Genomic DNA, 134,025 nt, shown 5'->3' with positions numbered 1-134,025 from the left:
ACGTCTCTCAAAATTGGTGTGAGACACCTCCATGAGCTCTGGGGGTAGAACCTCTGGCTCGGGCAGCTCCAGAGGCTCAAAAAAGTTGGGAGCCGCAGTACCTCTCCGTTTGGAGTGAGCACGCTCCATACCGCACTCTGAAAAACGGAGGTCAATACGGGAGGAGATGGATATTAACTCCTCCAGAGTGGTAGGGATCTCTCTAGAAGAGAGAGCATCCTTGACGTGCTCCGCTAAACCTCTCCAAGAAACCAGAATCAGTGCCTTGTCGGACCACTCCAGCTCGGACACCAGTGTCCGAAAACGGACGGCATACTGGCTAACCGAGAGGGATCAAGGCAAGCAACTGTAGAGAGGTGTCGTGTGTGACCCGTGGACCGAGAAAAACTTGCTTGATGGCTGTTAGCAAGTGGGCAGCGGTCCGAATATCAGGATCACCACGCTCCCATAAAGGCGAAGCCCATTCCAGCACCTTGCCCGACAGTAGGGAAATAATAAAGGCCACCTTGGCCCGCTCTGTAGGGAATTGCGCAGCCAGCAGCTCCAGGTGGATTGAGCACTGGCTGATGAAACCCCTGCAGGAGGCGCCATCACCAGAATATTTATTATCAGGCAACGGGAGGCGGGTAACTGTCGGCGCAAGGGTGGACATGGACATACACCCTACCGCATCTGTGAGTGCCTGTACAGCAGCATCAGTGGCCTGCGAAGCTGCGAGAGCCCTCTCAAGAGTAGCCAAGCGACCCTCGAGCTGCCGCACACACTGTAGGAGTTGCTGCTGTTCTGCCATCACTAGTCAGACCCTGGCGTGTTGTGAGTTCATTTTCCCCTTCACTACTGAGGCCCGAGGAACTCCCTCTTCTGGTGAAGAAAGGTAGTGAGCCTGATTGTCAGACACCTGGGGCTGATGATGATGACTGGCTGAGTGGAGTTAATGACTGGATATAAGGCTGCCGACGCCTTCTGGCCTGCGGGTGATTTCTCTGTGGACTTCTAGGAAACCAGTCTGATTCCTGCTCATCTAAAGCTAAGATTTCTGCTTTGCCTTTTTGCATTAGTGTTTTGTTTTCCTTGCTTTTCTGGATTCTGCCATTCCCTGCTGGGGTTAGTTGAATCTCCTTTTGCCAGTTGCTCTGTCTTCAGAATATTCCTGAGTACTGACATAGCTTTTTTGAAGCCTAGTGTCTTCAGGGCCTTTTTTACTGTCAGTTTGTTGGCTCTTATTTTCATAGGGTTTTTCACAGATTGCAGACAGCAGCCTTCCTGTCCTTTCCTATCTAAGCTAGTGTGGGCCCCATCTTTGCTCAGTCTATCTTTCTGTCTGTGTTTTGTTCTTTCTTCTTGCTTCACCGTCATTATATGTGGGGGGCTGCCTTTTACTTTGGAGTCTGCTCTGGGGCTGTTTAGATTTCCCTTTCTGTCTTTAGGCTATGTAGTCCTCTGGCTGTGATCGAGGGGCCTAGGGCATCGTAGGAGCCCCCCACGGCTACTGCTAGTTGTGTTGATAGGTTCAGGGGTCTGCAATCCGATAGCTGCCAACTTATCTGGTTTTATGGACTTAGCTAGCATTTCTATTTTTGCCTCCTACGGTGACTCAATCATAACACTGGCGCTAGTATAATGCTAGGAGTGGCGGAAGACACTAAATAAAAAATATGAATAAAGTGCCTTCGCCACTCGGGGTCCACCGTGCGGAGGATGGAGAAACCGCAGCTAAGTGACGCAGAGCAATCTGGCGGTAATGTGCACGGGGTTTGGATAGCACCCAGGTGCACAAAGGAATCTCTGTTAAACACACAGAGCCAATAAAGAAAATATAACAACGCTGAGCATGTTCAGAACACAGGAACTCAGCGGTGCACGAGCGGTGAATGGTCACCGGAGTAGTTAAAAAACAGCACTCACTCTGCCAGGACCTACCGTAAACTCTCGTGGAAAACTGCGCTGCAACTGCAGACGCAAACAATAGCTGCAACAGCAGCGCGGCGTAAGACTTGCCGCAAGGTAACACCGCAGTAACGCAAGCGCGAAGTTAGCAGGTGCAATAGTGGAGCAATGGTGCGCTGGCGCTGACTACTGGCTATAACTCATTCCCTCACACAACCGTAATATCCAAGGAAGGGGCTTCAAATGAGTCATTCACCAGTCCATGCATCCATCCACATACACACAGCAGCAAGTACGACTATACTAGCACATGGCAGAACAGCCATGCACACTTTTTATAGCAAACGGGACCTTCCGGAACTCTCCAGAGCCCTGAGCAGAACCAATGGAATCTGGAGCAGGACCTGAGCACCTGACTCCTGAGCTCCAATGGCCGATTGTCCCATGAGCATGCTCAGAAGAAGGGACGAAGGACTTAAGCTGGAGTCACACATAGCGACTTACCAGCGATCCCGGCAACGATATCAATGTGTCAGGATCGCTGGTAAGTCGCTATGTGATCGCTGCTGAGCTGTCAAACAGACAGCTTCACCAGCGATCAGCACAGCGATGCCATTGATTCATGTAAAAAAATAGAATTAAAATAAAAAATATTGTTATTCTCACCTTCCGCCGTCCCGCGCAGCATTCCTGCCTCTCTCCACGCTCCCGGTCCCAGTAATCCTTTGCGAGAATGACCACGAGATGTCACGGTCTCGCAGTCAATCGTGCAAAGGATCACTGGGACCGGGAGTGTGGAGAGAGGTGGGAATGCTGCGCAGGACGTCGGAAGGTGAGAATAACAATATTTTTTATTTTTTGTATTATTTTTTTACAGCTGATCGCTGGTCTCCCGCCTGTCACACGCAGCGATGAGTGCTGGCCAGCGGGAGACCAGCGACGAAAAATGGGTCCAGAGGGTTCTTGAAGTGATCAGCGATACCGGCAGGGGGGCCGCTCGCTGATCGTTGTCACACACAGCAAGCAAACAACAGGAGACTGCAGCATGTGAGGGTCTAGATTACAGCCTAGTAATGGCCGAAATCTGACAACTAACACTAATAATGAATTGGGGGTGGGGGAGGATGCTATACAGGGACTAATAATGAATTGGGGTGGGGGAGGATGCTATACAGGGACTAATAATGAATTGGGGTGGGGGAGGATGCCATACAGGGACTAATAATGAATTGGGGGTGGGGGAGAATGCTATACAGGGACTATTAATGAATTGGGGGTGGGGAGGATGCTATACAGGGACTAATAATGAATTGGGGGTGGGGGAGGATGCTATACAGGGACTAATCATGAATTGGGGGTGGGGGAGGATGCTATACAGGGACTAATAATGAATTGGGGGTGGGGGAGGATGCTATACAGGGACTATTAATGAATTGGGGGAGGGGGAGGATGCTATACAGGGACTAATAACGAATTGGGGGTGGGGGAGGATGCTATACAGGGATAATGAATTGGGGGTGGGGAGGATGCTATACAGGGACTAATAATGAATTGGGGGTGGAGGAGGATGCTATACAGTGACTAATTACGAATTGGAGGTGGGAGAGGATGCTATACAGGGACTAATAATAAATTGGGGGTGGGGGAGGATGCTATACAGGGACTAATAATTAATTGGGGGTGGGGAGGATGCTATACAGGGACTAATAATGAATTGGGGGTGGAGGAGGATGCTATAAAGAGACTAATAATGAATTGGGGTGGGGGGATGCTATACAGGGACTAATAACGAATTGGAGGTGGGAGAGGATGCTATACAGGGACTAATAATGAATTGGGGGTGGCGGAGGATGCTATACAGGGACTAATAATGAATTGGGGGTGGGGGAGGATGCTACACAGGGACTAATAATGAATTGGGGGTGGGGGAGGATACTATACAGGGACTAATAATTAATTGGGGGTGGGGGAGGATGCTACACAGATACTAATAATGAATTGGGGTGGGGGAGGATGCTATACAGGGACTAATAATGAATTGGGGGTGGGGGAGGATGCTATACAGGGACTAATAATGAATTGGGGTGGGGGAGGATGCTTTACAGGGACTAATAATGAATTGGGGGTGGGGGAGGATGCTATACAGGGACTAATAATGAATTGGGGGTGGGGAGGATGCTATACAGGGACTAAGAATGAATTGGGGGTGGAGGAGGATGCTATACAGGGACTAATAACGAATTGGGGGTGGGAGAGGATGCTATACAGGGACTAATAATGAATTGGGGATGGGGGAGGATGCTATACAGGGACTAATAATGAATTGGGGTGGGGGAGGATGCTATACAGGGATTAATAATGAATTGGGGGTGGGGGAGGATGCTATACAGGGGCTAATAATGAATTGGGGGTGGGGAGGATGCTATACAGGGACTAATAATGAATTGGGGGTGGAGGAGGATGCTTTACAGGGACTAATAACGAATTGGAGGTGGGAGAGGATGCTATACAGGGGCTAATAATGAATTGGGGTGGGGGAGGATGCTATACAGGGACTGATAATTAATTGGGGGTGGGGGAGGATGCTATACAGGGACTAATAATGAATTGGGGGTGGGGGAGGATGCTATACAGGGACTAATAATGAATTGGGGGTGGGAGAGGATGCTATACAGGGACTAATAATGAATTTGGGGTGGGGAAGGATGCTATACAGGAGCTAATAATGAATTGGGGGTGGGGGAGGATACCATACAGGGACTAATAATGAATTGGGGGTAGGGGGATGCTATACAGGGACTAATAATGAATTGGGGGTGGGGGAGGATGCTATACAGGGGCTAATAATGAATTGGGGTGGGGGAGGATGCTATACAGGGACTAATAATGAATTGGGGGTGGGGGAGGATGCTATACAGGGACTAATAATGAATTGGGGGTGGGGAGGATGCTATACAGGGACTAATAATGAATTGGGGGTGGGGAGGATGCTATACAGGGACTAATAATGAATTGAGGGTGGGAGAGGATGCTATACAGGGACTAATAATGAATTGGGCTGGAGGAGGATGCTATACAGAGACTAATAATGAATTGGGGGTGGGGAGGATGTTTTGCAGGGACTAATAATGAATTGGGGGAGGGGAGGATGCTATACAGGGACTAATAATGAATTGGGGGTGGGGAGGATGCTATACAGGGACTAATAATGAATTGGAGGTGGAGGAGGATGCTATACAGGGACTAATAATTAATTGGGGGTGGGAAGGATGCTATACAGGGACTAATAATGAATTGGAGGTGGAGGAGGATGCTATACAGGGACTAATAATGAATTGGGGGTGGGAGAGGATGCTATACAGGGACTAATAATGAATTTGGGGTGGGGGAGGATGCTATACAGGAGCTAATAATGAATTGGGGGTGGGGGAGGATACTATACAGGGACTAATAATGAATTGGGGGTAGGGGGATGCTGTACAGGGACTAATAATGAATTGGGGGTGGGGGAGGATGCTATACAGGGACTAATAATGAATTGGGGGTGGGGGAGGATGCAATAGAGGGACTAATAATGAATTGGGGTGGGGGAGGATGCTATACAGGGACTAATAATGAATTGGGGGTGGCGGAGGATGCTATACAGGGACTAATAATGAATTGGGGGTGGGGGAGGATGCTATACAGGGAATAATAATGAATTGGGGGTGGGGGAGGATGCTATACAGGGACAAATAATGAATTGGGGGTGGGGGAGGATGCAATAGAGGGACTAATAACGAATTGGAGGTGGGAAAGGATGCTATACAGGGACTAATAATGAATTGGGGGTGGCGGAGGATGCTATACAGGGACTAATAATGAATTGGGGGTGGGGGAGGATGCTATACAGGGACTAATAATGAATTGGGGGTGGGGGAGGATACTATACAGGGACTAATAATTAATTGGGGGTGGGGGAGGATGCTACACAGATACTAATAATGAATTGGGGTGGGGGAGGATGCTATACAGGGACTAATAATGAATTGGGGGTGGGGGAGGATGCTATACAGGGACTAATAATGAATTGGGGTGGGGGAGGATGCTATACAGGGACTAATAATGAATTGGGGGTGGGGGAGGATGCTATACAGGGACTAATAATGAATTGGGGGTGGGGAGGATGCTATACAGGGACTAAGAATGAATTGGGGGTGGAGGAGGATGCTATACAGGGACTAATAACGAATTGGGGGTGGGAGAGGATGCTATACAGGGACTAATAATGAATTGGGGATGGGGGAGGATGCTATACAGGGACTAATAATGAATTGGGGGTGGGGCAGGATGCTATAAAGGGACTAATAATGAATTGGGGTGGGGGAGGATGCTATACAGGGATTAATAATGAATTGGGGGTGGGGGAGGATGCTATACAGGGGCTAATAATGAATTGGGGGTGGGGAGGATGCTATACAGGGACTAATAATGAATTGGGGGTGGAGGAGGATGCTTTACAGGGACTAATAACGAATTGGAGGAGGGAGAGGATGCTATACAGGGGCTAATAATGAATTGGGGTGGGGGAGGATGCTATACAGGGACTAATAATGAATTGGGGGTGGGGGAGGATGCTATACAGGGACTAATAATGAATTGGGGGTGGGGGAGGATGCTATACAGGGACTAATAATGAATTGGGGGTGGGGGAGGATGCTATACAGAGACTAATAATGAATTGGGTGGGGGAGGATGCTATACAGGGACTAATAATGAATTGGGGGTGGGGGAGGATGCTATACAGGGAATAATAATGAATTGGGGGTGGGGGAGGATGCTATACAGGGAGTAATAATGAATTGGGGGAGGATACTATACAGGGACTAATAACGAATTGGGGTGGGGGAGGATGCTATACAGGGACTAATAATGAATTGGTGGTGGGGGAGGATGCTATACAGGGACTGATAATGAATTGGGGGTGGGGGAGGATGCTATACAGGGACTAATAATGAATTGGGGGTGGGGGAGGATGCTATACAGGGACTAATAATGAATTGGGGGTGGGAGAGGATGCTATACAGGGACTAATAATGAATTTGGGGTGGGGGAGGATGCTATACAGGAGCTAATAATGAATTGGGGGTGGGGGAGGATACTATACAGGGACTAATAATGAATAGGGGGTAGGGCGATGCCATACAGGGACTAATAATGAATTGGGGGTGGGGGAGGATGCTATACAGGGACTAATAATGAATTGGAGGTGGGGGAGGATGCAATACAGGGACTAATAATGAATTGGGGTGGGGGAGGATGCTATACAGGGACTAATAATGAATTGGGGGTGGGGGAGGATGCTATACAGGGACTAATAATGAATTGGGGGTGGGGAGGATGCTATACAGGGACTAATAATGAATTGGGGGTGGGGGAGGATGCTATACAGGGACTGATAATTAATTGGGGGTGGGGGAGGATGCTATACAGGGACTAATAATGAATTGGGGGTGGGGGAGGATGCTATACAGGGACTAATAATGAATTGGGGGTGGGAGAGGATGCTATACAGGGACTAATAATGAATTTGGGGTGGGGAAGGATGCTATACAGGAGCTAATAATGAATTGGGGGTGGGAGAGGATACTATACAGGGACTAATAATGAATTGGGGGTAGGGGGATGCTATACAGGGACTAATAATGAATTGGGGGTGGGGGAGGATGCTATACAGGGACTAATAATGAATTGGGGTGGGGGAGGATGCTATACAGGGACTAATAATGAATTGGGGGTGGGGGAGGATGCTATACAGGGACTAATAATGAATTGGGGTGGGGAGGATGCTATACAGGGACTAATAATGAATTGGGGGTGGGGAGGATGCTATACAGGGACTAATAATGAATTGGGGGTGGGAGAGGATGCTATACAGGGACTAATAATGAATTGGGCTGGAGGAGGATGCTATACAGAGACTAATAATGAATTGGGGGTGGGGAGGATGTTATGCAGGGACTAATAATGAATTGGGGGAGGGGAGGATGCTATACAGGGACTAATAATGAATTGGGGGTGGGGTGGATGCTATACAGGGACTAATAATGAATTGGAGGTGGAGGAGGATGCTATACAGGGACTAATAATTAATTGGGGGTGGGGAGGATGCTATACAGGGACTAATAATGAATTGGAGGTGGAGGAGGATGCTATACAGGGACTAATAATGAATTGGGGGTGGGAGAGGATGCTATACAGGGACTAATAATGAATTTGGGGTGGGGGAGGATGCTATACAGGAGCTAATAATGAATTGGGGGTGGGGGAGGATACTATACAGGGACTAATAATGAATTGGGGGTAGGGGGATGCTATACAGGGACTAATAATGAATTGGGGGTGGGGGAGGATGCTATACAGGGACTAATAATGAATTGGGGGTGGGGGAGGATGCAATACAGGGACTAATAATGAATTGGGGTGGGGGAGGATGCTATACAGGGACTAATAATGAATTGGGGGTGGGGGAGGATGCTATACAGGGACTAATAATGAATTGGGGGTGGGGGAGGATGCTATACAGGGACTGATAATTAATTGGGGGTGGGGGAGGATGCTATACAGGGACTAATAATGAATTGGGGGTGGGGGAGGATGCTATACAGGGACTAATAATGAATTGGGGGTGGGAGAGGATGCTATACAGGGACTAATAATGAATTTGGGGTGGGGAAGGATGCTATACAGGAGCTAATAATGAATTGGGGGTGGGGGAGGATACCATACAGGGACTAATAATGAATTGGGGGTAGGGGGATGCTATACAGGGACTAATAATGAATTGGGGGTGGGGGAGGATGCTATACAGGTACTAATAATGAATTGGGGTGGGGGAGGATGCTATACAGGGACTAATAATGAATTGGGGGTGGGGGAGGATGCTATACAGGGACTAATAATGAATTGGGGGTGGGGAGGATGCTATACAGGGACTAATAATGAATTGGGGGTGGGGAGGATGCTATACAGGGACTAATAATGAATTGAGGGTGGGAGAGGATGCTATACAGGGACTAATAATGAATTGGGCTGGAGGAGGATGCTATACAGAGACTAATAATGAATTGGGGGTGGGGAGGATGTTTTGCAGGGACTAATAATGAATTGGGGGAGGGGAGGATGCTATACAGGGACTAATAATGAATTGGGGGTGGGGAGGATGCTATACAGGGACTAATAATGAATTGGAGGTGGAGGAGGATGCTATACAGGGACTAATAATTAATTGGGGGTGGGGAGGATGCTATACAGGGACTAATAATGAATTGGAGGTGGAGGAGGATGCTATACAGGGACTAATAATGAATTGGGGGTGGGAGAGGATGCTATACAGGGACTAATAATGAATTTGGGGTGGGGGAGGATGCTATACAGGAGCTAATAATGAATTGGGGTGGGGGAGGATACTATACAGGGACTAATAATGAATTGGGGGTAGGGGGATGCTGTACAGGGACTAATAATGAATTGAGGGTGGGGGAGGATGCTATACAGGGACTAATAATGAATTGGGGGTGGGGGAGGATGCAATAGAGGGACTAATAATGAATTGGGGTGGGGGAGGATGCTATACAGGGACTAATAATGAATTGGGGGTGGGGGAGGATGCTATACAGGGACTAATAATGAATTGGGGGTGGGGGAGGATGCTATACAGGGACTAATAATGAATTGGGGGTGGGGAGGATGCTATACAGGGACTGATAATTGGCGGTGGGGGAGGATGCTATACAGGGACTGATAATGAATTGGGGGTGGGGGAGGATGCTATACAGGGACTAATAATGAATTGGGGGTGGGGGAGGATGCTATACAGGGACTAATAATGAATTGGGGGTGGGAGAAGATGCTATACAGGGACTAATAATGAATTTGGGGTGGGGGAGGATGCTATACAGGAGCTAATAATGAATTGGGGGTGGGGGAGGATACTATACAGGGACTAATAATCAATTGGGGGTAGGGGGGATGCTATACAGGGACTAATAATGAATTGGGGGTGGGGGAGGATGCTATACAGGGACTAATAATGAATTGGGGGTGGGGGAGGATGCTATACAGGGACTAATAATGAATTGGGGTGGGGGAGGATGCTATACAGGGACTAATAATGAATTGGGGGTGGGGGAGGATGCTATACAGGGACTAATAATGAATTGGGGTGGGGGAGGATGCTATACAGGGACTAATAATGAACTGGGGGTGGGGAGGATGCTATACAGGGACTAATAATGAATTGGGGGTGGGGAGGATGCTATACAGGGACTAATAATGAATTGGGGGTGGGAGAGGATGCTATACAGGGACTAATAATGAATTGCGCTGGAGGAGGATGCTATACAGAGACTAATAATGAATTAGGGGTGGGGAGGATGTTATGCAGGGACAAATAATGAATTGGGGGAGGGGAGGATGCTATACAATGACTAATAATGAATTGGGGGTGGGGAGGATGCTATACAGGGACTAATAATGAATTGGGGGTGGGGAGGATGCTATACAGGGACTAATAATGAATTGGAGGTGGGGGAGGATGCTATACAGGGACTAACAATGAATTGGAGGTGGAGGAGGATGCTATACAGGGACTAATATTGAATTGAGGGTGGAGGAGGATGCTATACAGAGACTAATAATGAATTGGGGGTGGGAGAGGATGCTATACAGGGACTAATAATGAATTTGGGGTGGGGAAGGATGCTATACAGGAGCTAATAATGAATTGGGGGTGGGGGAGGATACTATACAGGGACTAATAATGAATTGGGGGTAGGGGGGATGCTATACAGGGACTAATAATGAATTGGGGGTGGGGGAGGATGCTATACAGGGACTAATAATGAATTGGGGTGGGGGAGGATGCTATACAGGGACTAATAATGAATTGGGGGTGGGGGAGGATGCTATACAGGGACTAATAATGAATTGGGGGTGGGGAGGATGCTATACAGGGACTAATAATGAATTTGGGGTGGGGAGGATGCTATACAGGGACTAATAATGAATTGGGGGTGGGAGAGGATGCTATACAGGGACTAATAATGAATTGGGCTGGAGGAGGATGCTATACAGAGACTAATAATGAATTGGGGGTGGGGAGGATGTTATGCAGGGACTAATAATGAATTGGGGGAGGGGAGGATGCTATACAGGGACTAATAATGAATTGGGGGTGGGGAGGATGCTATACAGGGACTAATAATGAATTGGAGGTGGAGGAGGATGCTATACAGGGACTAATAATTAATTGGGGGTGGGGAGGATGCTATACAGGGACTAATAATGAATTGGAGGTGGAGGAGGATGCTATACAGGGACTAATAATGAATTGGGGGTGGGAGAGGATGCTATACAGGGACTAATAATGAATTTGGGGTGGGGGAGGATGCTATACAGGAGCTAATAATGAATTGTGGGTGAGGGAGGATACTATACAGGGACTAATAATGAATTGGGGGTAGGGGGATGCTATACAGGGACTAATAATGAATTGGGGGTGGGGGAGGATGCTATACAGGGACTAATAATGAATTGGGGGTGGGGGAGGATGCAATACAGGGACTAATATTGAATTGGGGTGGGGGAGGATGCTATACAGGGACTAATAATGAATAGGGGGTGGGGGAGGATGCTATACAGGGACTAATAATGAATTGGGGGTGGGGGAGGATGCTATACAGGGACTAATAATGAATTGGGGGTGGGGAGGATGCTATACAGGGACTAATAATGAATTGGGGGTGGGGGAGGATGCTATACAGGGACTGATAATGAATTGGGGGTGGGGGAGGATGCTATACAGGGACTAATAATGAATTGGGGTGGGGGAGGATGCTATACAGGGACTAATAATGAATTGGGGGTGGGAGAGGATGCTATACAGGGACTAATAATGAATTTGGGGTAAGGGAGGATGCTATACAGGAGCTAATAATGAATTGGGGGTGGGGGAGGATACTATACAGGGACTAATAATGAATTGGGGGTAGGGGGGATGCTATACAGCGACTAATAATGAATTGGGGGTGGGGGAGGATGCTATACAGGGACTAATAATGAATTGGGGGTGGGGGAGGATGCTATACAGGGACTAATAATGAATTGGGGTGGGGGAGGATGCTATACAGGGACTAATAATGAATTGGGGGTGGGGGAGGATGCTATACAGGGACTAATAATGAATTGGGGTGGGGGAGGATGCTATACAGGGACTAATAATGAACTGGGGGTGGGGAGGATGCTATACAGGGACTAATAATGAATTGGGGGTGGGGAGGATGCTATACAGGGACTAATAATGAATTGGGGGTGGGAGAGGATGCTATACAGGGACTAATAATGAATTGCGCTGGAGGAGGATGCTATACAGAGACTAATAATGAATTGGGGGTGGGGAGGATGTTATGCAGGGACAAATAATGAATTGGGGGAGGGGAGGATGCTATACAATGACTAATAATGAATTGGGGGTGGGAAGGATGCTATACAGGGACTAATAATGAATTGGGGGTGGGGAGGATGCTATACAGGGACTAATAATGAATTGGAGGTGGGGGAGGATGCTATACAGGGACTAACAATGAATTGGAGGTGGAGGAGGATGCTATACAGGGACTAATAATGAATTGGGGGTGGGGAGGATGCTATACAGGGACTAATAATGAATTGGAGGTGGAGGAGGATGCTATACAGGGACTAATAATGAAATGAGGGTGGGAGAGAATGCTATACAGGGATTAATATTGAATTGAGGGTGGAGGAGGATGCTATACAGAGATTAATAATGAATTGGGGGTGGGGAGGATGCTATACAGGGACTAATAATGAATTGGGGGAAGGAGGATGCTATACAGGGAATAATAATGAATTCAGGGAGGGGGAGGATGCTATACAGGGACTGATAATGAATTGGGAGTGGGGGAGGATGCTATACAGGTACTAATAATGAATCGGTGTGGGGGAGGATGCTATACAGGGACATTCATAACTGGCTTAGTGATCGGACCCAAAGAGTGGTCGTAAATGGCTGCACATCCAGTTGGAAGAATGTCTCAGGTGTGGTACCACAGGGCTCTGTCCTGGGCTCTGTATTGTTCAACATCTTTATCAACGATTTAGATGAAGGAATTGAGGGTAAACTTATTAAATTTGCTGATGACACAAAGCTAGGAGGGATAGCTAATACTAGAGAAGAGAGAGAGGATTCAAAAAGATATAAATAAACTGGAGCAGAGGGCAGCAACTAACAGAATGGTTTTTAACAGGGAAAAATGCAAAGTACTTCATCTGGGCAATAAAAATGAAAAAAGCATATACAGAATGGGAGGAATAGGGCTAAGCAACAGCACATGTGAAAAAGTCGGGTATACTAATAGATCACAGACTGAATATGCGTCAACAGTATGATGCAGTAGCAAAAAAGGCAAATGCAATTCTAGGATGTATAAACAGAAGCATACAGTCTAGATCACATGAAGTCATTATTTCCCTCTACTCCTCTTTGGTCAGACCTCATCTGGAATATTGTGTCCAGTTTTGGGCACCACATTTTAAAAAAGACATCAACAAACTGGAGCAAGTTCAGAAAAGAGCGACCAGAATGGTAACCGGTCTGTAAACCTTGTCTTATGAGGAAAGGTTGCAGGATTTGGGAATGTTTAGTTTGCAAAAGAGAAGATTGAGAGGAGACTTAATAGCTGTCTACAAATATCTAAAGGGCTGTCACATTGTAGAAGGATCAACTTTATTCTCATTTGCACAAGGAAAGACTAGAAGCAATGGGATGAAACTGAATGGGAGGAGACACAGATTAGATATTAGAAAAAAAATTTTGACAGAGTGATCAATGAGTGGAACAGGCTGCCACGAGAGGTGGTGAGTTCTCCTTCAATGGAAGTCTTCAAACAGAGGCTGGACAGACATCTGTCTGGGATGATTTAGCAAATCCTGCTTTGAGCAGGGGGTTGGACCAGATGGCCCAGGAGGTCCCTTCCTACTCTACGATTCTATGATTTTGATTCTACATTTCTTCATGAAGGGGATCATGATGGGGCATTTGGCACGTGCTGGCACTTCGTCATAAATCATTGGGTTTTAGGTTGCAGTTTGAGCGCTCGGTCTCAGAAAGGTTTGCCATCACTGCCATAACCACATAATAGCATAAAAGAGAGGCTAAATACCGCCATACATAATAGTGACTGAATACCGCCATACCATCACCACATAAAACCAAATGGCGACTGATTTCTGCCATATTATCAGCACACAATATCACCAAGTAATGATTGTAATACCACCATACCACATCCATACAATAACAGAACATTCTTACATGACCATATAGAGTAATCTCCAGGGAAGCCGCTGACTAGATAGTAATCCTGTAACTCTTTCTCCTCATTTCTTTGCTTTTGATCTTAGGGAAGTAAAATGTCACAAATAATTCTCAGCCTGACACATGTAACATACGGCTCCAATACAGCTGCATACAAATACTCTCTATAACTGCATTAACCCTTTCTCTTCTACTATTAACCACCTATTCAGTCTTATGGGAGCCTGTCAAAAATTGCCATACTGACTGTATTACAAGCCATCATGGCGGGGTATTGGGAAAAGTTTTCAACTAGCAATAATCACGCCTCGGATAAACCTCATGGGCTATGATACTGCCACTGCGCAAAGCTGGAGCCCATCTATGAGGAGCCGCGGCCTCCGGATCTGGGGCTCTATCTACATTGCAGGGAGACAACGTCATCAGGGGGTTGTGGGAGCAAAGGATTCTGGGAGTGGATATGCTAATACCCCCCTCCCCTGTGTAGGGTCAGTAGCAGGCAGGGCGGCCGGAGACCATTGTCCCGATGTTGTCGCTGTGTGGGCCGCACGGTGTCATTATTCGCGCCGAGCTGTCGTTGCCGTTAGCGCTGACATTTTACTTTCAGTCGTTTTTTTTATTGCGATGCGGAAACCAAAAAATAATTTGCAATTTTATTATTTGTTGTTGTTTCTTTACATTTCACACTATATAGGGATAAATAATTGTATATTTCGATATTATTATTCGATATTTCAGTTGTATGTTATCCTTTTGTTATTGTGGAGCTGGCAGTGACTGTAGCGGGGCGTGCATATAGATTTCATCGGTGGGGTCTGTACCGTCCGCTCACGGCGAGTTCCCCAGTGACCGATCCGGCAGTGGAGGCGGCCGCGGCCTCGCTCACTAGAGATGTCGCCTCAATCTTTAAGGCCAAGTTCACACTGGGCTTTTTTTGCTGCTTTTTCCAGTCCCAGCGAAGCCCACGAGCGGCCAGACGTCTCCTGCACACATTGCTTTATCGTGTCCTCAGCGGTTTCAGGATTTTTGCACACACAGCGTCACTTCTTTCAGCATTTCTCATGTTTTGCCGCTTTTTTTTTTTAACCAAAATCTGTTTCCAATACTAAACCTTATCAACATGTGCACGAGAGACAGAAATGTCAAAACCGCATCACAGAAAACTAGGGAAAAGATAATTTTTTTTTTTTCTGCAGCTTTGTTCCTCCCAATAGATCAGGTTTGTCTGCAGAAATAAAAAAAAAAAAATGAAAAAAAATACTTAGTGTAAACTTAGCCTGATTGCAGGCAGTGTAGTTCTATGCTCCTGACGCTTGGTGGCAGCAGTGAGTCCTGTGTGATCTCTAAGTGTTTTCCCTGACGAGCCTCTACTACAGGATGTCTCCTCTCACTGCAGTACAAACATGGCGACCACAGAGAACCAGGAGAAAGCCCAAAGTATGAATGGAGATCAGCCGCAGTGCACTATGGGGCATAATACAAGGAGTACAAACATGACATATAGAAAACATCATGAGAACACAAACATGGCTTCCACCTCCATCTGCTTTTTACCACCTATTCAGTCTCCTGGGAGACTGTCAAAAATTGCCATGCTGACTATATTTCAAGTCATCATGGCGGGGTATTGGGAAAAGTTTTCAATTAGCAATAATCACGCCTCAGATAAACCTCATTGGCTATGATACTGCCACTGCGCAAAGCTAACAACCAAGTCTGAGGAGCCGCGGCCTCACTGCCAGCACACCCCTGACAGCTCATGGAGAGCTGCGTCCACGCTGTACTGATGTGAAGCAGACAGGACCCTGGGAGTGTCCACATGCTAACGACATCGCTTCTTATCGCCTTCCCCTTCCTATCGTCTCACCAACCAATCACAGCGGCCAACTCGCTCTGTTGGCGTAACACAGATCGTATGCAAATGAGGCAATATAGAAAATATAACAACGCTGAGCCTGTTCAGAACACAGGAACTCAGCGATGCACGCGCGGTGTATGGTCACCGGAGTAGTTAAAAAACGGCACTCACTCCGCCAGGACCTACCGTAAACTCTCGTGGAAAACTGCGCTACAGCAGCGCGGTGTGAGACTTGCCGCAAGGTAACACCGCAGTAACGCAAGTGCGATGTTACATGCTAGCAGGTGCAGTAGTGGAGCAATGGCGCGCTGACTACTGGCTATAACTCATTCCCTCACACAACCGTAATATCCAAGGAAGGGGGCTTCAAATGAGTCATTCACCAGTCCATGCATCCATCCACATACACACAGCAGCAAGTATGACTATACTAGCACATGGCGGTACAGCCAAGCACACTTTTTATAGCAAACGGGACCTTCCAGATCTCTGAGCTGAGCCAATGGAATCTGGAGCAGGACCTGAGCACCTGACTCCTGAGCTCCAATGGCCGATTGTCCCACGAGCATGCTCAGAGGAAGGGACGAAGGACTTAGCCTCCGGAGAGAGTTGCTGTAAAGCAATCTCCTCTGCAATCTCCTTTACATTAGACAAAGAGCAGGAGATTGCAGCATGGGAGGGTCTAGATTCCTCCCTAGTAATGGCCGAAATCTGACTCCTATCATTACCTCCCCTCCTAGGGGACTCTCCCTCCCTGAACCTTCCGAACCACCAGCCTGTGCCCGACATTAAGCCGACATTGGCACAGGTCCCAGACTTGTCCAAGGGCGAGCCTGATGTCCTGGTTGGTGACATAGAAAACCGGGACACACGGAAGGTATCAGCGGGGGCAAGATCGCCAGGTCTCAAAAGGGACACCCGGGAGATGATGGGAGCGGGAGTTTCAGGGGAATGGCGCCGTGTGTCAGCGACCGTCGCCACTCTCCATCTGGGAAGACTATCCCGAGCACATAAGTTGCATGCCCGAATAAACTTTTTAACGTCCCGAGCCCTGTGCGGCCACCAATACAATCCGGCCAGCGACTTCGTGGTCTGCATATAGCCACGATGGCCGTCAGCATTGGACGCGTGTGCCCACGCGAGAATCTTAGGCCGCAAGCGAGGAGGAACAAAAGTCTCACCGACCAACTCACAATTTGACCATTGCGGGGCGCTATCTTCCTGAGAAGTAGCGTGTAGACGGTGACAACCGCACATGGACTCTTGAGCTGGACGTCTCTCAAAATTGGCGTGAGACACCTCCATGAGCTCTGGGGGTAGAACCTCTGGCTCGGGCAGCTCCAGAGGCTCAAAAAAGTTGGGAGCCGCAGTACCTCTCCGTTTGGAGTGAGCACGCTCCATACCGCACTCTGAAAAACGGAGGTCAATACGGGAGGAGATGGATATTAACTCCTCCAGAGTGGTAGGGATCTCTCTAGAAGAGAGAGCATCCTTGACGTGCTCCGCTAAACCTCTCCAAGAAACCAGAATCAGTGCCTTGTCGGACCACTCCAGCTCGGACACCAGTGTCCGAAAACGGACGGCATACTGGCTAACCGAGAGGGATCAAGGCAAGCAACTGTAGAGAGGTGTCGTGTGTGACCCGTGGACCGAGAAAAACTTGCTTGATGGCTGTTAGCAAGTGGGCAGCGGTCCGAATATCAGGATCACCACGCTCCCATAAAGGCGAAGCCCATTCCAGCACCTTGCCCGACAGTAGGGAAATAATAAAGGCCACCTTGGCCCGCTCTGTAGGGAATTGCGCAGCCAGCAGCTCCAGGTGGATTGAGCACTGGCTGATGAAACCCCTGCAGGAGGCGCCATCACCAGAATATTTATTATCAGGCAACGGGAGGCGGGTAACTGTCGGCGCAAGGGTGGACATGGACATACACCCTACCGCATCTGTGAGTGCCTGTACAGCAGCATCAGTGGCCTGCGAAGCTGCGAGAGCCCTCTCAAGAGTAGCCAAGCGACCCTCGAGCTGCCGCACACACTGTAGGAGTTGCTGCTGTTCTGCCATCACTAGTCAGACCCTGGCGTGTTGTGAGTTCATTTTCCCCTTCACTACTGAGGCCCGAGGAACTCCCTCTTCTGGTGAAGAAAGGTAGTGAGCCTGATTGTCAGACACCTGGGGCTGATGATGATGACTGGCTGAGTGGAGTTAATGACTGGATATAAGGCTGCTGACGCCCTTCTGGCCTGCGGGTGATTTCTCTGTGGACTTCTAGGAAACCAGTCTGATTCCTGCTCATCTAAAGCTAAGATTTCTGCTTTGCCTTTTTGCATTAGTGTTTTGTTTTCCTTGCTTTTCTGGATTCTGCCATTCCCTGCTGGGGTTAGTTGAATCTCCTTTTGCCTGTTGCTCTGTCTTCAGAATATTCCTGAGTACTGACATAGCTTTTTTGAAGCCTAGCGTCTTCAGGGCCTTTTTTACTGTCAGTTTGTTGGCTCTTATTTTCATAGGGTTTTTCACAGATTGCAGACAGCAGCCTTCCTGTCCTTTCCTATCTAAGCTAGTGTGGGCCCCATCTTTGCTCAGTCTATCTTTCTGTCTGTGTTTTGTTCTTTCTTCTTGCTTCACCGTCATTATATGTGGGGGGCTGCCTTTTACTTTGGAGTCTGCTCTGGGGCTGTTTAGATTTCCCTTTCTGTCTTTAGGCTATGTAGTCCTCTGGCTGTGATCGAGGGGCCTAGGGCATCGTAGGAGCCCCCCACGGCTACTGCTAGTTGTGTTGATAGGTTCAGGGGTCTGCAATCCGATAGCTGCCAACTTATCTGGTTTTATGGACTTAGCTAGCATTTCTATTTTTGCCTCCTACGGTGACTCAATCATAACACTGGCGCTAGTATAATGCTAGGAGTGGCGGAAGACACTAAATAAAAAATATGAATAAAGTGCCTTCGCCACTCGGGGTCCACCGTGCGGAGGATGGAGAAACCGCAGCTAAGTGACGCAGAGCAATCTGGCGGTAATGTGCACGGGGTTTGGATAGCACCCAGGTGCACAAAGGAATCTCTGTTAAACACACAGAGCCAATAAAGAAAATATAACAACGCTGAGCATGTTCAGAACACAGGAACTCAGCGGTGCACGAGCGGTGAATGGTCACCGGAGTAGTTAAAAAACAGCACTCACTCTGCCAGGACCTACCGTAAACTCTCGTGGAAAACTGCGCTGCAACTGCAGACGCAAACAATAGCTGCAACAGCAGCGCGGCGTAAGACTTGCCGCAAGGTAACACCGCAGTAACGCAAGCGCGAAGTTAGCAGGTGCAATAGTGGAGCAATGGTGCGCTGGCGCTGACTACTGGCTATAACTCATTCCCTCACACAACCGTAATATCCAAGGAAGGGGCTTCAAATGAGTCATTCACCAGTCCATGCATCCATCCACATACACACAGCAGCAAGTACGACTATACTAGCACATGGCAGAACAGCCATGCACACTTTTTATAGCAAACGGGACCTTCCGGAACTCTCCAGAGCCCTGAGCAGAACCAATGGAATCTGGAGCAGGACCTGAGCACCTGACTCCTGAGCTCCAATGGCCGATTGTCCCATGAGCATGCTCAGAAGAAGGGACGAAGGACTTAAGCTGGAGTCACACATAGCGACTTACCAGCGATCCCGGCAACGATATCAACGTGTCAGGATCGCTGGTAAGTCGCTATGTGATCGCTGCTGAGCTGTCAAACAGACAGCTTCACCAGCGATCAGCACAGCGATGCCATTGATTCATGTAAAAAAATAGAATTAAAATAAAAAATATTGTTATTCTCACCTTCCGCCGTCCCGCGCAGCATTCCCGCCTCTCTCCACGCTCCCGGTCCCAGTAATCCTTTGCGAGAATGACCACGAGATGTCACGGTCTCGCAGTCAATCGTGCAAAGGATCACTGGGACCGGGAGTGTGGAGAGAGGTGGGAATGCTGCGCAGGACGTCGGAAGGTGAGAATAACAATATTTTTTATTTTTTGTATTATTTTTTTACAGCTGATCGCTGGTCTCCCGCCTGTCACACGCAGCGATGAGTGCTGGCCAGCGGGAGACCAGCGACGAAAAATGGGTCCAGAGGGTTCTTGAAGTGATCAGCGATACCGGCAGGGGGGCCGCTCGCTGATCGTTGTCACACACAGCAAGCAAAGAACAGGAGACTGCAGCATGTGAGGGTATAGATTACAGCCTAGTAATGGCCGAAATCTGACAACTAACACTAATAATGAATTGGGGGTGGGGGAGGATGCTATACAGGGACTAATAATGAATTGGGGTGGGGGAGGATGCTATACAGGGACTAATAATGAAATGGGGTGGGGGAGGATGCCATACAGGGACTAATAATGAATTGGGGGTGGGGGAGAATGCTATACAGGGACTATTAATGAATTGGGGGTGGGGGAGGATGCTATACAGGGACTAATAATGAATTGGGGGTGGGGGAGGATGCTATACAGGGACTAATCATGAATTGGGGGTGGGGGAGGATGCTATACAGGGACTAATAATGAATTGGGAGTGGGGGAGGATGCTATACAGGGACTATTAATGAATTGGGGGAGGGGGAGGATGCTATACAGGGACTAATAACGAATTGGGGGTGGGGGAGGATGCTATACAGGGATAATGAATTGGGGGTGGGGAGGATGCTATACAGGGACTAATAATGAATTGGGGGTGGAGGAGGATGCTATACAGTGACTAATTACGAATTGGAGGTGGGAGAGGATGCTATACAGGGACTAATAATAAATTGGGGGTGGGGGAGGATGCTATACAGGGACTAATAATTAATTGGGGGTGTGGAGGATGCTATACAGGGACTAATAATGAATTGGGGGTGGAGGAGGATGCTATAAAGAGACTAATAATGAATTGGGGTGGGGGGGATGCTATACAGGGACTAATAACGAATTGGAGGTGGGAGAGGATGCTATACAGGGACTAATAATGAATTGGGGGTGGCGGAGGATGCTATGCAGGGACTAATAATGAATTGGGGGTGGGGGAGGATGCTATACAGGGACTAATAATGAATTGGGGGTGGGGGAGGATACTATACAGGGACTAATAATTAATTGGGGGTGGGGGAGGATGCTACACAGATACTAATAATGAATTGGGGTGGGGGAGGATGCTATACAGGGACTAATAATGAATTGGGGGTGGGGGAGGATGCTATACAGGGACTAATAATGAATTGGGGTGGGGGAGGATGCTATACAGGGACTAATAATGAATTGGGGGTGGGGGAGGATGCTATACAGGGACTAATAATGAATTGGGGGTGGGGAGGATGCTATACAGGGACTAAGAATGAATTGGGGGTGGAGGAGGATGCTATACAGGGACTAATAACGAATTGGGGGTGGGAGAGGATGCTATACAGGGACTAATAATGAATTGGGGATGGGGGAGGATGCTATACAGGGACTAATAATGAATTGGGGGTGGGGCAGGATGCTATAAAGGGACTAATAATGAATTGGGGTGGGGGAGGATGCTATACAGGGATTAATAATGAATTGGGGGTGGGGGAGGATGCTATACAGGGGCTAATAATGAATTGGGGGTGGGGAGGATGCTATACAGGGACTAATAATGATTTGGGGGTGGAGGAGGATGCTTTACAGGGACTAATAACGAATTGGAGGTGGGAGAGGATGCTATACAGGGGCTAATAATGAATTGGGGTGGGGGAGGATGCTATACAGGGACTGATAATTAATTGGGGGTGGGGGAGGATGCTATACAGGGACTAATAATGAATTGGGGGTGGGGGAGGATGCTATACAGGGACTAATAATGAATTGGGGGTGGGAGAGGATGCTATACAGGGACTAATAATGAATTTGGGGTGGGGAAGGATGCTATACAGGAGCTAATAATGAATTGGGGGTGGGGGAGGATACCATACAGGGACTAATAATGAATTGGGGGTAGGGGGATGCTATACAGGGACTAATAATGAATTGGGGGTGGGGGAGGATGCTATACAGGGACTAATAATGAATTGGGGTGGGGGAGGATGCTATACAGGGACTAATAATGAATTGGGGGTGGGGGAGGATGCTATACAGGGACTAATAATGAATTGGGGGTGGGGAGGATGCTATACAGGGACTAATAATGAATTGGGGGTGGGGAGGATGCTATACAGGGACTAATAATGAATTGGGGGTGGGAGAGGATGCTATACAGGGACTAATAATGAATTGGGCTGGAGGAGGATGCTATACAGAGACTAATAATGAATTGGGGGTGGGGAGGATGTTTTGCAGGGACTAATAATGAATTGGGGGAGGGGAGGATGCTATACAGGGACTAATAATGAATTGGGGGTGGGGAGGATGCTATACAGGGACAAATAATGAATTGGAGGTGGAGGAGGATGCTATACAGGGACTAATAATTAATTGGGGGTGGGGAGGATGCTATACAGGGACTAATAATGAATTGGAGGTGGAGGAGGATGCTATACAGGGACTAATAATGAATTGGGGGTGGGAGAGGATGCTATACAGGGACTAATAATGAATTTGGGGTGGGGGAGGATGCTATACAGGAGCTAATAATGAATTGGGGGTGGGGGAGGATACTATACAGGGACTAATAATGAATTGGGGGTAGGGGGATGCTGTACAGGGACTAATAATGAATTGGGGGTGGGGGAGGATGCTATACAGGGACTAATAATGAATTGGGGGTGGGGGAGGATGCAATAGAGGGACTAATAATGAATTGGGGTGGGGGAGGATGCTATACAGGGACTAATAATGAATTGGGGGTGGCGGAGGATGCTATACAGGGACTAATAATGAATTGGGGGTGGGGGAGGATGCTATACAGGGACTAATAATGAATTGGGGGTGGGGGAGGATGCTATACAGGGACAAATAATGAATTGGGGGTGGGGGAGGATGCAATAGAGGGACTAATAACGAATTGGAGGTGGGAGAGGATGCTATACAGGGACTAATAATGAATTGGGGGTGGCGGAGGATGCTATACAGGGACTAATAATGAATTGGGGGTGGGGGAGGATGCTATACAGGGACTAATAATGAATTGGGGGTGGGGGAGGATACTATACAGGGACTAATAATTAATTGGGGGTGGGGGAGGATGCTACACAGATACTAATAATGAATTGGGGTGGGGGAGGATGCTATACAGGGACTAATAATGAATTGGGGGTGGGGGAGGATGCTATACAGGGACTAATAATGAATTGGGGTGGGGGAGGATGCTATACAGGGACTAATAATGAATTGGGGGTGGGGGAGGATGCTATACAGGGACTAATAATGAATTGGGGGTGGGGAGGATGCTATACAGGGACTAAGAATGAATTGGGGGTGGAGGAGGATGCTATACAGGGACTAATAACGAATTGGGGGTGGGAGAGGATGCTATACAGGGACTAATAATGAATTGGGGATGGGGGAGGATGCTATACAGGGACTAATAATGAATTGGGGGTGGGGCAGGATGCTATAAAGGGACTAATAATGAATTGGGGTGGGGGAGGATGCTATACAGGGATTAATAATGAATTGGGGGTGGGGGAGGATGCTATACAGGGGCTAATAATGAATTGGGGGTGGGGAGGATGCTATACAGGGACTAATAATGAATTGGGGGTGGAGGAGGATGCTTTACAGGGACTAATAACGAATTGGAGGAGGGAGAGGATGCTATACAGGGGCTAATAATGAATTGGGGTGGGGGAGGATGCTATACAGGGACTAATAATGAATTGGGGGTGGGGGAGGATACTATACAGGGACTAATAATGAATTGGGGTGGGGGAGGATGCTATACAGGGACTAATAATGAATTGGGGGTGGGGGAGGATACTATACAGAGACTAATAATCAATTGGGGGTGGGGGAGGATGCTACACAGAGACTAATAATGAATTGGGGTGGGGGAGGATGCTATACAGGGACTAATAATGAATTGGGGGTGGGGGAGGATGCTATACAGGGACTAATAATGAATTGGGGGTGGGGGAGGATGCTATACAGGGACTAATAATGAATTGGGGGTGGGGGAGGATGCTATACAGGGACTAATAATGAATTGGGGGTGGGGGAGGATGCTATACAGAGACTAATAATGAATTGGGTGGGGGAGGATGCTATACAGGGACTAATAATGAATTGGGGGTGGGGGAGGATGCTATACAGGGAATAATAATGAATTGGGGGTGGGGGAGGATGCTATACAGGGAGTAATAATGAATTGGGGGAGGATACTATACAGGGACTAATAACGAATTGGGGTGGGGGAGGATGCTATACAGGGACTAATAATGAATTGGTGGTGGGGGAGGATGCTATACAGGGACTGATAATGAATTGGGGGTGGGGGAGGATGCTATACAGGGACTAATAATGAATTGGGGGTGGGGGAGGATGCTATACAGGGACTAATAATGAATTGGGGGTGGGGGAGGATGCTATACAGGGACTAATAATGAATTGGGGGTGGGGGAGGATGCTATACAGGGACTAATAATGAATTGGGGGTGGGGGAGGATGCTATACAGGGACTAATAATGAATTGGGGGTGGGGGAGGATGCTATACAGGGACTGATAATTAATTGGGGGTGGGGGAGGATGCTATACAGGGACTAATAATGAATTGGGGGTGGGGGAGGATGCTATACAGGGACTAATAATGAATTGGGGGTGGGAGAGGATGCTATACAGGGACTAATAATGAATTTGGGGTGGGGAAGGATGCTATACAGGGACTAATAATGAATTGGGGGTGGGAGAGGATACTATACAGGGACTAATAATGAATTTGGGGTGGGGGAGGATGCTATACAGGAGCTAATAATGAATTGGGGGTGGGGGAGGATACTATACAGGGACTAATAATGAATTGGGGGTAGGGGGATGCTATACAGGGACTAATAATGAATTGGGGGTGGGGGAGGATGCTATACAGGGACTAATAATGAATTGGGGGTGGGGGATAATGCAATACAGGGACTAATAATGAATTGGGGTGGGGGAGGATGCTATACAGGGACTAATAATGAATTGGGGGTGGGGGAGGATGCTATACAGGGACTAATAATGAATTGGGGGTGGGGGAGGATGCTATACAGGGACTGATAATTAATTGGGGGTGGGGGAGGATGCTATACAGGGACTAATAATGAATTGGGGGTGGGGGAGGATGCTATACAGGGACTAATAATGAATTGGGGGTGGGAGAGGATGCTATACAGGGACTAATAATGAATTTGGGGTGGGGAAGGATGCTATACAGGAGCTAATAATGAATTGGGGGTGGGGGAGGATACCATACAGGGACTAATAATGAATTGGGGGTAGGGGGATGCTATACAGGGACTAATAATGAATTGGGGGTGGGGGAGGATGCTATACAGGGAATAATAATGAATTGGGGGTGGGGGATAATGCAATACAGGGACTAATAATGAATTGGGGTGGGGGAGGATGCTATACAGGGACTAATAATGAATTGGGGGTGGGGGAGGATGCTATACAGGGACTAATAATGAATTGGGGGTGGGGGAGGATGCTATACAGGGACTGATAATTAATTGGGGGTGGGGGAGGATGCTATACAGGGACTAATAATGAATTGGGGGTGGGGGAGGATGCTATACAGGGACTAATAATGAATTGGGGGTGGGAGAGGATGCTATACAGGGACTAATAATGAATTTGGGGTGGGGAAGGATGCTATACAGGAGCTAATAATGAATTGGGGGTGGGGGAGGATACCATACAGGGACTAATAATGAATTGGGGGTAGGGGGATGCTATACAGGGACTAATAATGAATTGGGGGTGGGGGAGGATGCTATACAGGGACTAATAATGAATTGGGGTGGGGGAGGATGCTATACAGGGACTAATAATGAATTGGGGGTGGGGGAGGATGCTATACAGGGACTAATAATGAATTTGGGGTGGGGAGGATGCTATACAGGGACTAATAATGAATTGGGGGTGGGGAGGATGCTATACAGGGACTAATAATGAATTGGGGGTGGGGGAGGATGCTATACAGGGACTAATAATGAATTGGGGGTGGGGGAGGATGCTATACAGGGACTGATAATTAATTGGGGGTGGGGGAGGATGCTATACAGGGACTAATAATGAATTGGGGGTGGGGGAGGATGCTATACAGGGACTAATAATGAATTGGGGGTGGGAGAGGATGCTATACAGGGACTAATAATGAATTTGGGGTGGGGAAGGATGCTATACAGGAGCTAATAATGAATTGGGGGTGGGGGAGGATACCATACAGGGACTAATAATGAATTGGGGGTAGGGGGATGCTATACAGGGACTAATAATGAATTGGGGGTGGGGGAGGATGCTATACAGGGAATAATAATGAATTGGGGGTGGGGGATAATGCAATACAGGGACTAATAATGAATTGGGGTGGGGGAGGATGCTATACAGGGACTAATAATGAATTGGGGGTGGGGGAGGATGCTATACAGGGACTAATAATGAATTGGGGGTGGGGGAGGATGCTATACAGGGACTGATAATTAATTGGGGGTGGGGGAGGATGCTATACAGGGACTAATAATGAATTGGGGGTGGGGGAGGATGCTATACAGGGACTAATAATGAATTGGGGGTGGGAGAGGATGCTATACAGGGACTAATAATGAATTTGGGGTGGGGAAGGATGCTATACAGGAGCTAATAATGAATTGGGGGTGGGGGAGGATACCATACAGGGACTAATAATGAATTGGGGGTAGGGGGATGCTATACAGGGACTAATAATGAATTGGGGGTGGGGGAGGATGCTATACAGGGACTAATAATGAATTGGGGTGGGGGAGGATGCTATACAGGGACTAATAATGAATTGGGGGTGGGGGAGGATGCTATACAGGGACTAATAATGAATTTGGGGTGGGGAGGATGCTATACAGGGACTAATAATGAATTGGGGGTGGGGAGGATGCTATACAGGGACTAATAATGAAATGGGGGTGGGAGAGGATGCTATACAGGGACTAATAATGAATTGGGCTGGAGGAGGATGCTATACAGAGACTAATAATGAATTGGGGGTGGGGAGGATGTTTTGCAGGGACTAATAATGAATTGGGGGAGGGGAGGATGCTATACAGGGACTAATAATGAATTGCGGGTGGGGAGGATGCTATACAGGGACTAATAATGAATTGGAGGTGGAGGAGGATGCTATACAGGGACTAATAATTAATTGGGGGTGGGGAGGATGCTATACAGGGACTAATAATGAATTGGAGGTGGAGGAGGATGCTATACAGGGACTAATAATGAATTGGGGGTGGGAGAGGATGCTATACAGGGACTAATAATGAATTTGGGGTCGGGGAGGAAGCTATACAGGAGCTAATAATGAATTGGGGGTGGGGGAGGATACTATACAGGGACTAATAATGAATTGGGGGTAGGGGGATGCTGTACAGGGACTAATAATGAATTGAGGGTGGGGGAGGATGCTATACAGGGACTAATAATGAATTGGGGGTGGGGGAGGATGCAATAGAGGGACTAATAATGAATTGGGGTGGGGGAGGATGCTATACAGGGACTAATAATGAATTGGGGGTGGGGGAGGATGCTATACAGGGACTAATAATGAATTGGGGGTGGGGGAGGATGCTATACAGGGACTAATAATGAATTGGGGGTGGGGAGGATGCTATACAGGGACTGATAATTAATTGGCGGTGGGGGAGGATGCTATACAGGGACTGATAATGAACTGGGGGTGGGGGAGGATGCTATACAGGGACTAATAATGAATTGGGGGTGGGGGAGGATGCTATACAGGGACTAATAATGAATTGGGGGTGGGAGAAGATGCTATACAGGGACTAATAATGAATTTGGGGTGGGGGAGGATGCTATACAGGAGCTAATAATGAATTGGGGGTGGGGGAGGATACTATACAGGGACTAATAATGAATTGGGGGTAGGGGGGATGCTATACAGGGACTAATAATGAATTGGGGGTGGGGGAGGATGCTATACAGGGACTAATAATGAATTGGGGGTGGGGGAGGATGCTATACAGGGACTAATAATGAATTGGGGTGGGGGAGGATGCTATACAGGGACTAATAATGAATTGGGGGTGGGGGAGGATGCTATACAGGGACTAATAATGAATTGGGGTGGGGGAGGATGCTATACAGGGACTAATAATGAACTGGGGGTGGGGAGGATGCTATACAGGGACTAATAATGAATTGGGGGTGGGGAGGATGCTATACAGGGACTAATAATGAATTGGGGGTGGGAGAGGATGCTATACAGGGACTAATAATGAATTGCGCTGGAGGAGGATGCTATACAGAGACTAATAATGAATTGGGGGTGGGGAGGATGTTATGCAGGGACAAATAATGAATTGGGGGAGGGGAGGATGCTATACAATGACTAATAATGAATTGGGGGTGGGGAGGATGCTATACAGGGACTAATAATGAATTGGGGGTGGGGAGGATGCTATACAGGGACTAATAATGAATTGGAGGTGGGGGAGGATGCTATACAGGGACTAACAATGAATTGGAGGTGGAGGAGGATGCTATACAGGGACTAATATTGAATTGAGGGTGGAGGAGGATGCTATACAGAGACTAATAATGAATTGGGGGTGGGAGAGGATGCTATACAGGGACTAATAATGAATTTGGGGTGGGGAAGGATGCTATACAGGAGCTAATAATGAATTGGGGGTGGGGGAGGATACTATACAGGGACTAATAATGAATTGGGGGTAGGGGGGATGCTATACAGGGACTAATAATGAATTGGGGGTGGGGGAGGATGCTATACAGGGACTAATAATGAATTGGGGTGGGGGAGGATGCTATACAGGGACTAATAATGAATTGGGGGTGGGGGAGGATGCTATACAGGGACTAATAATGAATTGGGGGTGGGGAGGATGCTATACAGGGACTAATAATGAATTTGGGGTGGGGAGGATGCTATACAGGGACTAATAATGAATTGGGGGTGGGAGAGGATGCTATACAGGGACTAATAATGAATTGGGCTGGAGGAGGATGCTATACAGAGACTAATAATGAATTGGGGGTGGGGAGGATGTTATGCAGGGACTAATAATGAATTGGGGGAGGGGAGGATGCTATACAGGGACTAATAATGAATTGGGGGTGGGGAGGATGCTATACAGGGACTAATAATGAATTGGAGGTGAAGGAGGATGCTATACAGGGACTAATAATTAATTGGGGGTGGGGAGGATGCTATACAGGGACTAATAATGAATTGGAGGTGGAGGAGGATGCTATACAGGGACTAATAATGAATTGGGGGTGGGAGAGGATGCTATACAGGGACTAATAATGAATTTGGGGTGGGGGAGGATGCTATACAGGAGCTAATAATGAATTGTGGGTGAGGGAGGATACTATACAGGGACTAATAATGAATTGGGGGTAGGGGGATGCTATACAGGGACTAATAATGAATTGGGGGTGGGGGAGGATGCTATACAGGGACTAATAATGAATTGGGGGTGGGGGAGGATGCAATACAGGGACTAATAATGAATTGGGGTGGGGGAGGATGCTATACAGGGACTAATAATGAATAGGGGGTGGGGGAGGATGCTATACAGGGACTAATAATGAATTGGGGGTGGGGGAGGATGCTATACAGGGACTAATAATGAATTGGGGGTGGGGAGGATGCTATACAGGGACTAATAATGAATTGGGGGTGGGGGAGGATGCTATACAGGGACTGATAATGAATTGGGGGTGGGGGAGGATGCTATACAGGGACTAATAATGAATTGGGGGTGGGGGAGGATGCTATACAGGGACTAATAATGAATTGGGGGTGGGAGAGGATGCTATACAGGGACTAATAATGAATTTGGGGTAAGGGAGGATGCTATACAGGAGCTAATAATGAATTGGGGGTGGGGGAGGATACTATACAGGGACTAATAATGAATTGGGGGTAGGGGGGATGCTATACAGCGACTAATAATGAATTGGGGGTGGGGGAGGATGCTATACAGGGACTAATAATGAATTGGGGGTGGGGGAGGATGCTATACAGGGACTAATAATGAATTGGGGTGGGGGAGGATGCTATACAGGGACTAATAATGAATTGGGGGTGGGGGAGGATGCTATACAGGGACTAATAATGAATTGGGGTGGGGGAGGATGCTATACAGGGACTAATAATGAACTGGGGGTGGGGAGGATGCTATACAGGGACTAATAATGAATTGGGGGTGGGGAGGATGCTATACAGGGACTAATAATGAATTGGGGGTGGGAGAGGATGCTATACAGGGACTAATAATGAATTGCGCTGGAGGAGGATGCTATACAGAGACTAATAATGAATTGGGGGTGGGGAGGATGTTATGCAGGGACAAATAATGAATTGGGGGAGAGGAGGATGCTATACAATGACTAATAATGAATTGGGGGTGGGAAGGATGCTATACAGGGACTAATAATGAATTGGGGGTGGGGAGGATGCTATACAGGGACTAATAATGAATTGGAGGTGGGGGAGGATGCTATACAGGGACTAATAATGAAATGGGGGTGGGAGAGAATGCTATACAGGGATTAATATTGAATTGAGGGTGGAGGAGGATGCTATACAGAGACTAATAATGAATTGGGGGTGGGGAGGATGCTATACAGGGACTAATAATGAATTGGGGGAAGGAGGATGCTATACAGGGAATAATAATGAATTCAGGGAGGGGGAGGATGCTATACAGGGACTGATAATGAATTGGGAGTGGGGGAGGATGCTATACAGGTACTAATAATGAATCGGTGTGGGGGAGGATGCTATACAGGGACATTCATAACTGGCTTAGTGATCGGACCCAAAGAGTGGTCGTAAATGGCTGCACATCCAGTTGGAAGAATGTCTCAGGTGTGGTACCACAGGGCTCTGTCCTGGGCTCTGTATTGTTCAACATCTTTATCAACGATTTAGATGAAGGAATTGAGGGTAAACTTATTAAATTTGCTGATGACACAAAGCTAGGAGGGATAGCTAATACTAGAGAAGAGAGAGAGGATTCAAAAAGATATAAATAAACTGGAGCAGAGGGCAGCAACTAACAGAATGGTTTTTAACAGGGAAAAATGCAAAGTACTTCATCTGGGCAATAAAAATGAAAAAAGCATATACAGAATGGGAGGAATAGGGCTAAGCAACAGCACATGTGAAAAAGTCGGGTATACTAATAGATCACAGACTGAATATGCGTCAACAGTGTGATGCAGTAGCAAAAAAGGCAAATGCAATTCTAGGATGTATAAACAGAAGCATACAGTCTAGATCACATGAAGTCATTATTTCCCTCTACTCCTCTTTGGTCAGACCTCATCTGGAATATTGTGTCCAGTTTTGGGCACCACATTTTAAAAAAGACATCAACAAACTGGAGCAAGTTCAGAAAAGAGCGACCAGAATGGTAACCGGTCTGTAAACCTTGTCTTATGAGGAAAGGTTGCAGGATTTGGGAATGTTTAGTTTGCAAAAGAGAAGACTGAGAGGAGACTTAATAGCTGTCTACAAATATCTAAAGGGCTGTCACATTGTAGAAGGATCAACTTTATTCTCATTTGCACAAGGAAAGACTAGAAGCAATGGGATGAAACTGAATGGGAGGAGACACAGATTAGATATTAGAAAAAAAATTTTGACAGAGTGATCAATGAGTGGAACAGGCTGCCACGAGAGGTGGTGAGTTCTCCTTCAATGGAAGTCTTCAAACAGAGGCTGGACAGACATCTGTCTGGGATGATTTAGCAAATCCTGCTTTGAGCAGGGGGTTGGACCAGATGGCCCAGGAGGTCCCTTCCTACTCTACGATTCTATGATTTTGATTCTACATTTCTTCATGAAGGGGATCATGATGGGGCATTTGGCACGTGCTGGCACTTCGTCATAAATCATTGGGTTTTAGGTTGCAGTTTGAGCGCTCGGTCTCAGAAAGGTTTGCCATCACTGCCATAACCACATAATAGCATAAAAGAGAGGCTAAATACCGCCATACATAATAGTGACTGAATACCGCCATACCATCACCACATAAAACCAAATGGCGACTGATTACTGCCATATTATCAGCACACAATATCACCAAGTAATGATTGTAATACCACCATACCACATCCATACAATAACAGAACATTCTTACATGACCATATAGAGTAATCTCCAGGGAAGCCGCTGACTAGATAGTAATCCTGTAACTCTTTCTCCTCATTTCTTTGCTTTTGATCTTAGGGAAGTAAAATGTCACAAATAATTCTCAGCCTGACACATGTAACATACGGCTCCAATACAGCTGCATACAAATACTCTCTATAACTGCATTAACCCTTTCTCTTCTACTAATAACCACCTATTCAGTCTCATGGGAGCCTGTCAAAAATTGCCATGCTGACTATATTACAAGCCATCATGGCGGGGTATTGGGAAAAGTTTTCAACTAGCAATAATCACGCCTCGGATAAACCTCATGGGCTATGATACTGCCACTGCACAAAGCTGGAGCCCATCTATGAGGAGCCGCGGCCTCCGGATCTGGGGCTCTATCTACATTGCAGGGAGACGACGTCATCAGGGGGTTGTGGGAGCAAAGGATTCTGGGAGTGGATATGCTAATACCCCCCTCCCCTGTGTAGGGTCAGTAGCAGGCAGGGCGGCCGGAGACCATTGTCCCGATGTTGTCGCTGTGTGGGCCGCACGGTGTCATTATTCGCGCCGAGCTGTCGTTGCCGTTAGCGCTGACATTTTACTTTCAGTCGTTTTTTTTTATTGCGATGCGGAAACCAAAAAATAATTTGCAATTTTATTATTTGTTGTTGTTTCTTTACATTTCACACTATATAGGGTTAAATAATTGTATATTTCGATATTATTATTCGATATTTCAGTTGTACGTTATCCTTTTGTTATTGTGGAGCTGGCAGTGACTGTAGCGGGGCGTGCATATAGATTTCATCGGTGGGGTCTGTACCGTCCGCTCACGGCGAGTTCCCCAGTGACCGATCCGGCAGTGGAGGCGGCCGCGGCCTCGCTCACTAGAGATGTCGCCTCAATCTTTAAGGCCAAGTTCACACTGGGCTTTTTTTGCTGCTTTTTCCAGTCCCAGCGAAGCCCACGAGCGGCCAGACGTCTCCTGCACACATTGCTTTATCATGTCCTCAGCGGTTTCAGGATTTTTGCACACACAGCGTCACTTCTTTCAGCATTTCTCATGTTTTGCCGCTTTTTTTTTTTAACCAAAATCTGTTTCCAATACTAAACCTTATCAACATGTGCACGAGAGACAGAAATGTCAAAACCGCATCACAGAAAACTAGGGAAAAGATAATTATTTTTTTTTCTGCAGCTTTGTTCCTCCCAATAGATCAGGTTTGTCTGCAGAAATAAAAAAAAAAAAAAATGAAAAAAAAATACTTAGTGTAAACTTAGCCTGATTGCAGGCAGTGTAGTTCTATGCTCCTGACGCTTGGTGGCAGCAGTGAGTCCTGTGTGATCTCTAAGTGTTTTCCCTGACGAGCCTCTACTACAGGATGTCTCCTCTCACTGCAGTACAAACATGGCGACCACAGAGAACCAGGAGAAAGCCCAAAGTATGAATGGAGATCAGCCGCAGTGCACTATGGGGCATAATACAAGGAGTACAAACATGACAAATAGAAAACATCATGAGAACACAAACATGGTTTCCACCTCCATCTGCTTTTTACCACTTATTCAGTCTCCTGGGAGACTGTCAAAAATTGCCATGCTGACTATATTTCAAGTCATCTTGGCGGGGTATTGGGAAAAGTTTTCAATTAGCAATAATCACGCCTCAGATAAACCTCATTGGCTATGATACTGCCACTGCGCAAAGCTAACAACCAAGTCTGAGGAGCCGCGGCCTCACTGCCAGCACACCCCTGACAGCTCATGGAGAGCTGCGTCCACGCTGTACTGATGTGAAGCAGACAGGACCCTGGGAGTGTCCACATGCTAACGACATCGCTTCTTATCGCCTTCCCCTTCCTATCGTCTCACCAACCAATCACAGCGACCAACTCGCTCTGTTGGCGTAACACAGATCATATGCAAATGAGGCAATATAGAAAATATAACAACGCTGAGCCTGTTCAGAACACAGGAACTCAGCGGTGCACGCGCGGTGTATGGTCACCGGAGTAGTTAAAAAACGGCACTCACTCCGCCAGGACCTACCGTAAACTCTCGTGGAAAACTGCGCTACAGCAGCGCGGTGTGAGACTTGCCGCAAGGTAACACCGCAGTAACGCAAGTGCGATGTTACATGCTAGCAGGTGCAGTAGTGGAGCAATGGCGCGCTGACTACTGGCTATAACTCATTCCCTCACACAACCGTAATATCCAAGGAAGGGGGCTTCAAATGAGTCATTCACCAGTCCATGCATCCATCCACATACACACAGCAGCAAGTATGACTATACTAGCACATGGCGGTACAGCCAAGCACACTTTTTATAGCAAACGGGACCTTCCAGATCTCTGAGCTGAGCCAATGGAATCAGGAGCAGGACCTGAGCACCTGACTCCTGAGCTCCAATGGCCGATTGTCCCACGAGCATGCTCAGAGGAAGGGACGAAGGACTTAGCCTCCGGAGAGAGTTGCTGTAAAGCAATCTCCTCTGCAATCTCCTTTACATTAGACAAAGAGCAGGAGATTGCAGCATGGGAGGGTCTAGATTCCTCCCTAGTAATGGCCGAAATCTGACTCCTATCATTACCTCCCCTCCTAGGGGACTCTCCCTCCCTGAACCTTCCGAACCACCAGCCTGTGCCCGACATTAAGCCGACATTGGCACAGGTCCCAGACTTGTCCAAGGGCGAGCCTGATGTCCTGGTTGGTGACATAGAAAACCGGGACACACGGAAGGTATCAGCGGGGGCAAGATCGCCAGGTCTCAAAAGGGACACCCGGGAGATGATGGGAGCGGGAGTTTCAGGGGAACGGCGCCGTGTGTCAGCGACCGTCGCCACTCTCCATCTGGGAAGACTATCCCGAGCACATAAGTTGCATGCCCGAATAAACTTTTTAACGTCCCGAGCCCTGTGCGGCCACCAATACAATCCGGCCAGCGACTTCGTGGTCTGCATATAGCCACGATGGCCGTCAGCATTGGACGCGTGTGCCCACGCGAGAATCTTAGGCCGCAAGCGAGGAGGAACAAAAGTCTCACCGACCAACTCACAATTTGACCATTGCGGGGCGCTATCTTCCTGAGAAGTAGCGTGTAGACGGTGACAACCGCACATGGACTCTTGAGCTGGACGTCTCTCAAAATTGGCGTGAGACACCTCCATGAGCTCTGGGGGTAGAACCTCTGGCTCGGGCAGCTCCAGAGGCTCAAAAAAGTTGGGAGCCGCAGTACCTCTCCGTTTGGAGTGAGCACGCTCCATACCGCACTCTGAAAAACGGAGGTCAATACGGGAGGAGATGGATATTAACTCCTCCAGAGTGGTAGGGATCTCTCTAGAAGAGAGAGCATCCTTGACGTGCTCCGCTAAACCTCTCCAAGAAACCAGAATCAGTGCCTTGTCGGACCACTCCAGCTCGGACACCAGTGTCCGAAAACGGACGGCATACTGGCTAACCGAGAGGGATCAAGGCAAGCAACTGTAGAGAGGTGTCGTGTGTGACCCGTGGACCGAGAAAAACTTGCTTGATGGCTGTTAGCAAGTGGGCAGCGGTCCGAATATCAGGATCACCACGCTCCCATAAAGGCGAAGCCCATTCCAGCACCTTGCCCGACAGTAGGGAAATAATAAAGGCCACCTTGGCCCGCTCTGTAGGGAATTGCGCAGCCAGCAGCTCCAGGTGGATTGAGCACTGGCTGATGAAACCCCTGCAGGAGGCGCCATCACCAGAATATTTATCAGGCAACGGGAGGCGGGTAACTGTCGGCGCAAGGGTGGACATGGACATACACCCTACCGCATCTGTGAGTGCCTGTACAGCAGCATCAGTGGCCTGCGAAGCTGCGAGAGCCCTCTCAAGAGTAGCCAAGCGACCCTCGAGCTGCCGCACACACTGTAGGAGTTGCTGCTGTTCTGCCATCACTAGTCAGACCCTGGCGTGTTGTGAGTTCATTTTCCCCTTCACTACTGAGGCCCGAGGAACTCCCTCTTCTGGTGAAGAAAGGTAGTGAGCCTGATTGTCAGACACCTTGGGCTGATGATGATGACTGACTGAGTGGAGTTAATGACTGGATATAAGGCTGCCGACGCCCTTCTGGCCTGCGGGTGATTTCTCTGTGGACTTCTAGGAAACCAGTCTGATTCCTGCTCATCTAAAGCTAAGATTTCTGCTTTGCCTTTTTGCATTAGTGTTTTGTTTTCCTTGCTTTTCTGGATTCTGCCATTCCCTGCTGGGGTTAGTTGAATCTCCTTTTGCCAGTTGCTCTGTCTTCAGAATATTCCTGAGTACTGACATAGCTTTTTTGAAGCCTAGTGTCTTCAGGGCCTTTTTTACTGTCAGTTTGTTGGCTCTTATTTTCATAGGGTTTTTCACAGATTGCAGACAGCAGCCTTCCTGTCCTTTCCTATCTAAGCTAGTGTGGGCCCCATCTTTGCTCAGTCTATCTTTCTGTCTGTGTTTTGTTCTTTCTTCTTGCTTCACCGTCATTATATGTGGGGGGCTGCCTTTTACTTTGGAGTCTGCTCTGGGGCTGTTTAGATTTCCCTTTCTGTCTTTAGGCTATGTAGTCCTCTGGCTGTGATCGAGGGGCCTAGGGCATCGTAGGAGCCCCCCACGGCTACTGCTAGTTGTGTTGATAGGTTCAGGGGTCTGCAATCCGATAGCTGCCAACTTATCTGGTTTTATGGACTTAGCTAGCATTTCTATTTTTGCCTCCTACGGTGACTCAATCATAACACTGGCGCTAGTATAATGCTAGGAGTGGCGGAAGACACTAAATAAAAAATATGAATAAAGTGCCTTCGCCACTCGGGGTCCACCGTGCGGAGGATGGAGAAACCGCAGCTAAGTGACGCAGAGCAATCTGGCGGTAATGTGCACGGGGTTTGGATAGCACCCAGGTGCACAAAGGAATCTCTGTTAAACACACAGAGCCAATAAAGAAAATATAACAACGCTGAGCATGTTCAGAACACAGGAACTCAGCGGTGCACGAGCGGTGAATGGTCACCGGAGTAGTTAAAAAACAGCACTCACTCTGCCAGGACCTACCGTAAACTCTCGTGGAAAACTGCGCTGCAACTGCAGACGCAAACAATAGCTGCAACAGCAGCGCGGCGTAAGACTTGCCGCAAGGTAACACCGCAGTAACGCAAGCGCGAAGTTAGCAGGTGCAATAGTGGAGCAATGGTGCGCTGGCGCTGACTACTGGCTATAACTCATTCCCTTACACAACCGTAATATCCAAGGAAGGGGCTTCAAATGAGTCATTCACCAGTCCATGCATCCATCCACATACACACAGCAGCAAGTACGACTATACTAGCACATGGCAGAACAGCCATGCACACTTTTTATAGCAAACGGGACCTTCCGGAACTCTCCAGAGCCCTGAGCAGAACCAATGGAATCTGGAGCAGGACCTGAGCACCTGACTCCTGAGCTCCAATGGCCGATTGTCCCATGAGCATGCTCAGGAGAAGGGACGAAGGACTTAAGCTGGAGTCACACATAGCGACTTACCAGCGATCCCGGCAACGATATCAACGTGTCAGGATCGCTGGTAAGTCGCTATGTGATCGCTGCTGAGCTGTCAAACAGACAGCTTCACCAGCGATCAGCACAGCGATGCCATTGATTCATGTAAAAAAATAGAATTAAAATAAAAAATATTGTTATTCTCACCTTCCGCCGTCCCGCGCAGCATTCCCGCCTCTCTCCACGCTCCCGGTCCCAGTAATCCTTTGCGAGAATGACCACGAGATGTCACGGTCTCGCAGTCAATCGTGCAAAGGATCACTGGGACCGGGAGTGTGGAGAGAGGTGGGAATGCTGCGCAGGACGTCGGAAGGTGAGAATAACAATATTTTTTATTTTTTGTATTATTTTTTTACAGCTGATCGCTGGTCTCCCGCCTGTCACACGCAGCGATGAGTGCTGGCCAGCGGGAGACCAGCGACGAAAAATGGGTCCAGAGGGTTCTTGAAGTGATCAGCGATACCGGCAGGGGGGCCGCTCGCTGATCTTTGTCACACACAGCAAGCAAAGAACAGGAGACTGCAGCATGTGAGGGTCTAGATTACAGCCTAGTAATGGCCAAAATCTGACAACTAACACTAATAATGAATTGGGGGTGGGGGAGGATGCTATACAGGGACTAATAATGAATTGGGGTGGGGGAGGATGCTATACAGGGACTAATAATGAATTGGGGTGGGGGAGGATGCCATACAGGGACTAATAATGAATTGGGGGTGGGGGAGAATGCTATACAGGGACTATTAATGAATTGGGGGTGGGGGAGGATGCTATACAGGGACTAATAATGAATTGGGGGTGGGGGAGGATGCTATACAGGGACTAATCATGAATTGGGGGTGGGGGAGGATGCTATACAGGGACTAATCATGAATTGGAGGTGGGGGAGGATGCTATACAGGGACTATTAATGAATTGGGGGAGGGGGAGGATGCTATACATGGACTAATAACGAATTGGGGGTGGGGGAGGATGCTATACAGGGATAATGAATTGGGGGTGGGGAGGATGCTATACAGGGACTAATAATGAATTGGGGGTGGAGGAGGATGCTATACAGTGACTAATAACGAATTGGAGGTGGGAGAGGATGCTATACAGGGACTAATAATAAATTGGGGGTGGGGGAGGATGCTATAGAGGGACTAATAATTAATTGGGGGTGGGGAGGATGCTATACAGGGACTAATAATGAATTGGGGGTGGAGGAGGATGCTATAAAGAGACTAATAATGAATTGGGGTGGGGGGATGCTATACAGGGACTAATAACGAATTGGAGGTGGGAGAGGATGCTATACAGGGACTAATAATTAATTGGGGGTGGGGGAGGATGCTACACAGATACTAATAATGAATTGGGGTGGGGGAGGATGCTATACAGGGACTAATAATGAATTGGGGGTGGGGGAGGATGCTATACAGGGACTAATAATGAATTGGGGTGGGGGAGGATGCTATACAGGGACTAATAATGAATTGGGGGTGGGGGAGGATGCTATACAGGGACTAATAATGAATTGGGGGTGGGGAGGATGCTATACAGGGACTAAGAATGAATTGGGGGTGGAGGAGGATGCTATACAGGGACTAATAACGAATTGGGGGTGGGAGAGGATGCTATACAGGGACTAATAATGAATTGGGGATGGGGAGGATGCTATACAGGGACTAATAATGAATTGGGGGTGGGGCAGGATGCTATAAAGGGACTAATAATGAATTGGGGTGGGGGAGGATGCTATACAGGGATTAATAATGAATTGGGGGTGGGGGAGGATGCTATACAGGGGGCTAATAATGAATTGGGGGTGGGGAGGATGCTATACAGGGACTAATAATGAATTGGGGTGGAGGAGGATGCTTTACAGGGACTAATAACGAATTGGAGGTGGGAGAGGATGCTATACAGGGGCTAATAATGAATTGGGGTGGGGGAGGATGCTATACAGGGACTAATAATGAATTGGGGGTGGGGGAGGATACTATACAGGGACTAATAATGAATTGGGGTGGGGGAGGATGCTATACAGGGACTAATAATGAATTGGGGGTGGGGGAGGATACTATACAGAGACTAATAATTAATTGGGGGTGGGGGAGGATGCTACACAGAGACTAATAATGAATTGGGGTGGGGGAGGATGCTATACAGGGACTAATAATGAATTGGGGGTGGGGGAGGATGCTATACAGGGACTAATAATGAATTGGGGGTGGGGGAGGAAGCTATACAGGGACTAATAATGAATTGGGGGTGGGGGAGGATGCTATACAGGGACTAATAATGAATTGGGGGTGGGGGAGGATGCTATACAGAGACTAATAATGAATTGGGGTGGGGGAGGATGCTATACAGGGACTAATAATGAATTGGGGGTGGGGGAGGATGCTATACAGGGAATAATAATGAATTGGGGGTGGGGGAGGATGCTATACAGGGAGTAATAATGAATTGGGGGAGGATACTATACAGGGACTAATAACGAATTGGGGTGGGGGAGGATGCTATACAGGGACTAATAATGAATTGGTGGTGGGGGAGGATGCTATACAGGGACTGATAATGAATTGGGGGTGGGGGAGGATGCTATACAGGGACTAATAATGAATTGGGGGTGGGGGAGGATGCTATACAGGGACTAATAATGAATTGGGGGTGGGAGAGGATGCTATACAGGGACTAATAATGAATTTGGGGTGGGAGAGGATGCTATACAGGAGCTAATAATGAATTGGGGGTGGGGGAGGATACTATACAGGGACTAATAATGAATTGGGGGTAGGGCGATGCCATACAGGGACTAATAATGAATTGGGGGTGGGGGAGGATGCTATACAGGGACTAATAATGAATTGGAGGTGGGGGAGGATGCAATACAGGGACTAATAATGAATTGGGGGTGGGGAGGATGCTATACAGGGACTAATAATGAATTGGGGGTGGGGGAGGATGCTATACAGGGACTGATAATTAATTATGGGTGGGGGAGGATGCTACACAGGGACTAATAATGAATTGGGGGTGGGGGAGGATGCTATACAGGGACTAATAATGAATTGGGGGTGGGAGAGGATGCTATACAGGGACTAATAATGAATTTGGGGTGGGGAAGGATGCTATACAGGAGCTAATAATGAATTGGGGGTGGGGGAGGATACTATACAGGGACTAATAATGAATTGGGGGTAGGGGGGATGCTATACAGGGACTAATAATGAATTGGGGTTGGGAGAGGATGCTATACAGGGACTAATAATGAATTGGGGTGGGGGAGGATGCTATACAGGGACTAATAATGAATTGGGGGTGGGGGAGGATGCTATACAGGGACTAATAATGAATTGGGGGTGGGGAGGATGCTATACAGGGACTAATAATGAATTGGGGGTGGGGAGGATGCTATACAGGGACTAATAATGAATTGGGGGTGGGAGAGGATGCTATACAGGGACTAATAATGAATTGGGCTGGAGGAGGATGCTATACAGAGACTAATAATGAATTGGGGGTGGGGAGGATGTTATGCAGGGACTAATAATGAATTGGGGGAGGGGAGGATGCTATACAGGGACTAATAATGAATTGGGGGTGGGGAGGATGCTATACAGGGACTAATAATGAATTGGAGGTGGAGGAGGATGCTATACAGGGACTAATAATTAATTGGGGGTGGGGAGGATGCTATACAGGGACTAATAATGAATTGGAGGTGGAGGAGGATGCTATACAGGGACTAATAATGAATTGGGGGTGGGAGAGGATGCTATACAGGGACTAATAATGAATTTGGGGTAGGGGAGGATGCTATACAGGAGCTAATAATGAATTGGGGGTGGGGGAGGATACTATACAGGGACTAATAATGAATTGGGGGTAGGGGGATGCTATACAGGGACTAATAATGAATTGGGGGTGGGGGAGGATGCTATACAGGGACTAATAATGAATTGGGGGTGGGGGAGGATGCAATACAGGGACTAATAATGAATTGGGGTGGGGGAGGATACTATACAGGGACTAATAATGAATTGGGGTGGGGGAGGATGCTATACAGGGACTAATAATGAATTGGGGGTGGGGAGGATGCTATACAGGGACTGATAATTAATTGGGGGTGGGGGAGGATGCTATACAGGGACTAATAATGAATTGGGGGTGGGGGAGGATGCTATACAGGGACTAATAATGAATTGGGGGTGGGAGAGGATGCTATACAGGGACTAATAATGAATTTGGGGTGGGGAAGGATGCTATACAGGAGCTAATGATGAATTGGGGGTGGGGGAGGATACCATACAGGGACTAATAATGAATTGGGGGTAGGGGGATGCTATACAGGGACTAATAATGAATTGGGGGTGGGGGAGGATGCTATACAGGGAATAATAATGAATTGGGGTGGGGGAGGATGCTATACAGGGACTAATAATGAATTGGGGGTGGGGGAGGATGCTATACAGGGACTAATAATGAATTGGGGGTGGGGAGGATGCTATACAGGGACTAATAATGAATTGGGGGTGGGGAGGATGCTATACAGGGACTAATAATGAATTGGGGGTGGGAGAGGATGCTATACAGGGACTAATAATGAATTGGGCTGGAGGAGGATGCTATACAGAGACTAATAATGAATTGGGGGTGGGGAGGATGTTTTGCAGGGACTAATAATGAATTGGGGGAGGGGAGGATGCTATACAGGGACTAATAATGAATTGGGGGTGGGGAGGATGCTATACAGGGACTAATAATGAATTGGAGGTGGAGGAGGATGCTATACAGGGACTAATAATTAATTGGGGGTGGGGAGGATGCTATACAGGGACTAATAATGAATTGGAGGTGGAGGAGGATGCTATACAGGGACTAATAATGAATTGGGGGTGGGAGAGGATGCTATACAGGGACTAATAATGAATTTGGGGTGGGGGAGGATGCTATACAGGAGCTAATAATGAATTGGGGGTGGGGGAGGATACTATACAGGGACTAATAATGAATTGGGGGTAGGGGGATGCTGTACAGGGACTAATAATGAATTGGGGGTGGGGGAGGATGCTATACAGGGACTAATAATGAATTGGGGGTGGGGGAGGATGCAATACAGGGACTAATAATGAATTGGGGTGGGGGAGGATGCTATACAGGGACTAATAATGAATTGGGGGTGGGGGAGGATGCTATACAGGGACTAATAATGAATTGGGGGTGGGGGAGGATGCTATACAGGGACTAATAATGAATTGGGGGTGGGGAGGATGCTATACAGGGACTGATAATTAATTGGGGGTGGGGGAGGATGCTATACAGGGACTGATAATGAATTGGGGGTGGGGGAGGATGCTATACAGGGACTAATAATGAATTGGGGGTGGGGGAGGATGCTATACAGGGACTAATAATGAATTGGGGGTGGGAGAAGATGCTATACAGGGACTAATAATGAATTTGGGGTGGGGGAGGATGCTATACAGGAGCTAGTAATGAATTGGGGGTGGGGGAGGATACTATACAGGGACTAATAATGAATTGGGGGTAGGGGGGATGCTATACAGGGACTAATAATGAATTGGGGTGGGGGAGGATGCTATACAGGGACTAATAATGAATTGGGGGTGGGGGAGGATGCTATACAGGGACTAATAATGAATTGGGGTGGGGGAGGATGCTATACAGGGACTAATAATGAATTGGGGGTGGGGGAGTATGCTATACAGGGACTAATAATGAATTGGGGTGGGGGAGGATGCTATACAGGGACTAATAATGAACTGGGGGTGGGGAGGATGCTATACAGGGACTAATAATGAATTGGGGGTGGGGAGGATGCTATACAGGGACTAATAATGAATTGGGGGTGGGAGAGGATGCTATACAGGGACTAATAATGAATTGCGCTGGAGGAGGATGCTATACAGAGACTAATAATGAATTGGGGGTGGGGAGGATGTTATGCAGGGACAAATAATGAATTGGGGGAGGGGAGGATGCTATACAATGACTAATAATGAATTGGGGGTGGGGAGGATGCTATACAGGGACTAATAATGAATTGGGGGTGGGGAGGATGCTATACAGGGACTAATAATGAATTGGAGGTGGGGGAGGATGCTATACAGGGACTAACAATGAATTGGAGGTGGAGGAGGATGCTATACAGGGACTAATAATGAATTGGGGGTGGGGAGGATGCTATACAGGGACTAATAATGAATTGGAGGTGGAGGAGGATGCTATACAGGGACTAATAATGAAATGGGGGTGGGAGAGAATGCTATACAGGGACTAATATTGAATTGAGGGTGGAGGAGGATGCTATACAGAGACTAATAATGAATTGGGGTGGGAGAGGATGCTATACAGGGACTAATAATGAATTTGGGGTGGGGAAGGATGCTATACAGGAGCTAATAATGAATTGGGGGTGGGGGAGGATACTATACATGGACTAATAATGAATTGGGGGTAGGGGGGATGCTATACAGGGACTAATAATGAATTGGGGGTGGGGGAGGATGCTATACAGGGACTAATAATGAATTGGGGTGGGGGAGGATGCTATACAGGGACTAATAATGAATTGGGGGTGGGGGAGGATGCTATACAGGGACTAATAATGAATTGGGGGTGGGGAGGATGCTATACAGGGACTAATAATGAATTGGGGGTGGGAGAGGATGCTATACAGGGACTAATAATGAATTGGGCTGGAGTAGGATGCTATACAGAGACTAATAATGAATTGGGGGTGGGGAGGATGTTATGCAGGGACTAATAATGAATTGGGGGAGGGGAGGATGCTATACAGGGACTAATAATGAATTGGGGGTGGGGAGGATGCTATACAGGGACTAATAATGAATTGGAGGTGGAGGAGGATGCTATACAGGGACTAATAATTAATTGGGGGTGGGGAGGATGCTATACAGGGACTAATAATGAATTGGAGGTGGAGGAGGATGCTATACAGGGACTAATAATGAATTGGGGGTGGGAGAGGATGCTATACAGGGACTAATAATGAATTTGGGGTGGGGGAGGATGCTATACAGGAGCTAATAATGAATTGTGGGTGGGGGAGGATACTATACAGGGACTAATAATGAATTGGGGGTAGGGGGATGCTATACAGGGACTAATAATGAATTGGGGGTGGGGAGGATGCTATACAGGGACTAATAATGAATTGGGGGTGGGGGAGGATGCAATACAGGGACTAATAATGAATTGGGGTGGGGGAGGATGCTATACAGGGACTAATAATGAATAGGGGGTGGGGGAGGATGCTATACAGGGACTAATAATGAATTGGGGGTGGGGGAGGATGCTATACAGGGACTAATAATGAATTGGGGGTGGGGAGGATGCTATACAGGGACTAATAATGAATTGGGGGTGGGGGAGGATGCTATACAGGGACTGATAATGAATTGGCGGTGGGGGAGGATGCTATACAGGGACTAATAATGAATTGGGGGTGGGGGAGGATGCTATACAGGGACTAATAATGAATTGGGGGTGGGAGAGGATGCTATACAGGGACTAATAATGAATTTGGGGTGGGGGAGGATGCTATGCAGGAGCTAATAATGAATTGGGGGTGGGGGAGGATACTATACAGGGACTAATAATGAATTGTGGGTAGGGGGGATGCTATACAGCGACTAATAATGAATTGGGGGTGGGGGAGGATGCTATACAGGGACTAATAATGAATTGGGGGTGGGGGAGGATGCTATACAGGGACTAATAATGAATTGGGGTGGGGGAGGATGCTATACAGGGACTAATAATGAATTGGGGGTGGGGGAGGATGCTATACAGGGACTAATAATGAATTGGGGTGGGGGAGGATGCTATACAGGGACTAATAATGAACTGGGGGTGGGGAGGATGCTATACAGGGACTAATAATGAATTGGGGGTGGGGAGGATGCTATACAGGGACTAATAATGAATTGGGGGTGGGAGAGGATGCTATACAGGGACTAATAATGAATTGCGCTGGAGGAGGATGCTATACAGAGACTAATAATGAATTGGGGGTGGGGAGGATGTTATGCAGGGACAAATAATGAATTGGGGGAGGGGAGGATGCTATACAATGACTAATAATGAATTGGGGGTGGGGAGGATGCTATACAGGGACTAATAATGAATTGGGGGTCGGGAGGATGCTATACAGGGACTAATAATGAATTGGAGGTGGGGGAGGATGCTATACAGGGACTAACAATGAATTGGAGGTGGAGGAGGATGCTATACAGGGACTAATAATGAATTGGGGGTGGGGAGGATGCTATACAGGGACTAATAATGAATTGGAGGTGGAGGAGGATGCTATACAGGGACTAATAATGAAATGGGGGTGGGAGAGAATGCTATACAGGGACTAATATTGAATTGAGGGTGGAGGAGGATGCTATACAGAGACTAATAATGAATTGGGGGTGGGGAGGATGCTATACAGGGACTAATAATGAATTGGGGGAAGGAGGATGCTATACAGGGAATAATAATGAATTCAGGGAGGGAGAGGATGCTATACAGGGACTGATAATGAATTGGGAGTGGGGGAGGATGCTATACAGGTACTAATAATGAATCGGTGTGGGGGAGGATGCTATACAGGAACATTCATAACTGGCTTAGTGATCGGACCCAAAGAGTGGTCGTAAATGGCTGCACATCCAGTTGGAAGAATGTCTCAGGTGTGGTACCACAGGGCTCTGTCCTGGGCTCTGTATTGTTCAACATCTTTATCAACGATTTAGATGAAGGAATTGAGGGTAAACTTATTAAATTTGCTGATGACACAAAGCTAGGAGGGATAGCTAATACTAGAGAAGAGAGAGAGGATTCAAAAAGATATAAATAAACTGGAGCAGAGGGCAGCAACTAACAGAATGGTTTTTAACAGGGAAAAATGCAAAGTACTTCATCTGGGCAATAAAAATGAAAAAAGCATATACAGAATGGGCTGTCACATTGTAGAAGGATCAACTTTATTCTCATTTGCACAAGGAAAGACTAGAAGCAATGGGATGAAACTGAATGGGAGGAGACACAGATTAGATATTAGAAAAAAAATTTTGACAGAGTGATCAATGAGTGGAACAGGCTGCCACGAGAGGTGGTGAGTTCTCCTTCAATGGAAGTCTTCAAACAGAGGCTGGACAGACATCTGTCTGGGATGATTTAGCAAATCCTGCTTTGAGCAGGGGGTTGGACCAGATGGCCCAGGAGGTCCCTTCCTACTCTACGATTCTATGTTTTGATTCTACATTTCTTCATGAAGGGGATCATGATGGGGCATTTGGCACGTGCTGGCACTTCGTCATAAATCATTGGGTTTTAGGTTGCAGTTTGAGCGCTCGGTCTCAGAAAGGTTTGCCATCACTGCCATAACCACATAATAGCATAAAAGAGAGGCTAAATACCGCCATACATAATAGTGACTGAATACCGCCATACCATCACCACATAAAACCAAATGGTGACTGATTTCTGCCATATTATCAGCACACAATATCACCAAGTAATGATTGTAATACCGCCATACCACATCCATACAATAACAGAACATTCTTACATGACCATATGGAGTAATCTCAAGGGAAGCCGCTGACTAGATAGTAATCCTGTAACTCTTTCTCCTCATTTCTTTGCTTTTGATCTTAGGGAAGTAAAATGTCACAAATAATTCTCAGCCTGACACATGTAACATACGGCTCCAATACAGCTGCATACAAATACTCTCTATAACTGCATTCACCCTTTCTCTTCTACTATTAACCACCTATTCAGTCTCCTGGGAGCCTGTCAAAAATTGCCATACTGACTATATTACAAGCCATCATGGCGGGGTATTGGGAAAAGTTTTCAACTAGCAATAATCACGCCTCGGATAAACCTCATGGGCTATGATACTGCCACTGCGCAAAGCTGGAGCCCATCTATGAGGAGCCGCGGCCTCCGGATCTGGGGCTCTATCTACATTGCAGGGAGACGACGTCATCAGGGGGTTGTGGGAGCAAAGGATTCTGGGAGTGGATATGCTAATACCCCCCTCCCCTGTGTAGGGTCAGTAGCAGGCAGGGCGGCCGGAGACCATTGTCCCGATGTTGTCGCTGTGTGGGCCGCACGGTGTCATTATTCGCGCCGAGCTGTCGTTGCCGTTAGCGCTGACATTTTACTTTCAGTCGTTTTTTTTATTGCGATGCGGAAACCAAAAAATAATTTGCAATTTTATTATTTGTTGTTGTTTCTTTACATTTCACACTATATAGGGTTAAATAATTGTATATTTCGATATTATTATTCGATATTTCAGTTGTACGTTATCCTTTTGTTATTGTGGAGCTGGCAGTGACTGTAGCGGGGCGTGCATATAGATTTCATCGGTGGGGTCTGTACCGTCCGCTCACGGCGAGTTCCCCAGTGACCGATCCGGCAGTGGAGGCGGCCGCGGCCTCGCTCACTAGAGATGTCGCCTCAATCTTTAAGGCCAAGTTCACACTGGGCTTTTTTTGCTGCTTTTTCCAGTCCCAGCGAAGCCCACGAGCGGCCAGACGTCTCCTGCACACATTGCTTTATCGTGTCCTCAGCGGTTTCAGGATTTTTGCACACACAGCGTCACTTCTTTCAGCATTTCTCATGTTTTGCCGCTTTTTTTTTTTAACCAAAATCTGTTTCCAATACTAAACCTTATCAACATGTGCACGAGAGACAGAAATGTCAAAACCGCATCACAGAAAACTAGGGAAAAGATAATTTTTTTTTTTTCTGCAGCTTTGTTCCTCCCAATAGATCAGGTTTGTCTGCAGAAATAAAAAAAAAAAATGAAAAAAAATACTTAGTGTAAACTTAGCCTGATTGCAGGCAGTGTAGTTCTATGCTCCTGACGCTTGGTGGCAGCAGTGAGTCCTGTGTGATCTCTAAGTGTTTTCCCTGACGAGCCTCTACTACAGGATGTCTCCTCTCACTGCAGTACAAACATGGCGAGCACAGAGAACCAGGAGAAAGCCCAAAGTATGAATGGAGATCAGCCGCAGTGCACTATGGGGCATAATACAAGGAGTACAAACATGACATATAGAAAACATCATGAGAACACAAACATGGCTTCCACCTCCATCTGCTTTTTACCACCTATTCAGTCTCCTGGGAGACTGTCAAAAATTGCCATGCTGACTATATTTCAAGTCATCATGGCGGGGTATTGGGAAAAGTTTTCAATTAGCAATAATCACGCCTCGGATAAACCTCATTGGCTATGATACTGCCACTGCGCAAAGCTAACAACCAAGTCTGAGGAGCCGCGGCCTCACTGCCAGCACACCCCTGACAGCTCATGGAGAGCTGCGTCCACGCTGTACTGATGTGAAGCAGACAGGACCCTGGGAGTGTCCACATGCTAACGACATCGCTTCTTATAGCCTTCCCCTTCCTATCGTCTCACCAACCAATCACAGCGACCAACTCGCTCTGTTGGCGTAACACAGATCGTATGCAAATGAGGCAATATAGAAAATATAACAACGCTGAGCCTGTTCAGAACACAGGAACTCAGCGATGCACGCGCGGTGTATGGTCACCGGAGTAGTTAAAAAACGGCACTCACTCCGCCAGGACCTACCGTAAACTCTCGTGGAAAACTGCGCTACAGCAGCGCGGTGTGAGACTTGCCGCAAGGTAACACCGCAGTAACGCAAGTGCGATGTTACATGCTAGCAGGTGCAGTAGTGGAGCAATGGCGCGCTGACTACTGGCTATAACTCATTCCCTCACACAACCGTAATATCCAAGGAAGGGGGCTTCAAATGAGTCATTCACCAGTCCATGCATCCATCCACATACACACAGCAGCAAGTATGACTATACTAGCACATGGCGGTACAGCCAAGCACACTTTTTATAGCAAACGGGACCTTCCAGATCTCTAAGCTGAGCCAATGGAATCTGGAGCAGGACCTGAGCACCTGACTCCTGAGCTCCAATGGCCGATTGTCCCACGAGCATGCTCAGAGGAAGGGACGAAGCACTTAGCCTCCGGAGAGAGTTGCTGTAAAGCAATCTCCTCTGCAATCTCCTTTACATTAGACAAAGAGCAGGAGATTGCAGCATGGGAGGGTCTAGATTCCTCCCTAGTAATGGCCGAAATCTGACTCCTATCATTACCTCCCCTCCTAGGGGACTCTCCCTCCCTGAACCTTCCGAACCACCAGCCTGTGCCCGACATTAAGCCGACATTGGCACAGGTCCCAGACTTGTCCAAGGGCGAGCCTGATGTCCTGGTTGGTGACATAGAAAACCGGGACACACGGAAGGTATCAGCGGGGGCAAGATCGCCAGGTCTCAAAAGGGACACCCGGGAGATGATGGGAGCGGGAGTTTCAGGGGAACGGCGCCGTGTGTCAGCGACCGTCGCCACTCTCCATCTGGGAAGACTATCCCGAGCACATAAGTTGCATGCCCGAATAAACTTTTTAACGTCCCGAGCCCTGTGCGGCCACCAATACAATCCGGCCAGCGACTTCGTGGTCTGCATATAGCCACGATGGCCGTCAGCATTGGACGCGTGTGCCCACGCGAGAATCTTAGGCCGCAAGCGAGGAGGAACAAAAGTCTCACCGACCAACTCACAATTTGACCATTGCGGGGCGCTATCTTCCTGAGAAGTAGCGTGTAGACGGTGACAACCGCACATGGACTCTTGAGCTGGACGTCTCTCAAAATTGGCGTGAGACACCTCCATGAGCTCTGGGGGTAGAACCTCTGGCTCGGGCAGCTCCAGAGGCTCAAAAAAGTTGGGAGCCGCAGTACCTCTCCGTTTGGAGTGAGCACGCTCCATACCGCACTCTGAAAAACGGAGGTCAATACGGGAGGAGATGGATATTAACTCCTCCAGAGTGGTAGGGATCTCTCTAGAAGAGAGAGCATCCTTGACGTGCTCCGCTAAACCTCTCCAAGAAACCAGAATCAGTGCCTTGTCGGACCACTCCAGCTCGGACACCAGTGTCCGAAAACGGACGGCATACTGGCTAACCGAGAGGGATCAAGGCAAGCAACTGTAGAGAGGTGTCGTGTGTGACCCGTGGACCGAGAAAAACTTGCTTGATGGCTGTTAGCAAGTGGGCAGCGGTCCGAATATCAGGATCACCACGCTCCCATAAAGGCGAAGCCCATTCCAGCACCTTGCCCGACAGTAGGGAAATAATAAAGGCCACCTTGGCCCGCTCTGTAGGGAATTGCGCAGCCAGCAGCTCCAGGTGGATTGAGCACTGGCTGATGAAACCCCTGCAGGAGGCGCCATCACCAGAATATTTATTATCAGGCAACGGGAGGCGGGTAACTGTCGGCGCAAGGGTGGACATGGACATACACCCTACCGCATCTGTGAGTGCCTGTACAGCAGCATCAGTGGCCTGCGAAGCTGCGAGAGCCCTCTCAAGAGTAGCCAAGCGACCCTCGAGCTGCCGCACACACTGTAGGAGTTGCTGCTGTTCTGCCATCACTAGTCAGACCCTGGCGTGTTGTGAGTTCATTTTCCCCTTCACTACTGAGGCCCGAGGAACTCCCTCTTCTGGTGAAGAAAGGTAGTGAGCCTGATTGTCAGACACCTGGGGCTGATGATGATGACTGGCTGAGTGGAGTTAATGACTGGATATAAGGCTGCCGACGCCTTCTGGCCTGCGGGTGATTTCTCTGTGGACTTCTAGGAAACCAGTCTGATTCCTGCTCATCTAAAGCTAAGATTTCTGCTTTGCCTTTTTGCATTAGTGTTTTGTTTTCCTTGCTTTTCTGGATTCTGCCATTCCCTGCTGGGGTTAGTTGAATCTCCTTTTGCCTGTTGCTCTGTCTTCAGAATATTCCTGAGTACTGACATAGCTTTTTTGAAGCCTAGCGTCTTCAGGGCCTTTTTTACTGTCAGTTTGTTGGCTCTTATTTTCATAGGGTTTTTCACAGATTGCAGACAGCAGCCTTCCTGTCCTTTCCTATCTAAGCTAGTGTGGGCCCCATCTTTGCTCAGTCTATCTTTCTGTCTGTGTTTTGTTCTTTCTTCTTGCTTCACCGTCATTATATGTGGGGGGCTGCCTTTTACTTTGGAGTCTGCTCTGGGGCTGTTTAGATTTCCCTTTCTGTCTTTAGGCTATGTAGTCCTCTGGCTGTGATCGAGGGGCCTAGGGCATCGTAGGAGCCCCCCACGGCTACTGCTAGTTGTGTTGATAGGTTCAGGGGTCTGCAATCCGATAGCTGCCAACTTATCTGGTTTTATGGACTTAGCTAGCATTTCTATTTTTGCCTCCTACGGTGACTCAATCATAACACTGGCGCTAGTATAATGCTAGGAGTGGCGGAAGACACTAAATAAAAAATATGAATAAAGTGCCTTCGCCACTCGGGGTCCACCGTGCGGAGGATGGAGAAACCGCAGCTAAGTGACGCAGAGCAATCTGGCGGTAATGTGCACGGGGTTTGGATAGCACCCAGGTGCACAAAGGAATCTCTGTTAAACACACAGAGCCAATAAAGAAAATATAACAACGCTGAGCATGTTCAGAACACAGGAACTCAGCGGTGCACGAGCGGTGAATGGTCACCGGAGTAGTTAAAAAACAGCACTCACTCTGCCAGGACCTACCGTAAACTCTCGTGGAAAACTGCGCTGCAACTGCAGACGCAAACAATAGCTGCAACAGCAGCGCGGCGTAAGACTTGCCGCAAGGTAACACCGCAGTAACGCAAGCGCGAAGTTAGCAGGTGCAATAGTGGAGCAATGGTGCGCTGGCGCTGACTACTGGCTATAACTCATTCCCTCACACAACCGTAATATCCAAGGAAGGGGCTTCAAATGAGTCATTCACCAGTCCATGCATCCATCCACATACACACAGCAGCAAGTACGACTATACTAGCACATGGCAGAACAGCCATGCACACTTTTTATAGCAAACGGGACCTTCCGGAACTCTCCAGAGCCCTGAGCAGAACCAATGGAATCTGGAGCAGGACCTGAGCACCTGACTCCTGAGCTCCAATGGCCGATTGTCCCATGAGCATGCTCAGAAGAAGGGACGAAGGACTTAAGCTGGAGTCACACATAGCGACTTACCAGCGATCCCGGCAACGATATCAACGTGTCAGGATCGCTGGTAAGTCGCTATGTGATCGCTGCTGAGCTGTCAAACAGACAGCTTCACCAGCGATCAGCACAGCGATGCCATTGATTCATGTAAAAAAATAGAATTAAAATAAAAAATATTGTTATTCTCACCTTCCGCCGTCCCGCGCAGCATTCCCGCCTCTCTCCACGCTCCCGGTCCCAGTAATCCTTTGCGAGAATGACCACGAGATGTCACGGTCTCGCAGTCAATCGTGCAAAGGATCACTGGGACCGGGAGTGTGGAGAGAGGTGGGAATGCTGCGCAGGACGTCGGAAGGTGAGAATAACAATATTTTTTATTTTTTGTATTATTTTTTTACAGCTGATCGCTGGTCTCCCGCCTGTCACACGCAGCGATGAGTGCTGGCCAGCGGGAGACCAGCGACGAAAAATGGGTCCAGAGGGTTCTTGAAGTGATCAGCGATACCGGCAGGGGGGCCGCTCGCTGATCGTTGTCACACACAGCAAGCAAAGAACAGGAGACTGCAGCATGTGAGGGTCTAGATTACAGCCTAGTAATGGCCGAAATCTGACAACTAACACTAATAATGAATTGGGGGTGGGGGAGGATGCTATACAGGGACTAATAATGAATTGGGGTGGGGGAGGATGCTATACAGGGACTAATAATGAATTGGGGTGGGGGAGGATGCCATACAGGGACTAATAATGAATTGGGGGTGGGGGAGAATGCTATACAGGGACTATTAATGAATTGGGGGTGGGGGAGGATGCTATACAGGGACTAATAATGAATTGGGGGTGGGGGAGGATGCTATACAGGGACTAATCATGAATTGGGGGTGGGGGAGGATGCTATACAGGGACTAATAATGAATTGGGGGTGGGGGAGGATGCTATACAGGGACTATTAATGAATTGGGGGAGGGGGAGGATGCTATACAGGGACTAATAACGAATTGGGGGTGGGGGAGGATGCTATACAGGGATAATGAATTGGGGGTGGGGAGGATGCTATACAGGGACTAATAATGAATTGGGGGTGGAGGAGGATGCTATACAGTGACTAATTACGAATTGGAGGTGGGAGAGGATGCTATACAGGGACTAATAATAAATTGGGGGTGGGGGAGGATGCTATAGAGGGACTAATAATTAATTGGGGGTGGGGAGGATGCTATACAGGGACTAATAATGAATTGGGGGTGGAGGAGGATGCTATAAAGAGACTAATAATGAATTGGGGTGGGGGGGATGCTATACAGGGACTAATAACGAATTGGAGGTGGGAGAGGATGCTATACAGGGACTAATAATGAATTGGGGGTGGTGGAGGATGCTATACAGGGACTAATAATGAATTGGGGGTGGGGGAGGATGCTATACAGGGACTAATAATGAATTGGGGGTGGGGGAGGATACTATACAGGGACTAATAATTAATTGGGGGTGGGGGAGGATGCTACACAGATACTAATAATGAATTGGGGTGGGGGAGAATGCTATACAGGGACTAATAATGAATTGGGGGTGGGGGAGGATGCTATACAGGGACTAATAATGAATTGGGGTGGGGGAGGATGCTATACAGGGACTAATAATGAATTGGGGGTGGGGGAGGATGCTATACAGGGACTAATAATGAATTGGGGGTGGGGAGGATGCTATACAGGGACTAAGAATGAATTGGGGGTGGAGGAGGATGCTATACAGGGACTAATAACGAATTGGGGGTGGGAGAGGATGCTATACAGGGACTAATAATGAATTGGGGATGGGGGAGGATGCTATACAGGGACTAATAATGAATTGGGGGTGGGGCAGGATGCTATAAAGGGACTAATAATGAATTGGGGTGGGGGAGGATGCTCTACAGGGATTAATAATGAATTGGGGGTGGGGGAGGATGCTATACAGGGGCTAATAATGAATTAGGGGTGGGGAGGATGCTATACAGGGACTAATAATGAATTGGGGGTGGAGGAGGATGCTTTACAGGGACTAATAACGAATTGGAGGTGGGAGAGGATGCTATACAGGGGCTAATAATGAATTGGGGTGGGGGAGGATGCTATACAGGGACTGATAATTAATTGGGGGTGGGGGAGGATGCTATACAGGGACTAATAATGAATTGGGGGTGGGGGAGGATGCTATACAGGGACTAATAATGAATTGGGGGTGGGAGAGGATGCTATACAGGGACTAATAATGAATTTGGGGTGGGGAAGGATGCTATATAGGAGCTAATAATGAATTGGGGGTGGGGGAGGATACCATACAGGGACTAATAATGAATTGGGGGTAGGGGGAAGCTATACAGGGACTAATAATGAATTGGGGGTGGGGGAGGATGCTATACAGGGACTAATAATGAATTGGGGGTGGGAGAGGATGCTATACAGGGACTAATAATGAATTGGGCTGGAGGAGGATGCTATACAGAGACTAATAATGAATTGGGGGTGGGGAGGATGTTATGCAGGGACTAATAATGAATTGGGGGAGGGGAGGATGCTATACAGGGACGAATAATATATTGGGGGTGGGGAGGATGCTATACAGGGACTAATAATGAATTGGAGGTGGAGGAGGATGCTATACAGGGACTAATAATTAATTGGGGGTGGGGAGGATGCTATACAGGGACTAATAATGAATTGGAGGTGGAGGAGGATGCTATACAGGGACTAATAATGAATTGGGGGTGGGAGAGAATGCTATACAGGGACTAATATTGAATTGAGGGTGGAGGAGGATGCTATACAGAGACTAATAATGAATTGGGGGTGGGGAGGATGCTATACAGGGACTAATAATGAATTGGGGGGAAGGAGGATGCTATACAGGGACTAATAATGAATTGGGGGTGGGGAGGATGCTATACAGGGACTAATAATGAATTGGGGGTGGGGAGGATGCTATACAGGGACTAATAATGAATTGGGAGTGGGGGAGGATGCTATACAGGTACTAATAATGAATCGGTGTGGGGGAGGATACTATACAGGGACATTCATAACTGGCTTAGTGATCGGACCCAAAGAGTGGTCGTAAATGGCTGCACATCCAGTTGGAAGAATGTCTCAAGTGGGGTACCACAGGGCTCTGTCCTGGGCCCTGTATTGTTCAACATCTTTATCAACGATTTAGATGAAGGAATTGAGGGTAAACTTATTAAATTTGCTGATGACACAAAGCTAGGAGGGATAGCTAATACTAGAGAAGAGAGAGAGGATTCAAAAAGATATAAATAAACTGGAGCAGTGGGCAGCAACTAACAGAATGGTTTTTAACAGGGAAAAATGCAAAGTACTTCATCTGGGCAATAAAAATGAAAAAAGCATATATAGAATGGGAGAAATAGGGCTAAGCAACAGCACATGTGAAAAAGTCGGGTATACTAATAGATCACAGACTGAATATGCGTCAACAGTGTGATGCAGCAGCAAAAAAGGCAAATGCAATTCTAGGATGTATAAACAGAAGCATACAGTCTAGATCACATGAAGTCATTATTTCCCTCTACTCCTCTGTGGTCAGACCTCATCTGGAATATTGTGTCCAGTTTTGGGCACCACATTTTAAAAAAGACATCAACAAACTGGAGCAAGTTCAGAAAAGAGCGACCATAATGGTAACCGGTCTGTAAACCCTGTCTTATGAGGAAAGGTTGCAGGATTTGGGAATGTTTAGTTTGCAAAAGAGAAGACTGAGAGGAGACTTAATAGCTGTCTACAAATATCTAAAGGGCTGTCACATTGTAGAAGGATCAACTTTATTCTCATTTGCACAAGGAAAGACTAGAAGCAATGGGATGAAACTGATTGGGAGGAGACACAGATTAGATATTAGAAAATTTTTTTTGACAGAGTGATCAATGAGTGGAACAGGCTGCCACGAGAGGTGGTGAGTTCTCCTTTCATGGAAGTCTTCCAACAGAGGCTGGACAGATATCTGTCTGGGATGATTTGGTGAATCCTGCTTTGAGCAGGGTTTGGACCAGATGGCCAAGGAGGTCCCTTCCAACTCTACGATTCTATGATTCTGATTCTGCATGAAGGGGATCATGATGGGGCATTTGGCACGTGCTGGCACTTCGTCATAAATCATTGGGTTTTAGGTTGCAGTTTGAGCGCTCGGTCTCAGAAAGGTTTGCCATCACTGCCATAACCACATAATAGCATAAAAGAGAGGCTAAATACCGCCATACATAATAGTGACTGAATACCGCCATACCATCACCACATAAAACCAAATGGTGACTGATTACTGCCATATTATCAGCACACAATATCACCAAGTAATGATTGTAATACCACCATACCACATCCATACAATAACAGAACATTCTAACATGACCACATGGCGTAATCTCCAGGGAAGCCGCTGACTAGATAGTAATCCTGTAACTCTTCCTCCTCATTATTTTGCTTTTGATCTTAGGGAAGTAAAATGTCCCATATAATTCTCAGCCTGACACATGTAACATACGGCTCCAATACAGCTGCATACAAATACTCTCTATAACTGCATTAACCCTTTCTCTTCTACTATTAACCACCTATTCAGTCTCCTGGGAGCCTGTCAAAAATTGCCATGCTGACTGTATTACAAGCCATCATGGCGGCATATTGGGAAAAGTTTTCAACTAGCAATAATCACGCCTCGGATAAACCTCATGGGCTATGATACTGCCACTGCGCAAAGCTGGAGCCCATCTATGAGGAGCCGCGGCCTCCGGATCTGGGGCTCTATCTACATTGTGGAGAGACGACATCATCAGGGGGTTGTGGGAGCAAAGGATTCTGGGAGTGGATATGCTAATACCCCCCTCCCCTGTGTAGGGTCAGTAGCAGGCAGGGCGGCCCGAGACCATTGTCCCGATGTTGTCGCTGTGTGGGCCGCACGGTGTCATTATTCGCGCCGAGCTGTCGTTGCCGTTAGCGCTGACATTTTACTTTCAGTGGGTTTTTTTATTGCGATGCGGAAACCAAAAAATAATTTGCAATTTTATTATTTGTTGTTGTTTCTTTACATTTCACACTATATAGGGTTAAATAATTGTATATTTCGATATTATTATTCGATATTTCAGTTGTATGTTATCCTTTTGTTATTGTGGAGCTGGCAGTGACTGTAGCGGGGCGTGCATATAGATTTCATCGGTGGGGTCTGTACCGTCCGCTCACGGCGAGTTCCCCAGTGACCGATCCGGCAGTGGAGGCGGCCGCGGCCTCGCTCACTAGAGATGTCGCCTCAATCTTTAAGGCCAAGTTCACACTGGGCTTTTTTTGCTGCTTTTTCCAGTCCCAGCGAAGCCCACGAGCGGCCAGACGTCTCCTGCACACATTGCTTTATCGTGTCCTCAGCGGTTTCAGGATTTTTGCACACACAGCGTCACTTCTTTCAGCGTTTCTCATGGTTTCCTACTTTTTTTTTCTTTTTTTTAGCCAAAATCTGATTCTACAGAATAGGACTTTATCTGTTTCCAATACTAAACTTTATCAACATGTGCACGAGAGACAGAAATGTCAAAACCGCATCACAGAAAACTAGGGAAAAGATGATTTTTTTTTTTCTGCAGCTTTGTTCCTCCCAATAGATCAGGTTTGTCTGCAGAAATAAAAAAAAAATTGAAAAAAAATACTTAGTGTAAACTTAGCCTGATTGCAGGCAGTGTAGTTCTATGCTCCTGACGCTTGGTGGCAGCAGTGAGTCCTGTGTGATCTCTAAGTGTTTTCCCTGACGAGCCTCTACTACAGGATGTCTCCTCTCACTGCAGTACAAACATGGCGACCACAGAGAACCAGGAGAAAGCCCAAAGTATGAATGGAGATCAGCCGCAGTGCACTATGGGGCATAATACAAGGAGTACAAACACGACATATAGAAAACATCATGAGAACACAAACATGGCTTCCACCTCCATCTGCTTTTTACCACCTATTCAGTCTCCTGGGAGACTGTCAAAAATTGCCATGCTGACTATATTTCAAGTCATCATGGCGGGGTATTGGGAAAAGTTTTCAATTAGCAATAATCACGCCTCAGATAAACCTCATTGGCTATGATACTGCCACTGCGCAAAGCTAACAACCAAGTCTGAGGAGCCGCGGCCTCACTGCCAGCACACCCCTGACAGCTCATGGAGAGCTGCGTCCACGCTGTACTGATGTGAAGCAGACAGGACCCTGGGAGTGTCCACATGCTAACGACATCGCTTCTTATCGCCTTCCCCTTCCTATCGTCTCACCAACCAATCACAGCGGCCAACTCGCTCTGTTGGCGTAACACAGATCGTATGCAAATGAGGCAATATAGAAAATATAACAACGCTGAGCCTGTTCAGAACACAGGAACTCAGCGATGCACGCGCGGTGAATGGTCACCGGAGTAGTTAAAAAACGGCACTCACTCCGCCAGGACCTACCGTAAACTCTCGTGGAAAACTGCGCTACAGCAGCGCGGCGTGAGACTTGCCGCAAGGTAACACCGCAGTAACGCAAGCGCGATGTTAGACGCTAGCAGGTGCAGTAGTGGAGCAATGGCGCGCTGACTACTGGCTATAACTCATTCCCTCACACAACCGTAATATCCAAGGAAGGGGCTTTCAAATGAGTCATTCACCAGTCCATGCATCCATCCACATACACACAGCAGCAAGTATGACTATACTAGCACATGGCGGTACAGCCAAGCACACTTTTTATAGCAAACGGGACCTTCCAGATCTCTGAGCTGAGCCAATGGAATCTGGAGCAGGACCTGAGCACCTGACTCCTGAGCTCCAATGGCCGATTGTCCCACGAGCATGCTCAGAGGAAGGGACGAAGGACTTAGCCTCCGGAGAGAGTTGCTGTAAAGCAATCTCCTCTGCAATCTCCTTTACATTAGACAAAGAGCAGGAGATTGCAGCATGGGAGGGTCTAGATTCCTCCCTAGTAATGGCCGAAATCTGACTCCTATCATTACCTCCCCTCCTAGGGGACTCTCCCTCCCTGAACCTTCCGAACCACCAGCCTGTGCCCGACATTAAGCCGACATTGGCACAGGTCCCAGACTTGTCCAAGGGCGAGCCTGATGTCCTGGTTGGTGACATAGAAAACCGGGACACACGGAAGGTATCAGCGGGGGCAAGATCGCCAGGTCTCAAAAGGGACACCCGGGAGATGATGGGAGCGGGAGTTTCAGGGGAACGGCGCCGTGTGTCAGCGACCGTCGCCACTCTCCATCTGGGAAGACTATCCCGAGCACATAAGTTGCATGCCCGAATAAACTTTTTAACGTCCCGAGCCCTGTGCGGCCACCAATACGATCCGGCCAGCGACTTCGTGGTCTGCATATAGCCACGATGGCCGTCAGCATTGGACGCGTGTGCCCACGCGAGAATCTTAGGCCGCAAGCGAGGAGGAACAAAAGTCTCACCGACCAACTCACAATTTGACCATTGCGGGGCGCTATCTTCCTGAGAAGTAGCGTGTAGACGGTGACAACCGCACAAGGACTCTTGAGCTGGACGTCTCTCAAAATTGGCGTGAGACACCTCCATGAGCTCTGGGGGTAGAACCTCTGGCTCGGGCAGCTCCAGAGGCTCAAAAAAGTTGGGAGCCGCAGTACCTCTCCGTTTGGAGTGAGCACGCTCCATACCGCACTCTGAAAAACGGAGGTCAATACGGGAGGAGATGGATATTAACTCCTCCAGAGTGGTAGGGATCTCTCTAGAAGAGAGAGCATCCTTGACGTGCTCCGCTAAACCTCTCCAAGAAACCAGAATCAGTGCCTTGTCGGACCACTCCAGCTCGGACACCAGTGTCCGAAAACGGACGGCATACTGGCTAACCGAGAGGGATCAAGGCAAGCAACTGTAGAGAGGTGTCGTGTGTGACCCGTGGACCGAGAAAAACTTGCTTGATGGCTGTTAGCAAGTGGGCAGCGGTCCGAATATCAGGATCACCACGCTCCCATAAAGGCGAAGCCCATTCCAGCACCTTGCCCGACAGTAGGGAAATAATAAAGGCCACCTTGGCCCGCTCTGTAGGGAATTGCGCAGCCAGCAGCTCCAGGTGGATTGAGCACTGGCTGATGAAACCCCTGCAGGAGGCGCCATCACCAGAATATTTATTATCAGGCAACGGGAGGCGGGTAACTGTCGGCGCAAGGGTGGACATGGACATACACCCTACCGCATCTGTGAGTGCCTGTACAGCAGCATCAGTGGCCTGCGAAGCTGCGAGAGCCCTCTCAAGAGTAGCCAAGCGACCCTCGAGCTGCCGCACACACTGTAGGAGTTGCTGCTGTTCTGCCATCACTAGTCAGACCCTGGCGTGTTGTGAGTTCATTTTCCCCTTCACTACTGAGGCCCGAGGAACTCCCTCTTCTGGTGAAGAAAGGTAGTGAGCCTGATTGTCAGACACCTGGGGCTGATGATGATGACTGGCTGAGTGGAGTTAATGACTGGATATAAGGCTGCCGACGCCTTCTGGCCTGCGGGTGATTTCTCTGTGGACTTCTAGGAAACCAGTCTGATTCCTGCTCATCTAAAGCTAAGATTTCTGCTTTGCCTTTTTGCATTAGTGTTTTGTTTTCCTTGCTTTTCTGGATTCTGCCATTCCCTGCTGGGGTTAGTTGAATCTCCTTTTGCCTGTTGCTCTGTCTTCAGAATATTCCTGAGTACTGACATAGCTTTTTTGAAGCCTAGCGTCTTCAGGGCCTTTTTTACTGTCAGTTTGTTGGCTCTTATTTTCATAGGGTTTTTCACAGATTGCAGACAGCAGCCTTCCTGTCCTTTCCTATCTAAGCTAGTGTGGGCCCCATCTTTGCTCAGTCTATCTTTCTGTCTGTGTTTTGTTCTTTCTTCTTGCTTCACCGTCATTATATGTGGGGGGCTGCCTTTTACTTTGGGGTCTGCTCTGGGGCTGTTTAGATTTCCCTTTCTGTCTTTAGGCTATGTAGTCCTCCGGCTGTGATCGAGGGGCCTAGGGCATCGTAGGAGCCCCCCACGGCTACTGCTAGTTGTGTTGATAGGTTCAGGGGTCTGCAATCCGATAGCTGCCAACTTATCTGGTTTTCTGGACTTAGCTAGCATTTCTATTTTTGCCTCCTACGGTGACTCAATCATAACACTGGCGCTAGTATAATGCTAGGAGTGGCGGAAGACACTAAATAAAAAATATGAATAAAGTGCTTTCGCCACTCAGGGTCCACCGTGCGGAGGATGGAGAAACCGCAGCTAAGTGACGCAGAGCAATCTGGCGGTAATGTGCACGGGGTTTGGATAGCACCCAGGTGCACAAAGGAATCTCTGTTAAACACACAGAGCCAATAAAGAAAATATAACAACGCTGAGCATGTTCAGAACACAGGAACTCAGCGGTGCACGAACGGTGAATGGTCACCGGAGTAGTTAAAAAACAGCACTCACTCTGCCAGGACCTACCGTAAACTCTCGTGGAAAACTGCGCTGCAACTGCAGACGCAAACAATAGCTGCAACAGCAGCGCGGCGTAAGACTTGCCGCAAGGTAACACCGCAGTAACGCAAGCGTGAAGTTAGCAGGTGCAATAGTGGAGCAATGGTGCGCTGGCGCTGACTACTGGCTATAACTCATTCCCTCACACAACCGTAATATCCAAGGAAGGGGCTTCAAATGAGTCATTCACCAGTCCATGCATCCATCCACATACACACAGCAGCAAGTACGACTATACTAGCACATGGCGGAACAGCCATGCACACTTTTTATAGCAAACGGGACCTTCCGGAACTCTCCAGAGCCCTGAGCAGAACCAATGGAATCTGGAGCAGGACCTGAGCACCTGACTCCTGAGCTCCAATGGCCGATTGTCCCATGAGCATGCTCAGAAGAAGGGACGAAGGACTTAAGCTGGAGTCACACATAGCGACTTACCAGCGATCCCGGCAACGATATCAACATGTCAGGATCGCTGGTAAGTCACTACGTGATCGCTGGTGAGCTGTCAAACAGATACCTTCACCAGCGATCAGCACAGCGATGCCATTGATTCATGTAAAAAAATAGAATTAAAATATTGTTATTCTCACCTTCCGCCGTCCCGCGCAGCATTCCCGCCTCTCTCCACGCTCCCGGTCCCAGTAATCCTTTGCGAGAATGACCACGAGATGTCACGGTCTCGCAGTCATTCGTGCAAAGGATCACTGAGACCGGGAGTGTGGAGAGAGGTGGGAATGCTGCGCGGGACGGCGGAAGGTGAGAATAACAATATTTTTTATTTTTTGTATTATTTTTTTACAGCTGATCGCTGGTCTCCCACCTGTCACACGCAGCGATGCGTGCTGGCCAGCTGGAGACCAGCGACGAAAAATGGGTCCAGAGGGTTCTTGAAGTGATCAGCGATGCCGGCAGGGGGGCCGCTCGCTGATCGTTGTCACACACAGCAAGCAAAGAACAGGAGACTGCAGCTTGTGAGGGTCTAGATTACAGCCTAGTAATGGCCGAAATCTGACAACTAACACTAATAATGAATTGGGGGTGGGGGAGGATGCTATACAGGGACTAATAATGAAATGGGGGTGGGGGAGGATGCTATACAGGGAATAATAATGAATTGGGGGTGGGGAGGATGCTATACAGGGACTAATAATGAATTGGGGTGGGGGAGGATGCTATACAGGGACTAATAATGAATTGGGGGTGGGGGACGATGCTATAGAGGGACTAATAATGAATTGGGGGTGGGGGAGGATGCTATACAGGGACTAATCATGAATTGGGGGTGGGGAGGATACTATACAGGGACTAATAACGAATTGGGGGTGGGGGAGGATGCTATACAGGGACTAATAATGAATTGGGGGTGGGGGAGGATGCTATACATGGTCTAATAACGAATTGGGGGTGGGGGAGGATGCTATACTGGGACTAATAACGAACTGGAGTTGGGAGAGAATGCTATACAGGGACAAATAATGAATTGGGGGTGGGGTGATGCCATACAGGGACTAATAATGAATTGGGGGTGGGGGAGGATGCTATACAGGGACTAATAATGAATTGGGGGTGGAGAGGATGCTATACAGGGACTAATAATGAATTGGGGGTGGGGGAGAATGCTATACAGGGACTAATAACGAATTGGGGGTGGGGGAGGATGCTATACAGGGACTAATAACGAATTAGAGGTGGGGGAGGATGCTATACAGGGACTAATAACGAATTGGGGGTGGGGGAGGATGCTATACAGGGACTAATAACGAATTAGAGGTGGGAGAGAATGCTATACAGGGACTAATAATGAATTGGGGGTGGGGGAGGATGCTATACAGGGACTAATAATGAATTGGGGGTGGGGGAGGATGCTATACAGGAACTAATAATGAATTGGGGGTGGGGGAGGATGCCATACAGGGACTAATATTGAATTGGGGGTGGGGGAGGATGCCATACAGGGACTAATATTGAATTGGGGATGGGGGAGGATGCTATACAGGGACTAATATTGAATTGGGGGTGGGGGAGGATACTATACATGGACTAATAATGAATTGGGGGTGGGGGAGGATACTATACAGGGACTAATAATGAATTGGGGGTGGGGGAGGATACTATACATGCACTTATAATGAATTGGGGGGTGGGGAGGATGCTACTCAGGGACTAATAATGAATTGGGGGGGAGGATGCTATACAGGGACTAATAATGAATTAGGGGTGAGGGAGGATGCTATACAGGGACTAATAATGAATTGGGGGTGGGGGAGGATGATATACAGGGACTAATAATGAATTGGGGGTGGAGGAGTATGCTATACAGGGACTAATAATGAATTGGGGGTGGAGGAGGATACTATACAGGGACTAATAATTAATTGGAGGTGGGGGAGGATGCTATACAGGGACTAATAATGAATTGGGGGTGGGGGAGGATGCTATACAGGGACTAATAATGAATTGGGGGTGGGGGAGGATGCCATACAGTGACTAATAATGAATTTGGGGTGGGGGAGGATACTATACATGGACTAATAATGAATTTGGGTGGGGAGGATGCCATACAGGGACTAATAATGAATTGGGGGTGGGGGAGGATGCTATACAGGAACTAATAAAGAATTCGGGTGGGGGAGGATGCCATACAGGGACTAATAATGAATTGGGGGTGGGGGAGGATACTATACATGGACTAATAATGAATTGGGGGTGGGGAGGATGCTATACAGGGACTAATAATGAATTGGGGTGGGGGAGGATGCTATACAGGAACTAATAATGAATGGGGGGTGGGGGAGGATGCCATACAGGGACTAATAATGAATTGGGGGTGGGGGAGGATACTATACATGGACTAGTAATGAATTGGGGGTGGGGAGGATGCTATACAGGGACTAACAATGAATTGGGGTGGGGGAGGATGCTATACAGGGACTAATAATGAATTGCGGGTGGGGGAGGATGCTATACAGGGACTAATAATGAATTGGGGGTGGGGGAGGATGCTATACAGGGACTAATAATGAATTGGGGGTGGGGGAGGATGCTATACAGGGACTAATAATGAATTGGGGTGGAGGAGGATGCTATACAGGGACTAATAATGAATTGGGGGTGGGGGAGGATACTATACATGGACTAATAACGAATTGGGGGTGGGGAGGATGCTCTACAGGGACTAATAATGAATTGGGGTGGGGGAGGATGCTATACAGGGACTAATAATGAATTGGGGTGGGGGAGGATGCTATACAGGGACTAATAATGAATTGGGAGAGAGGGAGGATGCTATACAGGGACTAATAATGAATTGGCGGTGGAAAAGGATGCTATACAGGGACTAATAATGAATTGGGGGTGGGGGAGGATGCTATACAGGGACTAATAATGAATTGGGAGAGAGGGAGGATGCTATACAGGGACTAATAATGAATTGGGGTGGGGGAGGATGCTATACAGGGACTAATAATGAATTGGTGGTGGAGGAGGATGCTATACAGGGACTCATAATGAATTGGGGGTGGAGGAGGATGCTATACAGGGAATAATAATGAATTGGGGGTGGGGGAGGATGCTATACAGGGACTAATAATGAATTGGGGGTGAGGGAGGATGCTATACAGGGACTAATAATGAATTGGGGTGGGGAGGATGCTATACAGGGACTAATAATGAATTGGGGGTGGAGGAGGATGCTATACAGGGACTAATAATGAATTGGTGGTGGAAGAGGATGCTATACAGGGACTAATAATGAATTGGCGGTGGGGGAGGATGCTATACAGGGACTAATAATGAATTGGGGGTGGGGGAGGATACTATACAGGGACTAATAATGAATTGGGGGTGGGGGAGGTTGCCATACAGGGACTAATAATGAATTGGGGGTGGGGGAGGATGCTATACAGGGACTAATAATGAATTGGGGTGGGGGAGAATTCTATACAGGAACTAATAATGAATTGGGGGTGGGGGAGGATGCCATACAGGGACTAATAATGAATTGGGGGTGGGGGAGGATACTATACATGGACTAATAATGAATTGAGGGGTGGGGAGGATGCTAAACAGGGACTAATAATGAATTGGGGGTGGGCGAGGATACTATACATGGACTAATAATGAATTGGGGGGTGGGGAGGATGCTATACAGGGACTAATAATGAATTGGGGTGGGGGAGGATGCTATACAGGGACTAATAATGAATTGGGGTGGGGAGGATGCAATACAGGGACTAATATTGAATTGGGGGTGGGAGAGGATGCTATACAGGGACTAATAATGAATTGGGGGTAGGGAAGGATGCCATACAGGGACTAATATTGAATTGGGGGTGGGGGAGGATGCCATACAGGGACTAATAATGAATTGGGGTGAGGGAGGATGCTATACAGGGACTAATAATGAATTGGGGGTGGGCGAGGATACTATACATGAACTAATAATAAATTGGGGGGTGGGGAGGATGCTATACAGGGACTAATAATGAATTGGGGTGGGGGAGGATGCTATACAGGAACTAATAATGAATTGGGGGTGGGGGAGGATGCCATACAGGGACTAATATTGAATTGGGTGTGGGGGAGGATGCCATACAGGGACTAATATTGAATTGGGGGTGGGGGAGGATGCTATACAGGGACTAATATTGAATTGGGGGTGGGGGAGGATGCCATACAGGGACTAATAATGAATTGGGGGTGGGGGAGGATGCCATACAGGGACTAATATTGAATTGGGGTTGGGGGAGGATGCCATACAGGGACTAAAAATGAATTGGGGGTGGGGAGGATGCTATACAGGGACTAATAATGAATTGGGGGTGAGGGAGGATGCTATACAGGGACTAATAATGAATTGGGGGTGGGGGAGGATGCTATACAGGGACTAATATTGAATTGGGGGTGGGGGAGGATGCCATAAAGGGACTAATAATGAATTGGGGGTGGGGGAGGATGCCATATAGGGACTAATATTGAATTTGGGGTGGGGGAGGATGCCATACAGGGACTAATAATGAATTGGGGGTGAGGGATGATGCTATACAGGGACTAATAATGATTTGGGGATGGGAGAGGATGCTATACAGGGACTAATAATGAATTGGGGTGGGGGAGGATGCTATACAGGAGCTAATAATGAATTGGGGGTGGGGGAGGATGCCATACAGGGACTAATATTGAATTGGGAGTGGGGGAGGATACTATTCATGGACTAATAATGAATTAGGGGGTGGGCAGGATGCTATACAGGGACTAATAATGAATTGGTGGTGGGGGAGGATACTATACATGGACTAATAATGAATTGGGGGGTTGGGAGGATGTTATACAGGGACTAATAATGATTTGGGGTGGGGGAGGATGCTATACAGGAACTAATAATGAATTGGGGGTGGGGGAGGATGCTATACAGGGACTAATAATGAATTGTGGGTGAGGGAGGATGCTATACAGGGACTGGTAATGAATTGGGGGTGGGGGAGGATGCTATACAGGGACTAATAATGAATTGGGTGTGGGGAGGATGCTATACAGTGAGTAATAATGAATTGGGGGTGGGGCGGATGCTATACAGGGACTAATAATGAATTGGGTGTCGGAGGATGCTATACAGGGAGTAATAATGAATTGGGGGTGGGGAAGGATGCTATAGAGGGACTAATAATGAATTGCGGGTGGGGAGGATACTATACATGGACTAATAATGAATTGGGGGTGGGGGAGGATGCTATACAGGAACTAATAATGAATTGGGGGTGGAGGAGGATGCTATACAGGGACTAATAATGAATTGGGGGTGGGGGAGGATGCTATACAGGGACTAATAATGAATTGGGGGTGGAGGAGGATGCTATACAGGGACTAATAATGAATTGCAGTTGGGGAGGATGCTATACAGGAACTAATAATGAATTGGGGGTGGGGGAGGATGCCATACAGGGATTAACAATGAATTGGGGGTGGGGGAGGATGCCATAAAGGGACTAATAATGAATTGGTGTGGGGGAGAATGCTATACAGTGACATTCATAACTGGCTTAGTGATTGAACCCAAACAGTGGTCGTAAATGGCTGCACATCCAGTTGGAACAATGTCTCAAGTGGGGTACCACAGGGCTTTGTCCTGGGCCCTGTATTGTTCAACATCTTTATCAACGATTTAGATGAAGGAATTGAGGGTAAGCTGATTAAATTTGCTGATGACACAAAGCTAGGAGGGATAGCAAATACTAGAGAAGAGAGAGAGGATTCAAAAAGATATAAATAAACTGGAGAAGTGGGCAGCAACTAACAGAATGGTTTTTAACATGGAAAAATGCAAAGTACTACATCTGGGCAATAAAGTTGAAAAAAGCATATACAGAATGGGAGGAATAGGGCTAAGCAACAGCACATGTGAAAAAGACTTGGGTATACTAATAGATCACAGACTGAATATGAGTCAACAGTGTGATGCAGCAGCAAAAAAGGCAAATGCAATTCTAGGATGTATTAACAGAAGCATACAGTCTAGATCACGTGAAGTCATTATTTCCCTCTACTCCTCTTTGGTCAGACCTCATCTGGAATATTGTGTCTAGTTTTGGGCGCCACATTTTAAAAAAGACATCAACAAACTTTAGCAAGTTCAGAAAAGAGCGACCAGAATGGTGACTGGTCTGCAAACCCTGTCTTATGAGGAAAGGTTGCAGGATTAGGGATTGTTTAGTTTGCAAACGAGAAGACTGAGAGGAGACTTAATAGCTGTCTACAAATATCTAAAGGGCTGTCACATTGTAGAAGGATCATCTTTATTCTCTTGTGCACACGGAAAGACTAGAAGCAATGGGATGAAACTGAATGGGAGGAGACACAGATTAGATATTAGAAAAAACTTTTTGACAGTGAGGGTGATCAATGAGTGGAACAAGCTGCCACGAGAAGTGGTGAGTTCTCCTTCAATGGAAGTCTTCAAACAGAGGCTGGACAGACATCTGACTGGGATGATTTAGTGAATCCTGCTTTGAGCAGGGGGTTGGACCAGATGGCCCAGGAGGTCCCTTCCAACTCTACAATTCTATGATTTTGATTCTACATTTCTTCATGAAGGGGATCATGATGGGGCATTTGGCACGTGCTGGCACTTCGTCATAAATCATTGGGTTTTAGGTTGCAGTTTGAGCGCTCGGTCTCAGAAAGGTTTGCCATCACTGCCATAACCACATAATAGCATAAAAGAGAGGCTAAATACCGCCATACATAATAGTGACTGAATACCGCCATAACATCACCACATAGCACCAAATGGCAACTGATTTCTGCCATATTATCAGCACACAATATCACCAAGTAATGATTGTAATACCGCCATACCACATCCATACAATAACAGAACATTCTTACATGACCATATGGAGTAATCTCCAGGGAAGCCGCTGACTAGATAGTAATCCTGTAACTCTTCCTCCTTGTTTCTTTGCTTTGGATCTTAAGGCCTGTTTCACACTTCCGTTTTTGTGTCCGCCAAACGGATCCGTTTCCGTTTTTTTGACGGAAACAGATCCGTTTTTTGACGGATCCGCGGTAACCGCTATGGGACAAAAACGGATCCCTTTTTTTACGGAAACCAACGGATTTTGACAGATTTGAAAAAACGGAAGTGTGAAACAGGCCTTAGGGAAGTAAAATGTCCCATATAATTCTCAGCCTGACACATGTAACATACAGCTGCATACAAATACTCTCTATAACTGCATTAACCCTTTCTCTTCTACTATTAACCACCTATTCAGTCTCCTGGGAGACTGTCAAAAATTGCTATGCTGACTGTATTACAAGCCATCATGGCGGGGTATTGGGAAAAGTTTTCAACTAGCAATAATCACGCCTCGGATAAACCTCATGGGCTATGATACTGCCACTGCGCAAAGCTGGAGCTCATCTATGAGGAGCCGCGGCCTCCGGATCTGGGGCTCTATCTACATTGTGGAGAGACGACGTCATCAGGGGGTTGTGGGAGCAAAGGATTCTGGGAGTGGATATGCTAATACCCCCCTCCCCTGTGTAGGGTCAGTAGCAGGCAGGGCGGCCGGAGACCATTGTCCCGATGTTGTCGCTGTGTGGGCCGCACGGTGTCATTATTCGCGCCGAGCTGTCGTTGCCGTTAGCGCTGACATTTTACTTTCAGTCGTTTTTTTTTATTGCGATGCGGAAACCAAAAAATAATTTGCAATTTTATTATTTGTTGTTGTTTTGTTTACATTTCACACTATATAGGGTTAAATAATTGTATATTTCGATATTAGTATTCGATATTTCAGTTGTATGTTATCCTTTTGTTATTGTGGAGCTGGCAGTGACTGTAGCGGGGCGTGCATATAGATTTCATCGGTGGGGTCTGTACCGTCCGCTCACGGCGAGTTCCCCAGTGACCGATCCGGCAGTGGAGGCGGCCGCGGCCTCGCTCACTAGAGATGTCGCCTCAATCTTTAAGGCCAAGTTCACACTGGGCTTTTTTTGTTGCTTTTTCCAGTCCCAGCGAAGCCCACGAGCGGCCAGACGTCTCCTGCACACATTGCTTTATTTTGTCCTCAGCGGTTTGAAGATTTTTGCACACACAGTGTCACTTCTTTCAGCGTTTCTCATATTTTGCTGCTTTTTTTTTTAGCTGAAATCTGATTCTACAGAATAGGACTTTATCTGTTTCCAATACTAAACTTTATCACCATGTGCACAAGAGACAGAAATGTCAAAACCGCATCACATAAAACTAGGGAAAACATGATTTTTTTTTTCCTGCAGCTTTGTTCCTCCCAATACATCATGTTTGGCTGCAGAAATAAAAAAAAAAAAATTGAAAAAAAAACGCTTAGTGTAAACTTAGCCTGATTGTAGGCAGTGTAGTTCAGTGGTCCTGACGCTTGGTGGCAGCAGTGAGTCCTGTGTGATCTCATATGGCGACCACTGAGAACCAGGAGAAAGCCCAAACCTCTAGAGAACACTATGGTATACGATATAAGGAGCACAAACATGGCTTCCACCTCCATCTGCTTTTTACCACCTATTCAGTCTCCTGGGAGACTGTCAAAAATTGCCATACTGACTATATTTCAAGTCATCATGGCGGGGTATTGGGAAAAGTTTTCAATTAGCAATAATCACGCCTCGGATAAACCTCATTGGCTATGATACTGCCACTGCGCAAAGCTAACAACCAAGTCTGAGGAGCCGCGGCCTCACTGCCAGCACACCCCTGACAGCTCATGGAGAGCTGCGTCCACGCTGTACTGATGTGAAGCAGACAGGACCCTGGGAGCGTCCACATGCTGACGACATCGCTTCTTATCGCCTCCCGGTTCTTATTGTTATATCAAACAATGACAGCAGCCAACTCGTTCTGGTGGCGTAACACAGATCGTATGCAAATGCAAGTGCATGACGGGAGTTTTCCTTATCTATTGCTTGGAAGCGCTTTGGTTTTGTCATTGTCAATAAAGCTTATTTGATACGAAGCGCTTTGGTTTTGTCATTGTCAATAAAGCTTATTTGATATAGATTTTTTTAAAAAAAGTTTGCAGGCGGCTTTACTCAAAACGCTGTTCGGTGTGCGCTATGTTAATAAAGTTAATCGTCTTAAAAAAAAAAGGAAATTCGACTTCCGTACGACGCGATGACGTCAATGGCAAACCCGGAAGTGTCGCCCAAGGGTGTGTTGCAGTCAGTCAGGGCTCGGGATGGAGGGGCGGAAGTGAGACCGGCTGATATGGGCAGGTGATTTCCGGCGGGGCTTCCTCTGGGAGAGAGATGAGGTAAGAGGGTCTGTCTGGGCTCGCCGGTCATGTGACTCTGTCCTTATCGCTAGGATTCGGCGCTGGGTGCTCTCGTGGACTGTTCCATTCTCAGCAGCAGGGGGGGGAGGCTGCACATAGAAGGCGGCTCTGCCTGTGGTTTTTGGTAATTTTTTCTTGTATTTGTTTATCCAGGAATTTGCCTTTAAATAAGTCCTCTCTCCCTGAGGCTATAGGACGGGGCATGCTTTTACCATGGTGCAGTCCTTGAAGGGGTTGTCCAGTGTTCAGTGACCTTGTAGGACATGGCCTCTACTTCAGGTTTAGGGGGGAGAGAGTCGCCGGGGTCATTCTGTGGGAGGAGGGTCCGCGGTATGTCACCGGGCAGGTATGGGGTCTGGTAATGAAGCTTGGTGTTGGTGCTTTCACGTCCTCTGTCTCCATCCGCTGGGAAGGAGCAGATTGATGGCACAGGTGTATGGGATCCTCCTCCTGTTTGTGTCTGGGGCTTACGAGCTACACAGCGGCAGTGGTCGGTCTCCCAGGCAACACTTCTTACTTTACATGTGTGGATATGTGTAATCAATATATATATTGGTATCATATATGCACAGTCATGTTTATCTCCTTTGTGTGTATTGTAGCAACACAGAAAAAAAAGGTAAATTGGAAATAATTTCACACGAAATCCCAAAAATGAGTCAGACTAAAGTATTGGCACCTTTCCAAAATTGTCTCATGCACGTGATGCTCGTTCACACTCACCTGTGGCAAGTAACAGGTGAGGGCAATATGAAAATCACACCTGAAACATGATGAAAAAGGGCGAGGTTGACTGAATCTTTGCATTGTGTGTCCCACACTAAGCATGGAGACGGAAAGCGAAGAGAACTAGAATTGTTGAACAATTATCAACAATCTTAAGGTTACAAGTTCATCTTCAGCGATCTTTATGTACCTTTGTCCATGGTGCACAACATAATCAAGAAGTTTACAACCCATGGCAGCTAATCTCCCTGGACGTGGACGGCAGAGAAAAATTGATGAAAGGTTGCAATGCAGGATAGTCCAGATAGTGGATAAGCAGTCCCTAATCAAGTTCCAAAGAAATTCAAGCTGTTCTGCAGACTCAGCGTGCATCAGTGTCAGCACAATCTATCCGTCCATATTTGAATAAAATGAAATGCTGTGGCAGGAGACCCAGGAGGACCGCATTGCTGACACAGACATAAAAAGATAGACTGCAGTTTGCCAAAATTTATGTGAGTAAGCCAAAATCCCTCTGGGAAAGCATCTTGTGGACAGATGAGACCAAGATAGAGCTTATTGGTAAAGCACATCATTCTATTGTTTACTAAAAACGGAATGAAGTCTGCAAAGAAAACACAGTACCTACAGTCAAATATGGTGGAGGTTCAAAAATGTTTTGGGGTTGGTCTGCTGCCTCTGGCACTGGGTACATTGACCGTGTGCAAGACATCATGAAATCTGAAGATTACTACAGGGTTTTGAGTCACAATATAGTGCCCAGTGTCAGAAAGCTGGGTTTGCATCCGAGGTCATGGGTCATCCAGAAGGACAATGACCACAAACATAATTCAAGAATCCCCCAGAAATTTATGGAAACAAAGCACTGGAGAGTTCTGAAGAGGCAGCATGAGTCCGGATGTAAACCCCACTGATCACCTGTGGAGAGATCTTACAATCGCTGTTAGGAGAAGGCGCCTTCACATACGAGAGACCTGGAGCAATTTGCAAAAGAAGAGTCGTCCAAAATTTCAGGTGAGAGGTGTAAGAAGCTTGTTAGTGGTTATAGGAAGCGACTGATTGCAGTTATTTATTCCAAAGGGTGTGAAACCAAATATTAAGCCAAGGGTTCCAATAATTCTGTTCAGCTCATTTTGGGGATTTTGTGTGACATTCTGTCCAGTTTGCCTTTTTTTGTGTGTGTTGTTCCAAAATTGTGTCATTTTCTGCAACAATTTCAAGGGTGCCAAAACTTTCTCCATGACTGTATATGTATGTATATATAATTTTTTTTTCTTTATTTTTTAGTCCTTTTAGGGAGTCAGACCTGCAATTGTCTGATCACTTACCCTACGTACATGTACCGTGAAACTGCTGGACTCCTATGGAGCTCAGACAATGAAAGAGGCCCTCAGCTGCAGGGCCCCGGCTACCATGGTAATCCATCGGTGCTGCGGGTGGGCCGATGGCAGTCGGTGTGTGTGTGAGCACCAGCAGTCATGTAATTTAAAGACCGCCATCACAGATTGACAGTGGCATTTAAGTGGTTAACAGCAGCTTTTAGAGCTCAGCTCTGTAATATAGCCACCATCTTCCGCGAGTGCAGCTCCTGAGCCCCCGCGTCACACAGTCACCCCCACAATAATATACAGTGACGTCATGTAGTGTTAAAGGGGTCCCCCCATCTCTGTTAGGGCTGCGATCTGAGGATTGTGGGGGGCGCAGGGTCACATCCCCTGCCATATAATGGTGATACTCGGCCCTTCTCTTCCCAGAGTGACTCCGGTCATGCTCTTCCCCTCCAGACAGGATAAATGAATTCCGTGTCGCCAGCGGCCACTCAGTACGGCAGCCCGGAGGGCCGGCGACGCAGGAACCTGAGTGGCCGCCATGATCCTCCTCAGATGGGGTACCAAGGAGCAGGACGAGACCGGGCGACAGATGAGGTGGATAAAATAAAGAGCAAACTACAGACCGCGTGGAACAGTGTGAAGTACGGTAAGATCTGGCGAGGGGCGCCACCATTGTATCTGGGAAAGCTGGGTGCCAGTGTTAGAGCAGCTGCTACAGACAAGCACCCAACTTTCCCAGGTGCTATCACTGCAGATCAATTAGGGCAGCCGAATTGGTTGTCACCCAGCTTTCCCAGAAACTGATATAATAACACCCTTTGATTTTGTGTTGCAGGATGGACAGTGAAGATGAAGACTCAGTTCAGCCGTTCGTCCCCCCTATATTTGCTGAGCAAACACTACTACTTTGGCTATGAAGGTAAGCGCAAAGCAGCCTCCTCTCCCCGACTATCGGGATGTAGCCTCCTCTCCCCGACTATCGGGATGTAGCCTCCTCTCCCCGACTATCGGGATGTAGCCTCCTCTCCCCGACTATCGGGATGTAGCCTCCTCTCCCCGACTATCGGGATGTAGCCTCCTCTCCCCGACTATCGGGATGTAGCCTCCTCTCCCCGACTATCGGGATGTAGCCTCCTCTCCCCGACTATCGGGATGTAGCCTCCCGTCCCCTGCCATCGGGATGTAGCCTCCCGTCCCCTGCCATCGGGGTGTAGCCTCCCGTCCCCTGCCATCGGGGTGTAGCCTCCCGTCCCCTGCCATCGGGGTGTAGCCTCCCGTCCCCTGCCATCGGGATGTAGCCTCCCGTCCCCTGCCATCGGGGTGTGGCCTCCCGTCCCCTGCCATCGGGGTGTGGCCTCCCGTCCCCTGCCATCGGGGTGTGGCCTCCCGTCCCCTGCCATCGGGGTGTGGCCTCCCGTCCCCTGCCATCGGGGTGTGGCCTCCCGTCCCCTGCCATCGGGGTGTGGCCTCCCGTCCCCTGCCATCGGGGTGTGGCCTCCAGTCCCCTGCCATCGGGGTGTGGCCTCCCGTCCCCTGCCATCGGGATGTGGCCACATTAGAGTTTCTTCTGTAGTCATATTATCCCTGGTGGTCTAGGGAGTTGAAGGTAATTTGTTTAGGTCTTGGATAGAAAAGAGGTAATATTTTATTCGCTTGTGCTCAGTGAACAATGGATAAGAGAATATGTAGCAGTCAGAGATCAATATTGTTGTCACTGGTGGTCTAGGGTTAAAGAGGGAGTTAATACTTAGGTTAGAAAAACAGTTGATGTTTTATTTCCTATTTGTCTATGGTTTTATGGAACAGTTAAAGGGAATGTGTCAAGGCAAAATTATTATTGTTTAAAGGGAACCTGATGGGTCGGATAATGCTAACCTGCAGTTATAGGGTTCATCTTTGTGTTATGGAGGTGTCATGTTGCTATACTGAAAGTGCGGCACCTGGAAAGTGGAAACTAGACTTTCTTTCCCCCTGGAGCTGCCGGCTTTCAGTCATACAGGCGTGACCGATCATAGTCACTGCTCACAGCGCTGAGAGCAGCGGGTGGTCATACATTTTTCCCTGGTGGTCCAGGGTATTTAGGGGGGTTTATACCCAGTGATCTGATGATCGCGGGGGGCACTGATGGCTTGTTGTGGCTGCTGGGGACCTGCTGAAATGATTTATCCGGTATTATTCGCGGTTATTTTCTTTTCTGCTCACAGATGACATTGAACAATTCCAGCGGGATTTCGTCTCCAGGGTTTGGCTGACTTACAGACGGGATTTCCCTCCCCTGGAGGGGACGCAGCTGACTACAGACTGCGGATGGGGCTGTATGATCCGGAGCGCGCAGATGATGCTGGCACAGGCTCTTCTCATGCATCTCCTCAACAGGGGTCAGCATCACCTCCTCTCCTCATTGTGGCACCGACGTTACACTCTATGGCAGTATATTTCTAGTCCAGAAGTGCACACGTGACGTGTACTGTGAGACCACAAGCAATACACGCAGTCCCTGCACCTCACATGTACATAGCGCCGCCAAGGGGATAAACGGGGGCTTCCACAGGGCATCGGCTTTCTGATTATTTTGTGTACAAGTGTTTGAGGATGACAGTTAGGTTTTAAAGATTTGCTGTGGTAGTGCTGTGCTGTTTTGAGGGCAATAAATAATTTAATACTGCCTCTATATACCAGAATATAACTACTATAATACTGCCCCCTATGTACAAGAATATAACTACTATAATACTGCTCCCTTTGTACAAGAATATAACTACTATAATACTGCTCCCTATGTACAAGAATATAACTACTATAATACTGCCCCCTATGTACAAGAATAAAACTACTATAATACTGCTCCTATGTACAAGAATATAACTACTATAATACTGCCCCCTATATACAAGAATATAACTACTATAATACTGCCCCCTATATACAAGAATATAACTACTATAGTACTGCTCCGATATACAAGACTGTAACTACTATAATACTGCCTCTATGTACAAGAATATAACTACTATAATACTGCCCCTATGTACAAGAATATAACTACTATATTACTGCCCCCTATGTACAAGAATATAACTACTATAATACTGCCCCCTATGTACAGTACAAGAATATAACTATAATACTGCCCCCTATGTACAAGAATATAACTACTATAATACTGCCCCTATTTACAAGAATATAACTACTATAATACTGCCCCCTATGTACAAGAATATAACTACTATAATACTGCTCCTATGTTAAAGAATATAACTACTATAATACTACTCCCTATGTACAAGAATATAACTACTATAATACTGCCGCTATGTACAAGAATATAACTAGTATAATACTGCACCCTATATACAAGAATATAACTACTATAATACTGCCCCTATGTACAAGAATATAACTACTATAATACTGCCCCTATGTACAAGAATATAACTACTATAATACTGCCCCTATGTACAAGAATATAACTACTATAATACTGCCCCTATGTACAAGAATATAACTACTATAATACTGCCCCCTATGTACAAGAATATAACTACTATAATACTTCCCCTATGTACAAGAATATAACTACTATAATACTGCCCCTATGTACAAGAATATAACTACTATAATACTGCCCCCTATGTACAAGAATATAACTACTATAATACTGCCCCTATGTACAAGAATATAACTAGTATAATACTGCACCCTATGTACAAGAATATAACTACTATAATACTGCCCCTATGTACAAGAATATAACTACTATAATACTGCCCCTATGTACAAGAATATAACTACTATAATACTGCCCCCTATGTACAAGAATATTACTACTATAATACTGCCCCTATGTACAAGAATATTGCTACTATAATACAGCCCCTATGTACACGAATATAACTAGTATAATACTGCACCCTATGTACAAGAATATAACTACTATAATACTGCCCCCTATGTACAAGAATATAACTATAATACTGCTCCTATGTACAAGAATATAACTACTACAATACTGCACCCTATGTACAAGAATACAATTACTATAATACTGCCCCTATGTTCAAGAATATAACTACTATAATACTGTTGCTATGTACAAGAACATAACTACTATAATACTGCCCCTATGTACAAGATATAACTACTATAATACTGCTCCTATGTACAAGAATATAACTACTATAATACTGCCCCCTATGTACAAGAATATAACTACTATAATACTGCCCCCTATGTACAAGAATATAACTTATACTGCTCCTATGTACAAGAATATAACTACTATAATACTGCCCCCTATGTACAAGAATATAACTACTATAATACTGCCCCTATGTACAAGAATATAACTACTATAATACTGCCCCCTATGTACAAGAATATAACTATAATACTGCCTCTATGTACAAGAATATAACTACTATAATACTGCCCCCTATGTACAGGAATATAACTACTATAATCCTGCCTCCTATGTACAAGAATATAACTACTATAATACTGCCCCCTATGTACAAGAATATAACTACTATAATACTGCCCCCTATGTACAAGAATATAACTACTATAATACTGCCCCCTATGTACAAGAATATAACTACTATATTACTGCCTCTATGTACAAGGATTTAACTACTATAATACTGCCCCCTATGTACAGGAATATAACTACTATAATACTGCCCCCTATATACAAGAATATAACTACTATAGTACTGCTCCGATATACAAGAATGTAACTACTATAATACTGCTCCTATGTACAAGAATATAACTACTATAATACTGCCTCTATGTACAAGAATATAACTACTATAATACTGCCCCCTATATACAAGAATATAACTACTATAATATTGCCCCCTATGTATAAGAATATAACTACTATATTACTGCCTCTATGTACAAGGATTTAACTACTATAATACTGCCCCCTATGTACAGGAATATAACTACTATAATACTGCCCCCTATATACAAGAATATAACTACTATAGTACTCCTATGTACAAGACTATAACTACTATAATACTGCCTCTATGTACAAGAATATAACTACTATAATACTGCCCCTATGTACAAGAATATAACTACTATAATACTGCCCCTATGTACAAGAATATAACTACTATAATACTGCCCCTATGTACAAGAATATAACTACTATAATACTGCCCCTATGTACAAGAATATAACTGCTATAATACTGCCCCCTATGTACAAGAATATAACTACTATAATACTGCCTCTATGTACAAGAATATAACTACTATAATACTGCCCCCTATGTACAAGAATATAACTACTATAATACTGCCCCGTATATACAAGAATATAACTACTACAATACTGCTCCTATATACAAGAATATAACTGCTATAATACTGCCTCTATGTACAAGAATATAACTACTATAATACTGCCCCCTATGTACAGGAATATAACTACTATAATACTGCCCCCTATATACAAGAATATAACTACTATAATACTGCCCCTATGTACAAGAATATAACTACTATAATACTGCCCCCTATGTACAAGAATATAACTACTATATTACTGCCCCCTATGTACAAGAATATAACTACTATATTACTGCTTCTATGTACAAGGATTTAACTACTATAATACTGCCCCCTAAGTACAGGAATATAACTACTATAATACTGCCCCCTATGTACAGGAATATAACTACTATAATACTGCCCCCTATGTACAAGAATATAACTACTATATTACTGCCCCCTATGTACAGGAATATAACTACTATAATACTGCCCCCTATGTACAAGAATATAACTACTATAATACTGCCCCCTATGTACAAGAATATAACTACTATAATACTGCCCCCTATGTACAAGAATATAACTACTATAATACTGCCCCCTATGTATAAGAATATAACTACTATAATACTGCCCCTATGTACAAGAATATAACTACTATAATACTGCCCCCTATGTACAAGAATATAACTACTATAATACTGCCCCCTATGTACAAGAATATAACTACTATAATACTGCTCCGTATGTACAATAATATAACTACTATAATACTGCCCCCTATGTACAAGAATATAACTACTATAATACTGCCCCTATGTACAAGAATATAACTACTATAATACTGCCCCCTATGTACAAGAATATAACTACTATAATACTGCTCCCTATGTACAAGAATATAACTACTATAATACTGCCCCCTATGTACAAGAATATAACTACTATAATACTGCCCCTATGTACAAGACTATACTATAATACTGCCCTCTATGTACAAGAATATAACTACTATATTACTGCCCCCTATGTACAAGAATATAACTACTATAATACTGCCCCTATGTACAAGAATATAACTACTATAATACTGCCCCCTGTGTACAGGAATATAACTACTATAGTACTGCTCCGATATACAAGAATATAACTACTATAGTACTGCTCCGATATACAAGAATGTAACTACTATAATACTGCTCCTATGTACAAGAATATAACTACTATATTACTGCCCCCTATGTACAAGAATATAACTACTATATTACTGCCCCCTATGTACAAGAATATAACTACTATATTACTGCCCCCTATGTACAAGAATATAACTACTATAATACTGCCCCTATGTACAAGAATATAACTACTATAATACTGCCCCCTATGTACAAGAATATAACTACTATAATACTGCCCCCTATGTACAAGAATATAACTACTATAATACTGCCCCTATGTACAGGAATATTACTACTATAATACTGCTCCCCTATGTGCAAGACTATAACTACTATAATACTGCTCCCTATGTACAAGAATGTAATAAAGCTTGATATGTTCTGTACTGATGAAATTCTCTCTTCTGTTCAGATTGGTCGTGGCCAGAAGCACTGAACACGCTTTTCGTTGAGATGGAGCCCCTTCGTTCCTCTTCTCCGCACTCCCTTCATTCTTTCTCCTCTATATCTTCACCTGTTTCTCCCTCTAGTCATCTGTACCGTCGCTCGACCTCCTGTCCCTCCAAACCTCATGTACGAGACCCCCACCAAGAGCTGATCCACAGGGACATCCTGCGGTGGCTGTCTGACTGCCCTGATGCTCCTTTTGGTCTCCATCACTTGGTGAAATTAGGTGGAAGCCTCGGCAAGAAAGCAGGAGACTGGTACGGCCCCAGTATTGTGGCTCACATCGTGAGGTGAGAGAACAGTACACCACATTTTTCTGAGGAGGAGGGTCTGATCCTGGCTATAAATGTACTGTGTTCACACTCCCCTGCAATGGATGTGAGGGGTAAAAACTGCTTTTTCTTTTTTATACACAATTTGAGTTTTTGTCCCCTGTTGCTGTACCAGGCCACTTCTCCAATTTCTCCAATTGTTTTAGCAGGACAACCTCGTAGCAAAATATCACTCCTCCGTCAATTTTGGCAAGCGTCCTGGTAGTCACAGCACATATTTTAGCCTTCAGTTAAAAAAATAAATCACAGGAGGCATCCCCCTCCTCAGCATTCACAGCAGGCATCCCCTCCCCAGCATTCACAGCAGGCGACCCCTCCCCAGCATTCACAGCAGGCATCCCCCTCCCCAGCATTCACAGCAGGCATCCCCCTCCCCAGCATTCACAGCAGGCTTCCCCCTCCCCAGCATTCACAGCAGGCTTCCACCTCCCCAGCATTCACAGCAGGCTTCCCCCTCCCCAGCATTCACAGCAGGCGACCCCTCCCCAGCATTCACAGCAGGCGACCCCTCCCCAGCATTCACAGCAGGCGACCCCTCCCCAGCATTCACAGCAGGCGGCCCCTCCCCAGCATTCACAGCAGGCGACCCTTCCCCAGCATCCCCAACATTTACTAGGAAACTCATCTGTCATGTTTTTCAGTCACTCCTCCTGAACTTTACTTAGAAGCCTCAGCAGGATACCTGCTTTCGACAGATTTTCTAGTAGTGAAAGCGGACCTCCCCAGCAGGATACCATGATGGCTGTGTATCCAGCAGCGCTTTCCTAGCAGTCACTACAGAGAGCCCCTCTGGAGGATTTGAGAAGTCACAGCATGTACATGGGCTTTCAATTAAGAAAATAAATACATCAGGCGACCCTTCCCGAACTGTCACAGCAGGCGACCCTTCCCGAACTGTCACAGCAGGCGACCCTTCCCGAACTGTCACAGCAGGCGACCCTTCCCGAACTGTCACAGCAGGCGACCCTTCCCGAACTGTCACAGCAGGCGACCCTTCCCGAACTGTCACAGCAGGCGACCCTTCCCGAACTGTCACAGCAGGCGACCCTTCCCGAACTGTCACAGCAGGCGACCCTTCCCGAACTGTCACAGCAGGCGACCCTTCCCGAACTGTCACAGCAGGCGACCCTTCCCCAACTGTCACAGCAGGCGACCCTTCCCCAACTGTCACAGCAGGCGACCCTTCCCCAACTGTCACAGCAGGCGACCCTTCCCCAACTGTCACAGCAGGCGACCCTTCCCCAACTGTCACAGCAGGCGACCCTTCCCCAACTGTCACAGCAGGCGACCCTTCCCCAACTGTCCAAGTAGTTACGGCAGGCGACCCTTTCCCAGTAGGCGACCCTTCCCCAACTGTCACAGCAGGCGACCCTTCCCCAACTATGATTCTATGATTCTATGATTCAACTGTCACAGCAGGCGACCCTTCCCCAACTGTCACAGCAGGCGACCCTTCCCCAACTGTCCAAGTAGTTACGGCAGGCGACCCTTTCCCAGCAGGCGACCCTTCCCCAACTGTCACAGCAGGCGACCCTTCCCCAACTATGATTCTATGATTCAACTGTCACAGCAGGCGACCCTTCCCCAACTGTCACAGCAGGCGACCCTTCCCCAACTGTCACAGCAGGCGACCCTTCCCCAACTGTCACAGCAGGCGACCCTTCCCCAACTGTCCAAGTAGTTACGGCAGGCGACCCTTTCCCAGTAGTCACAGCGGGTGACCCCTCTGCACAGGTTTTTTTTTTTTTTAAGTACTTTATTGTGAGCCTTGTGTTGGTGATTGTCCCAATGTCACTGAAGATATCCCTTTTAATTTTGAATATATTTGGGGGTCCCGGGTTCAGGTCCCACATTTATGTTCCGGACCTTCCCCTGCTGGGCGGAATACAACCACTGATTTGTGTCCTCAGGAAAGCTCTGGAGACATCCCCTCAAGTGCCCGAGCTGTCGGTGTACGTGTCTCAAGACTGTACAGGTACGAGAGGCCATGAGCGATGGGACTGAGCAATGTGACAGGCGCCATCATTAACCCTTTGTATCCCCTCAGTGTACAGGGCAGACGTGGAGCAGCTGCTGGGTACAGATGGTCCGGTCACAGATATGAGCAACACGGGAAGAGCGGTCATCATCCTCATCCCCGTACGTCTTGGCGGAGAGAGCTTCAACCCGGTGTATAAGCAGTGCATTAAGGTAAGACGCACAGAGTGCCCCCTGCCTGCTCCCCCACACAATGTTATCACCCATAGGACACGTGCTTAGTTCTGCTTGCAAAATTCTGAATGCAGCTCTGGAGTATATAATACATGTCAGTCTGTCGAGGTAGCTATTTTGGGAGGGCTAAATTAACCCTTCATGGTTGAGCCAGTGATTTCCAAATTATTCCAGTGTTGCTTGCAACTCAAATGACCACACGGAGACGGGGGTCTCTGTACGGGAGGATCGAGGCAGATCACTAAGCCCCTTTATTTTAGTCACATCTTTTATAATCTTTTGCTTAATTATGCAAGGTTCTCAAGTACCAATAGCATCATTTAACTTTATAAGCCAATAATATTGCAAGAAAACCGGAAACTACATATATGTCTGTACCTAAATAGCGTAGAAAGTAGTATAATGGCATATTCAGAGCAATGCACCCCCCCGAGCCCCTTATCTTTGTACCTGATGAGAGCAGTCTGGTTTCATGACAGCCCATGCCAATTATAAAAATTTATCTTGCAACAACAAAAACGGAGAAACGAAACCTCCAGAGAATGGATAAAACGAAACTTCAGCTCTGATTTTAGTATTAACCCTTCACATTCCCCCCTAGATAAATTGTTTTTAACACATATGTAGCATCAGAGGTGCTATCCCAAGCTAACAGCTTGAGGGGTACTGGTCTTCACATGACTGATGCCGTGTTACCAGTCATGGCTGTCGCGGCGCACCCGTCCCCCCTGTATACTGCAGTTCACGAATAACAATTGTTGATGACGGTGGTGGAGATCTTTTGTAGGTAGGCATGTGCTTGGCTTCAACATCTTCATCAAGTAGCCTTTTGAGATCGGTGCAGAGAAGAGCAGGGGCAACGACACCTTTGGTATCATCATTAGCTGTCTTAGTGCAGAATTTCCTAATACATACAGAAATACACCAAAGAACAAGGTTTAGTATCACATATACAACAAGGATACAGGCAGCAGTGTGTAACAAGCTCTGTAAGATCCCAGCTATCCAGCCCCCAATTCCCTTAAACCAATTGGCTGGATTGAGAAAGGAGAAAGTGTCTGACCACCAACTGTCCTTAGTACGATCATTGTCTTTATCGTATTGATCTCTGAGTCATTGAATATCTTCTAACTTTAACTTCTGCCAATAATAATAATAATAATATGAAAAATGCGGAAAACCAAAACATTATGTCCCCTTCATTTGCTATTGGCTTGTTGGGTGATGAGGAGAACTTGATAGGGACCGTCATACAAGGGTTCTAGTCCGTGCTTCCTGACATGCCTCTTCACGACTACCAAATCACCAGGCTTCAGGTTATGACAAGTGCCGGTTTCTGCTGAATCTGGAAAAGAAAAGGAAACTAGAACATAGGTGTTAGCAAGATTTTTACTAAGCTGAATAACATATTGAACAGCACGGTCAGTTTCTTCTGATAACTGCTGAGGCTGGAAATTTGCAACTGGGGGCCTAGTACCAAACAATATCTCATATGGGGACAGGCCATGTTTTGCAATAGGGGTAGTACGGATGTGGTATAGTACAATGGGTAGGAGCTCTGGCCATGGAGCCGTAGTCTCCTGCATCATTTTGGTCAATTGTCCCTTCAGTGTGCCGTTCAGCCTCTCAACTTCCCCACTCTATTGTGGGTGGTATGGAGTATGGAGGGCTACAGTGGATCCAAGCATTGTCAGAACTTCTTGGTACACATGAGAAGAAAAGGCCGGGCCTTGATCACTTTCAACAACTTCTAGAACCCCATATCTGCATTTAACTTCCATCACCAGTTTCTTCGCTGTGGTCTTTGCAGTCATGTTGGTAACAGGGAATGCTTCCGGCCAACTGGAGAACCGGGGCCCAGTAGAATTTTTGCACCAGTGCGAGGGCCTGATTCTTTCCTCGATGTGTAGGCTCATGTGCCCATGTGGCAATAGCAGGGTACATCCGCTTAGGGAGACACACAAGTTGGTCCTTTTTCCAGAGACCATTATCCATACGTGCCTCATCAGTCTTCCATTGCTTCACCTCTTCCTTTGGAGACATTCTCTGCATCGTCATTAAGCGGTCTCGCGGGGTCCGACAGAAAACTTCAGTCTGTTGTAGATCATCAGGTTCTTGTAAGGTCAATGCTTCTTGTAACTGTTTACACTGAGAGTGTGTGGTCACCATAGTTGGTGTGGTTGGTTCAACGGGTAAGAGAGCAGCGGCTTTTGCTTGCATATCCGCAAATATGTTGCCAACAGTCTGTGGGCTGTTCCTAGGACCGTGCGCCCTAACTTTGATAATGGCCAATTGAGTAGGTAATTTGATTGAGTCCATGAGGGTTTTAACAGCTTCAGCATTTTTCACTGGGGTTCCGGCAGTAGTAATAAACCCTCGATTGGCCCATAGAGCCCCAAAATTGTGAGCAATACCAAATGCATACGGTGAGTCCGTGTATATATTAGCCCGTCTGTTCTTGGCCAAAGTACATGCAGTAGATAGAGCCTGGAGTTCTGCTTCTTGTGCTGACTGTGAGGGTGGGAGTGCAGCTGCGTGCACTACAGTGTCCTCTGTGGTAACAGCGTATCCCGTGTGGAATCTACCAAACTCGTCAGCATATCTTGAACCATCCGTGTATAACACCAGATCAGGATTTGGGAGTGGGTTCTCACTGACATTTGGTGGTGTAGCTGTTTCTTCAGTCAGAAGTTGGGAACAATCATTGGAGGTAATCCTCATCACTGCCATCTTCCCTTATAGTTCATTATGCCGTCTTTCAAGGCGTTGTAAAGAGGTTGCATTATGCGGGATGCATCCGGTATCCACTGACAACAATAAGTGCATAGTCCAAGAAAACGCTAGAGTTCTGCTTCATCTTTTGGGAAAGGAAGGGAGCTGACAGCTATTATTCTTCTGCGAGGTGTCTGGCACCCTGAAGAAGGAGACAGTGACCCAAGAATATCACTTGACCAAGGCAGAACTGAAGTCCCGAGGCCGAAACTCGACAGGTCAGTGCTGCCAGATACTTTAAGGAGGCTAACAGTGGCAGCAATGGCAAAATACACCTGCTATTTTTTGCAAACTGGTTGGGACTGTTTTGTGCCCCTTGTGGATTAGCGGAACTGTGATAATTAATCTACCCCTAGTAAATTTACAGGACATATGAGAGAGATTACAAACTGAGCAGTAACGAGAATTAGCAGGGAGGGGCTGAGGAGCAGGGTTCCCACTAGCTGAAGTTTGAGGAAGGGGGGTGAGAGTTTGCTGTGTGGGCTGAAGGGCACACTGTGTGCTCGCAGCTGCGGTGGGGGCTGGAGGCTGCTGTTTGCTCTCTTTTTTTTTTTTTTTTTTTTTTTCTCTCTCTCTCTCCTGAACAGAGCAGGTTAAAGTCTGAAAACCTTTTTTTTTCCTCTGGAGCTGGTAAATGGATGGGGTGGACACTCAACCACTAGCAATGATAATAGGTGCCGTCAGCAGAGGTGGGGGCTGCGACTCTCGGTCTCCTTGTACAATTGTCATCTAGCAGGGAGACCTCTTCTTTCAAATCATCACTTTTAACTATTTCCCTGACACATTAATATCAATCTTAGTTCCTTCTTTAATCAATCACATTCTCATACCACAGTCACTTTCTTGAACCATAAAAAAAATACTATCCCGTCCCTGTCGTAATAGACAATTTTTCCTTCTTCAACATAGCAGTAACAGAAACAATCAGAATTCACTTGCTGTTCAATTTCCACGTAACCTTCATTATACAATTCATGTGCCAAGCCACGGAATTCCTCAGCGCCTTTAAGTAATCCATCATCAGTCAATCTCCCTGTATTTTTTTTTTTAACTCCTTCATCCCATAGCGTAGGCTACAACCTCCCACCCTTAGGAAATCCCAGAATCGAAAATATTTTTCCTGCATTCCTGACAGATTTCTTTCCTCGTCTTTGAATCATAAGACTAACAGTATCTGATCCTTCACACAATTCCAAACTTTTCTTTTTCTTCCACAGAAACATAATTCTCTCCTTTAGAGCTAAATATCCTGACAAATTGTGCACAATACTGGAGCAGCCGTCTCCGTTTGTTCCACAGGGTCAACCCCCTCTGGGAAGCCCAAAATTCGCGGTACTCCGTGAAAGGAGGAGGGCGTCTCAGACTATACCTCCGGACACCTCTGGTTATATATATATATCTATCTATATATACCTGAGTTACGTATCCTACCCAGTCTTCGATCACATGACCACGCCTGATTACTAACAGTGAATTCAGGACTTCAGGATATTTTGACTATAAAGAGAGCCACAATCACTGGTCAATCCGGGGTGTCCGTCCCTTATGAGGTACGGTTCGAGCACTGGGCCCCCAACGGGACTGCACCTCTATATGATTCCACCCATGAATCACCCCACCAGGGGACAAACCTCAGATCCTCTTTGCAGCAACAAGCACAGGAAAACCACACCAACGGTCAGTCTGAACAGTATAACTGCCAACTTACCGTGGTCGTGGGGGATGATCAATCCCAATTTTCCAGCACCTGTGTCCGCTCCGAGGGTCCTTTGTCTTGTTGTCCTCCGGGGGCAGAGGCGTCCCTGTCCAGGGGCCCCACGTTGGGCGCCACTGTCAAGATAGCTATTTTGGGAGGGCTAAATTAACCCTTCATGGTTGAGCCAGTGATTTCCAAATTATTCCAGTGTTGCTAGCAACTCAAATGACCACATGGAGACGGCCCGGGTCTCTGTACGGGAGGATCGAGGCAGATCACTAAGCCCCTTTATTTTAGTCACATCTTTTATAATCTTTTGCTTAATTATGCAAGGTTCTCAAGTACCAATAGCATCATTTAACTTTATAAGCCAATAATATTGCAAGAAAACCGGAAACTACATATATGTCTGTACCTAAATAGCGTAGAAAGTAGTATAATGGCATATTCAGAGCAATGCACCCCCCGAGCCCCTTATCTTTGTACCTGATGAGAGCAGTCTGGTTTCATGACAGCCCATGCCAATTATAAAAATTTATCTTGCAACAACAAAAACGGAGAAACGAAACCTCCAGAGAATGGATAAAACGAAACTTCAGCTCTGATTTTAGTATTAACCCTTCACAAGTGAAGTGCAGCGTGTGATAAAGAGCAGTGATCATAGTTTGGGCTGTTGGTAATCATCGTCCTAATGGTCTCCTCTTTATTTTCAGGAGTTCCTGCAGATGCCAGCGTGTGTGGGCATCATAGGAGGAAAACCTAAACATTCACTTTATTTCATTGGTTACCAAGGTCAGTAATTCTGCCCCATAACCAACAGATAATCCAGTCCTCTCATCAGTGCATAGGAGCGGAGCTGCAGTACCTGAGAACAGCCACTAGGTGGTGTACAAAGTGGTTGACTTACAGCTGGCTCCATATTTGCAAAAAGGGGATAGCGGGGGTCCCGGATGCTGGACCCCCACTGATCTGACATTGATGACCTGTCCTGTGGATAGCTTTTACAAATCTGTTGGATATGCATTTTAAGGGGTAATCCCTCTATCGCCCCTTTATATAAAAAAAAATAAAGATATTTGTAATTAGGATCCCACTCCTGTGACCCTTGTAGTCGCTGCACAGCAGAAGTCGCAGCCCCCCACTGAGGAGGGAAAACTGACGGGGTCGCTCAGGTCCTGCTGCTTTACGAAGACCCCCACCAATGAGAAAGCGATGTGATCACGACGTACTTGCGTTCTATTGTTTGGCGTCTATACAACTTATTCCTGTGCATAATGTAACAGGTTTGTTTCATCAGATAATCATCTGTTATACCTGGATCCACATTACTGCCAGGCGCATGTAGACACCAGCAAGGCCGACTTCCCCCTAGATGTGAGTATGGCTGTCTGTCTGCAGAACGCAAGAAAAAGTGCATTCAGCAATGTCCTACATCCACAAGTACATCAACATTACTAATCCTGTACTGAGGATGTAACTCAGGATCAGTAATGTCATGTATTATAATCCAGAGCTGCACTCACTATTCTGCTGGTGCAGTCACTGTGTACATACATTACTGATCCTGAGTTACATCCTGTATTATACCCCAGAGCTGCACTCACTATTCTGCTGGTGCAGTCACTGTGTACATACATTACTGATCCTGAGTTACATCCTGTATTATACTCCAGAGCTGCACTCACTATTCTGCTGGTGCAGTCAGTGTGTACATACATTACTGATCCTGAGTTACATCCTGTATTATACCCCAGAGCTGCACTCACTGTGTACATACATTACATTACTGATCCTGAGTTACATCCTGTATTATACTCCAGAGCTGCACTCACTATTCTGCTGGTGCAGTCACTGTGTACATACATTACTGATCCTGAGTTACATCCTGTATTATACCCCAGAGCTGCACTCACTATTCTGCTGGTGCAGTCACTGTGTACATACATTACTGATCCTGAGTTACATCCTGTATTATACCCCAGAGCTGCACTCACTATTCTGCTGGTGCAGTCACTGTGTGCATACATTACTGAGCCTGGATTATACTCCAGAGCTGTATTCATAAACCTGCTGAATTCTATTTGATAACAGGCCTGATTAAGTGATCTGATGCATTACATGAGATCGGTATTTAGTTACATCTGACAAGCTTGTTGAATGGTTCCAATAGCAACCAGCAGATTTGTGAGTGCAGCTCTTGTGTAAAATGAGGATACTGTAAAATATTTTATGTACATGATGTCACTAGATAAATGTTAGAGGTGGATTTACAGTAAAAGATCACATTTTGTTCTTCAGACTTTTCACTGTAATTCTCCACGCAAGATGTCCATCGTGAAGATGGATCCCAGCTGCACCATCGCGTTTTACGCCAGAAATCAAGCAGACTTTGGAGTCCTCTGTGACCATGTGACAAAGGTACCGGATGGCATTTACAGTATATATTGAGCTGCAGTGCTGCCCCGGCTTTATGGCGCCTGCCTGGCATTGATGCGCTGCAGCAGTCTGCCATTGGTTTCTTAGCGGCAGTTTTGGAAAGCTGAGTGACCGGGCTACCATTGGCCATCTCACAGGGGTCGTCAGCAGCGATATCCTTTATCTCCTGCCCCTTTAGGGAGACATTATTTTGGGGGGCTCCTCACTATTCCCTTTTGCCCTCTAGGTGTTAAGCTCACCGTCCGCAGAGGAGAAGTACCCCGTGTTCAGCATCTCAGATGGCCACGCTCAGGAATTCTACGCGCCGGAGGTGCTGCCGCGCTCCTCTTACCCCCTGGCTCATCGGAGCAGGGGGGCGATGGCGAAGAGACCCAGCTCCGATGAGTTTGAGTTCCTATAACACGGAGACTTTTCCAGACCTGCTGTACGGGGGGGAGGGAGACCCTATTTTTCTGAACATTGCTGTTACTGATCTTTTTACACTTGTTGCTATGTAGTGAATCACTGTCGGGTCAGCCGAGACCTGTGACCATGGAGAACCGAACACACAGGGTTGTGTACTTCCACTCATGACCTTGGGCGGTAATATGGCTAAACTGCAATACCGCACCCTGCCTCCTGCACAAGAGTGGCGCTGTTTCCACAAATAGTTGGTTTATCTCATCGTCTACTCGTTCAATAAGCTTTATACATACACTGGGGGGGAACTAGCCTCAGTCCCTCTGCCAAGGGTAGCAGCTTTTGTGCCGCCGTATTTGACGTTTTAAACTTTTTTTTTTTTTTTTAAGCTCACCCCCATGAACTGGCCAGTTATAGAGAATAGGTCACTTAAGAGGCAGCTAGTAAACCCCCCTCAATATAAAGAGGCCCCCTATGCAAGTTTAGTCTTTGGGTCAGTGTTGTGTTAGTAGGGGGCTGTGGTCCTTTTTAAACTTGGGGAATTGATAAATCTGCTGGCTGTGGACTGGTCTGTGGCAACCTGCACTCCATATACAAGCCACAGACCACCAGGGGTAACTGCAGGGATAGGCCTCCACCTACACCGTGACAGGGGCATCACACGTGCGGGTCCTGCTCGTGGTGCTGAACGGCCCTGGACGGTTCACAGTAATGAATGCACTGTACTTGTAACTCCGTTATGTACCTTTATTTCTGAGGGTCCATGAGCAGATATCTGTATATTTGGGCATTTATAGACCACCTTACATAGGGCCAGCCACTCCTCCTACACTGTTATTCCTCCTGGAAACATACGGCCAAATTGAAAACCGGGTCTTATAAATAGGGTGCCTCCCAACACTGATCGGACAGTGTCCGCGTGTAAAGACATCCCCTATCGATGATGGGTAGGAGTCATTGCCAGGAGGCACAACAGAGGAACAGTAATAGAGCAAATTCCTGGCTTCGGAGACTGATCTGGAAGGGATCAGCTGACACTTATTTTACAAATGCCCTAAGCTAAAGGAATCTCTGGAGACGAGGCCTCAAACTGGAAAATGAATACTGTATATTGTTGAAATAACTTTATTATCAGGGGAATAAAGTCTTTTTTTTTTTATTAATAAAGTTCCGTTTGTGGTCTGTACGACGTGCAGTTATTCCGGCTTTCCACTCTTCTCCTGCTTCTTTTTATGTTTTCTCCTCTCCAGGTCCAGCTGTTTGTACTTCAGCTTCTTGGGGTTGAGGCCGTATGCCAGCAGCCGCTGTCCGCTGAACTCTCGCCCACCCAGCCGCAGCCTATTGCTCAGCAGACAGCCGCCCTTCCTTTTCTGCTTCTTCCTCTTGGCTGAGCTGCTTACACCGGCCTCTGCAGTCGTGGAGATCTGTGTGGAGTTTTTCTTCCGTTTGGGCAGAATAACCTTGTTCTTACCCCTTTGTGATTGTGGAGTTTCGGCTGCTAGTTTCTCCTTGCCCTTCTCTGATTGTGGAATGTTGGATGCTGGTTTCTCTTCTATTGTTGCCACCTCCTTGCGATGTGGGTGAACATTGTCAGGACCAGTTTGCACCGTTGGTGACAACACAGCTGTGGACTCCGGGTCCTGGTTCTTTTCCTCGGCCTGACTCTTTAATCTGTCTCGTCGTTTCTTTCCCACTTTAGATTTCGAGGAGGTTGGAGATTCGGAATCTTCATCATTACTGAAGAGAAGGATATATAAAAAGGGATTGTCCAGTTAAAACAGACACCATAAAATTACCTTTGGTTTAAATCAGTTTCTATTTATGATCTTAACAAAACCTTGCAATTTTTTCTCTGACCACAAGGCCTGATTTAGACTCAGTTTTTGCAATGAGCAGAGGCTGGATTACAAGAACAGGTAACACAGGAGACTTCAATCACAATAGGAGAGGTCACAGTTCACCTCCTCATGCCTCAATACAAAAGTACTTTTTTTTTTTTAGACTCAACAATGGCTAATGTACAGGTGTTATTTCCTGAAACAGGATGTTGAGTCTAAAAAAAGACCCAGTGGCCAGTGTGAGAACGGCAAGATTATTTTTTATTTTAACATATCGTGATATTAAATAAACTGCCAATCTCTATATATAAAATTGAATGTGTGTATCATCAACCAATCACAAAGCATCCTTCATTTCACCAGAGCTGTTTAAAAGTTGAGCTATGATTGGTTGCTATGAGCAACAGTTTCCTCACTGCATGACAACACCGCAGTAGACACTGGTGGGAGAAATCTAGTATCCCTCGGAACATAAGCTCACAGCCATTGTCTACCCCGCAGAAAGGAGCAGAGAGCACATGACAGAAATGAATCCCCCCCACCCGGGCCCATATACCAATCACACATCCTCCATCCTATAGGCACATCTTCCCTCTTTAAGGGATCATTGGTATGGAAGTCAGGGCAAATCCATCCAGCGCTTTGGTACTGACCACAGGGTCTCTTAAAGGGATCCCCGGTATGGAAGTCAGGGCAATTACCTTCAAATGCTCTGGTTCTGACCCCAGGCCTCTATTAAAGGGATCATTGGTATGGAAGTCAGGGCAAATCCATCCAGAGCTTTGGCTTTGACCCCACACATCTCTTAAAGGGATCCCCTGTATGGCTGTTAGGACCGTTCCATTCAGTCTGTGGTACTGACCACAGGGCCTCTTAAAGGGATCATTGGTATGGAAGTTAGGGCAATTACACTCGGCGCTCTGGTTCTGACCCCAGGCCCCTTTTAAAGGAATCCCCGGTATGGAAGTGAGGGCAAATCCACTCAGCGCTCTGGTTCTGACTCCAGGCTGACGTGGATTATTAGCGGGAGTAGTCTGGTGGCTGTGGCTGATGGGATTGTGTGGTAAATTATAGTGAATATGGCCATGCGGAGTGGGCGGGGCTATACACTCAGGTATATACACACACATACTATGCCCGGGCAGCGCCAGGCTCTTCAGCTAGTTATTAAATACTTTTAAAACACAAAAACTTAGGGAAACTATTCCTCAAAAAAAATTACTCTTTTTGGCAAACTTATTAGACCTTAAAAGAGAACCTGTATTAAAAATAAGCTCTGGAGGCAGATTCTCCGAGAGATCTATGCCCCACCCATAGGGTTTAACAGCTCATTTACATAAAGAGTGGATTCCTTTGGATTAAGACATCGAATTACGGATATCATGGTATCGTTTTACTCAGCTTCTAATGACCTACATGCCCATATGTATGGCTTAGGAGGGTTGATCCTACTGACAGATTCCCTTTAAATATGGGAGGTCCTATATTCCAAATTCTCATTTCCTGAACCAAACTGGAAAGCTGTTACAAAGAGCGTCTCAACAGACACTGAATTACACACTGTAATACTTATACCAAACCCAAACTTATAGCGATTTTTATATCTTAGTGGCTTAAAAATAAAAAAATACAATAATTATAAATTGGTCGCCATGTTCTGTCTCGTAAATGTATTTTTTTTCGGTCACTGGAGCAGTTTTTTTTTTTTTTTAGTCCATCCAAGAGACTTCTACTTGTGCTCGTTTGCTGGCTTGTTCTACATGCTGCGATCGTGGAGTGCTCCGGACAAACAACGATGTCCTACGAGGTGCAGCTTATTGCTGGACTTCACAGAACACCAAGATGGCCCAATGGGGGTATTCATCAGGCCCCCGGGCTGTCATAATAACCCATCGGCACCCAGGTATTGCGTTTAAAAGGGGACAATTAAATTGAGGCAGGACCCAGTAGCAGCGATCATACTGGAGGCAGATTCTGGCTGTGCAACTCAGCCGGCACCTGCCTTGTGTGGAGCCGATCAGCTCATACACTTCCCCCTAGATAGGTACTGTGACGTCCTGGGTACATTTGATTCCTGGAGGTCATTCTGGTTGGCTTAAGGTCAGTGGGGACCATCTACCAAGTAGGGACTGTCTAAAGCGGAGAACCCCTTTAAGCCAAGGATCCATTCACAGTAAAGGAGAAGGGACTGGTTAGAAAGTATACGATGAGCTCACCTGTGCGACAGAGACTTAAGGATTTGCTGCTTCTTCCAGGCGTTTTGCCCCTTCAGCCCGTAGATACTTTGATCGGCAATATCCTCCTTGTCAGATCTGGAACACAGATTTCATTTCTTTATTACCAAGACGTGACATGGGCGACCTGAGAAAATAATTCCTCCATTGTCCATTCATCTGGCCAAGTCATCTGACTAGTAGTGGGACCTACAACCTACAATTGATTGGGGGAGGGGGGTGGGTGTTCTAGTCAACACAATTCCTTACACCAACATCAAGCAAGGGTCATGATCACAGAATTAAAAAAAAAAAAAAAAAAATTGAAAAACTTTGAGGCTACGTGCCCACGTTACGTGTTAAAACGCACACTGAAAACTGGACTCCTTCCCAGAAATCGCGAGGTTTTTTCCGCACGATTTCACCACGATTCTGTTCGCAATTTTCTCAAGCACTTTCCAAGTGATTTGAAGCATCGCTTGGAAAGTGATTGACAGGTTGGTCACACTCGTCAAACATATGCGGCCTCAATAGTAAAAGATAAAATGTTAAAAATGATTAAAAAAATCGGGGTATATTTACCTTCCGACGTCCCGCGCTGCATTCCCGGCCTCAGCGTTCCCAGCGATGCCTTGCGAGACCTGTGATGACGTAGTCTCGTGTTGCTATAGTGATCTCGCGAGATCACGTCATTACAGGACCTTGCCGCAAGGCATTACTGGGAACGCTGAGGCCGGGAATGCAGCGCGGGACGCCGGAAGGTAAATATACCCCGATTTTTTTATTTTGTTTTTTACAGGGGTATGGTACCCAGGGCCTGGAGGACAGTCTCCTCTCCTCCACACCGTGGGTACCAACCGCACATGAGACGCTTAACTTCGCGCATGGTGGGCATAGCCACATGCGGGAAGTCAGCGATTCTCATGCATTCCTACGGGTGCGGAATCGCGGCAATTCTTTGCGATTCCGCACAAAAGAATGAGCATGCTGCGATTTTTTCCGCGCTGCGATTCCGCCGCAGAAAAAAGCGCAGCATTAGCACAGCATGTGCGGAATGCCATAGGAATGCATGGGGGGGCGTTCTGTACACAATTTTTAAACGTTTTCGCGCCAAAAACGCTTAAAAATCGCATCGTGGGCACACAGCCTAAAAGTAACTTTCCAGTCCTACTATGGACATTTACGGAAAATTTTCCCTAGGGGCCGGACTTGTGTCCTCTTCTCCTGGGACTCACCGATACATGCAGGTTTTCCTTAGAGAACACCATCTGTTCAAATCGCTGTCATCTGCTCCCAAAATCTGCAAGAAGAAACCTCCATTAGAGGTCGTCATACATGTATGTACACAGATCCCGCACCTCCAGCGCAACCCGCACCTCCAGCGCAACCACCTCCTCACCTCCTCCATTGTGAGTCCAAAGTCACAGGCCACCACCTGCCGGTACTTGAATCTGCACGGAAGATCGTCCACTATATCCTCATAATCTAACTTGTAATACTCCTCCACGTACTGCTGGAAGCTTTTATCATCTGTGCAGGATACAAAAATGGGGATAAGTCTGCACAAAGCTAGTCTAATGGGGGTCCGCCTTGAATGTCCATCAAAGAAATTATCCACTACTTCATATTAGGTAAAAAAAAAAGAAAAAAAAACTAAAAATAATTAAAAGAATATACAAAAAAAAAAGAAAAGACATGCTCACCTACCAGACTCCCAATACTCCTTTATTCTTCTGCCTGTGTCTTCCACCAGTGTCCTGGTGGGGGGACGTCAGCCAATTAGTGGCCACTGATTGGCTGCAGTGGTCACATTCCATCTAAGCTAAAAGAATCTGTCTCCAATGTTTCTTCTGCTTCGTATAAAATGTGACCACTGCAGCCGATCATCGGCCGCAGCATCTGACGTTTCCCTCCAGAAGAGGAGATCAGCAGGGTCTGTTAGAGTATGAACTAAAGTCACCATATTTTTTTTTTTGGTCTTATGGTATTTATTAACCCCTTCCCAATGTATAGGTACGTCATAGGTCAAGTCCTCCCCCCTTTGACCTAGGCTCTGGTGCTGAGCCCGCATCTTTCCCTACACCTGACAGCTGATTTGAGTCATGTGCAGCTAACAGCCGCGGTTGGAATAGAGAGCCCGAAAAATGAAGCCTTTATTTTTTTTTTCATCACTTAAAAAAAAAAAAGAACCTAGACATGTTTTGTATCTGCAAACTCGTAATGACCTGAAGGATCATGATGGCAGGTCAGTTTTAGCACTTTGTGAACCTGGTAAATAAAAAAACGAAAACACAATTGTGGAATTGCACTTTTTTGCAATTTCACTGTATTTGGATTCCCCTCCGTTTTTCAGTGCCTCATATGATAAAATCAATGGTGTCGTTCAAAAGTACAAAAAGTACAACTCGTCTTGCAAAAATAAAGCCCTCACACGGCCATGTTGATGGAAAAATAAAAAAGTTATGGCTCTCTGAAGTAGGGGAGGGAAAAAAAATAAAAACAAAAAAGGGTCGTGAAGGAGGTTAATGTTTTTTTGAGACAAATTCTGTAAGAAGTTTCTGCAGAAATTGAAAAAAAAAAAAAGTGTCATGTTCCGCTAAAATGTCACAAAATATACACTCAAAACAAAAAGTAAAGAGTTGTATGTACTTAGATATCAATAAAAGAGAGGGATACATTTGTGGAAGAAGAAAAACTTATGCAAAGGTTGCAATTGATGAATAAGTCCCCCACCCAAAAAAAAAAAGCTATAAATTCTGAATCTCCAGGTCATTACGAGTTCGCAGATACCAAACACCACTGCACATAAACTTTAGCACCCACCTGGGTTGAACACCGGCTTCTGTCTGCTCACGGCTTCTGCAAACTTCGACTTCTTCCTCTTCTTTACATTCTTCTCCTGCTCAAGTCTCATCTTTTTCCTTTCTTTACGAGACGGGCCAGGAGCGGCCTGAGGGTCGTACTCTGCATCCATCTGAAAGCAGAGATCTGTAGTGAGACCTTGATGGCAGAGACCATGTGGGATTTTCCAGAATCGGCCACATCAGTCCCCCAATAGGATGGGAACAGAGGTTTTACCACAAAGTCCGGATCGTCGCAATGAGGTGCAGAGACGTCCTCCGTATTGTCATCACCCTCTTGTTCTTCTGCTCCGGTCCATTTATCCCAATTCCAGTCCTCTGTGGGGAAGGGGGGGGGGGAAAGAAGACGAGAGTATAGAGGTCAATGGGTGTACAGAACCTCAAATCAGGATAAACAAATAAAGCTGCACTCTGCAGAGCTACAGCATGGAATTATGCAATATATGAAATATGAACAGCAATACTGCTCTAGATAATAGGTAAAAGCAGACGCTTAGCACATAATTTGGCCAATTCCTGCGCGCCCAGCAGCAACGACAAGGCGGTCTCCAATCTCCTGGCAACCAACCTGTCTAGTGTGAATACCTCTTCAAGAGGCTGCGGAGAACGCATGAATTGGCCAAATTATGTGCTAAGCGTCTCTATTTTTTCTTATTATCTAGAGCAGTAATGCTATTCATATTTCATATTACATAATTTCACGCCATAGCTCTACAGAGTGCAGCTTTATTAGATTGTTGTATATGAAGGTGGCTACTCCTAGTTCTCACCTGTTCACACTAGTTTTCTGATTTGGAAATGCCACTCAGTTTTTTGCTATTCTCAAATCAGGATAAGACATGTACACAGTGACTGCACCAGCAGAATAGTGAGTGCAGCTCTGGAGTATAATACAGGAGGTAACTCAGGATCAGTAATGTAATGTATGTACACAGTGACTGCACCAGCAGAATAGTGAGTGCAGCTCTGGAGTATAATACAGGAGGTAACTCAGGATCAGTAATGTAATGTATGTACACAGTGACTGCACCAGCAGAATAGTGAGTGCAGCTCTGGAGTATAATACAGGAGGTAACTCAGGATCAGTAATGTAATGTATGTACACAGTGACTGCACCAGCAGAATAGTGAGTGCAGCTCTGGAGTATAATACAGGAGGTAACTCAGGATCAGTAATGTAATGTATGTACACAGTGACTGTACCAGCAGAATAGTGAGTGCAGCTCTGGAGTATAATACAGGAGGTAACTCAGGATCAGTAATGTAATGTATGTACACAGTGACAGCACCAGCAGAATAGTGAGTGCAGCTCTGGAGTATAATACAGGATGTAACTCAGGGTCAGTAATGTAATGTATGTACACAGTGACTGCACCAGCAGAATAGTGAGTGCAGCTCTGGAGTATAATACAGGAGGTAACTCAGGATCAGTAATGTAATGTACGTACACAGTGACTGCACCAGCAGAATAGTGAGTGCAGCTCTGGAGTATAATACAGGATGTAACTCAGGATCAGTAATGTAATGTATGTACACAGTGACTGCACCAGCAGAATAGTGAGCGCAGCTCTGGGGTATAATACAGGATGTAACTCAGGATCAGTAATGTAATGTATGTACACAGTGACTGCACCACCAGAATAGTGAGCGCAGCTCTGGAGTATAATACAGGATGTAACTCAGGATCAGTAATGTATGTACACAGTGACTGCACCAGCAGAATAGTGAGTGCAGCTCTGGAGTATAATACAGGATGTAACTCAGGATCAGTAATGTAATGTATGTACACAGTGACTGCACCAGCAGAATAGTGAGTGCAGCTCTGGAGTATAATACAGGATGTAACTCAGGATCAATAATGTATTGTATGTACACAGTGACTGCACCAGCAGAATAGTGAGTGCGGCTCTGGGGTATAATTCAGGATGTAACTCAGGATCAGTAATGTAATGTATGTACACAGTGCACCAGCAGAATAGTGAGTGGGGCTCTGGGGTATAATACAGGCTGTAACTCAGGATCAGTAATGTATGTACACAGTGACTGCACCAGCAGAATAGTGAGTGCAGCTCTGGGGTATAATACAGGATGTAACTCAGGATCAGTAATGTAATGTATGTACACAGTGACTGCACCAGCAGAATAGTGAGTGCAGCTCTGGGAGTATAATGCAGGATGTAACTCAGAATCAGTAATGTAATGTATGTACACAGTGACTGCACCAGCAGAATAGTGAGTGCAGCTCTGGAGTATAATACAGGATGTAACTCAGGATCAGTAATGTAATGTATGTACACAGTGACTGCACCAGCAGAATAGTGAGTGCAGCTCTGGGGTATAATACAGGATGTAACTCAGGATCAGTAATGTAATGTATGTACACAGTGACTGCACCAGCAGAATAGTGAGTGCAGCTCTGGAGTATAATACAGGATGTAACTCAGGATCAGTAATGTAATGTATGTACACAGTGACTGCACCAGCAGAATAGTGAGTGCAGCTCTGGGGTATAATACAGGATGTAACTCAGGATCAGTAATGTAATGTATGTACACAGTGACTGCACCAGCAGAATAGTGAGTGCAGCTCTGGTGTATAATACAGGATGTAACTCAGGATCAGTAATGTAATGTATGTACACAGTGACTGCACCAGCAGAATAGTGAGTGCAGCTCTGGAGTATAATACAGGATGTAACTCAGGATCAGTAATGTAATGTATGTACACAGTGACTGCACCAGCAGAATAGTGAGTGCAGCTCTGGAGTATAATACAGGAGGTAACTCAGGATCAGTAATGTAATGTATGTACACAGTGACTGTACCAGCAGAATAGTGAGTGCAGCTCTGGAGTATAATACAGGAGGTAACTCAGGATCAGTAATGTAATGTATGTACACAGTGACAGCACCAGCAGAATAGTGAGTGCAGCTCTGGAGTATAATACAGGATGTAACTCAGGGTCAGTAATGTAATGTATGTACACAGTGACTGCACCACCAGAATAGTGAGCGCAGCTCTGGAGTATAATACAGGATGTAACTCAGGATCAGTAATGTATGTACACAGTGACTGCACCAGCAGAATAGTGAGTGCAGCTCTGGAGTATAATACAGGATGTAACTCAGGATCAGTAATGTAATGTATGTACACAGTGACTGCACCAGCAGAATAGTGAGTGCAGCTCTGGAGTATAATACAGGATGTAACTCAGGATCAATAATGTATTGTATGTACACAGTGACTGCACCAGCAGAATAGTGAGTGCGGCTCTGGGGTATAATTCAGGATGTAACTCAGGATCAGTAATGTAATGTATGTACACAGTGCACCAGCAGAATAGTGAGTGGGGCTCTGGGGTATAATACAGGCTGTAACTCAGGATCAGTAATGTATGTACACAGTGACTGCACCAGCAGAATAGTGAGTGCAGCTCTGGGGTATAATACAGGATGTAACTCAGGATCAGTAATGTAATGTATGTACACAGTGACTGCACCAGCAGAATAGTGAGTGCAGCTCTGGGAGTATAATGCAGGATGTAACTCAGAATCAGTAATGTAATGTATGTACACAGTGACTGCACCAGCAGAATAGTGAGTGCAGCTCTGGAGTATAATACAGGATGTAACTCAGGATCAGTAATGTAATGTATGTACACAGTGACTGCACCAGCAGAATAGTGAGTGCAGCTCTGGGGTATAATACAGGATGTAACTCAGGATCAGTAATGTAATGTATGTACACAGTGACTGCACCAGCAGAATAGTGAGTGCAGCTCTGGAGTATAATACAGGATGTAACTCAGGATCAGTAATGTAATGTATGTACACAGTGACTGCACCAGCAGAATAGTGAGTGCAGCTCTGGGGTATAATACAGGATGTAACTCAGGATCAGTAATGTAATGTATGTACACAGTGACTGCACCAGCAGAATAGTGAGTGCAGCTCTGGAGTATAATACAGGATGTAACTCAGGATCAGTAATGTAATGTATGTACACAGTGACTGCACCAGCAGAATAGTGAGTGCAGCTCTGGGGTATAATACAGGATGTAACTCAGGATCAGTAATGTAATGTATGTACACAGTGACTGCACCAGCAGAATAGTGAGTGCAGCTCTGGAGTATAATACAGGATGTAACTCAGGATCAGTAATGTAATGTATGTACACAGTGACTGCACCAGCAGAATAGTGAGTGCAGCTCTGGAGTATAATACAGGATGTAACTCAGGATCAGTAATGTAATGTATGTACACAGTGACTGCACCAGCAGAATAGTGAGTGCAGCTCTGGAGTATAATACAGGATGTAACTCAGGATCAGTAATGTAATGTATGTACACAGTGACTGCACCAGCAGAATAGTGAGTGCAGCTCTGGGGTATAATACAGGATGTAACTCAGGATCAGTAATGTAATGTATGTACACAGTGACTGCACCAGCAGAATAGTGAGTGCAGCTCTGGAGTATAATACAGGATGTAACTCAGGATCAGTAATGTAATGTATGTACACAGTGACTGCACCAGCAGAATAGTGAGTGCAGCTCTGGAGTATAATACAGGATGTAACTCAGGATCAGTACAATAATGCAGTGTAATAGATCCCTTATGCAACTAAATATACTAAAAAATGTTCAGACCAGAGATCTTTAGTAGAAAATATTCACCTTCCATTTCATCTTCATCCTCAAACTGTGGTTTCTGAGATTCCTCTACGCCATAGTAGTCATCTCCAAAACATTTCTGTCAGGAAGAAGTGGTCAAAGATCAGTGAACAGCAGCTGTGCCACGAGGAGCCTTGGATCCAGCACCAACCCCCCGTCTGTCCGCTGCGTATCTGAGCATGTAGGTGGCAAATGTACATTTGGTTTGAGGATCGACTAATGTCCGTACAGAACATACCTGCATAATCTCATCATGCTTTGCTGGGTCAAAATCATCCATCAAATCCTCCTCCGTCACTCCGAAGTGCTGATCCCCAGACAACTCGCGCAACTTCTGCACTTTCCCCTGCAATTCTTTACGCTTCAAATTTTTTAGCTGCTTCAGATCTTCTTGTATTTTCTCTTTTTCCTGAAATTACAACAGATCATCATAGAACTAGAGGAGAAAACGCCAGATCTATCTTCCTAGAAGAGAGATTCATTATATTCCTGGTCACAAGACAATATGATGGCAGTTGCCTTCCTGTAGGTAAGTTGCTCACCTTCTTCTTTCTCTCCTTTATCTCTTCCCGCTTCCTCTTCCTCCGATCATCTTTCCTTCTTACTGATTGTGCGATAGTTCTGGGGAAAGTCTTTATCTGCGCACACAATACATCACTGTCAGTCATACAGGGATAGAGAGCAGACCATGGCTGTCATGTGATCACGGCTTTCCTGTGACATCTCCCGATCCTGGCTCTCTCTCCAGGCGGAGGAGACACAACACAATCCCATTCCTCAACACTCACTCATAACATACCAAATCAGAATCGGGTTCCTCAAATCGAAAGTTGTATTTTCTCTCAAAATCTTCCTGTTTCTTTAGGAAAAGTTCACCCTCGTCCTCTGAGTCTGAGATGTGCAACTCCTTCTCCAAAGCTGGGGGGCTGCAGGGAGAGATGGGGGCGCAATCAGCACCTATTACCTCCCTAATAATACACATCTGAACTGTAATAATATTAATGGGGCGTAGCCTCCATCACACCAATCAGATTGCTGGAGATGTGCGTGTGTGTATGTATATATATAGTATGTGTCTGTGTGTGTGTGTGTGTATATATATATATATATATATATATATATATATATATATATATATATATATATATATATATAGTGTATGTATATATATATATATATATATATATATATATATATATATATATATATATATATATATACACACATATACACACACACTTATACACAGCTGTATGTAGGGTTATAAAAAGTTTTGCATCACCATTTTCCAGGCCCCATACCCTTTTCTCTATATTTCCATATAACACATCTCACCATTCCTCATCTTCGTCGTCTTCCTCCTCCTTCTCAGACTCTTCGTCCTTATACTCCTTGTTCAGAATATAATCTCTCAGGAATTTCTCCCCATCATCCAGAGCAGGGTTACTCCAATATTCCTTTAGATGATCCTACAAAAAGAAAAAAAAAAAAAAAAAGACCCGAATCAGTGCCTCGCCCTCCATCTCACCCTGCACTGTATCATGGATGCTGCGGCTACCAACCAAAATCCTAAGAAGTCATGGCCAATATCTCAGCTCTGAGAGGGGTCGATACCCAGCCTTGCCGAACTCCCTAAAGGAGATGTGTGTCACGAGAGATAATGCCACATCTGTAGGATATGTCAGAGAGACCACATTTATCTCCATTATTGTAGGTCCCAAGATCTCCCTTTACAGCAGGGGTCCGACCAGAAGCTAGCAGGACAGCCACATGAACCAGCTCTCTCCATATACAGCCAAGCGCATCTGCATTGCTCATAGATCTCCCACCAGAACTAAATAGTCATCTGATACAACACTTGAAACAACATGTATCTAAAGGTCAAAAGTGGCCACGTTTTGCTCTTAGTTAGTTGCCGCCGCTCTCCCGAGTTTCCCCATTTTTTTTTCAAAATCCACCGTACGGTTCCAGAGATATGATCCTTTTAAGTCAGTTGTAATTTTAATGCGCTTTACTAAAAGGGGTGTGGCCTACAGGGTAATTATGCAGATCAGTCTAAAGACCCGCCCCTGCGGAGCCAGTGAAATATAAACCCTACATAAAAGGCCCATATCTCTGGAACTGTGTGGCAGAACTTCAAAAAAAAAAACTCAATACACAAGTGAGCAATGGGAATAAAATAAAATGGGCTGCTATTAAACTTGTAACAGATCCTCAAAGGGCTGATAACAGATATCAATGGCATACAGGCAAAACTCTAAGTTGCCAAGCGAATTTCAATTGCAATTATGTATGGCGAGAGATCTCTGGTGATTCTAAACCCCTTAATGACCGGGCCAATTTTTACAATTCTGACCCCTGTCACTTTATGAGGTTATAGTTCAGGAACGCTTCAACGGATCCCGCTGATTCTGAGACTGTTTTTTCGTGACATATTGTACTTCATGGTAGTGGTAAAATTTCTTCTGTATGACTTACATTTATGGAAAAAAAAGGAAATTTGGCAAAAATCTTGAAAATTTTGCAATTTTAAAATTTTTTATTTTTTGCCCCCTTAAATCAGAGAGTCATATCGCACAAAATAGATAATAAATAACATTTCCCACATGTCTGCTTTACATCTGCACAATTTTGGAAACCTAACTTTCTTTTTTTAAGGACGTTATAAGGGTTAAAAGTTGACCAGCGATTTCTCATTTTTCCAACAAAACTTACAAAACCACATCTGAAGTCACTTTGAGGGGTCTATATAACAGAAAATACCCAAAAGTGACACCATTCTAAAAACTGCACCCCTCAAGGAGCTCAAAACCACATTCAAGAAGTTTATTAACCCTTCAAGTGCTTCACGAGAACTAAAGAAATGTGGAAGGAAAAAATGAACATTTTACTTTTTTTCACCAAAAAATTTACTTTGGAACCAAACTTTATTTTCACAAGGGTATCAGGAGAAAATGGACCACAAAATTTGTTGTGCAATTTCTCCTGAGTACGCCAACAGCACCGTATGACTTTTTGAACGCAAAATTGGCTGGAATAAATGGTGGCGCCATGTCACGTTTGGAGACCCCCTTATGTGCCTAAACAGTGGAAACCCCCCAATTCTAACTCCAACCTTAACACAGCCCTAACCTCAACCCCTACGACACCCCTAACTCTAATCCCAACCCTAACTATAACCCCCAACTCTAACCCCAATGGAAAAACGGAAATACTGTTTTGTTTTTTAATTATTTTTACCTAACTAAGGGGGTGATAAAGGGGGGGTTTATTTACTATTTTTTTATTTTGATCACTGAGTTAGGGTCTATCACAGTGATCAAAATGCACCCCCCCCCGTTTTCTTCCCGGAAGAAGACGCCGCCGGCCGGGGAACATCACGGGGGGGCTCAGGGGACCCAATTTCTCTCTCCTCTGATGTGCGATGACATCAGAGGAGAGAGAGAAATAAATGGGAAATGAGACTTTTTTTTTTTTTTTTTTTTATTTAAACTGACCCGAATCATGTTCTCCGGGGTAGCCAAGACCCTGAAGAATTTGACACTGGCGCTGAGGAATAAGTACCCTTAACTGCCGCTGTTAAAAGGCGTATCGGCGGTCGTTAAGTGGTTAAAGGTTTCTGATTAAAAATATATCAGACAGAATCTGACATCATATCATTTATGTACCAGGTGACAACCTTCCTGGCCCCGTGTATTTCTTGGTGGTCACTAAATCTCCTCCTGGCTGCTGATTTCTGCTGCAGCGCAGTAGACCGCAGTTTGCGCCATGCATGTGGCACGCACGCAGCAGTACCGAGCGCAGCCGGCCGCCTCTCCTGGCCCGTCCACCTCCATCTGCAGCTATGGAGTAACACGACATGAAATGATCTGTGTAACCTATAGGGATACCATTACTTGTGTAATGCCAAGTAGACTGCTCCATTCACCGCATGCTTTTATGTGCGACCCGGGCACATCTATTACTCACCATTTCCTTCACATCATCTAAGTTTTCAATATCTTTCTGTCCTCTGAGCCAAGCGATGTATTCTTCATCCTCCTGCTCCTGCAAGATGATCGTGAAAAAATGTTATGTCAATAAACCACCTCAGTCTATGGTAATGTCTTACCCTACAACACATAGAAAAAATTACGATCATAGGTCCAAAAATAATATGAAAAATTCATACAAAAAATCCTTTATTAGATAAAACATACAGGTAAGGTATAACACCACTTTTGTGCAAACAGCAAGAATATTGACGACATTCGGACGTCACACTGAAGCCTCCTCATTACATCATGTAATAAAAAGCTGATCATCATACATATAATTATAATCCCCTGAGTCTGACACAATGAAAGAAATACACAGTCATTATAGAAACTATTGTGCCAAAGAGTAAGGCTCAACCAGTGCATGGGTGGAAATGAGCACTTACTAAACAATCACAGGCAAGAAATATCCGGCAGTGATCATACCTTATAGGCAAAATGACAACAGGGGGCAAGAGGCCACAGCATTCGGCGTCCAAGCGTCTCCCCGACGCACGTTTCGGAGCCCTGCTCCTTCTTCAGGGCTCCGAAACGTGCGTCGGGGAGACGCTTTGACGCCGAACGCTGTGGCCTCTTGCCCCCTGTTGTCATTTTGCCTATAAGGTATGATCACTGCCGGATATTTCTTGCCTGTGATTGTTTAGTAAGTGCTCATTTCCACCCATGCACTGGTTGAGCCTTACTCTTTGGCACAATAGTTTCTATAATGACTGTGTATTTCTTTCATTGTGTCAGACTCAGGGGATTATAATTATATGTATGATGATCAGCTTTTTATTACATGATGTAATGAGGAGGCTTCAGTGTGACGTCCGAATGTCGTCAATATTCTTGCTGTTTGCACAAAAGTGGTGTTATACATTACCTGTATGTTTTATCTAATAAAGGATTTTTTGTATGAATTTTTCATATTTTTGGACCTATGATCGTAATTTTTTCTATGTGTTGTGCGGTTTCATACTGCGATCTGTCCACACTTTAGTCCATGATAGTTGTACCTAATTTATTGCCTCCTTATATATATATATATAATCTAGCATGTTTCTGGTACCTATGTTGAATTGCTTTCTTAATGTCTTACCCTGTGGCACTAAAAACACTACAGAACTACAATGCCCAGAATGCCTTAGGCATCGTCAGATCCACAGGTAGGAGAAAGCTACAGCTACGTCCATAGAAAGATAATACTGCCCTCTAGTGGACAAAGGGGGCACTGCCAGGTAAAGAGTTCTAGTAATGAAACTTCCCGTTTCTTCCTGCAGCCTGAGCAGAGATGGCCAATGTCGAAGCCATGAGCGGGGCACGGCTCATCACACCGCACCGACGCGTGGAACGGCTCATCACACCGCACCGACGCGTGGAACGGCTCATCACACCGCACCGACGCGGGGCACGGCTCATCACACCGCACCGACGCGGGGCACGGCTCATCACACTTACCTGTTCTTTCTTGGTTTTGGAGCGTTTTGTTAGCAGATTTGCTGCAGCCTCATCCTCTTCATCATCGTCACTGTCCTCAACAAACTGACGGAAACTGAAGAGTCAGAAAAAGACACAGTTATGACAGTCACCTTTTGGTGGGAAGGGCAGACTCCATGTTACACAGCTCCTCCCTCCTGTCACCCTGTGGTGGGAGGAGCAGACCCCATGTCATAGTAACATAGTTATTAAGGTTGAAGGAAGATTTTAAGTCCATCTAGTTCAACCCATATCCTATCCTAACTTGCCCTAACAGGTTGATCTAGAGGAAGGCAAAAAATCCCATGTGGCAAACAGTAAGCTTCACATTGGGGAAAAAAATTCCTTCCCGACTCCACATACGGCAATCAGACTAGCTCCCTGGATCAACGCAATATTAAGGAAACTAGTGTATATACCCTGTAATATTATACTTTTCAAGAAAGGCATCCAGTCCCTTCTTAAATTTTAGTAGGGAATCACTCATTACAACATCATATGGCAGAGAGTTCCATAGTCTCACTGCTCTTACAGTAAAGAATCCACGTCTGTCATTATGCTTAAACCTTCTTTCCTCCAGACGTAGAGGATGCCCCCTTGTCCCATCACAGGTCTAAGAGTAAAAAGATCATTAGAAAGGACTTTGTATTGTCCCCGCATATACAGTGGGGCAAAAAAGTATTTAGTCAGTCAGCAATAGTGCAAGTTCCACCACTTAAAAAGATGAGAGGCGTCTGTAATTTACATCATAGGTAGACCTCAACTATGGGAGACAAACTGAGAAAAAAAAATCCAGAAAATCACATTGTCTGGTTTTTTTTCATTTTATTTGCATATTATGGTGGAAAATAAGTATTTGGTCAGAAACAAGCAATCAAGATTTCTGGCTCTCACAGACCTGTAACTTCTTCTTTAAGAGTCTCCTCTTTCCTCCACTCATTACCTGTAGTAATGGCACCTGTTTAAACTTGTTATCAGTATAAAAGACACCTGTGCACACCCTCAAACAGTCTGACTCCAAACTCCACTATGGTGAAGACCAAAGAGCTGTCAAAGGACACCAGAAACAAAATTGTAGCCCTGCACCAGGCTGGGAAGACTGAATCTGCAATAGCCAACCAGCTTGGAGTGAAGAAATCAACTGTGGGAGCAATAATTAGAAAATGGAAGACATACAAGACCACTGATAATCTCCCTCGATCTGGTGCTCCACGCAAAATCCCACCCCGTGGGGTCAGAATGATCACAAGAACGGTGAGCAAAAATCCCAGAACCACGCGGGGGGACCTAGTGAATGAACTGCAGAGAGCTGGGACCAATGTAACAAGGCCTACCATAAGTAACACACTACGCCACCATGGACTCAGATCCTGCAGTGCCAGACGTGTCCCACTGCTTAAGCCTGTACATGTCCGGGCCCGTCTGAAGTTTGCTAGAGAGCATTTGGATGATCCAGAGGAGTTTTGGGAGAATGTCCTATGGTCTGATGAAACCAAACTGGAACTGTTTGGTAGAAACACAACTTGTCGTGTTTGGAGGAAAAAGAATACTGAGTTGCATCCATCAAACACCATACCTACTGTAAAGCATGGTGGTGGAAACATCATGCTTTGGGGCTGTTTCTCTGCAAAGGGGCCAGGACGACTGATCCGGGTACATGAAAGAATGAATGGGGCCATGTATCGTGAGATTTTGAGTGCAAACCTCCTTCCATCAGCAAGGGCATTGATGATGAAACGTGGCTGGGTCTTTCAACATGACAATGATCCAAAGCACACCGCCAGGGCAACGAAGGAGTGGCTTCGTAAGAAGCATTTCAAGGTCCTGGAGTGGCCTAGCCAGTCTCCAGATCTCAACCCTATAGAAAACCTTTGGAGGGAGTTGAAAGTCCGTGTTGCCAAGCGAAAAGCCAAAAACATCACTGCTCTAGAGGAGATCTGCATGGAGGAATGGGCCAACATACCAACAACAGTGTGTGGCAACCTTGTGAAGACTTACAGAAAACGTTTGACCTCTGCCATTGCCAACAAAGGATATATCACAAAGTATTGAGATGAAATTTTGTTTCTGACCAAATACTTATTTTCCACCATAATATGCAAATAAAATAAAAAAAAAAAAACAGACAATGTGATTTTCTGGATTTTTTTTTCTCAGTTTGTCTCCCATAGTTGAGGTCTACCTATGATGTAAATTACAGACGCCTCTCATCTTTTTAAGTGGTGGAACTTGCACTATTGCTGACTGACTAAATACTTTTTTGCCCCACTGTATTTATACATTGTAATAAGATCACCCCTAAGCCTTCGATTTTCCAAACTAAATAACCCCAAGTGTAATAACCTGTCTTGGTATTGCAGACCCCCCAGTTCCCTAATAACCTTGGTCGCTCTTCTCTGCACCCGCTCCAGTTCAGCTATGTCTTTCTTAGGCTGGTTTCACATTAGCGTTGAAACAACGCTGCGCACTGCGTCGGTAAGCCCCGCCCCGATCCGGCTCCCTGCCCACCCCATCCGGGATCACCGCCTACTATCGCATTTGCACGCATGCGATCGGCGCACCCTATCTTTAGCATAGGGTGCGCAGATCATGCGCCGCCAGTGTGAAAGTAGCGTGCTGCGCACCTCTGACGGTGCGCCGTGCGTGCCCAAATGCAACATGTTGCATTTGGGCGCGCACGGCTCACCGTCAGAAGTGCGCAGCACGCTACTTTCACACTGGCAGCGCATGATCTGCGCACCCTATGCTAAAGATAGGGTGCGCCGATCGCATGCGTGCAAATGCGATAGTAGGCGGTGATCCCGGATGGGGTGGGCAGGGAGCCGGATCGGGGCGGGGCTTACCGACGCAGTGCGCAGCGTTGTTTCAACGCTAATGTGAAACCAGCCTTACACACCGGAGACCAGAACTGTACACAGTATTCTAAGTGTGGTCGCACTAGTGACTTATATAGAGGTAAAATTATGTTCTCCTCATGAGCATCTATGCCTCTTTTAATGCATCCCATTATTTTATTTGCCTTTGCAGCAGCTGCCTGACACTGGCCACTAAATGAGAGTTTGTCGTCCACCCATACACCCAGGTCTTTTTCAGTGACTGTTTTGCCCAGTGTTTTACAATTAATCACATAATTATACATCTTGTTCGTTCTACCCAAGTGCATGACCTTACATTTATCCCCATTAAAGCTCATTTGCCATTAAAGCTCATTATCAGCCCAAGCTTCTAGTTTACATAAATCCTCCTGTAATATAAAATTGTCCTCCTCTGTATTGATTACCCTGCAGAGTTTAGTGTCATCTGCAAATATTGAAATTCCACTCTCTATGCCCCCTACAAGGTCATTAATATGTTAAAAAGAAGCAGGCCCAAAACTGACCCCTGTGGTACCCCACTGCTAACCGTGACCCAGTCCGAGTGTGCTCCATTAATAACCACCCTTTGTTTCCTATCCCTGAGCCAGCTCTTAACCCACCTACACACATTTTCCTCTATCCCCATTGTTCTCATTTTATGTATCAACCTTTTGTGTGGCACCGTATCAAAAGCTTTTGAAAAGTCTATGTACACCACGTCCACTGCATTCCCTTGGTCCAGTCCTGAACTTACCTCTTCATAAAAGCTTATCAGATTAGTCTGACAGGAACGGTCCCTTGTAAACCCATGTTGATATTGGGTCATGAGGTTATTCTTCTCCAGATACTCCAGTATAGTATCTCTTAGAAAACCTTCCAGGATTTTACCCACAGTTGAGGTTAAACTTACTGGCCTATAATTTCCAAGTTCAGTTTTTGTCCCCTTTTTGAATATTGGCACCACATTTGCTATACGCCATTCCTGTGGTACAGACCCTGTTATTATGGAATCTTTAAAGATTAAAAATAATGGTCTATCTATGACTGTGCTTAATTCCTGCAGTACTCGGGGGTGTATCCCATCTGGGCCCGGGGATTTGTCAATTTTAGTGATTTGTAGACGCCGCTGTACTTCCTGCTGGGTTTAGCAGGTGACATTTAACGGAGAATTTTTATCCCTGATCATGTTATCCGTCATGGGATTTTCTTGTGTAAATACTGTTGAAAAAAGTCATTTAGCATATTGGCTTTTTCCTCATCCTCATCCACCATTTCACCCAGACTATTTTTAAGGGGGCCAACACTATCATTTTTTAGCTTCTTACTATTTATGTAGTTAAAGAATATTTTGGGATTATTTTTACTTTCTCTGGCAATGAGTCTCTCTGTCTCAATCTTTGCTGTCTTGATTTGCTTTTTACAGAATTTATTTAATCTTCTGTATTGATTTAATGCCTCATCACTACCTACTTGCTTTAATTCTCTAAATGCTTTATTTTTGTCCCTTATTGCGCCCCTTACAGCTCTATTTAGCCATAGTGGTTTCCTCCTATTTCTCGCATGTTTATTCCCATACGGTATATATTGTGCACAGCTCCTATTCAGGATGCTAATAAACGTCTCCCATTTTCTTTGTGTATTTTTATGTCTCAGGATATCGTCCCAGTTAATTGCACCAGGATCATCTCTCATCCGCTGGAAATTTGCTTTCCTGAAGTTTAGTGTCCTTGTAACCCCTCTACTACACATCTTATTAAAGGATACATGAAAACTTATTATTTTGTGATCACTATTACCCAAGTGACCCCCAACCCTTACATTTGATATGCGGTCCGGCCTGTTGGTTAATATTAGGTCTAGCAGTGCCCCCCATCTTGTTGGGTCCTGAACCAGTTGTGAAAGGTAATTGTCTCTCATAGTTGTCAGAAACCTATCACCTTTGCTGGAACTGCAGGTTTCGGTTCCCCAATGTATTTCAGGGTAGTTGAAGTCCCCCATAATAATGACTTCTCCTTGAGTCGCTGTTTCATCTATTTGCTTTATGAGGATATTCTCTGTTGCTTCCATTATTTTTGGAGACTTATAACAAACCCCTATCAGTAATTTATTATTTTTCCCCCCTCCCCTTATCTCTACCCACAGGGACTCTACATTTTCATTAGATTCATATACACTCACTGGCCACTTTATTAGGTACACCTGTCCAACTGTGTGTTAAGACTTAATTTCTAATCAGCCAATCACATGGCGGCAACTCAGTGCATTTAGGCATGTAGACATGGTCAAGACAATCTCCTGCAGTTCAAACCGAGCATCAGTATGGGGAAGAAAGGTGATTTGAGTGCCTTTGAACGTGGCATGATTGTTGGTGCCAGAAGGGCTGGTCTGAGTATTTCAGAAACTGCTGATCTACTGGGATTTTCACGCACAACCATCTCTAGGGTTTACAGAGAATGGTCCGAAAAAGAAAAAAAATCCAGTGAGCGGCAGTTCTGTGGCCGGAAATGCCTTGTTGATGCCAGAGGTCAGAGGAGAATGGGCATACTGGTTCGAGCTGATAGAAAGGCAACAGTGACTCAAATTGCCACCCGTTACAACCAAGGTAGGCAGAAGAGCATCTCTGAACGCACAGTGCGTCGAACTTTGAGGCAGATGGGCTACAGCAGCAGAAGACCACACTGGGTACCACTCCTCTCAGCTAAGAACAGGAAACTGAGGCTACAATTTGCACAAGCTCATCGAAATTGGACAGTAGAAGATTGGAAAAACGTTGCCTGGTCTGATGAGTCTCGATTTCTGCTGCGACATTCGGATGGTCGGGTCAGAATTTGGCGTAAACAACATGAAAGCATGGATCCATCCTGCCTTGTATCAACGGTTCAGGCTGGTGGTGGTGGTGTCATGGTGTGGGGAATTTTTTCTGGGCACTCTTTGGGCCCCTTGGTACCAATTGAGCATCGTTGCAACGCCACAGCCTACCTGAGTATTGTTGCTGACCATGTCCATCCCTTTATGACCACAATGTACCCAACATCTGATGGCTACTTTCAGCAGGATAATGCGCCATGTCATAAAGCTCGAATCATCTCAGATTGGTTTCTTGAACATGACAATGAGTTTACTGTACTCAAATGGCCTCCTCAGTCACCAGATCTCAATCCAATAGAGCATCTTTGGGATGTGGTGGAACGGGAGATTCGCATCAGGGATGTGCAGCCGACAAATCTGCGCCAACTGTGTGATGCCATCATGTCAATATGGTCCAAAATCTCTGAGGAATGCTTCCAGCACCTTGTTGAATCTCTGCCACGAAGAATTGAGGCAGTTCTGAAGGCAAAAGGGGGTCCAACCACTTACTAGCATGGTGTACCTAATAAAGTGGCCAGTGAGTGTATATTATCACGCAGGATGGGTATTAAGGATGATTTTACATATAAACACCCCCCTCCCCCTCGCTTATTAGTACTGTCATTTCTGAACAGACTATAGCCCTGTAAATTATCCGCCCGGTCACGGCTCTCATCCAGCCATGTCTCAGATATCCCCACCATGTCAGAATTATGCTCCAACAACATTAACTCCAATTCTTCCATTTTGTTGGCGAGGCTTCTGGCATTAGTATACATGCACTTTATGTATCTCTCTGTACCTCTATTCTTTCTTAAATTATTAACTGTTCTAACGCCACCCCCCATGCCACCTCCACCCCCATGTCATTATTTGTGCCCAGGTCTCTATCTGCACTGTCTTCCCCTCCTATAAAAGGAATACCCTCCCCCCCGTCCCTAGTTTAAACACTCCTCCAACCTTCTAGCCGTTTTCTCCCCCAGCACAGCTGCACCCTCCCCATTGAGGTGCAGCCCGTCCCTAGCGTAGAACCTGTAGCCAACTGAGAAGTCAGCCCAGTTCTGCAGGAACCCAAACCCCTCCTTCCTACACCAATTCCTGAGCCACTTATTAACCTCCCTAATCTCCCGTTGCCTCTCTGGCGTGGCACGTGGTACAGGAAGTATTTCCGAAAATACCACCTTGGAGGTCCTTGCTTTAAGCTTACAGCCTAATTCCCTGAAATCATCTTTAAGGACCTTCCACCTACCTCTAACTTTGTCATTTGTGCCAATGTGCACCATGACCGCTGGATCCTCACCAGCCCCTCCCAGTAATCTGTCAACCCGATCAGCGATGTGTCGGACTCGAGCGCCAGGTAGGCAGCACACCGTTCGACGATCCCTGTCTTTGTGACAGATTGCCCTATCTGTTCCCCTAATAATTGAGTCTCCCACTACCAGAACCTGTCTGGCCTGCCCTGCTCTCCTATTTCCCCACTTACTGGAGCAGACACTCCTCCGGCTTTCAGAGGACATGCCTTGCTGCAGCAGTGCTACTCCTGCACTAACACTCCCCTCATCTGCCAACTTAGCAAACTTATTGGGGTGTGCCACATAGCTCCTCCCTCCTGTCACTCTGTGGTGGGAGGAGCAGACCCCATGTCACATAGCTCCTCCCTCCTGTCACCCTGTGGTGGAAAGAGCAGACCCCATGTCACATAGCTCCTCCCTCCTGACTGTCACCCTGTGGTGGGAAAAGCAGACCCCATGTCACATAGCTCCTCCCTCCTGACTGTCACCCTGTGGTGGGAAAAGCAGACCCCATTTCACATAGCTCCTCCCTCCTGACTGTCACCCTGTGGTGGGAGGAGCAGACCCCAATGTCACACAGCTCCTCCCTCCAGCATTACACCTGCTCACCTTTCTCGGATCTGTCTCTGCTCCTCCATGTATGTTGGGGATCGCGCTCTCTAAAAATCAGAAAATTAGATCAGAACCAAAATAGATGAAAATGTTCTTTTATTTATTGTTTATGGATTTCCAGAATTAGAGAACATGTCTGGTTTCCTCTAAAGAACCTCACCCACCTACCCACAGACTGCAGCAAGTGTGGATGAGCTGCAGTACCAGGCACAACCTGTGGACAGGGGTGGCGCCATCTACTGCAAAAAGCAGCTGCATGTTCTAATTTTATAAGTGTGAACCCAGAAGAATGAGGCACCTGCACCCAGGAGAGCGCTAAGCGGGCACCCTGCACCTCTGCCCAATACCTGGGGCCTCCAGTGAGAGGTACGCTGATGGCGACATCAGCCACAACCATTACCTGATCCTGCACGAACATGTCGTCTTCTCCTGAGCTTTCATCATCCTCGTATTTACTGCAAGAAAAGAAGATGAGTGACCACAAGAAGCCGCCTACGGTACCCTCATGTCATGAGGACGAGCAAGTGTGACGTCCTCACCCCTCCTTCTCCAGGATGACTTTTCTTTCATAGTCCTTCAGGTACATGGGCTTCTCCTTGGAAGTTTTACTCTGGTTAGGGGCAGATGGACCTGAAACGCCGAAAATCATCCACAGATCATACATGGGAAACACAAGGGAAAGAAAAAAACAACCTGTATGTTACTGATCCTGTATCATACCCCAGAGCTGCACTCACTATTGTGCTGGTGCAGTCACTGTGTACATACATTACATTACTGATCCTGAGTTACACCCTGTATTATACCCCAGAGCTGCACTCACTATTCTGCTGGTGCAGTCACTGTGTACGTACATTACATTACTGATCCTGAGTTACATCCTGTATTATACTCCAGAGCTGCACTCACTATTCTGCTGGTGCAGTCACTGTGTACATACATTACATTACTGATCCTGAGTTACATCCTGTATTATACCCCAGAGCTGCACTCACTATTCTGCTGGTGCAGTCACTGTGTACATACATTACATTACTGATCCTGAGTTACATCCTGTATTATACTCCAGAGCTGCACTCACTATTGTGCTGGTGCAGTCACTGTGTACATACATTACATTACTGATCCTGAGTTACACCCTGTATTATACCCCAGAGCTGCACTCACTATTCTGCTGTTGCAGTCACTGTGTGTATACATTACTGATCCTGAGTTACATCCTGTATTATACTCCAGAGCTGCACTCACTATTCTGCTGGTGCAGTCACTGTGTACATACATTACATTACTGATCCTGAGTTACATCCTGTATTATACCCCAGAGCTGCACTCACTATTCTGCTGTTGCAGTCACTGTGTGTATACATTACTGATCCTGAGTTACATCCTGTATTATACTCCAGAGCTGCACTCACTATTCTGCTGGTGCAGTCACTGTGTACATACATTACATTACTGATCCTGAGTTACATCCTGTATTATACCCCAGAGCTGCACTCACTATTCTGCTGGTGCAGTCACTGTGTACATACATTACATTACTGATCCTGAGTTACATCCTGTATTATACTCCAGAGCTGCACTCACTATTCTGCTGGTGCAGTCACTGTGTACATACATTACTGATCCTGAGTTACACCCTGTATTATACCCCAGAGCTGCACTCACTATTCTGCTGGTGCAGTCACTGTGTACATACATTACTGATCCTGAGTTACACCCTGTATTATACCCCAGAGCTGCACTCACTATTCTGCTGGTGCAGTCACTGTGTACATACATTACATTACTGATCCTGAGTTACATCCTGTATTATACCCCAGAGCTGCACTCACTATTCAGCTGGTGCAGTCACTCTGTACATACATTACATTACTGATCCTGAGTTACATCCTGTATTATACCCCAGAGCTGCACTCACTATTCTGCTGTTGCAGTCACTGTGTGTATACATTACTGATCCTGAGTTACATCCTGTATTATACTCCAGAGCTGCACTCACTATTCTGCTGGTGCAGTCACTGTGTACATACATTACATTACTGATCCTGAGTTACATCCTGTATTATACCCCAGAGCTGCACTCACTATTCTGCTGGTGCAGTCACTGTGTACATACATTACATTACTGATCCTGAGTTACATCCTGTATTATACTCCAGAGCTGCACTCACTATTCTGCTGGTGCAGTCACTGTGTACATACATTACTGATCCTGAGTTACACCCTGTATTATACCCCAGAGCTGCACTCACTATTCTGCTGGTGCAGTCACTGTGTACATACATTACTGATCCTGAGTTACACCCTGTATTATACCCCAGAGCTGCACTCACTATTCTGCTGGTGCAGTCACTGTGTACATACATTACATTACTGATCCTGAGTTACATCCTGTATTATACCCCAGAGCTGCACTCACTATTCAGCTGGTGCAGTCACTCTGTACATACATTACATTACTGATCCTGAGTTACATCCTGTATTATACCCCAGAGCTGCACTCACTATTCTGCTGGTGCAGTCACTGTGTACATACATTACTGATCCTGAGTTACATCCTGTATTATACTCCAGAGCTGCACTCACTATTCTGCTGGTGCAGTCACTGTGTACATACATTACATTACTGATCCTGAGTAACTTCCTGCATTATACTCCAGAGCTGCGCTCACTGTGTACATACATTTCTTACAGCCGTCAGCTCAGCGCTCTTACCGGCTTCTGTGTAAAAGGTCGCGTCCTCCTTGTAGATGATGGGATCTTTCTTTTTGAGAAGGGACAGGGTGCGGTAAAAGTCTTTGTCCAGCTGGGGGTCGATCTCCTGCAGGACGGAGGAGAGGACACATCACCGTCTCCCGCAGATAACGTGAGGCCGTGCGTCGGGGAATGTGAACGGAGGAGAGGAGCGTCACCGTGATGCCCCTGATCCCGGGGAACGATCTCTCAGGCAGGTGAAATATCAGAGCCACGGGAGCCGAGAAGCTGCTCGCCGACATCATGAACATCTATAGGGGTCCCGACATATCGGGGGAAGCGGCCTGAGGACCCCCTACTGGTAACCTGAAATGGGGATAGACCCTTTGCCCCTTAGTAGGGGGCCACATTACTCACCAGGTCAGCCATAATAAGGGCCCCCAGCTTTTACAGCCCCGATGTGTCTGGGAGTCACGGCTTGTTTCTACTGACCCCTGACTAGCACTATGGGGGTCCCTGTATTTATGCAGCCTGAGCCCATTAGCGATCACATCACATAGAATATAAGGATGAAAGAAAGCTGGAGCAAATTAAAGCACCAGTCACCATCAGTACATTAGGAGAGGAAACCATCAGCATGTTGCCACTGATGGATCTAATAATTATTAAAAAAAACTAACAGATCAGCCAACAGCAGCTATCCTGCTTACTGACAGTTTCCAGTCAAAAACGAGTAAAAAAAAAAAAAAAACAACTTTTAAAAAATAAGCTGGATTTTATATGACTACATAACCCTGCCATCAGCGCCACAGCCACATCGGGGGCAGTACCCACCAGGTCATCCTCACTGTCCGACCCGGAGCTCGAGGAGCCGCTGTCGTCTGCTTGTTTGTCCCCGTATCGGTCCTTCACTGCACGAGAGAAAGAAATAATCCGGTGACGCCTCTATGAATAACAATACTGGTATAACCCTCAGGCTGAAGACTGCTCACAGCTGAGGGTTTGTGACACTGCTACACACTGAACTCATCGTGACAGGACACAATACTGCACAGTGCTGTTATTGGGGGGGGGGAGGGGCGCAACTGCAACAGATGCGGGGGTGGAAATCGCACCCCAGCACTGGAGACCGAGGGGCCCCAAAAGGTCCTTTTGCCCCATATGAGAAAAGACCATCACTATTAAAGACCCCCGATAATTGGGGCCTAAAAGCTTCATGTTACCCAACTGGGTGGGGGGAAAATTGGGAGGAGCAGGCACTGTGGTGGGAGAAAGCGTGGAACAAGCTTGTACCGCTGTGTAGGGGGGCATCTAGGACCAATGCACGCCGCTGTGTAGGGGGCACCTGGGACCAATGCACGCCGCTGGGTAGGGGGCACCTGGGACCAATGCACGCCGCCGTGTAGGGGGGCACCTGGGACCAATGCACGCCGCTGTGTAGGGGGGGCACCTGGGACCAATGCACGCCGCTGTGTAGGGGGGCACCTGGGACCAATGCACGCCGCTGTGTAGGGGGGCACCTGGGACCAATGCACGCTGCTGTGTAGGGGGGCACCTGGGACCAATGCACGCTGCTGTGTAGGGGGGCACCTGGGACCAATGCACGCCGCTGTGTAGGGGGGCACCTGGGACCAATGCACGCCGCTGTGTAGGGGGGCACCTGGGACCAATGCACGCCGCTGTGTAGGGGGCACCTGGGACCAATGCACGCAGCTGTGTAGGGGGGCACCTGGGACCAATGCACGCCGCTGTGTAGGGGGCACCTGGGACCAATGCACGCCGCTGTATAGGGGGGCACCTGGGACCAATGCACGCCGCTGTGTAGGGGGGCACCTGGGACCAATGCACGCCGCTGTGTAGGGGGCACCTGGGACCAATGCACGCAGCTGTGTAGGGGGGCACCTAGGACCAATGCACGCCGCTGTGTAGGGGGCACCTGGGACCAATGCACGCCGCTGTGTAGGGGGCACCTAGGACCAATGCACGCCGCTGGGTAGGGGGCACCTGGGACCAATGCACGCCGCTGTGTAGGGGGGCACCTGGGACCAATGCACGCCGCTGTGTAGGGGGCACCTAGGACCAATGCACGCCGCTGTGTAGGGGGGGCACCTGGGACCAATGCACGCCGCTGTGTAGGGGGGGCACCTGGGTCCAATGCACGCCGCTGTGTAGGGGGGGGCACCTGGGACCAATGCACGCCGCTGTGTAGGGGGGGGCACCTGGGACCAATGCACGCCGCTGTGTAGGGGGGGGCACCTGGGACCAATGCACGCCGCTGTGTAGGGGGGGGCACCTGGGACCAATGCACGCCGCTGTGTAGGGGGGGGCACCTGGGACCAATGCACGCCGCTGTGTAGGGGGGGGCACCTGGGACCAATGCACGCCGCTGTGTAGGGGGCACCTGGGACCAATGCACGCCGCTGTGTAGGGGGGCACCTGGGACCAATGCACGCCGCTGTGTAGGGGGGGGCACCTGGGACCAATGCACGCCGCTGTGTAGGGGGGGGGCACCTGGGACCAATGCACGCCGCTGTGTAGGGGGGCACCTGGGACCAATGCACGCCGCTGTGTAGGGGGGGGCACCTGGGACCAATGCACGCCGCTGTGTAGGGGGGCACCTGGGACCAATGCACGCCGCTGTGTAGAGGGCACCTGGGACCAATGCACGCCGCTGTGTAGGGGGGCACCTGGGACCAATGCACGCCGCTGTGTAGGGGGGCACCTGGGACCAATGCACGCCGCTGTGTAGGGGGGGCACCTGGGACCAATGCACGCCGCTGTGTAGGGGGGGCACCTGGGACCAATGCACGCCGCTGTGTAGGGGGGCACCTGGGACCAATGCACGCCGCTGTGTAGGGGGGCACCTGGGACCAATGCACGCCGCTGTGTAGGGGGCACCTAGGACCAATGCACGCCGCTGTGTAGGGGGCACCTAGGACCAATGCACGCCGCTGTGTAGGGGGGCACCTGGGACCAATGCACGCCGCTGTGTAGGGGGGCACCTGGGACCAATGCACGCCGCTGTGTAGGGGGGGCACCTGGGACCAATGCACGCCGCTGTGTAGGGGGGGCACCTGGGACCAATGCACGCCGCTGTGTAGGGGGGCACCTGGGACCAATGCACGCCGCTGTGTAGGGGGGCACCTGGGACCAATGCACGCCGCTGTGTAGGGGGGCACCTGGGACCAATGCACGCCGCTGTGTAGGGGGCACCTAGGACCAATGCACGCCGCTGTGTAGGGGGGCACCTGGGACCAATGCACGCCGCTGTGTAGGGGGGCACCTGGGACCAATGCACGCCGCTGTGTAGGGGGGGGCACCTGGGACCAATGCACGCCGCTGTGTAGGGGGGCACCTGGGACCAATGCACGCCGCTGTGTAGGGGGGCACCTGGGACCAATGCACGCCGCTGTGTAGGGGGGCACCTGGGACCAATGCACGCCGCTGTGTAGGGGGGCACCTGGGACCAATGCACGCCGCTGTGTAGGGGGGCACCTGGGACCAATGCACGCCGCTGTGTAGGGGGGCACCTGGGACCAATGCACGCCGCTGTGTAGGGGGCACCTAGGACCAATGCACGCCGCTGTGTAGGGGGGCACCTGGGACCAATGCACGCCGCTGTGTAGGGGGGCACCTGGGACCAATGCACGCCGCTGTGTAGGGGGGGGCACCTGGGACCAATGCACGCTGCTGTGTAGGGGGGCACCTGGGACCAATGCACGCCGCTGTGTAGGGGGGCACCTGGGACCAATGCACGCCGCTGTGTAGGGGGGCACCTGGGACCAATGCACGCCGCTGTGTAGGGGGGGGCACCTGGGACCAATGCACGCTGCTGTGTAGGGGGCACCTAGGACCAATGCACGCCGCTGTGTAGGGGGGCACCTGGGACCAATGCACGCCGCTGTGTAGGGGGCACCTAGGACCAATGCACGCCGCTGTGTAGGGGGCCACTGGCACGGGCTGGGGAGACTCTCCTACCGCAGCCCAGTCACGGCGAACTACAAGTCACAGCACATCTCCGAGTGATATCTAGTAGTTTATACTGGACCGTGAGAACTACAAGTCCCAGCCTCTCTATTGCACGCAGGGGGCTGCAGTGTTGCCCTTTAAGGCTCAGGAAAGCCACTTCCGGTCAGGCCTATAACACGGACCCCGGGGAGCGGGACACTTACGCCGCTGCAGCTCCTCCTTCTCCCGGTAGCGGTCATAGCGCTCGGCGAACTGGCGATTGATCTTCAGTTCGGCCATGCTGTTCACGGCACCAGGAACCACGTTACCTCACAGGACACGCCCACTCCGTTACGTCATGCGTTTCATCGGAGATAATAACAAAGCAAGGATTCCGCCTTTTGCGTTTCAAGTTAAACCAGCCAATCATCACCGTGGGGGGCGGGGCGCTATTTTAAAGGGCCAGAACTCTATTATGTTATTTTCTCCAGTTATGATGATGATTAGTTGGAGGGCGGTACTGCAGCTTGAAGTGGAGTATGTGACTGCTCTGTGATGAGGATTTCTCACCTCTCATCCTGCTTCTTCCATGAATCCACCATATATAATATTCAGGGTTTGGCTTCAGCTGCACAATGGAAAAAAAAAAAGTAAATCGCAGAAAAATCACAAGCAAAGTCTGGAAAAGTAAGTGGCGAAAGAGAGAAATACAGCTGGAGGGTCACTTTTTAACTGTGTATAAAGAGCATGTTAGAGAGGCAGAGTCTCCCCGCAGCAAAGATGGTCGGAGGTCACCGATCTGTCAACTGCTTCTAAAACGTGGAAGAAATTCTGAAAAATGTACTAAGACTCCCATCATGTACAGCACATATCAAACTCATCAATATTCTTTCCATTGTATCCCCCATACAGCCCTTATTCACACAGGACGTCACAGGGTGAGGCTTTAATATTAAAGGTTAGGACCAGCCCGAAGTTGGGTAACACCATGACGCTGGTGTTATTAATACGCACTATTGCTTTTACTTATTACTTACAGCGGGGTATTTTTTATTTTGTTTCTGTCGGGTTTTAATACAAAAAAATCTCCAAAATACGGACATAATCTTCCCCACCCCCCAGTGGTCCCCACACAGTAGTAGAGGATGCCTTTGCTGCCACTAAATAGGAATAGCATCCACCCTTCATGCCCTGTTACAGGTTTAACTTCCCCCTTTGTGATCCCATACAACAATAATGCCCCCATTGTGACCCCATAGTCTAATAAAGCCCCCCATATGGTATATTGTCCCTCATTGTGACTCCATAGTCTAATAAAGCCCCCATGGTATATTGTCCCTCATTGTGACCCCATAGCCTAATAAAGCCCCCCATATGGTATATTGTCCCCCATTGTGACTCCATAGTCTAATAAAGCCCCCCATATGGTATATTGTCCCCCATTGTGACTCCATAGTCTAATAAAGCCCCCCCATATGGTATATTGTCCCTCATTGTGACCCCGTAGTCTAATAAAGCCCCCCATATGGTATATTGTCCCTCATTGTGACTCCATAGTCTAATAAAGCCCCCCCATGGTATATTGTCCCTCATTGTGACCCCATAGTCTAATAAAGCCCCCCCATGGTATATTGTCCCTCATTGTGACCCCATAGTCTAATAAAGCACCCCATATGGTATATTGTCCCTCATTGTGACCCGATAGTCTAATAAAGCCCCCCATATGGTATATTGTCCCTCATTGTGACCCCATAGTGTAATAAAGCCCCCCATATGGTATATTGTCCCTCATTGTGACCCCAAAGTCTAATAAAGCACCCCATATGGTATATTGTCCCTCATTGTGACCCCATAGTCTAATAAAGCACCCCATATGGTATATTGTCCCTCATTGTGACCCCATAGTCTATTAAAGCACCCCATATGGTATATTGTCCCCCATTGTGACCCCATAGTCTAATAAAGCCCCCCATATGGTATATTGTCCCTCATTGTGACCCCATAGTCTAATAAAGCCCCCCATGGTATATTGTCCCCCATTGTGACGCCATAGTCTAATAAAGCCCCCCATATGGTATATTGTCCCTCATTGTGACCCCATAGTGTAATAAAGCCCCCCATATGGTATATTGTCCCTCATTGTGACCCCATAGTCTAATAAAGCACCCCATATGGTATATTGTCCCTCATTGTGACCCCATAGTCTAATAAAGCACCCCATATGGTATATTGTCCCTCATTGTGACCCCATAGTCTAATAAAGCACCCCATATGGTATATTGTCCCTCATTGTGACCCTATAGTCTAATAAAGCACCCCATATGGTATATTGTCCCTCATTGTGACTCCATAGTCTAATAAAGCACCCCATATGGTATATTGTCCCTCATTGTGACCCCATAGTCTAATAAAGCCCCCCATATGGTATATTGTCCCTCATTGTGACCCCATAGTCTAATAAAGCCTCCCATATGGTATATTGTCCCTCATTGAGACCCCATAGTCTATTAAAGCACCCCATATGGTATATTGTCCCCCATTGTGACCCCATAGTCTAATAAAGCCCCCCATATGGTATATTGTCCCTCATTGTGACCCCATAGTCTAATAAAGCCCCCCCATGGTATATTGTCCCCCATTGTGACTCCATAGTCTAATAAAGCCCCCCATATGGTATATTGTCCCTCATTGTGGCCCCATAGTCTAATAAAGCCCCCCATATAGTATATTGTCCCTCATTGTGACTCCATAGTCTAATAAAGCCCCCCATATGGTATATTGTCCCTCATTGTGACTCCATAGTCTAATAAAGCACCCCATATGGTATATTGTCCCTCATTGTGACCCCATAGTCTAATAAAGCCCCCCATATGGTATATTGTCCCTCATTGTGACCCCATAGTCTAATAAAGCCCCCCATATGGTATATTGTCCCTCATTGTGACCCCATAGTCTAATAAAGCCCCCCCAAGGTATATTGTCCCCCATTGTGACTCCATAGTCTAATAAATCCCCCCATATGGTATAATAATAATAATAATAATAATAATAATAATCTTTATTTATATAGCGCCAACATATTCCGCAGCGCTTTACAGTTGAACAGTTTCAAACACAACAGTCATAAGTAACAACGTTAACAATACAATAATTAAAGCGAAATAAGACGACCCTGCTCGTGGAGCTTACAATCTACAATGAGGTGGGGGGGATACAAAGCACAGGTTTGTATTTACAATGATGTATTTACAATGACGGTCCAGCCATCTTCAGGGGGTGGGGGTTATTGTCCCTCATTGTGACTCCATAGTCTAATAAAGCCCCCCATATGGTATATTGTCCCTCATTGTGACTCCATAGTCTAATAAAGCCCCCCCATGGTATATTGTCCCTCATTTTGACTCCATAGTCTAATAAAGCCCCCCCATGGTATATTGTCCCTCATTGTGACTCCATAGTCTAATAAAGCCCCCCCATGGTATATTGTCCCCCATTGTGACTCCATAGCCTAATAAAGCCCCCCATATGGTATATTGTTCCCTCATTGTGACTCCATAGTCTAATAAAGCCCCCCATATGGTATATTGTCCCTCACTGTGACTCCATAGTCTAATAAAGCACCCCATGTGGTATATTGTCCCTCATTGTGACTCTATAGTCTAATAAAGCCCCCCATATGCTATATTGTCCCTCATTGTGACTCCATAGTCTAATAAAGCCCCCCCATGGTATATTGTCCCTCATTTTGACTCCATAGTCTAATAAAGCCCTCCCATGGTATATTGTCCCTCATTGTGACTCCATAGTCTAATAAAGCCCCCTATATGGTATATTGTCCCTCATTGTGACTCCATAGTCTAATAAAGCCCCCCATATGGTATATTGTCCCTCATTGTGACTCCATAGTCTAATAAAGCCCCCTATATGGTATATTATCCCTCATTGTGACTCCATAGTCTAATAAAGCCCCCCATATGGTATATTGTCCCTCATTGTGACTCCATAGTCTAATAAAGCCCTCCCATGGTATATTGTCCCTCATTGTGACTCCATAGTCTAATAAAGCCCCCCCATGGTATATTGTCCCCCATTGTGACTCCATAGTTTAATAAAGCCACCCATATGGTATATTGTTCCTCATTGTGACTCCATAGTCTAATAAAGCCCCCCATGGTGTATTGTCCCCCATTGTGACTCCATAGTCTAATAACGCCCCCCATATGGTATATTGTCCCTCATTGTGACTCCATAGTCTAATAAAGCTCCCCATATAGTATAATGTCCATTGTGAGCCCATACAACAATAATGCCTACATTTTGACCCCATATTATAAAAGCCCCTGTATGGTACAGTGACCCCCATTGTGATCCTATAGTGTAATAAAGCCCTCATATAGTATAATGTCCCCCATTGTGACCCCAGTCTAATAAAGCTCCCTATATAGTACAAAGTACCCAATTGTGAGTCCATACAACAATATTGCCCCTATTGTGTCCCAAGTCCAATAAAGCCCCCCATATAGTATAACGTCCCCCCTTGTGAGCCCAAACAACAATAATGCCCCCATTATGACCCTGTAGTCTTATAAAGCCCCCATACAGTATGACATCCCCCATTGAAAGCCCAAAGAATAATGCCCATCATTGTGAGCCCCATAGTCTAATAAAGCCCACCCCCACATAGTATAATGTCCCCCATTGTGAGTCCATACAACGATGGCCTCCATTATGACCACGTACAATAATGTCCCCTCCACCCCTGAGTCCACTCCATATAGTGCAGCTGCCCTCCTGCTGTACATGTACTGTGCACGACACCAAGGGGTTAAGAATAGAAAAAAAGTAAACCCATAATTGAGGTGAACCCTTCTGTGCAGGGCATTAGTATAAAAGCTTCTTACTGATGTCATGATGCCGGCCCCGGGCGCTCCACCCCACACGCAGCCCTATAGTCGCTGCATGCATAACTTATCAGGATAATCCTAAAAAAACCCAGAAAAGGGGATTACTGTATAATCAAGGGGAATCAGACAGAGGAGCATTGTCATTTTCATGCTTTCTGCCAGCAAATCCAAATTTCTTGTTTTATGTCGAGAGTTTACTACAATTATATCCAGTGTATGCCGTAAAGACCCTCAGATGGACCCCAATATTATAAGCCAATGTGGGGGGGGGGTGGGTGAAGAGAGGTTTTTTTCCCCATATACCAGTGCACTAGTCTAAGTGGGGGGCGAGTCATCATGGGGCATCACACTTTTGGGAGGCACTGTGGGTGTGCCGGAAAGGTAACTTGGGGAAACATTATGGCTGCCATAGTGTGTATAGGGGGCATTGTGGGGATTCATATTGTGTGCTGAGGAATAAAATATTGGGACATCACCTTTTGTGGAGGAGTGCAGAGTAAGAGTATTTATACTGTGTGTGGGGGGAGGTGCAATATGGAGGCGTCAGCAAGGGGCATCATAGTGTGTGTGGGGAGTACTGAGGGGCATCATACTGTGCGTAGAGGGAGCACTGAGGGGCATCATACTGTGTGTAGAGGGAGCACTGAGGGGCATCATACTGTGTGTAGAGGGAGCACTGAGGGGCATCATACTGTGTGTAGAGGGAGCACTGAGGGGCATCATACTGTGTGTAGAGGGAGCACTGAGGGGCAACATACTGTGTGTAGAGGGAGCACTGAGGGGCAACATACTGTGTGTAGAGGGAGCACTGAGGGGCATCATACTGTGCGTAGAGGGAGCACTGAGGGGCATCATACTGTGCGTAGAGGGAGCACTGAGGGGCATCATACTGTGCGTAGAGGGAGCACTGAGGGGCATCATACTGTGCGTAGAGGGAGCACTGAGGGGCATCATACTGTGTGTAGAGGGAGCACTGAGGGGCAACATACTGTGTGTAGAGGGAGCACTGAGGGGCAACATACTGTGTGTAGAGGGAGCACTGAGGGGCATCATACTGTGTGTAGAGGGAGCACTGAGGGGCATCATACTGTGTGTAGAGGGAGCACTGAGGGGCATCATACTGTGTGTAGAGGGAGCACTGAGGGGCATCATACTTTGTGTAGAGGGAGCACTGAGGGGCATCATACTATGTGGGGGAGAGCACTGAGGGGCATCATACTGTGTGTAGAGGGAGCACTGAGGGGCATCATACTGTGTGTAGAGGGAGCACTGAGGGGCATCATACTGTGTGTAGAGGGAGCACTGAGGGGCATCATACTGTGTGTAGAGGGAGCACTGAGGGGCATCATACTATGTGTGTGTGTGTGTGTGTGTGTGGGGGGGGGGGGGGGGGGAGTGCCGAGGGGCGTCATACTATGCGGGGGGGGCACTGAGGGGCATCATACTGTGTGTGGAGGGGGGGGGAGCACCAAGGGGCATCATACTGTGTGTAGAGGGAGAACTGGGGGGCATCATACTGTGTGTGTCTGTGGAGTAGTGAGGGGCATCATACTGTGTGTGTGTAGGGGGAGCACTGAGGGCCTGCTATTGTGTGTCTGTGGAGTAGTGAGAGGTCTTATACTCTGTGTGGGGGGCAATATACTGTGGTTGGGGCCCATCTTTGGGGAATTATATTGATTGGTTCATCACAGAGTGAGGACCATGAAAAAAAGGCACCACACTGTGACCATGAAGAGGCTTCACTAGGGGAACTATTTCAAGAGCGTCCAAAAAGGGCTGTATGCTGTCAGACGTGTGGCTTACAGTAAAAAAAAGTCAAAATAAATTCTATACATGTCCCGCTTTTCTATTTTTTTTTTGGAATGTGCAGGAATCTGAAATAAACAGACACCATGTTGGAAGCGTGACCTTAAATCTAAAGAAATAAATTAGGATGGGAGAGAGAGTTCTGCTGTTGATGAATTTAACTCAGAAGGACTGACCACAAATGAAATCTTTCAGTAATAGCGCCACCTTGGCCAACAGGTCATGTTTGGTATTGCTGATCAGCCACATTCCCGGTGTCAGTCTTCTCACACCTTCTTCCATGATGTCATCTCCAGCGGACCAATCACAACCTGCAGGAGATGACATCACTAGTACTGCATCTCCATCGGTCAGACACTCGCCCTCCCACCCACCCCCTCCGAACAAATGAGACCCCTCAGGCCAGCACATAAGTATTTCCCATTTTATATTTATTGAATTCAGATCTCAAAACAGCAAGCGACGCCGAAAACGACAACCAGAGTTAAAAACCATCCAAATGTAACAAAGATTTAAAAATAAAAAGCAGAAAATTAAAAAAAAAAAACAAACCTTCAAGTCCACAAATATTAATTTAATAGTTAAAAAAACAAAGTCATCCAAAAAGTCCTTCACGGGTTTAATAAATACAGAAATTCATATTTCATCCAATGCTACGGATTAAGGGCGAGAAAATTCATATATTTCTTAAATTAATATTAAAAAAAAGCCATTAAATACGGTTTTATAATGTGCACGGGCTGGACACAAACAAAAAAAAAAAAAAAGGAAGAAAAAAATTTTTTTCCCTTCTACAGTCAGAACCAAACTAAAAAAAACAACAGAAATATGAGGTCAATAAATTAAGAAACAAAACAAAAAACGGATGCGTACCTGGTAGCAAATCATACCAGACTGACAATCCTCTTAGTTTAGTACTGCAAAGAATAAAAATTATAAAAAACAAAGAATATTGCACCGTGTAACCCCAACGTTATATATTACGATAAGAAAGCAGTTAAAAAAAAAAATTTAAAAAATTATAAATTTTTGTAAGTTTTTTTAATATGTAACAATATGTTTTGTTCATTTGCATACTTTTTTTTAATGAGCACGTAAATCGAATTAATGGTAAAAGGCTATTTTGCACAATATTTTTTCGGATATTTCCGCGCTAAAAAAAAATCACTTCCTTTTGGGCCTTTAATGGGTGTTGTGGCCCTTTAAGACGATCACGCAGTTGAGTTTTTACAGTAAAGTTGTGGCCTGGGATGATCATAGAAAGAGTTGTCGTGCCGCGTCTGAGGGGTTAAGCCGGATGGGGTACATGGCTGTCCCGAAATTCCTGCGCGGTGCTCTCCTACGCTGTCGCCCGGACCTTAGTCATTCATAGGAAGCAGAAAATCAAGGAATGGCATGTAGTAGGAGGATTAGGAAAAAAAAAAATAAAAATTCCTCCTGTCCGCGTCCGCCTACATCAAATTCTAATCCGGTGACTGCTCCGCCGCGGCGTCTACAAAGTGGCGATTATCTGGTGGTCTGCTGATACAACCTGTGCACTGGGGTGGAAGTCTAGTGGTACTGTACCTTTAATTAATGCCTTGCATAGGGAGACGTAACAAAAAAAAAAAAAAGTAAAACATAAATTACACAAAATATAAAAAAAATAAAATAACGATAATAAAAAAAAAATAATCACCTGAGTATCAAAATAAAACAACCTGCACATAACCGGCCATACATGCACATAGTATATACACTTTACAGGGAAATGCCCCCCATACCGCACAGTTTGTAAAAGCAGGTATCATGGATACAGGAGGTGCCTGACCGCAGCAGACGTCAGCCGCCGTGCCTGATCGCAGGGGTGTAAGCGGTTCCTCGTTTATTTAGTGCCGCCCATACGAGCGTGACCCAGTGGCTGGTGGGCACCGCGCAGGGAGGCGTCTCCGCTCTTCGTCTCACACCCACACGTGGCCGCTTCTACCTATGTAATTCTAATATGGCCGCCAGGTTGGGACCCAGCACGGACGCGAGCTGCAGGGGGGTCCTACCCTGCCGGTCCCGGTGCTCTAAGTTGGAGCGTGAGGCGAGGTAGGCGATGACGGGGAGGTGGCCCTCTCGGAGGGCCAGGTGGACAGGGAGAGAGCCCGAGGCGTCAGGAGTGTTGACGTCGGCGCCGTATTGAACCAAGACCTGCAGGGTGTCCAGGAAGCCCGTCCGGGCGGCATCGTGAGCCGGGGAGATGCCGTACGAGTCCTGGGTATTCGGGCAGGCGCCCTGCTTCAGAAGCTCGGATGCCACCGATGTGCTGCCGAACATCATCACCTGGACAGACAAAGGGAGAGGGGTCATGAGAACAAAGCGCTGGCCCTGTGAGCGGGGCAGGGGCACAGCTCCTATAGAAGTCAATGGCAGCAGTATCAATATAGAGCCCACTAGCGCCCCCCTAGTGGCTGCTGCTAGCAGCCCTCAGGCGGCTTTAGGTAATCCGGCTGCTGTGCCTTAGGATATGACTGCAGCCATATATCAGGTGAGTGCGTGATGTGACAGGTACACACCTGCAGGGCGGTCTTTCCGAAGCGGTTCAGGCAGTCTGGATGGATTCGCTCCTGGTAGAGCAGCCTCTTCACCTCGTCCAGATCTCCCTGAGCTGCGGCTCGTGTCAGGAGGTCTCCGGCACTGGTCTCGTGCACCAACATGAGGGGTGAGGATGGGGAGGATCTGTGAGGTGAGGAGGAGGAAGGTCAGCACTGATAATGCTACAGATTCACCCGACTACTGGGGTGGCACCGGCCCCATACACATGCTACTGCACTGATTATGGGGGCACTGATTATGGCTCCTTCCTGGAAACTATTCCTAGCAGTGTCGGGGAGCGCCCGTGGACGGACGGGATCTGTGCAAGGAGCAGCTGTCACGCAGTCAGAATAGCGCACAGCTGTCCTGGAGCGCCCGTGTCACCACGCGCATTATATATGGGGGCAGCTGCCCGTCCTATACACCACTGAGCGCACGGGAGGCTTCACACAGGAGACCAGGAGCTGCACAGACATCGGCCCCCGCTGCTGGTGGCCACAAACGCTCCTCTGTGGGATGATGTGGGGCCATGTGTTCTCCCGATGGTCACACATGTTTCCTTCTCTATCCCCCTTGGTCGCGCAGATCACATTATCACAGCGCTGCGCCAATCATTATAGCACAGATCAGCACAGCGCAGAGCAACACAGCACTCACAGCAGTGCACAATTACCACAGCGCAGAGCATCACAGCAGAGCATCACAGCAGAGCATCACAGCAGTGCACAATTACCACAGCGCAGAGCATCACAGCAGAGCATCACAGCAGAGCATCACAGCAGAGCATCACAGCAGAGTACATTACCGCAGCACAGCGCAGAGCATCACAGCAGAGCACATTACCGCAGCGCTGCGCCAGTCATTACAGCACAGGTCAACAAAGCGCAGAGTAACACAGCAGAGCACATTACCACAGTGCAACACACAACACAGCGCACACTGCCATGCAATACCTGCCTAATAGCGCCATGTACTGCCCAGCCTAATAGCGCCATACACCGCCCAGCCTAATAGCGCCATACACCCCCAGCCTAATAGCGCCATACACCCCCAGCCTAATAGCGCCATACACCCCCAGCCTAATAGCGCCATACACCCCCAGCCTAATAGCGCCATACACCCCCAGCCTAATAGCGCCATACACCCCCAGCCTAATAGCGCCATACACCCCCAGCCTAATAGCGCCATACACCCCCAGCCTAATAGCGCCGTACACCGCCCAGCCTAATAGCGCCATACACCCCCAGCCTAATAGCGCCATACACCGCCCAGCCTAATAGCGCCATACACCGCCAGCCTAATAGCGCCATACACCCCCAGCCTAATAGCGCCATACACCCCCAGCCTAATAGCGCCATGCGGGCACTATATGTCACTACTATGACCGCTGCCCTTACTGTCCGGCGCAGGTACCTGACACCATGTGGCGGTATTACATGGCTCAGTCCCCCTGTATACAGCACTAGTGTCAGCACGGCCCAGGGACAGACTGCAGGCTCCCGGATGAGATCAGCAGGCGCTGAGCCGGCACAGGCTGTAGCCATGGAGACACCGCAGTCAGCAGGAGAGCTGTGTACACCGCACGGCGCTGGTTGTTTTCCCCAGGGGCCGGTGACGTCACCATGGTAACACACCCTGTCCGCGGATGACCCTCCCTATAGGTGTAGCAGGAGGATCAGTCTGTGCAGTGACAGGTAACCCCCAGCCTCCCCGCAGCCGCCTCCTCACCTCCTCTCACACTCTGCGTTCCCGCCTCGACCACCGGGTGAGCCCCTCAGCACGGAGGCGACCAACGGACGCAGCGGCAGCCGAGCGCCCAGCCGCCGGCTCTGTGTCGCTCACTCTGTGTCTCTCTGACGTCACAGCCCCACGTGGTACGAGTGTTTTTTTTAAATATCGCAACTGTGTATCCGCAACTGAGGAGGGGAGGGGGTGGGAGGCGGGGTCTGCCCAGGCCGTCACCTCTAGCCACGCCCATCACCACCACACACTCCACCAATGAGGAGAGGTTAGAAGAGAGGGCTCGCCGTTGCTATGAAGTAACCTAGGGAAGGAGAGCGGCAGAGGACAATCATTGGTTAGTGAGGCGCCTATCAGAGGATTTAGCATCACGTGGGCGGGGCGTGTGATGTTTTTTAAACGCAGAGAGGGCGGGTTTCGCGTCATTGCTGAGGTAAAGGGTCAGGTAGGTGTCAGGGCGCGGGCTCACCTCCCTGTCACCTCGGCTGCCGGGGTTTCAGTCGACAGAAGCCTC

The 134,025-nt window shown here is 46.9% G+C and overlaps 3 protein-coding genes and 10 non-coding genes across 19 annotated transcripts; 1 reads left to right on the top strand and 12 right to left on the bottom strand.

The window, feature by feature from the left end:
• Window positions 1–14,475: 14,475 nt before the first annotated feature.
• Window positions 14,476–14,615, bottom strand: LOC141099357 (U4 spliceosomal RNA). The gene has a single exon (XR_012234489.1). It is a non-coding gene; the product is annotated as a U4 spliceosomal RNA (small nuclear RNA).
• Window positions 14,616–15,828: 1,213 nt separating this feature from the next.
• On the bottom strand, window positions 15,829–15,968 carry LOC141099344 (U4 spliceosomal RNA). Its single transcript, XR_012234477.1, has one exon. It is a non-coding gene; the product is annotated as a U4 spliceosomal RNA (small nuclear RNA).
• A 16,650-nt stretch (window positions 15,969–32,618) lies between these two features.
• On the bottom strand, window positions 32,619–32,758 carry LOC141099347 (U4 spliceosomal RNA). The gene has a single exon (XR_012234480.1). It is a non-coding gene; the product is annotated as a U4 spliceosomal RNA (small nuclear RNA).
• A 1,217-nt stretch (window positions 32,759–33,975) lies between these two features.
• On the bottom strand, window positions 33,976–34,115 carry LOC141099349 (U4 spliceosomal RNA). The gene has a single exon (XR_012234482.1). It is a non-coding gene; the product is annotated as a U4 spliceosomal RNA (small nuclear RNA).
• Window positions 34,116–47,754: 13,639 nt separating this feature from the next.
• Window positions 47,755–47,894, bottom strand: LOC141099353 (U4 spliceosomal RNA). The gene has a single exon (XR_012234486.1). It is a non-coding gene; the product is annotated as a U4 spliceosomal RNA (small nuclear RNA).
• Window positions 47,895–49,106: 1,212 nt separating this feature from the next.
• On the bottom strand, window positions 49,107–49,246 carry LOC141099352 (U4 spliceosomal RNA). Its single transcript, XR_012234485.1, has one exon. It is a non-coding gene; the product is annotated as a U4 spliceosomal RNA (small nuclear RNA).
• Window positions 49,247–57,646: 8,400 nt separating this feature from the next.
• On the bottom strand, window positions 57,647–57,786 carry LOC141099356 (U4 spliceosomal RNA). Its single transcript, XR_012234488.1, has one exon. It is a non-coding gene; the product is annotated as a U4 spliceosomal RNA (small nuclear RNA).
• A 1,242-nt stretch (window positions 57,787–59,028) lies between these two features.
• LOC141099343 (U4 spliceosomal RNA) lies at window positions 59,029–59,168 on the bottom strand. Its single transcript, XR_012234476.1, has one exon. It is a non-coding gene; the product is annotated as a U4 spliceosomal RNA (small nuclear RNA).
• Window positions 59,169–70,321: 11,153 nt separating this feature from the next.
• LOC141099355 (U4 spliceosomal RNA) lies at window positions 70,322–70,461 on the bottom strand. The gene has a single exon (XR_012234487.1). It is a non-coding gene; the product is annotated as a U4 spliceosomal RNA (small nuclear RNA).
• Window positions 70,462–71,597: 1,136 nt separating this feature from the next.
• On the bottom strand, window positions 71,598–71,737 carry LOC141099367 (U4 spliceosomal RNA). Its single transcript, XR_012234498.1, has one exon. It is a non-coding gene; the product is annotated as a U4 spliceosomal RNA (small nuclear RNA).
• Window positions 71,738–72,191: 454 nt separating this feature from the next.
• On the top strand, window positions 72,192–92,330 carry ATG4D (autophagy related 4D cysteine peptidase). 7 transcript variants are annotated; one of them, XM_073587566.1, is made up of 11 exons: window positions 72,192–72,337; window positions 74,869–75,061; window positions 75,251–75,334; window positions 76,620–76,793; window positions 81,294–81,618; window positions 83,571–83,635; window positions 83,708–83,850; window positions 89,053–89,131; window positions 89,637–89,713; window positions 90,638–90,757; window positions 91,002–92,330. In XM_073587566.1, exons 2-11 carry the CDS (start codon window positions 74,878–74,880, stop codon window positions 91,173–91,175), a joined length of 1,425 nt encoding a protein of 474 aa, XP_073443667.1. In that variant the 5' UTR covers window positions 72,192–72,337; window positions 74,869–74,877; the 3' UTR covers window positions 91,176–92,330. The 7 variants fall into 7 exon arrangements, with proteins under 7 accessions (XP_073443667.1, XP_073443662.1, XP_073443668.1 ...); XM_073587561.1 differs by having other exon boundaries at window positions 83,505–83,635; XM_073587563.1 differs by having other exon boundaries at window positions 72,207–72,337; window positions 74,839–75,061; window positions 83,505–83,635.
• KRI1 (KRI1 homolog) lies at window positions 92,284–122,884 on the bottom strand. Its single transcript, XM_073587560.1, has 19 exons — window positions 122,727–122,884; window positions 119,389–119,465; window positions 118,576–118,681; window positions 116,397–116,487; window positions 116,258–116,312; window positions 115,855–115,904; window positions 108,234–108,327; window positions 106,726–106,803; window positions 104,092–104,225; window positions 103,556–103,682; window positions 103,299–103,394; window positions 102,995–103,165; window positions 102,760–102,835; window positions 98,304–98,404; window positions 98,049–98,199; window positions 96,625–96,755; window positions 96,461–96,525; window positions 95,229–95,324; window positions 92,284–92,911 (listed from the first exon to the last, which is right to left on the bottom strand). The coding sequence occupies exons 1-19, from the start codon at window positions 122,800–122,802 to the stop codon at window positions 92,371–92,373; spliced, it is 2,316 nt and encodes a 771-aa protein (XP_073443661.1). The 5' UTR covers window positions 122,803–122,884; the 3' UTR covers window positions 92,284–92,370.
• A 6,738-nt stretch (window positions 122,885–129,622) lies between these two features.
• Window positions 129,623–131,915, bottom strand: CDKN2D (cyclin dependent kinase inhibitor 2D). The gene is made up of 2 exons (XM_073587569.1): window positions 131,753–131,915; window positions 129,623–131,519 (listed from the first exon to the last, which is right to left on the bottom strand). Exons 1-2 carry the CDS (start codon window positions 131,891–131,893, stop codon window positions 131,175–131,177), a joined length of 486 nt encoding a protein of 161 aa, XP_073443670.1. The 5' UTR covers window positions 131,894–131,915; the 3' UTR covers window positions 129,623–131,174.
• Window positions 131,916–134,025: the final 2,110 nt, after the last annotated feature.

Source organism: Dendrobates tinctorius, unplaced genomic scaffold, assembly GCF_039654945.1.
Source record: "Dendrobates tinctorius isolate UK_male_01 unplaced genomic scaffold, ASM3965494v1 ptg000099l, whole genome shotgun sequence".
Taxonomy (NCBI): domain Eukaryota; kingdom Metazoa; phylum Chordata; class Amphibia; order Anura; family Dendrobatidae; genus Dendrobates; species Dendrobates tinctorius.
Note: the sequence above shows the minus strand (reverse complement) of the source record. Positions and strands in the feature narration are given on the sequence as shown.

What these genes read in the sequence shown, in the direction of transcription:
- CDKN2D (XM_073587569.1), bottom strand. Translation starts at nt 131,893, where the DNA reads ATGTTGGTGCACGAGACCAGTGCCGGAGACCTCCTGACACGAGCCGCA. An exon ending in TCGGAAAGACCGCCCTGCAG is followed by an intron (nt 131,520 to 131,752) that starts GTGTGTACCTGT and finishes TTGTCTGTCCAG; the next exon opens with GTGATGATGTTCGGCAGCAC.
- KRI1 (XM_073587560.1), bottom strand. Translation starts at nt 122,802, where the DNA reads ATGGCCGAACTGAAGATCAATCGCCAGTTCGCCGAGCGCTATGACCGC. An exon ending in GACCTTTTACACAGAAGCCG is followed by an intron (nt 116,488 to 118,575) that starts GTAAGAGCGCTG and finishes TCGGCGTTTCAG; the next exon opens with GTCCATCTGCCCCTAACCAG. An exon ending in CAGAGACAGATCCGAGAAAG is followed by an intron (nt 108,328 to 115,854) that starts GTGAGCAGGTGT and finishes CTGACTCTTCAG; the next exon opens with TTTCCGTCAGTTTGTTGAGG.
- ATG4D (XM_073587561.1), top strand. Translation starts at nt 74,878, where the DNA reads ATGAATTCCGTGTCGCCAGCGGCCACTCAGTACGGCAGCCCGGAGGGC. An exon ending in TTATTTCATTGGTTACCAAG is followed by an intron (nt 89,132 to 89,636) that starts GTCAGTAATTCT and finishes TTGTTTCATCAG; the next exon opens with ATAATCATCTGTTATACCTG. An exon ending in TCTGTGACCATGTGACAAAG is followed by an intron (nt 90,758 to 91,001) that starts GTACCGGATGGC and finishes TTTGCCCTCTAG; the next exon opens with GTGTTAAGCTCACCGTCCGC.